The sequence below is a fragment of the Anabrus simplex genome, chromosome 4 (assembly GCF_040414725.1).
Source record: "Anabrus simplex isolate iqAnaSimp1 chromosome 4, ASM4041472v1, whole genome shotgun sequence".
Classification (NCBI taxonomy): domain Eukaryota; kingdom Metazoa; phylum Arthropoda; class Insecta; order Orthoptera; family Tettigoniidae; genus Anabrus; species Anabrus simplex.
The window spans coordinates 280,531,397-280,675,575 of NC_090268.1; positions in this window are offsets into that span (position 1 = coordinate 280,531,397).

The window sequence follows — 144,179 nt, forward strand, 5'->3', positions numbered from 1 at the left end:
CAGCTCAACAATTTTTCGTCCGTTTTGTATCACAAATGCCGGAGAAGGAGACTTCGTCATGGCGTCCCTTCATATTTATAGCAATTACCCCCTCTCTTCGGATATCTCCCTTCGCCGCCAAGAAAATTTCTCTATAATTTTTCTGTCTTAACTAAACTGTAATTTCAAGAGTTTTGAAAGTGACTACATGCTTGCTACATTTCTGGCGGTAGTGTTCATGGACATTTAAAATTTATACGGGTTCGATTTGTGAGATGATTGACCCCCTTTGATAGGCACTATATTTTTTTGACTTGGCTTGGGTCAAGCCATGTACACGCGCTTTGAAATAGTTCACAAAAATGACTTGAGATTCTTCCGCCGTCGACACGTGTGGCTGACGTCACGTACCCCAGAGTGTGGGACCGAAGCTAATCACCCCCTCGTCACGTGTCAAATCCATGCTATCAAGAATCCAACTTTTAATTTAATTGTTAATTTATGCATAATGTTCTTAGGGCACAAAGGTCATGGGTTCAAGATAAAAACATTTATTTTCACAATAGGTAGTCAATAATAATAAGAATAAGAAGAAGAATTGTTACGGGCCTTCCGTGGTTCACAGAGTATTAGGAAGCGCTTAGGTTGAATTGCAGGACAAGGAATTACTAAGAGCAACCTTTAATATAACAAATTTTGAAATTTTGTTTCTTTCCTTTTTTTTTTTTTTTTTTTTTTTGATGGATAGAAAATTTGAATGAATAACAAACCATAGAACCAGTTATTAATGAAATCGTCAGCTCTCAACAATATTATAGACTTAGAAGTCCTGAAATCAGGTGCAAAATTTAGAGATAGTTTAACAAGATGTTAGTTTACATACAGAGAAGCATTATTGCTCCGAGTAGGTACAAATATTTCACAAGAGCAAGGTTTGCTCCTAGCGTTTACATTACACAAGAGTCTATGCTCCAAAATATCATAGTATAGCCTCGCAGAGGCAAACAGTTTCTTTTGACGCAATAGAAATGCCTCCTCACATTAAAGTGTTCATGCGCAGTTGACCCGATATGGGCTTATCCATTGCTCAACAGTTACATTAGTCACTGTTCCCAAAGGGAACTAACACAAGGGAATATTTACACACTGAAATAAGTAAACAGGGGAATAATTGCCCATACTACGTGGCGTTAAGGGAGAAGAAAAAGTTGCACATAACCGGCCATATGCAAATGCAAGGTTGAATGGGAAACAAAAGAAAGTCATCACTTTTTGTTCCCTTGCATTACATATTTCCCAGTAGGGAATAAAACTAGAATCCTCAGAATTGTCGAAATTTCTATATTAAAATCACCAGTTTACAAAACTACATTTAAGAAAAGTTGAAACCTTCTCCTCACACTGCCCGTAGGAGTTATCGCATGTCTATGTAAACTCTGCCATTACATTGTACCGCTGGATCATCCTCACACAGGCCTCGCCCCTGCCTCCCTTAGGACACGTCGCACTCACAATCACTGGAGCAATTCAGACAAGACGGCCCTAAAGTGCCCTGCTTTTATAGTTCCATAAGGGAAAGCTTCCAGAACTCTTTGTTGATAGGCTGGATTCCTGTACACACTCCCGTTTTTAATTGGCTAGATAACATATTTCCAAGTATCTGAGAGGTGATTACAATCGAGAAGGAACCAGCTGAAGTGTTGACAACTTCGGTACATAAAAAAAATTCTCAGAGTCAGGTTTACCAACTACAAAATAAACATTACTCTATCAAGTAGTTGCAAATCGATGGTCTAGCCATCTAACGGTGGATGACATAATCTTCGGAGGTTTACAAATTCCAATCTGTAGGCATAGATGGCTTTAGAGAAGGTGCACAGTTTCACTAGCCGAGGAATGGGTACCCTTGGTATAATAATAATAATAATAATAATAATAATAATAATAATAATAATAATAATAATAATAATAATAATAATAATAATAATAATAATAATAATAATAATAATAATAACAGACATGAAAGTAGCAAGAATGATTGCTGGTACAAACAGGTGGGAACAATGGCAGGAGGGTACTCGGAATGAGGAGATAAGGGCTAATTTAGGAATGAACTCGATGGACGAAGCTGTACGCATAAACCGGCTTCAGTGGTGGGGTCATGTGAGGCGAATGGAGGAGGATAGGTTGCCTAGGAGAATAATGGACTCTGCTATGGAGGGTAAGAGAAGTAGAGGGAGACCAAGACGACGTTGGTTAGACTCGGTTTCTAACGATTTAAAGATAAGAGGTATAGAACTAAATGAGGCCACAACACTAGTTGCAAATCGAGGATTGTGGCGACGTTTAGTAAATTCTCAGAGGCTTGCAGACTGAACGCTGAAAGGCATAACAGTCTATAATGATAATGTATGTAATAATAATAATAATAATAATAATAATAATAATAATAATAATAATAATAATAATAATATTTTAGCCACCAAATGCAGTTATGCCACTCCGAGAAATATGCGTTAATTTAGACCTTTCGTTTCACCATAATATCGTGCAGCTGTAATATCTATATAAGATATGCCTAACTCTTTGATGAACTGAAGCCATAGGAGAGAAGTTTTCAGGTGGTTATCCACTGTTTGCATGAAGGATCATTTAAATGGCGAAATGCTTTTATGAATGTTGGACTGGAATCGTACCCACGATCTTGCGCTCGAGAAGCCATGGAATCCACTTTTTTTGTTTATATTGAAAGGAAATCATATTATAGGAGCAGCGGCGCGGCTATTCCCCACACAAGTAGGTATTTACTGATTTCATGCTTCATCATGCGAGAGCTTTACATAGCCCAACGCTGCACAAACAAGATACTCCGTAAATCCTGCAACTTCTGTGCGAGATCTTCTCCGCTGCTAGAGCGAAACACTTGAAGCTCGCGCGAAGCTCTGGGGTGGTGTAAAACTTACAGTATCAAGTTTTACGTGCAACGTATTTCAACTAACTGATGAGAATACAGGGACACGCATCGGAACTGTTCAACATACTGTTATTTTCCCAATGGCGCAACAGTCCCGAAGGCCCTTGGCCTACCAAGCGACTGCTGCTCAGGAGTTCCGTGTGGTCAACACGACGAATCCTCTCCGCCGTTATTCTTGGCTTTCTATACAGGGGCCGCCATCTCGGTGTCAGACAGTTCCTCAATTATTGTAATCACGTAGACTAAGTGGACCTCGAGCCAGACCTCACATCCAGCTAAAAATCCCCATCCTGGCCGGAAATCGAACCCGGGGCCTTCGGGTAAGAGGCAGGCACACTCCCCTGCACCGAGGGGACGGTCAGCATGCTGTTCTAATATAAAGGAAATAAATGTTCGTTTTCAGCCAGGGTAACGGTAATAACTTTTTATCTCTAAGTATGCCAGTATGTCATACTGGAATGTATATACCAAGATCGATAAGGGTTTGGTTTGCCATGTTTTAAGAGTACAAATAGAACATATCGGGCGTAGTGTTGGTTGACAATTTCCCTTGGTCAAGACTCGATTTTGATTTTACTCTTCTACTCATTATTATTATTATTATTATTATTATTATTATTATTATTATTATTATTATTATTATTATTAGAAGAAGAAGAAGAAGAAGAAGAAGAAAACTTCCTCGTTCATCACCGTAAGTCAAGGATGTTCTTAATAGTCGATGTCAATACAACATCTATACATCTACATTACCCAGAGATTCGATATTCCAGCATTTCGTATAGTACGGGTTTTTGAGCTATAGGCTGAAAAATATATATATATATATATATATATATATATATATAGTAGGCCTATGCACATATTAAATATGTAAGATCTAATTATGTACCATTGTTTTAAACATTCCAGATATCAGTAATCAAATAGCAGAATTTAAAAGTGAAATCCTTGGAGTTCTTCCGGCAGCAAGCGCAGACTTTCTGAGCCGAAGTAGGTGGGTTCGATCCTGGCTCAGTTCAAAGGAGTTCAAATATACCAGTCTCATGTCGGTAGATTTACCAGCTCGTAAACGAATTCTTGCAGGATAACATTCCGGCACCTCACCTTCTCAGTAAACCGCTAGTTAATGCGACGTAAACGCATTATTATTATTATTATTATTATTATTATTATTATTATTATTATTATTATTAATCTGTTTACCCTCCAGGGTCGTCGGTTTTTCCCTCGGACTCAGCGAGGGATCCCACCTCTACCACCTCAGGGGCAGTGTCCTGGAGCTTCAGACTCTGGGTCGGGGGATACAACTGGGGAGGATGACCAGTACCTCGCCCAGGCTGCCTCCCCTGCTATGCTGAACAGGGGCCTTGTGGGGGGATGGGAAGATTGGAAGGGATAGACAAGGAAGAGGGGAGGAAGCGGCCGTGGCCTTAAGTTATGTACCATCCCGGCCTTTGCCTGGAGGAGAAGTGGGAAACTACGGAAAACCACTTCCAGGATGGCTGAGGCGGGAATCGAACCCACCTCTACTCAGCTGATCTCCCGATGCTGAGTCGACCCCGTTCCAGCCCTCGTGCTACTTTTCAAATTTCGTGGCAGAGCCGGGAATCGAACCCGGGCCTCCGGGGGCAGCAGCTAATCACACTAACCACTATACCGCAGAGGCGGACATTATTATTATTATTATTATTATTATTATTATTATTATTATTATTATTGTTGTTATTATTATTATAACTGGACTCGCCCGTCTTATCGAGTTCATGAGAATGAAGGTATTACACTAAGTGGAATATTCGATAAAATAATTTTAGTTTCGTTTTGCTTACTGTAGAGGCGAAAGGCTACGTGGTTTCCACCCTCTGTTCTTGCATTTCACTGCCAGAAACAGTGTAATATAAGAGATTGATGATGATGATGCTTGTTGTTTTAAGGGGCCTAACATTAAAGGTCATCGGCCCCAATTTAAGAGATTAATGCATACAATGGATGCGTAACACTTTCATTCTTAACATACTAAATTTTAGGCGCTAACATATGAGGCAATTCTATTTTTAAGATATTGGAAAGCAGTCATAAAATCTGCTGTAATGTTTTCTTGGAGACTACATTCGTCGTTCTGCTACAGTGAGCACATAGGAAGAGTGATTTCCTGCTTCTAACACAGGAGCGAGAGATGTAGAGTTGGTCGACCTGAGGGTCAAGTCCTTGCCACTTGTCGATTGTCATCGCGAAGCGCGGACAGACGGGGTACTGCAAATTATTAAACTGGAATAGGTAGTTCGAAGGAAACAGCGGAATTCTCCACCCACTGTTCTCCACAAAAATATGTTGCAATTGGGAATATCGTGGAGCATCCTGTCAACTGCCTCTATACATTTTGTGTGTGCCATTGTGTACTCATCCGATATACTCAGTACACAGTCCCATAAAACCTTCGCTGTATTATACGGTGGCTCAGTGTTGTCAAGATCAATGGGCGCTTTAAACATGGAATATGCTATCTTATCTCCCGGCAGAAGAATTGCGGTGATTTCGGAAGATGTAACCGCGATAACAATCTTGCCATCTTCTCTGAGTTCAGCAAGGAAGAAATTGATTAGGAACGTCTTGCCGGTACCGCCAGCGATACCAATGAGAAACATTTTGCTACTGTTTGCTCTGACGTTTCTCGGTAAACTGAACACTGCCCATCGGTCGGTTTTGGCTCATTATGGAGAACGGTGTTCGCCATGTTGTTCATGCAGTAGCTCGTTTTTCTGAGATCTTCTAAATTCAAGCGTTCCACATTGTCAGGAACACGAAGTCTGTAATTAATCAATTGCTTACTTCTTATCGAAGTAATGCCTTCCTGTGATCGATGGCATTCATTTTGTGAATTTATGTTCTGCATTCCCATAGTGTTTATGGCAGGTGGTGGCTGTCTTCGAACCTGCTCGGCCATGCTTTCCTCGTACTTGTCGCACAGATGTAATGGATCAGCTGGAGGAGAGTATTCTAAAATAATTGCGAAAAGCTGCCGTAGGTTTAATGGACTGCGAGAATCAGATGTTTCCTTCATGTGGAGTCTCAGTGAATGTCATCTCCCAGGAGACCCAGAGTTTTGCTGTCACATTGGTAGGTGGGGTCAATGAAAGAAGTGGGGCCTTTCACAGTGTGACAGTAAACGAAGATAGAAGCACTCTTCGGGTACACTGCATTCACTCCTCCAATAAAAAATTTCTTCTTAATCCCCGGAATGCATTTTATGTACTGTATAATCTCCGTTTCCATCTGTGAAAGATGGCCGCCTGTGTGTTGAAGGAGTAGAAGGACGGAACGTCTTCACATTATGGTCCCCTGGTAATATTATAAGTTTGGCAAAGTATAAAAATGTCAGTAAGCTGGTGTTCCGTGTATTCGGAACATCACTTGCGCTTTCGGCAGGGAAAAATACGTGCTTAAAGTTCTCCAGATGAACATCCAAATTAATATTCCACCCGATACCTTTCATGATTTGGGAATACGAGAATCCTCCAAACATTCCTGGACTTACTGATATACCTGCCGGTATCATGATCATGTTGCAAAGAAAAGGAAGCTTTATCACTGTCCTTATTTACATATTTGCTGATATATTCGATAAATTTCTCACTGCTGCAGTACTCAACACTGATATCTGTTTGAATCTCTGTGAATAAAACGGGCGAATAGTACAAATCTATTCCTGTGGTATGTCCATTTAAGGAAAGTCTAAAAGCATATTTTGAATCCATCTATCCAAGGGTACTTTTAGAAATATTTGATAGAAATATATCCAGTAGGTTTCCAGTTATGAGAAATCAGTTCTACGGGCACCCACTTTAGAGTTATGTCTGCTTGGACTTAGACTGTAAAACATTCCGTTAATCATATCTTCCCTATTAATCCTCCTATCGAAAAAGTGTGACAAAAATGTTTTCGAATTAGATTTCCATTAAAGTTGGTATATTTCCATTGAGGTTAATTATGGATATGCTATGGGAGTCCAGTTAGGAATTTTCAAATGATATGGACCCTAAAAGCTATCCTTAGATAGGTGGATTCGAAATATGAAGTTGGGTTAAAATACATCCAGTAGTTTTCCAATTATAATAAATCAGCTCTACGCGCACCTGCTTTTGTGCTATGTGCGCTTGGACTTAGACTGTCAAACATTCCGTTAGTAATATCTCGTTATTAATCTTCCAATCGACAACGCATGCATAACAAGAAGTCTTAGAAATAGATTTACCTTAGCTTGGTAGTTTTCCATTAAGGTTGATCATGGATATTTTGTGGGAGAGTAAACCGCAGTTTCGGTCTTCGAATAAGCCATCAGAGATTTTGAAATGGTGTGGACTCTAAAATCTACCTTTGGATAGTTGGATTCAAAATAAGTTTCATTGAAATATGTACAGTAGTTTTAAAGTTATAAAAACTCAGACAGACACGAAAGCTAAAAACGGTGTAGATGGTTATTATTTCACCGGAAGTGGATAACTATAAGAATAATTCGCCAAAGTAGTCAATGTTCAGACGAACGATCGTTAATATTTTTGATATATAGATAATACGATGCAGACACGCTGTTCCTTAACCACAAGGTAGGCTGAAGTGATGCCTTAAGGGAAATGAAATCAATGACACTGATCCCAGAATAAAATAACCTGCATTAGAATCCTCATAAGGACAGTCCCTTGAGCATAACTTATATATCGGTCTGAGTAGTGTAAGTAATTTTATTTAATTCGTAGTATCCGTTATGTCGCGGCACGATAGCCTGGAGTGACCCAACCGGCCTCTTAATTGGGCCGACGCGCTCTGTAATTACCGCCTCACCTCACCTACTATCGCACATCTCTGACAATAAATTCCGCGCTCATACGACCGTCAAATTAGGCATGCTGCTGCCTTAATGCCGCAGGACCACAACATGACAGGTCAGATCAGTAATTCGACTTAGCCTCAGGAAATGTCAGTGTTTGTCTGTGTGAGACTGGTTTATTATGAGATTACCAGCAGGATTCATATCTCCTGATCCACAGAAATCCACTGAGTGGCACCTATGTGATCTAGGAATGATCTCACTTGACCTGGATTCGATTTGCAGTCCCGTTACATAGAATTTAAAGCCTGATAAGAAGGCTAGACAAGAAAAAAGTAATAATTGTTATTACAAATAGTACTGAATCACACAGTGGATATGCCACACTAAAGAGAAATTCGAATTGTTGTTTTCAAGGCCGAGAAAGTCTTTCATTTTCACGCCCTTCGTGGCCCTTGTCTTTCTTTGGCCGATATCTTCGTATTCTAAGTGTCGGGTACCTTCCATTTCTTCTCTCTGATTAGTGTTATATAGAGGATGGTTGTCTAGGTGTACTTCCCCTTTAAAAAAATCACCACCATAATGGATGTGGATTATTTTCATCCCGGTCTGATTGGCTTTGTCTTGACGACGTGTACATGTTTTCACAATTAAGAAATAACTTTTCAAATCCATACGGACTAGGTGGTTTACCAGGTGTACGCATAAGTCTTTTCCGGTTTCACTAAGAGATGAAATGAAATGTCGTATGGCTTTTAGTGCCGGGATATCCCAGGACGGGTTCGGCTCGCCAGATGCAGGTCTTTCTATTTGACTCCCGCAGGCGACTTGCGCGTCGTGATGAGGATGGAATGATGATGAAGACAACACATACACCCAGCCCCCGTACCATTGAAATTAACCAATTAAGGTTAAAATCTCCGACCCGGCCGGGAATCGAACCCGGGACCCTCTGAACCGAAGGCCAGTACGCTGACTGTTCAGCCAACGAGTCGGACCACTAAGAGATGGCGCCAGCGAACAGTACGCAGCGCATGAGTTTGACACATACGTCAGATTGTTCATCTGACATTAACCTACCAACACACACAAGTTGAGTTCGCCAAACACTAGCGCCTTTGTTGTATCGTTCAGTGATCATGTCGACGTTTGTGCCCGAAAAAGAACATTTGTGGCATGCATTGCTTTTCTTATTTAATCAACAGGAAAAGGCTGTCGAAGGTCATGGTTTGCTGGTAGAAACATATAGTGGTCACGCTTCATCGATTAGAATATGTGAGACATGGTTTCGACAATTTAAACGTAATGATTTCAATGTGAAAGGCAGTGCGCGCTCTGGTGGACCACAAAAGTGCGAAGACGAGCAATTCCAGGCGTTACTGGATAATAACCGAACTCAAACTCAACAGCAAATGGCACAAGCACTAAATGTGTCACAAGAAACAAACAGCAGACATTTACGAGCAATGGGGAAAATCAGTAAACTCGGTAAATGGGTCCCAGACCATTTGAATGAAGGGCAAAAGGAAAATCGCGAAGTCACTTGTGAAATGCTGCTTCAACGCCACGAAAGAAAATCATTTCCGTACCAAATCTTGACGGGTGACGAAAAAAGGATTTATTTTGATATCCCGAAGCAGAGAAAATCGTGGCTATCACCTGGCGAAGCTGGTCCTTCAACACCAAGGCCAAATCGCTTCGGCAAGAAGACCATGCTTTGTGTCTGGTGAGACCAGAGCGGCATTGCGAATTATAAACCCTTGAAGCCCGGCGAAACCGTTAATGCACAAATCTATCGCCAACAAATGATTAATTTAAATCACACATTAATCGAAAGAAGACCAAACTGGGCCAGAAGACATGGCGAAGTGATTTTGGTACACGACAATGCGCCGTTTCACACAGCAAAAACAGTGAAAGACACTTAGAAATTGCTTGGATGGAACATCCTTCCGTACCCGCCGTACTGCCCCGACCTGGCACCATCTATAACCTCTTCGCATCAATGGGGCACGCGCTCGCAGAGCGCTTCAGGAATTTCGAGGAAGTTGGAGAATGTCTCGACGAATGGTTTGCCGCAAAAGACAAGCAGTTTTTCTGGCATGGTATTCATAACTTACCTGAAAGATGGGCGAAGTGTGTAGTAGCCGATGGCCAATATTTTGAATAAACAAAAAAATGAATTTCCCTCTACAATTACGTGTTTACTTTACCAGAAAAATCGGCAGAAACTTATGCATACACCTGGTATTTCGACAACATCCATTACTTGCTACATATTGTACATCATAATTTGCGGCTGTGACCCCCGACATGCCAACGGCCGTAGCCGTGTTGAAACACCGGACCCCGTGAGATGTCCGAAGTTAAGCAATATTGGGCGTGGTCAGGAGTTGGATGGGTTGCCACGCGCTGTTGGTGGGGGTAAGGGAATGGAGGAGCGGAAAGGAACTGGCCACCCTACCGCACGTAAACTCCAGCTCAGGAACACCTCTGCGGAGGTTCGGACCTGCCTTCGGGCAGAATAACCATTACCTTACCTACCCCGACATGGCCCCGTCCGATTTTTAAAATTTTATTACAGCTGAGAGATGGTAGACCATGTAAAATATTAATAAAGTATAGTTACCATTCTCTAATCAAAAGTTTACACAGCTATGACAGCAGGGAATTCCCCGACCTGGTAGTCATAGACCACTAGGTTGAATCCCGGGAGTCAGTCACATGTGGGTGACAGTTTACAGGCTCTTGGAATATTTATTGGAGGTTAATTACTTGACGTTCTTTGTTGCTGTTGTGTGGATCCTCTAGCTGATAGCATAGGTCATGTCCATTAATAGGATGTACGATACTCATCAGCTATCGTCACTGAACCACGCCCTTCCTCGGTACAGGGATTGTATCAATATTAAGCGAGCAAAACTTATGATAGTATGTACACACAACCGCACAAAAATTGGCTGTCACTGAAGATGACTTAGTTTCAAAATCTTTTTGTCTGAAATAGGAATATATTGTGCAGGCGGTAGGAAACAATGTTTTCAAAGTTACTGAAAATGCATTCTAGATGGTAGATCGGTTTATCACAATTCCAAAAAGTCCAGAGACATCGCTGCTGAACGTCAAAAGGCCTATCGGGAGCGTCTGAAAATAGCGGCCGACCGTCTGCCATCGGCTATCCACAGTTGGCTTAATATTCGCGGCGTTCCGTGAATTTATAAAATTAAATATTTGTTTGTTGACCATGTTTTCTGTGGTTCAGTATACTTAGCGAATATATACCATCTCTTTCATCTTTATACCTTAAATACAAAGTTTCTTCATTTAAAATCCACGAAAACAAAAATATTTTGACATTGTAACTATTTAGTTGTTGATATGACTGTTTCGAACACTTTTCCTATCAATCAACAAGTAATATATTTACAATAAATCAACGTTGAGCACGTCATTGCCTAAGTCAACGACCGTACACTGTTCTATTTATAAAAGTGCCTTGGTTACAAATTCACTCCCACATGCACACACACACACACACGCGCGCGCATATACAGATTTTTTTGCTATCTGTTTTACTTCGCACTGACTCAGACAATTCCTATGGCAACGAAGGGATAGTACAGGGTTAGGAGTGGAAAGAAAGCGACCGTGGCTTTAATTAAGATACAGCGCGACATTTTCTTGTTGTGAACCACGGAAGTCCATCTTCAGGACTGCGCACAATGGGGCTCGAACCCATTATCTTTCGAGTGCAGCTCACAGATAGGTGACTCAAATCGAGTAGCCAACTCGCTCGGTGGTAGCGTCTGGATACATACATACTTACACGTCTGACACTGTGTTCTAGGAATTATCATTCTGGCTTCCCAGCTGAACCGGGTTCAATTTTCGGTTCTGCCACGAAGTTGAAGCGGAACTTATATAGAGTCACTCCTAGGATAGTCAAGAGTTTGAGCCTCGTTATTACAGTAAAACACGTTGGAATTTAGTCCGTCTTCCATGTCCAGTGGTTCAAATACAAAGGAGTTATTACTGGATCAAATAAAGACATTCGTATTGCTTTTCTGAGGATGATGAATGTTCTTAGAATTGAATCAATTATTGATCAACGTAAAAGTAACTTGAATACGAAAATATTACGTCATAAAATAAATTTATATATGAAAGAGACTGTAAGTCTATGAATGTCCAGAGTGCAGATCAACAGTGGCAGACTAGTTGAACACAAGACAACCCATAATGCCCCATGGGAAAATTAGGATAAGTGGGAGACCATTCGTTGAATTCTCATCATGGGCTATGGCAGCAGGCGTTTACAAGATAGCTTTTTACCATGGTTTATCAATGAGAGCAACTTGCCTGATGCAACTAGAAAGAATGAAATTTGACTTTTGAAGCTTTGGATGAGGTAAGCTCATCTACTGAGTAACATTTGATTTCACTCCACGTACATAGGAATTTTAGGAACATACGTGTTATTTATAAGTACTGATTGGCCTACAGAACTACCCAACGTCAACCTTGAAGAAGACTCGTGGAGAACATTGAACGTTAAGGCACAGCAGATGTCTGGTAACACCATTAACCTCAACATTTACTTTCAAAGTTTTAGTAAGCCCTACCTGTTCACAAGTCTCATTAACTATAGACATTTTCTTGAATGGATACATTGTCTTGGAACTGTTGTACGAAGGGCTGAAGGAAGACCTACAGGATATTACGTGGATGGTCATAGTATAATTATCACTATTTATAAGTGCATATGTCTTGTAAAAGCAATGATTAATAACAATCCGACATTGGAGCTTGTATAATACGAGAGCAGGTTTCGAGAGCTGTGTTGAGCGGAATTCTACTGAGCATCTCTTACAGAAACATGTCTTGTCTTGACATATCTCAATTAAGTTCTGAGCAAGTGTATTTGGTTGTTTACTCAGCGATACCTAACCTGATGATATATGTGTATCCCGTCAGCAAAAGGAATATTGATCAACATCGCTATGTGATGAAGAAATATTGCAAATACCTACCACCTGTCAAAGCGATCCTCTTTTATTCTAGCACCAGATTTCTTGCCGATATTTCCGCGGTTGCCTGACAGATCGTTAGAGAGCTATCAGATAAAAACAGCTCTAACAGTTTCTTCAGGATGCTTGCTGGATATGTTAATTGGAGTATGTCGTGTGCGTCACATTAACTGATCGGTCTCGAATAGTTTATAGTCCACACACGATGTTTGATAAACATGGATGATCGATTCCCTGTTTAATACATAACATCTGCTCTTGGTGAGAATTATTTTAAACATCAATGTGATTGCATCACTTGCAATCGTTTATATTGAACTGTTCGTCCACATGCTCCGGTCTACCCTTAAACCAGACTGAACCAGAATTACTGCAATAGGAAAAAATCAGTCGCTCCATACTCTCGAAAAAATGGAGCCTCAGACTTGAAATAACTTGCGGTACAAAAGAAATGTATTATGCTGTGCGACCTAATGTTTTCAGATGAGAAACTGTGGAGTGGGTTAGGATCCCTCAAGACTACCAATTCTTGCATAGCAAAAGTTTGATGGTATAGATAACAATTCATGTTATTGATTTTATGTCCCACTAACTACCTTTACGGATTTCGGAGACGCCGATGTGCGGAGTGTTGTCCCGCAGGAGTTATTTCACGTGCAGGTGAATCTATTAACATTAGACTAGAGTACTGAAGTGCTTTCAAATGGCACTGGAACTGAGCCTGTATAGAATCTTCCAACGTGGCCTCAAAAAGCCAGTTCAGTATCGTATGAATCACTCAGTCCGGCTAGACAAGAAGCAGAGAGGGATAAATAAATAGCCTTTATTTTCCATAGTGAAATTTGGGCTCCTAGCCCTCTCTTACACTTAACCACATATATATTGTTACGTATTAATTATGAAACTGACTGAAACTTAGAATACTAAGACCTACAAATAACAATAATGTTTAAGACAAAAATATTAATATATATACACAAAAAACGAACCACCTACATAATACACATTTGAAAAATTTTAACTTTAAAACGATAACTCGAAGAAACGCAAAAGTAAAAATACTAATAATAAATATATTAAATAAAATTGAACTAATTCTTCAAGTGCTGATCAAAATTAAATACTCGAATTTCTGATAACTATGTTTACTTCTTATGGCCTTAAGGTTCACTCAGCCTACACCAAAAATGAGTACCAGGTTAATTCCTGAGGGCAAAGGCGGCCGGGCGAAGAGCTAACCACTCTACCCCATCACGTACCTCCCACTCCTCCAAGGGCCTTCATGGCCTGTATGGAGGTGACTTTGATTTTGATGTTTACTTCTAATTGTTAGATACTGATGTTGTTAATTAAATGATCAATATACATTGTTAAATAAGTTAAAAACACATAAAGTTTGAGAAAGGGCTTACTCAATATAAGTAGACCCTATAGCATGAAAGTTACAGATTTCAACTAATTTACCGTACTGCAACCCGAGAACTAAGCTTAATTTGAGTTATCGTATTAACTTAATATTTTCTTCAACTGTACAATAATATTGTAACATCATTTTCACACAAATCATTCGTTTCACTCATACAAGTACCTTGCTGGAAGGACTTAACGAGGAACTGCTGGTAAGAGATTTTAAATATACTTTTTGATGCAGCGTTCTTAATGTCGTATGTGGTTGTTCGGTGGATAGAGACACTAAGCAAGTATCGTGGAGATGCAATACTTCAGCGTTAAATATTTGCCAACGTTTGGCCAGAGAGAGGGCGTAACCATCTAGGTGGCCCACCCCGTCCCTTTAGGGTGGGGAATGAAATTATTTACGACGATGATTTGCCACGCTAAGTGGCACTGGGGTGGTAATGTCCGACTGAACACACTAGTCCAGGGCCTCTCAGGGTGCATGCGCTTGGTGCATGCACTGTGCACGGTGCAAAAGACGACTTCGCTTGGTTGACCAGAGTGCAGACCCCCCACTCCTCGATTTGGAGCAATAGATCTTACTTTCTCTTTCCTCACGCCTGTCTTGCTCGCTCCCCCTGTCTCCATGTTCCACACTTGTTACGTAGCGCTCCAAATCCGAGCTGAGTTGCGCCGAGTAGAGCCGAGCTTAGCCGAGCTTAGCCGAGTAGCCCAGAGACGAAGCGTTGGTCCGAAACAAGCCGAGCGCGACCGATGCACAGTGCACGGAGCTCTTGCGCCTCGATTTGCACGCGTGAGATTTTGGGCGTTTGAGAGGCCCTGCACTAGTCAGACAGTGAGGCTGTATATTATATCTCCAACTCCTGATGTTTCCAGTTACATTGTTACGAAACAAATTATACTACTAGCTTCCTTCGGCTGGGCATCATCTGAAAATTTTCGTCACGAAATTAGCAACACATAATGTATGGCACAATGTTACCTAGTAATCGTGCAGGCTGTGATGTGAAGTACTTTTTGGAACAAACAGACTTACCGAAGGACCCAGCACTGGAACTAAACGATAGACGAATTCTACATCGAAAGTCTTTCTGTTTTCGAACCCGACTTTCAACCTATTAGGTCGTGTTACGTACATTCAGTACGTGTTGAAGAGATGTTAAGTACAGAACAAAAATGGCCAACCATACACCAGTGGGACCCGAACCCACAATCTCCCGATTTCGCATTTTTAGACTTTTTTATCTTTACCGATATTTCATTTTTCCTCATTCTTTCCTTGTTTTCGTTTCCTTTTCTGCTTAAGGAGGACACACACACCCAGTCCCCGAGCCAGCGGAAATAATCAATTAAGGTTAAAATCCCCGACCCGGCCGGGAAACGAACCCGGGGTTCCTTGAACCAAAGGCCAGCACGCTAAACAGTCAGCCATGGAGCCGGACTACCAATTGAGCTATGGTGGCCTAGGCCATCTTTGTTCTGTTGGAAAGGATCTAAGCTACAGGTCTGGCGCAACACCTACGATGAATTAAGAAAAAGGCTTGTTCATGGAATATTTAAACGTCTCCTTCAGGTGAATGTGTATCTGATTTTTCAAGAAAACTAAATTTTAAACTGACCATGTAGCTCAAGGCTCCAATTATCAATTCGGTATAAAAATATTAGGAATTTCAACCAATCATCAGCTGTCCATCGCCACAATGTTGTTGTTTTTTTCTTTTCACTTTCATTTTCTCGCAACTGAGTGTACGTACATTATTATAAAAATTCATCATAACAGCGCAATTAAATATATCAGCAATACATTTGACCACAGACCGCTCAATGAACAGGACATAACTGTGTTGTTCTGATGAAGCCGACATCTGACATATTTGGAGGCTGTGGGCCGAAGAGTTTAAAATGCAATCCGGCAGATAGTGGGTACGAATCCCACTGTCGGCAGTCCTGAAAATGGTTTTCCGTGGTTTCCCCTTTTCACAACCTTAATTTAGGCCACGGCTGCTTCCTTCCTACTCCTAGCCCATCGTCGTCATAAGGGCTATCTGTGCCGGGGCGACGTAAAGCAGCTTGTAAAAGAAAAGTTTACATGCAAAAGTATAACAGTACCTGAGCTACATTTCTGTGCTGAAAGTGTTGTTTTCGTACAGGTTATGAATACCCATGTATTGATTGATTTATATTTATGCATTCTTATTACCATGAATTTAATTTTGTACTTATTCGCTTAGCAATCAGAATAAATACAACTCGTATTCCAGATTCTGGAGCTCTCGGCATACTACTACAGATAAATGCAGATTGTATAACGATTTTCCTGGATGTATTGGCCTAATCCTCGAGTACCGGGCTAGTTGGCCGTGCGGTTAGGAGCGCGCAGCTGTGAGCTCGCATCCGTGAGATAGTGGGTTCGAACCCCACTGTCGGCAGCCCTGAAGATGGTTTTCAGTGGTTTCCCATTTTCACACCAGACAAATGCTGGGAGTGTACCTTAATTAAGGCCATGGCCGCTTCCTTTCCATTCCTAGGCCTTTCCTGACCCATCGTCACCATAAGACCTATCTGTGTCGGTGCGACGTAAAGCAAATAGCAAAAAAAAAAAAAAAAAAAAATCCTTGGGTAGGATTCAAAATAACTTAATTAGCTATCATAGTTAGCCTATTCGTCACTGAAGATCCTAAGAAAATGATAAATGACACAATTTTCCGTTGTTTTCTTCACTGGACCCGATGGTGTCATCATACAACCAACCAATCAGCCAGCCAACCAACCAACCAACCAATCAACCAAATCATGCCTCAGTCACTTTCATGTTATAAAAGCCAAATATTGGAGTGTGTCAGACAAGCGAAAGTAACACATTTCTGCTATTTCATACCAGTGGTATGCCGTCAATATTGCGTCTCGCTAGAGATGAATCTGACCGAGTGAATCACCATTAAACGTAAAATTAACACGATGTTAACATGACCCTTTTTCCAACCAACTAACCGATAATTCCACTTCGGTGCTTACGATTCACACATAATAAAAATGTTGCTAATGCAATCGCCATTTAATAAGTGAAGTGGGATAGCCGAGTTATATCTCGGTCTTCCCGCTAAAACAGCTCCAGTTCGAATCTTGTCCAATGCAGGTGGAAATTTTGAAACGAAAAGTTATGTCCCTGTCGTTCAGATACCACGTATGGCTGTGATCATCATATCACTACAAGATTCTTTTTGTCATTTAATACCAATAATCGCGCATAAAATGCAACACTAATTAACTAAAGACTTCTATGAAATAACATTCGATGATTACTGCATAAATTTTTTTTACAATTTGTTTTACGTCGTACCAGTATTAGACACTGCATTAGTAATTGACACTTTCACACTAAAACATGAAAAATAAGGTTTTCGCGCGAAGTGTACAGTTGAATCAAGCGTGCTGGAGTAGATCGCACTCTCTAGGAGCCGCTGTATGAACTAACGTTGCCGCCAAGCCAAGCAAGCAGTCGCACGCTGATGTCTGTGAAGCGAGCATGTCAGTTCTGTGTATTCAAGTGAATTTCTTAAGGATTTGTTTAAGGAGGTGAGTTTTAATTTAGTCTGTAAATTCTAAGTAATTATAGTTGAGAAATATATTCCGGTCATTTCTTAGTCAGGAAATAGTGTAGATTTTGTTTCTTGTGGTTTTTAAATTCTGAAGTGACCTCGTGCAGAAATAGTTCACATGTCGATTACTAGGTCCTTATTTCAATGCGAAACTAGTTATAGACACCTATGTCTATTACTGGGTATATTGAGCGTTTCTTTTTTCACTTGTTTCTTTGCTATAAATGATCACTGTATATTTAATGGGGAATGTCTGTTTTGGTTTTATTTTATTCTGACTACGGGGACTAGTAATTGACAGGGGTGTCTATTTCTGATGCACCAGCATGTCTATTACTGAATTATAATTTAAAAAGTTTTTCAGTAGTCTCGTTTTCAGTGAATGCAAATAAGATCGATGTGTTTTATATATTGTGTGACTTCCTTGTGTGGTAATGCAGGATATTATTTTCTTTCTAGAGCGAAGTAATGGGACCTAAGCCTAAACCGAAAAAAATCTGGAATTATCCAGAAGAAAGTATGCTCAATGCAATTCAAGACGTGAAGCGAGGTGTTCCTATCGCTACTGCAGCGAAGCAACATGGTGTTCCTCGAATTACACTTATGTACAAAGCAAAGGGAAAGTCTCCAATTGCCCGAAGTAAAGGACCTTGTTCCACCCTAAACTCCGAGGAAGAGAAAACTATTTCTGACTGGATTGTATCTGTAGCTAAATCTGGATTTCCTGTTTCAAAAGACGATGTATTGGACAGTGTTCAGCAGATAATTAAGGAACTGAAAAGGGAGAATAAATTTGTAAATGACCGTCCTGGTCGGACATGGTTCAGTAGCTTTTTGAGAAGAAATCCCAAAATCTCTAGTCGTGCTGCCCAGAATTTAACCTCAACCAGGGCTGCAGTGAGAGAAGAAGATATACAAAACTGGTATCGGGAAGTAGAAATCTACTTGAAGGACAAAGGTTTATTTTCTGTTCTCCAGGACCCTACTAGAGTTTTCAATGCTGATGAGTCAGCCTTTTTTCTCAATCCAAAAGGAAGCAAAGTACTTGCTCAAAAGGGAGACAAAAGTGTTTACCAGCAAGTCAATCCGGATGAAAAAGAGTGCCTAACTGTCCTTTTTACAGGAAATGCTGATGGTCAACTTGCTCCACCCCTTGTGGTCTTTAAGTATGAAAGAATTCCTCAGGACTTAGCCAACAGCGTTCCCAGGGAATGGGGAATTGGAAAATCAGAGACCGGATGGATGACGGGTGCGCTGTTTTACGAATTTATAGCTGACGTTTTCTATCGGTGGCTCGTTGAGAAGAAAATTCTACTTCCAGTTTTTCTTTTTATTGATGGACACTCATCCCATCTCACTCTACATACTAGCAGATTTTGTGATGAACATGGTATAATAGTTATAGCACTTCTGCCAAACGCTACCCATCTTCTGCAACCAATGGATGTCGCAGTTTTTAGGTCGTTAAAAATGCATTGGAAGGCAAAGGTTCACGAGTGGAGGCTAAAAAACACTGGCAATCCTATTCTTAAGAAAAAGGATTTCTCAATGCTTTTAAAGGAAGTGATTGATGAAAAATACTCGCAGTCAAGTCTACAAAGTGGCTTCCGAAAATGTGGTATAGTTCCGTGGGATCCCAGCGCTCCAACAGTTGGACAGAAGAAAAGTGCTGAAATGAACACACCTTTATTGAAAGAAAAAGATTTAGCCATCGGTCTTCATGTCCTTGAACATTTTATGGGTGAAGAAAAGATTGAGACTTTTACGTCTTCGCAAGTTTGGGATGGTGTGTTAGAAAATAAATCTTTGTTTGAAGTGTGGCAAAGCATCCGAAAAGCACTGGACAGTAGCCGAAATCCAAATGGCAATTTATCTTCTTCTCAGGACAGTGAGGTTTCAGAAACTGTTTTGGAAACCATCTTCCAAGATGCTGATGTCATTCAAGTTCCATTACCAAGTACACCTTTAACTGAAAGTGTCGCAGTAATCGATCGTGGTGCCCAAGATTTAGAAAGTATTCCTGCAACCCGTAACGTTGATTCACCGCTTAGTCCTGAGCGCAACATTTCTAATACTTCACATGTACCACAAAATAAAAGTATACACTCCAGTTTGATACCCAGCCCCTTCAAAAGAGCACTATTCTGGCCAGAACCACTAAAAAGCAAGAAAAGGAAGTGCTCGAAAGGAATTATACCAAGTGTCATCACTTCACAGCAATGGCAAGAATACCATGAACGTAAGGAAATCAAAAAACGAGAACTCGAAGAGCAGAAGAAGGAGAGGGCCCTGAATAGAATGAAAAAGAAAGAAGAAAAGGAAGAAGAACAAAGAAGAAAGGCACAAGAAAAGGCAAATAAAACCAAACCCAAACCAAGGAGGAAGAAGAAAAAGACTGTGATAGATTCATCTTCAGGAGATGAATCCGAGTGGATTCCATCAGGAAGTAGTATAGATGATGTTACTTTCGACTTGAAAAGCAGCGATGAATTTCAGAGTGGTGCAGAAATACGAGAAGAGGAAGTATATGAAGAACGTGGACCGCTGGATGAACTTACAGTTGTCGCACAGCGAAACTGCACCTGAAAGTGCTCATGAAAATGATTTTATCATCATTTCATTAGAGGGGAAGAAAAAGAAGGTCAAACAAGTCTGTCATGTTGAAGAAGTAAGTGAAAACGAGCATTTTCGTGTTATTCCCCTTAATCCATGTAATAGACTGAGAACTGTTTTCATGAAGAACGTCGAAGAGAAGATGATAATCAGTTCTTACCAGGTTATTAAAATTCTTTCTCCGCCACTTATTTTCGGCACCGGAGAAAACAAACGATATCAGTTTGAAACGCCAATTGAAATATGAGTTCAAAGTTTAATATGTTAAATTAATTTCAGTTTCTTCACTTATTTCTGTTAATAAGGTTAATCATTTATGTCTGTAAATAAACACAAAATACCAGTCAACTGATTTATGACAATTTACTCCAGAAAATATCCCCTGTCAATTACTGGCACATGAGTGTGTCTAATACTAGAATTTCCAAAAATTTGTGTGTCAATTACTAGTTCAAATTCACATCCCAAGAAAATCTATCTCAAAAGTGTAATGCATCAAGATATACATTATGTTTAGACAAAATATCACAAAACAAGGTTTGTGCACCTGAATGATCTTTATTGCAAAGAGAGGCTAGCAACAATGGTCACACACTGCTATAAAAATGGTATATATTTTCTTAATGTGTCTATTACTGGTACGTTTACCTTAAGGATTTAATAATAATACTTGGACAGTTTTTTTTTTAAATAAGGCATATTCAAAATTAAATAAAAGGCAGTATTGGGATTTTAAATTATTTCAAGATCATGTTTCAAAAATCAAATTACGGTATTCGCCTAACGAACCCACGTTTCGTTCTCAGTCTGTCACTAATGTTAGACTAGACCACATGTAATACAACCGAGAAGAGAAGTGTGCTAATATGCAAATGTTGACCGTCCTGTAAGTTGATTTCCACAATCCCAGTTAAAAGCAGGTTGATATCTAACATACCAATCATACCGTTTCCTTCCTAATCCGAAACTCTATTACAGATACACACGAAAGTACAGACCGAAGTCATAATGTTAAAGAAATCGGCTACAGTAGATTTGACAGACTGCGTGTTCATGGCATTCTAGATTTTTTAAAATATAATCAAATCCTGATGTGACGGAACGTCAACTAACACTTAATGAAAACGTCAATGAAACGATGTATTCCTAATATTGTTTAGGATAATTTGATTAGTAACATTGCTATTCAAACGTAACTAATTTTTCAAACCAATGTTGACGTTCATTGAGTGCAATATTTTGTTTTTTACAACTTGCTTTACAGATAGGTCTTATGGCGACGATGGGATAGGAAAGGCTTAGGAATGGGAAGGAAGGGGCTGTGGCCTTAATTAAGGTACAGCCCCAGCCTGGGGTGAAAATGGGACACATCCGAAAACCATCTTCAGGGCTGCCGACAGTGGGGTTCGAACCCACTATTTCGAGGATGCAAGCTCACCGCACAGCCAACTCGCCCGGTGAGTGCAAGATTTAACTACTTGTTATTACTGCAAATATCTCGGCTACGTATCCATACAAATTCATAGCTTTGATAGTGTGATAACGAGAGGATTGAATGAATAGATATTTCAACTACTGTCCCTAAAAAAACCTAGTATTCTATATGTTAATACACATTTTATGTACAATATTCATAGAGATGGCTTATAATTGAGATGAGTTTCCTTACCTGTATGTGGCATGTTGTGCAGAGGCCGGCCGTAAAGTTCAGTTGCGCTCAGCTTACAAGCGGGAGCGTATCTGGAAACGGAAAGGAGATCTACACCGCCAACGAGACCTGCGAGCAAGAACACAGTGTGTTACATTTCGCTTTGTAACTTAGTTAAACTGATACAGGGGCCATCAAGGAAAAGATATGAACATATACTATTGATTCTTAAAATAGAGGCAGAACAGACATGCGAGAAGTGGTCAAAAAAGGAAAGAGATCAGATTTCCGTAACGAAAACAGTGGTTATCTTTATTTCCTGTGCGTCAGCTCTTCCCGTAATAAAGATGATGGTAGTGTATTATACTACACTTTACCATAGCGATGTATGTATGTATGTACTGTACCTTTCTTTATCGTTTATTCACAGCGCACCCCATATTTCTTCTTCTTCTGCTTTTCGTACCGCGGGTCCAACTGTGTCACATGTGTGGATTTGGCCCTGTTTTACGGCCAAATGCCCTTCATGACGCACACCCTATATGGAGGGATGTAATCACTATTGCGTGTTTCTGTGGTGGTTGGTAGTGTAGTCACAGCATACCCCATTACATGACAGTAATAGTACATGCTTTGAGTAATCATATTACAAGTGTAACTTTATTTTCTAATTACATGTGAGGTACATTCTTATTCTATGGCTGTTATGATGTACATAAGTAATAAAGATAATAATATAAAAAAAAATATTTGTTCACAGCTGTACAAAATGCAATTGAGTTCGTGAAACGTAAGAACAGTTTAAAATAATTTTTGACTAACCTACTTTTACTCAGTGGCCATGAATCTGTACCTAAAATATTTTAAATTAAAACGCTTCTTTCCCTCTCAAGTAATTCCCAGTTAAATAATAAATGGTCAACAGTTTGTTCTCTGGCATTGCATGAACACATGGATCTATCTAAAATGTTAAAATAATGAAAATAAGCTCGTAATTTTCCATGACCCGTTACCATTGCTGTGAAATTTAGCGATAAATAAACATGTTCGGGAAAGTCTGTCTATAACACCGGGAAAAAATTAGTTTGTTATTGAACCATTCGTCGTTTGATCCCATTCACTCTGCCGTTTTCTTAAGCTCTCATCTCTCAATTCCTTGATCAAAACACTAGTAGGAGTATTGCTGTAACACTCACTAATTTCACTGTCGTGCGCTGCTTCCTTGGCCAGATGATCCGCGAGTTCGTTACCGTAGTTCCCAGCGGCAGCGTGAGCCTTCATCCAGGTGAACTCAACCTTCCACTTGCTCCTTTCAAGAATTTTCGCTTTCATCTTGATTTGGTGAATAAGGTAGTTGTAATTATTACATTTTTATAAGTCTATTCTTATGTATGTTTGTATGTATGTCTCCAGCAGCCCCATGATATCGGAGTGGTATCTCTGTCTGTTACACGGCCGTGGTTTCGACTTCCGATCCCTTCAAGTATTTAAATTCTGGTCCTCTGCTCAGTTCCGTAGCTGAGTGATCATCGTTTTGGCCTGCAATCATCAGGCTTCCGGGTTCCATTCCCAGGCCGGATCGAGGGATTTTAATCGTAAACTGTTAATTACCTTGGATCGGGTAATGGGTGTTTGTGCTGTTCTCAACATTCTTGAAACTGGCACGCCACATAAAACACTATCCTGCACCACAATAAAACTCAGATTATCATACACGACGGATGAAACCCACCCTCACTGGGGGGGGGGGGCTTCCTTACAAAGGCTGCACCTCGCTACCAATAACCCCACAAAATTATTTCTGATCAGTGGCGTCAGGTAAAATTCAGCCAGCATTCTGAGATCAAATGGAGTTGGTCTATAAGAGAAAAGGAAGTCGTGTGACACTCCAATATCTGCGGAAAATCTGGCTGGACAGAACACATCTTGGAGGTCTGAGGTCGTTAAAGAACTGTATAGCATCAAGCGAGTTGGATGCGCGGTTCAGGCCGTATGTCTGTTAACTTTCATTCAGGGGATGGTAGGTTTGAACCTCACTATCAGCAGAGCTGAAGATGGTTTCCCGTGGTCTCGCATTTTCGCACCAGACATATCGTACTTTAAATAAAATTACAGTCGTTTTCTTCCCAGTCCTAACCCTTTCCTGTCTCATCGTCGCGTACGGTCCTATCTGAGTTGATTTGACATCCAGCCACTAGGGGAGAAATCCTGATGGGTTTAGATGGCATATTTTATATATCTCTACTGTACGAACATAGTGTTGCATATATTAGTATATACTATAAAGGCGATAAGTCAAACAACATTAGGACCATTTTTTCGTTCAAAATTGCATTTAAAGGGCTACATATAAAGAGAAGTATGTACATTAGACTATATAAAAAATTTTAAACGTCTAGAGACGTATGGTGAAAGAAGATGAACTTTTCTCAAATCATTTCTCACTCCCCTTTCCTTACTTTATTTATTTATTTATTTATTTATTTATTTATTTATTTATTTATTTATTTATTTATTTATTTATTTATTTATTTATTATTTCCTCTTCGTTTTACTTCCTTTCCTTGTCTTTCATTATTTAGTAAAATGTATGGAGGTTAAGAGAACCCTAGGGAGACCAAAGCTAAACTCAATGTTTAATATTTCCAAAGTAAGAGATGTAGGATTAGAAGAGACCACTGTGCTTCTTGCAAACAGAGGACTGGGTAGACACTTAGCTCATTTTCGATTCATAGCTGCATAGTCCAAAAAAGTGTAGAACAATCTATCCGTGGAAACTGGGCATTAATGAGTTGAGAGATGGCCATTTTTTTCCTTCGTAGTTCTTCAGTAAAGCAAAAGTGATCAAGTGGAAGCGTGTTCACTAATATGGGGCCGTATCAAAAGAATGTGGTCATCCGAGATCTGTAAGAACCGAGTGATATTGGATTTAAACATACCAGAAGAGCAGCGTGGAGTGGTTCGAATTTTTTCCAACTGACTGTCTTTCACTACATAATATTCATTGTCACAATTTTACAGTTTATGGTACGCATTGCCTCAGTTTGTTTAAGTGAACGAATGAAGCAGGAACTGTTAAGTAAAGACATCAAAGTCCCATGGATTACTCGTAACCGCAAAGAAGCTATCTTGTCACCACAACCGTCCAGGTGAAATGACCTAGAGGATTGGTCAATTAGCCTACTAATACTAATCGCTATTATGTACGCACGATCTTCATTATTCATCTTCATTTCTTACAGTGCCTATTTACATAGCAGTTTGAGTTTAACCTAGGGCAGCTTATAAGATTATTCACCTCATCACTACGATGCAGTGAGTACAGGTGTGATTAAATACCACATAACATAAATACGAGCCAAGGTCAATCAGCTGTTCGTTTACAGCAATGGAGGCCACTTTATTTTAAGTTTCTTTTTTTTTTCTTTTTTTTTTTTGCTAGTTGCTTTACGTCGCACCGACACAGATAGGTCTTATGGCGACGATGTGACAGGAAATGGCTAAGAGTGGGAAGGAAGCGGCCGTGGCCTTAATTAAGATACAGCCCCAGCATTTGCCTGGTGTGAAAATGGGAAACCACGAAAACCCTTTTCAGGGCTGCCGACAGTGGGGTTCGAACCTACTATCTCCCGAATACTGGATACTGGCCGCACTTAATCGACTTCAGCTATCGAGCTCGGTATTTTAAGTTTTACTGCTACTGCAACGAAATAATAAAGGCTGACTGGAATGTATTTTAATGCTAATAATAATAATTAAACTGTTTACAGCCTTCGGAGCAACTCAGAAATATACACCCACACCGAAAAGATTTCAAGCGTAATCCGGAAAAGAAGGATAACTTTTTACACTCATCCCTTCAGATTGCCAGCTGAAAGAATCAGTAAACGTTTGTTATTCTACTTCGGAAGTCTCAAAACGATTCTTTCGTGGTTGGTGGAGACCGATAAGGATCTTTTAAAGTATGGAATCACAGAAACAGAAATTCAACTCCGAGCACCACTCATACACAAACTTAGACAGGCTCACCAAGAAGAAGTCCCAACTCGACTGAAGCTTGTCCGCTCTGGTGCATGGAAGAAGGCACACTCCGAAAAGATTAATAGGGCCTACCAGGTGGGCCCACAAAAAGACAAACAGTTGAGGTATTGTGTTTCTCAGTGGCCCTAAAAAACGATGAATAATAATAATAATAATAATAATAATAATAATAATAATAATAATAATAATAATAATAATAATAATGTTGCCATTCATGCTTTCACGGCCCGTAATTATAGACATGATACTGTATAGGCTTTTGGGCTTATGCCGTGTCAAGAAAATAAGGTGAAATTCCTTACGTTTCGCAGTGAACTGTGCTCTGCGTCATCAGAAGAAAATCTCGACTTTCCACGAGAAAGGCTTCTTAAACCTCTGCGAAACGTGAAGAATGTCACCTTATTTTCTTGATACGGCATAAGCCCAAAAGCCTATACAGTATCATGTCAATAATGTCCAACTCGTTGGCTGAATGGTCAGCGTACTGGCCTCGGTTCAGAGGGTCCCGGGTTCGATTCCCGGCCGGGTCGGGGATTTTAACCTTCATTGGTTAATTCGAATGGCCCGGGGGCTGGGTATTTATGCTGTCCCCAACATCCCTGCAACTCACACACCACATATAACACTATCCTCCACCACACTAACACGCAGTTACCTACACATGGCAGATGCTGCCCACCCTCATCGGAGGGTCTGCCTTACAAGGGCTGCACACTCGGCTAGAAATAGCCACACGCAATTAGTAGTATGTCAATAATAATAATAATAATAATAATAATAATAATAATAATAATATGCATATCCGTAATCAATAAACGTTTTCGCTTGGTTCGAGTAAGTATAGAGCACATAGTACATCAGATCTTCAAAAAAAGGTCACAGCTTGTAAACTTATCAAGATAACTTACCATGCATATCGATGTATGCGACGGACGGCCGATAAATGTAATCGCAATATCCCTCTGACGATAGTTTTCCTAATGAAATCTTAGATTAGGCTTTCACAACAGTTTATCCTTCGAGTAGGCACAGGAAATATCATTTAACGCGCTATTGCAGGATATTTCTTCCTAACTCGGAAAACAAGATTAATTTCACACACATCCTGTCTGATCTCTTCAATTGGCATACGAATTCTTACTTTACGACTAAAATAAGAAAGCAAGAACTGCAGAGAAATTACCCTCAAGTTATCTTGACCGCGTCTTGCCTGCTACTGGTAGGGCTAGCTTTTACTCTGTTAACATTGAAAAGTTCCCTCGAATAAAGATCGATTTTCTTCTATTACAAGGTAACACTGATCCTGTTGATAGCTGAGTGTCCGGATATCCGTTCTGTGGCATGCGTGCATGAAACATGTCAAGCTTTAAGGGCAGCTACCACCAACCCCCCACGTGCCCTGAGGAGAAGATAAGGGCGACGCGACAACTGGGCGGAGAAGGAGCAGCACCGCTCGCACAATCTGAATTCCTTCTCATTTGCATAACAAAGAGTGTTGTTAGAGTTTCCAAAGTGCCGAAACGTAATGGACAAGTAGCACGAATCTAATTATTCCATTCAGGGGTTTACAATATTGTTGTGAGGGTTGAAAACAGTGAAATAACGGGGTGGAATATCAAATTGTAGGTTCGCGTTTCAGCGCAAATAAACTATTTCTATTTTGTTGCCATTGATGCTTTCACGGCCCGTACTTATAGACATGGTACTGTATAGGCTTTTGGGCTTATTCCGTGTCAAGAAAATCAGGTGAAATTCTTTACGTTTCGCAGAGAACTGTGCTCTGCGTCATCAGAAGTGAATCTCGACTGTCCACGAGAAAGGCTTCTTAAACAATGACTTTAAATTTAGACGTTATATTAGAAGTGGAAATGGTACGTTCATTCGCCACCAGATGGCTCCCTGGACGTGGCACAGCGCTAGCGTTCGAAGCGGAAGCTGACCGAACCATCAGAATCAGTTTAAGAGGTTCACATAACATGTGTACGTAACATATGACATTGACACAACCCTGGAATGAAACATCTGGCGGTGAGGAACGTACGAATTTGAAAAACACCGAGACGAAATAACAATAGTGAAGGGACAGGGAAGGGAATTACCCATGTAAATCCTTAATGGCTGGCAACCAGGTATTACTTAATTGATAGCCAGTGTCCCTGTTGAATTGTTAGGATTTCTACGTATTTCCACAGCATCCCGTATAATCCTGGACCTGTAGTGTCTAGTGTGGGTAAAAGCTCGAGAATCTTGGAACATGACAACATGACCCGTCGATAGAGCGTGCTCAGCTATTGCCGATTTGTCTGGTTGGTTGAGACGAATATTACTTTCATGTTCCTTGATACTCGTACCAACGGACCGACATGTTTGGCCGATTCTACTTTGTCTGGTTCAGTAAATGGAAGAGCAAGTTACTCCTCCATTGAGAACGCTACGTTGATGGTCTCAGAACTCGAGGAAGCACTTTCTGAATTTTTTCGAATATATATTTCCTTATTGACTCATTTTAGGAGCCAATAGTGCGTGTGCGTGTGGAAACTGATAGATAACTATCTTATCGTTAGGCGCGCTTTCTATACCGGGGGTTGCGGAATCGAATCTAAGGCGGGGATTTGCAAAAATGGTAAATTACCGAGAGAATTGGCTTCGGGTTTCGAGGCGCGTAGCTGTTGGTTTGCATTCGGGAGATAGTTGGTTCGAACCCCACTGACGACAGACCTTAAGATGTTTTTCCGTGTTTTACTATTTTCACATCAGGCAAATACTGGGGCTGTACCTTAATTAAGGCCACAGTAGCTTCTTTCCCAACCTATCTTCGCCATAAGAGCTGTCTGAGTTGATGCGACGTGTTTCTGTGGTGATTCGTAGTGTGCCTGGTGTGAACATGGGAAACCACGGAACACCATCATCAGGGCTGCCGACAGTGGGGTTCGAACCCACAATCTCACAGCTGCGCGCCCCTAACCGCACGGCCAACATGCCCGGTAAACACGCAATGGTGAATACATCCCTCCACATAGGGTTGGCAACAGGAAGGGCATTCAGCCTACAACACGGCCAATTGTCGCATCCGCGACCCCACAGGGTGTGTAGAAAAGCTGTGGAAGGAAAAGAAGAAGTGAAGGCAGTAAGGTCTTTCAAAATTAATGTTATTAGGCTCGGAAAAGAACGAAAGAATGCAAGCTTATCATTTGATGTGACTGTAGTTATCATGATTATACCATAATACCACAATATTTTCGATGAATTCGATCTATCGTGGTAAGACATTTCATTTCACAAATCCCCCTTGCAATGGCCGGGATTTAAACTGCGGCTGCCGTGGTGAGAGATCAGTGACGCTGTCACTCAAATATAAGATCTTCTCAGAAAATAAAAAAACACGAATAATAATATTTTGGTTTTATATCACGCAGATTCACCTACACGATGCTAGCGTATTCAAATGCCGCCCGGGGTCGAACTAGCGAACTTGGGCTCAGAAAGGCAGCGCTATACTTTCATGAGCCACTTAGCCCAGAAGAAGAACCGACTTGGCCGAGACAAATCGGAGAAAAAAGTTTGTTGGAGAGTTAGGCCTAAGATTTTATGAATGACAATCAGCTCCGATGTAACAAATTCACACTGTTAATATAAACTAAATTATTCATCACTATTTCCTATACTATTTGCGATAAAATTATGTATATAAATAGAAATGATATCAAGCACTACATACCACAGTATTTGTGACACGTGCCGGTAGTACAGTATCTCTTCCTAGAGCACGATCCGGAGCGTACTTCCTTATTGCAGATAATCTTTCTTTCTTTCTTAATCTGTTTACCCTCCAGTGTTAGTTTTTCCCTCGGACTCAGCTAGGGATCTCACCTCTACCGCCTCAAGGGCAGTGTTCTGGAGCGTGAGACATTGGATCGGGGATACAACTGGGGAGAATGACCAGTACCTCGCCCAGGCGGCCTCACTTGCTTTGCTGAACAGGGACCTTGGTGGGGGATGGGAAGATTGGAAAGGATGGGCAAGGAAGAGGGAAGGAAGCGGCCGTGGTCTTAAGTTAGGTACTATCCCGGCATTTGCCTGGAGGAGAAGTGGGAAACCACGGACAACCACTTCGAGGATGGCTGAGGTGGGAATCAAACCCACCTCTACTCAGTTCGTGGCAGAGTCGAGAATCGAACCCGGGCCTCCGGGGGAGGAAGCTAATCACACTAACCACTGGAACACAGAGGCGGGCTATTGCCGATTTACTATTTAATTATCAAGGAAGTTCCACGCAAGCTGGTCCTATATTTTGCTGATTCACTGTTTTATCAGTAATTGCTGATTCATTTCATGTCCTATAGACGTGTTGGGCGGTTAGCTTAGGGGACTTGGGTCCTTGGATGGGTGTCTAAGCTGATATCCTTTCTCTTTGTGATGTATGTCTAATTATGATGATGACTATTGCATTAAGATGCCTAACATCCAGGTCATCAGACTCTGGTGTAAGTTTACCCTTTACATGCGCAGTTTATTGTTTCTATCAAATATTATGGTTTTTAATTCCAAAAGTAATAGGCCTACATTATTATCAGAAAAATATTTTTAAAAATTATTGATGTCAAATCAATTTGTTTATTTACTGGACCAGTCAAAATGTTAAAAGTTTTGAATGTTTTACGAACTGGTATATGCAAAACTGTACGATTACTGTAGCTACTGCCACATTTCAGTCTTACAAGGAGAGGTGAGACCTTGCGTCCAACGATTTCAACGAGCTTCAATGTACTTGTTGGGGGACACTCAACGGTAACTCGTGTATAAGGGTTTCGGTCAATACTCTTTCGTTTTCGAAAACATTGAGGTCAAATGTTATGACGCAGGAACGGCTTCGAACCAAGTGGAGCTGATAGAACACTAGAAGGGGAACAAATTTTACTTAAACATGCCAGTTCCTTAACCTAATTATTTCCGCCTCAAGGGCAGTGTCCTGGAGCGGGAGATTTTGGGTCTGGTATACAACTGGGGAGGAGGATTAGTACCTCACTCAGGCAGCCTCACCTGCTATGCTGAACAGGGGCCTTGTGGGGGGGGGGCGGGGATATCGGAAGGGATAGGCAAGGAAGCGGCCGTGGCCTTAAGTTAGGTACCATCCCGGCATTTGTCTGGAGAAGTGGGAAACCACGGAAAACCACTTCCAGGACGGCTGAGGTGGGAATCGAACCCACCTCTACTCAGTTGACCTCCCGAGGCTGAGCTGACCCCGTTTCAGCCCTCGTACCACTTTTCAAATTTCGTGGTAGAGATGGGAATTGAACTCGGCCTCCGGGGGTGGCAGCTAATCACGCTAACCACTACACCACAGAGGCGGACGTCATGATATTTGACCTCAATATTTTCGAAACCGAAAGCGTATTGACCCATACCCTTATACTCAAGTTACTATTGAGTGCCCCCCTAACAGGTACACTGAAGCTCGTTGAAATCTGTTGAACGCAGGGTTTGTCTGGCCTCTCCTTGTTATTGATGTCCTTGCTCACGAATTCTCTGAGGTCAGCGAATAATGCTATGTTTGACAATCGATTCTATGTAGGGCCTACACATTCTTGACACACGCAAAAAGGATATACACTTGACTCTACATACACCTTAAAAATATATACATACAAAGTCCACATTAAAAGGTTTATGAGATCGTGGGTTCGAGCCCCACTGTCGGCAGCCCTGAAGATGGTTTTCCGTGGTTTCCCATTTTCACACCAGGCAAATGCCGGGGCTGTACCTTAATTAAGGCCACGGCCGCTTCCTTCCACTTCCTAGGCCTTTCCCATCCCATCGTCGCCATAAGACATATCTGTGTCGGTGCGACGTAAAGCAAATAGCAAAAAAAAAAAAAAAAAGGTTTATGTGGAGAGCTTTCAGTCCAGCTCTTCCAACCAAGAGAAGAGTGCCTCAGGGGTCACACTATGTATGTCCTCAATGGAACCAGCAAAAGCTCGCAGAGGGCAGTCCTTCGGAATGTGCACGATGGTTTTCACTTCACCACAGTCTTGCCAGCCTCAGTGATGCAGAGCAGAAGCACTTCTTCTGACTCCGCAGGGTATCCCGTTAAGCGTGGTCCAGGTGGAGCGAGGAAGATTGAACCCAAGCAACTGTGCAGTTGAATCCCTTATGTTGACAATGCCGTTCATTCATGTTTCCATGTTTCATCAGGTTTAAAATGTGAATCAACTAATTCCTTTGCCATCTTCCAGGCAGGGTTCCGTGATTTCAATCTCGTTATGGCATTTTCACCTGTATCCTGATGTAGGCAACTGTTCTTCACTATGCTGGTCTACAGTCTAACAAGGGCGCTTTGCCGTCTGATGTGAGGAGGCTGAATTTTGCTCAGTAATGGTGACCATTAAATAGGAGTGGAGCGCAATATACCGGACATAATTCTCATTGTGTGGTGCAGTTGGACATTAACCCGACTATAATGACTTTTCACGAGAGTTTAATCCTGATATAAACATGGTATGTCCACGCCTCCGGCAAAGAAAGAGTTGTGATTCGCTGAACGTGTAGTACTGACCTCCACCCCGTCAATATCTCGTGTTCCGACGTACAGGGCTGCGCATCGCATACGTCAAGAGTGAGAAGATTTGAACTTCTGAATGAACGACTAAACCTGGATTCTGTTCACTTACTTTATTGAACAAATTCACAAATTCCTCTTTTGTGCTTCACTACACGCAATGGCCCTACCTCTTGCTCCATTTCTCTCACTATGAATACTGACTCACTGACTCCTGCTGCAAGATGCAACATCTTATCCCCACGCTGTACAGTTTTGGACTTTCCCCCACTATGAGAAGACTTCCTGTATTACACCACGCCTTGTGTCTTCATTTCTCGTTATTTAATAACTATTTCATTAAAAAAAGGCATATATATACCGGTATCTGTGGCAACCATATTTTAATTCGGTTACGTACTCTTCCAAACTCTCAAAATGTAATAAACTAAACTAAAATAAAATAATTCGACGTAGGCTACTACTTTTTTTCGAGCTCGCATGCAGTCGAGTAAATGCGACGGTTGCTTCTCCAATCAACTACGTCTAAGTCCACGTGCAAAGGCAAGGTGCTCCGCCTATTTGTTTACATCAGGATTAAACTCTCGTGATGCCGGGCTGAGTGGCTCGGACGATTGAGGCGCTGGCCTTCTGACCCCAACTTTGGCAGATTCGATCCTGGCTCAGTCCGGTGGTATTTGAAGGCGCTCAAATACGTCACCCTCGTGTCGGTAGATTTACTGGCACGTAAAAGAACTCCCGCGGGACTAAATTCCGGCACCTCGGCGTCTCCGAAGACCTTAAAATAGTAGTTACTGGGACGTAAAGCAAATCACATTATTATTATTAAAAACTCTCGTGAAAAGCGGTGTAGTGTGGGAGCTATTGAGCCATACAAGAGGAGCAATATTCAGCTGATGAATATACTAATTTCTAGAGCAGTTGTTCGTAGTGTACACGCATCCCGTCGCATGTAGTACCAGCTAGTCTACCCAGCAAGATGGTACGGTTTTTAACCCATTTATGCCCAGAACTTTTTTGATTTGCTATTTTGATAATTTTTACAAATTTGACTACTTGGTTAAGAATAAATAACTCAAAATTACACAGTAATAAAGCTCTATGTGTTCAAAATTACATGTTGCGAAAACGCAACACTGGGCAGATCCAGAACCTCAATGAAGTCCATGTACGGAATACGATATTTACCGTTTAGATGAAATCTACTATTAGTAAAACTGACATTTTCGGTATAATTGATTAAAAAAAAGTCTGTGTGAAGATTTTCCCCAACAATGAACATGTATATTCACGAATAAATACAAACAATACAGAAACTTTGCTGGAAGGAAGCGTCATTTTTTACTGTCCCTTCCGGAAGTGAAATTCCCTGAAACATTTATTGTGAAGAACTACTGTGCATTTCACACATCGATTGTTAGTAGTTGACTTGCAAAAGGCACACCGCGTTCTCTTGCACTGAGTTTCAGGTAAGTGTCCGATGTTATCGAAACGAAGCTCAGTCGACACTCTAGCACCGGTAGGAGTAGCAACTGGACCATGTCTCACTCTGGGCGTTCCATGCGTGTGTACCGTAGTAATGTTAATGCTATGCAACGTCGAAATTCTAGGAGATCCATAGAACTAACTTCAGTAGATTTCGTTGAAATCCTGTACAAAATCCAGGCATTCTGGATTGACACATCAATACCCCAAAGAAATATGGGCCACCACCACTTCTTTGAGCGTATGTTTACTCTGTAAGTACTAACGTTTACGTTCCCGCTCACAGCACTAGTATTAGGCTGATGACACACGGAGCGGTTTTCGCCGAGTCGGCGCATGTTTCTATTGTATCAGATGGGATGAACAGACACAGCGGTGCTCGCCGACTCGGCCCGTCGTTTAGCTGGCGGTGCAGCGAGCGGTTTGAAGACTTTGGGCGCGCTCTAGCGATAGATCCAGTCGGCCGTGGCTGAATTTACGCGGCGATTGCATCATTGGTGGGTATTCCTGTATTAGATATGAAGTATCTTTGAAATTCAATAATATACACGTAAAAGGACTTATAGAGTAAGGAGACTGTTGGAATAAGAACAATAATTTATTTTATATAATGTTAGCTAACTTCCTCACCTAACGTCGCGCTCGCTAATGTGTTTTGTCCACTGCCAGCTCGATACGCACCCGATGACTGCTTATAAGCAGTCATTTTAGGTGCAGATCGAGCAGGCAGTGGTTTCGTCACAGTCGGCAAAAACCGCTCTGTGTATCAATCACAGTCGGCGGCCGACGCGGCTGCCGACTCGGCAAAAACCGCTCCGTGTGTCATCAGCTTTTACTGTACGACAAATTGAGCGCACTCTCCTTGCACTCATCACCTATAACAACGGCCTCATCTGCACCTCTAAGAACAGTTTCGATCTCTGCAGATAGCTGTCTTCCAGTAAGATTATCGCATGTCCCACCAAAGTCTTCGTCACCGCTATCTTCATCGGTATCTTCATTTACATCAGGTGCAGCAATGAACATATCAATGCTATGAGTCTTGTCAACATCTTCATTTTCTTCCTATAGGGAGAGAATTTCATGGACACTCAAGTTTCTGTAAAATAAAAGAAATATATACTGTAGTTTTGAATAGGTATCGTACCTCTGCCCAGTGTTGCGAAAACGCAACGCTCGTGTTCTAAGCCAATTTGTGAGCAGAATAATATAAATACAAATCTCACGAGCTTTATACTTGTAAACTTAAGTATTATTATTCACTATTTGTGAACTTCAACGAATTACATACATTTATAAGGTGATAACTTATCTTTTTTGTAACAGCGCGCGCTTATTACCTTCCATTTCCATGGACACAAGTTTACAACAGTGCACTGCCACTTCGATTGTTACACTGGATTCTCAAATCACTGCCTGCGATGTTGATTCGACATTCAAATTGTAGTTGGAACTGATAGATCCTGTTGTTCTTTATTATAATATTAGCTAAATGCTGTTAAACGGACAGAAAACAAATGTTGCGAAAACGCAACACTGGGCATACATTTTGGGTTGGTATTACACTGTAGATTTGTGGTTTCCGAACCTGATCGTAGGTTGATAGTTTGCTATCCTGTTATTTAGATGGAATGTAGCTACCTATGTCTTAAGTGGACTAGGTTTTAGGCGCAATTTTTTGAAATAATCATTGGAACTGTTAGACTTGTAGCCATTGTATGTTAGATCGTCCGATGAGGGTGTATGGGAGACGACGTGTTACTGGAGTAGAGGACAGTGTGTCTTTTGAATTATTAGCATTGATATTGTGGACTGCATAAATACTCAGTCCCGAGCCAAGTGAGTTAACCTTTTAAGATTAAAGTCCCAGACATGGCCGGGAATCTGAACCGAAGGTCACTACAATAACCATTCAGCCAACGAGCCGGACGTAATGTATTTTTATGTGTATTTTTTGCTGAGAGAGGATCCTTAGAACCACAATCTGTGGATCGAGGAAGATGAAGAGTCGCTCGTACGCATGCTCCAGACTCACGATAGTTGGCACGAGCAAGTATACCTGTAATATTAAAAGAAGCATTTTGACAGATGGTCCTGAAGGGAGGAACATTTCGCGTGCCATTGCACGGTGTTGCCACATTCCTTCATTCCTTTCTCCTTCCCCTCGCGTCCGACTCACTTGTTCGTTCGTTCAGACCACTGTGTTCTGTTGTACGTAATTCAGACGTGAGAGGTTTGGCAACGCCAAGCAATACGAGCCGGCCAGCAGGCTAATCTACATGGCAACCGCAGAGGGTCCGCCCACGTTTCCATGGCAATCATACCTCCTACTCCTTCTCGCCACCCAAGCAGGCAGTAAACGGACCTCCTTCTAAGAACTGTCAGAACGCATTTTTGAATATTATGACTATATTGCATGGCATAGTATCGCATGGAGGGTATTTCACGTGCAGCTCATGTAACCGTATCATCTTCAACGTGTTTAGGGTGTTTCGCCTGCCGATTATTCAGCACGGGAGAACATTTGCAAATAGTTTGTTGTGCAAACGGCTGATCCGGTGTTTGCGTTTTCATTCTTGTTTACCGAGGATAAAACATTTGCACGAAGTGGTATTACAAAGCTTCACAACCAACGTTTGTGGACTGATAGGAATTCTGTGTGGGCTGGAATTGTTCTTGAATGTTTGGTAGGTCCATATGTTTTAGCACATCTTATAGTCAATATCTACCGGAAATTTATTGAGAATGCACTTCCAGATCTTCTGCGGAATGAGCTCCTGGCAATACGAAAAATCATGTGGTTTATGCATAGTGTGGCTCCAACGCAATACTCATATTGTTCATTGTGCGCTGGCTGATCTAGCATGATCCCACAACTTTCCGATTTTGTGCCGGGTGCTCTACAGATTGAGCTACGGCGGGCTCGGCCATTTTTCTTCTTCTGTCAGAGATGCGAGCTAAATCGGAAGGCTATGGGTTCAGTTCCCACTGGTATCTGGTTATCCATTATTGTTCTGCATTTTACAATTCTTCGGCATGTACTAAAATATGGAAGATTTCCACAATCGCGCTAACCGTGAAATATGGCAAAATTTTACAAGAATATATTTGATGTTTAACAGATGGTGACTTAGTCCACGATAAAATGCGAAATTGAATACAAGACGCTAAATATATGATTTTCTTCAAAATTAGAGCAAAATTACGTTTTTATGAGTCATTCTCGTATAAGAAAAAAATAGATATAATGAGTATGTGAGCTGTCTGCGTTATACTTTCAATTGACTTCAAAAGAGCTGGCACACGTTCTTAGTCTTCATTGAATAATTTTGTCAGCCACTGAATGCCAGGTTAAAATAGTAAATGAAAGTCAAATTGAAATAATTTATGGTAAACATTTACTACTGCAAGTTGCTTTACGTCCCACCGACACAAATAGGTCTTATGGCGACGATGGGAAAGGAATGGGCTAGGAATTGGAAGGAAGTGGCCGTGGAGTTAATAATTAAGGTATAGCCCAAGCATTTGCCTGGTGTGAAAATTGGAGATCACCAGTGAGGTTCGAACCCGCTATCTCCCGAATATGGATACTGGCCGCACTTAAGCGACTGCAGCTATCGCGCTCGGTGGGAAAACATTTAATGGCCGTTTTCAAATGATTTATTGCCTTGAAAACTGATATCTAAATGTATGGAGATATATTTTATGAGTAAGCAGATCCGTATCCTCTTACCTGCGGGCCGGGAGGTCGATTCCCGGCCAGGCCAGGTATTTTTACTGGGATCTGAGGACTGGTTCGATTACAGTTGAGGAGCTATCTAATGGTGAAATAGTGACACCGGTCTACAAAGCCAAGAATAATGACCGGAGGTTTCGTCATGCCGACCACACGACACCTCGTAATCTGCAGCCATTCGGGATGAGCAGTGGTCGTTTGGTAGGCCAAAGCCATTTGCACGTTGCACTACGGGAATGGGGGGGGGGGAGTCGTGTAAATTTACATCTTTAGTAGTGACTTCAATATTTTATGTTCCTTTAGCTACTTTTCTCGAATTTAAACTGGGAATTCTAGAAAATCCAGCAGCTTATACGTTGATATTTTGACATGCAATAATCCATTTATAATTTCACGTTTATCGCAAGTGCTTCAATATTCTATAAAATGCTAGTTTGTTATATGTTTAATTCTTAGTTCTCTAACTGTACTGTAAGTAGCCTACTCACCACGAGCTTATAAGCTGAAAATCTATTTCAAGTTACAAAGTGATTGTGAAATCTAGATGAATATTCACTTCAAACATTAAACAAGAACCTAGAAGATGTCAGTTTGAACTTATCGGATAGCGAGGAGAGCAATCATAATAACATGAACGTCGCTTCTTGTTGTGAATAAACCGCAGACAGATAAGGAGTAGCGTATAGGGAAGGAAATTAATACAGAGGAATACTTTCCTCCTTCACTTAGTGGAAGAATCAAATAATGCCATCGTAAAGTTTCGCGGAAGATGTAGAGAAGACGGAAGCTTTATTTATAACGGACAGATAAGTGCCGTATGTTATCCTTGATAAAGAGCAAGCAAACAAGCCAAGCAGTAGTTTTACGTTGAAATAAAATGTCGTATGGCTTTTAGTGTCGAGGTATCCCAGGACGGGTTCGGCTCGCCAGGTGCAGGTCTTTCTATTTGACACCCGTAGGCGACCTGCGCGTCGTGATGAGGATGAAATGATGATGACAACACACAAACCCAGCCCCCGTGCCATTGGAATTAACCAATTAAGGTTAAAATCCCCGTCTCGACTGGGAATCGAACCCGGGACCCTCTGAACCGAAGGCCAGTACGCTGGAAGGGATTCGACACTTCGAAAATGAAGGTATCGGGCAAAGAAAGACAAGGGCGATGAATGGCATGGAAATGAAATACTCCTTAGGCTTGGAATATCCAAATACCGTCGGGGTCGGAAAAGAACAAGAGTTGACCAATGGGGACTGGAACTGAGGAGCCCAGCACAAGTGGAATACTCCATAACTTTGCATATTCTGGTTCACTGCACAACGTTTGCTATGTGTAGACCTATGTATACACATGATACATTATGGTGTGTTCAAAGCAAAGAAACATGCCATTATCTACGTAAAGGCAACATAAAAATAATAAAAGCACAAAGTTATTAATTGTGGGATTTTGAATGGAAAATTATTGGCAGCCCTGAAGATGGTTTTCCGTGGTTTCCCATTTTCACACCAGGCAAATGCTGGGGCTGCACCTTAATTAAGGCCACGGCCGCTTCCTTCGACCTCCTATCCCCTTCCTTTCACATCGTCGCCATAAGACCTATCCGTGTCGGTGTGATGTAAAGAAACTTGTAAAAAAGGAAATTATCGTTCATAGGGTGGCAGATCAATAAGCTACTGCATATAGCTACCTCGGGCTCCGGGGCATGCTTGAACACGACGAAGCATACTCACTACTAAAGAATCCAATCCGTTTTGAGGCAGCTTAATCCACATTTGAATAGCAGCTTTAGTCTTTTACTGAATGTTAGCAGGAGGGTTAGGTCGGTGACTATCGCTCTCTTCAGTTTACGCAACGCATACTCAACACAGCTCATACCCGCAGAATATGCCGGTCACACCATCCGCTGTATGCCATGCGTCTCAAGAAACTGACTGACCACCCTGGGTCGATGGGTGCCGGCATTATCATCTCCTACTCTCTCCATCTATATGGTGGTGATTACTGGTTTAAGAGGAAGTAAAACTAACCGACCGTCCTGTATTGTCACTAATAATGGAAATGTAGGCGGTCCATTACTTCGAGAAATGAAAGTATCGGCTGAAGAAAGTGAAGGGCCACGAAGGGCATTTAAATGAAAGCCTCCCTAGGTCTCAAAACCTAATACTGTCGGGGTCGGAAAAGAACAAGAGTTGAACAAGGGGGGTCGGATAGGAAAGATGAAAGTGAGGAACCTGACACAAGTAGGTGGAAGCAATTTTAGACTCAAACAAGGGAACCGTGGTCGCCAGCCTGCGCATCCAAGTTGAGAGCCTCTGATAACTCCTTTTTTATTTGCTATTTGCTTTACGTCACACCGACACAGATAGGTCTTATGACGACGATAGGACAGGAAAGGCCTAGGAATGGGAAGAAAACCCCGTGGCCTTAATTAAGGTACAGCCTCAGCATTTGCCTGGTGTGAAACTGGGAAACCAAGAAAAACCATCTTCAGGGCTGCCGACAGTGGGGTTCGAACCCACCATCTCCCGGATGCGAGTTCACAGCTGCTGCTGCTGCGCGCCCCTAACCACACGGCCAACTCGCCCGGTGATAACTCCTTTATTCTCCTCTTACGACAGACAGGGTATTTACAGTGGATGTTATTCTGCCACGCTCACCCACACGCGGGTTGATGGCGAAGCTGTTAAGAATCAAACCAACCTTCGGGCTGAATAAGTTACCCAACATACAATGGAAATTATAATACCCATAATTCGCCACCCTCCAATACCGCTGCCTCTAAACACATCCCTAGTGAGCTTATATTGCAAGCCCACCTCTGAAGCTATAGATAGCTCAACATGAGCCTTTAACGGTGTGCTGTGACTAATTCGGAATAATTATTCCTCTGATTAAAAGCGTAATGTGACGGAGTGCACAAGTGACTTAATTTTTGTAACAACTATAGAGGTGTTGTACGTACAGTAAGTTGTAAGCTAGGTAAAAACCAAACTCCATGGTGGAGCTACCACGAAGTGTCATCTACTACCGTGCGACCGTTACTCAGCCCGAAAACCTGCAAATTACGAGGTGTTGTGTGGTCTGTACAACTGTACGGTTAATCATTCTGCCGTTATTCTTGTTTTTTTTTTTAGTACGGGGCTGCTATCTGGCTCAGATAGCTCCTCAATTGTAATCACGGAGGCTGAGTTGACCTCGAACCAGCCGACAGATCCACGTAAAATCCCTAACCTGGCCGGAAATCGAACCCGGAGTCTTCGGGAAAGAACCAGGCACGCTACCCCTGCAGCGCGAAGCCGGATCGTAACCTAGATAGGCTTAAGAAGGTATAGGAAGACAGGGGACTGCAATCACTGGGAGACGTGTATAAATATTTAAATTAATACACGTTTTACAAACCGCGACAACACGTGTAAGACTAACCGTGAAACCGTTTACTTCTGTATGCCCAGTGTCATGCAGATACACGTTATGACGTAAGTGACAAACTGTTATTTTATTACCCGAATATCGAATAATCAGGAACACTAACCGTAATACCTGTGATGTGGGGAGAAGAAGCGCAACTAGAAATCAGAAGCAGTACTGACCTAAACATTCACACCCACTTTCCATTAATAGCGAACTTTTGTGTCCTGTCGGGTTTAATAAATAAGTAATAAAAATCAGTAGACTGATTATCAGTATTGCAAAAATTTCTGCAAGAAAAGTTCTTCGTTGGCACCCACTCTTTTGGGGGCGTAGTCGGGAATGCACTATCATGACAACATGCAGTTTATCACCCCTTCATGCTGAGGGAAATTATGCAACGAAGGTATAGCACTCAGCCTTTGATGTTTCATGTACGGTTCTATGTTCTCGGATCCTTGCTGGTTGTTTGAAAGATAACACAGCCTTCAGGAAAGCAGAATCGGAAGCGAAAGAAGATAAAGCTCGCGGATGATTTTTAACATGTAATGAACGGAGGATATGACGGCCCTAATTCGATAATTTCAGAAGAAAATGTGAACCGGAAGACCATTAAAAGCAAGTCTGTTAACTGATGAAGTTAGTTACCTTCTCGAGTAGGAAGCAGGTCTCTTATCGCTTTCCGGTTACAATGTTGCGCATTTAGTGAACCTGCTTCTTGTGTTATCACCACCTGCCCGAGCACGAGTCGCAAATTGTTTCACAGACCTGGGAAACAGAGATTGGGAAGACGCCAATTGACGATGAACTTTGAAGAATTATAACACCACGCACATTTCATATGTGTTCAATAGTTCAATTATTTAATCTTATCGTCTAGCTGCACGAACTGTTTTTCCCATATTGATATTTCTAGTGCCTACTGTTGTTCCCATTATCTCTGCTGTTGTCTTTTTCTTTTCCTTCAATCTTTGATTATGAACTCCGTGAACGCAATTGAGTATTAAGTGTTATCGGTTTTAGGTCCCACTAACTAATTTGACGGTTTTTGAAGTCAGCGATGTCCCGCACAAGTTTCTTTTACGTGCCAGTAATCTACCGTCACGAGTATGGAGTACTTCAGCACCCCCCAAAACCACCGGACTACGCTGAATTTGAAACCGCCATATTGATCTTAGAACACCAGAGCTCTATCGCCTCAGGTACCGCTACTCAACTTGGCGGTTGTTGAAACATATCGTGCACCGAGTGATTTGGCTAAGTTATTCGGGTCACCTACCTGTAAGCTTGTCTACAGGAGATGGTCTGTTCAAATCCCATCGCCTGCAGCCCTGAAGTTGTTTTTTTGTGGTTTGCCATTTCCACACAGGCAAAATGATGGGCCTGTATCTTAAATGAAGGTCAAGATTACTTTCCTATGCTTTCATGGCCGGAAACCTTCTGTTTCAGTGCGACGTTAAACAAGTAGCATCAATTCTTCTTCTCTTCCTAACTGTAGGGGTGCGGGTTCGAACTGAGTAGCACATGTGAATTTAGCCCTGTTTTACGACCGGATGCCCTTCCTGACATGAAGCCTAGGCCTATATAGAGGAATGTAATCGTTATTGTGTGTTTCTGTGGTGATTGGCAGTGTAGTGTGTTGTATGAATATGAAGAGAAAAGTGTTGGAACAAACACAAACACCCAGTCCTCGGGCCAGAAGAATTAATTAGAGGCGATTAAAACCCCGACCCGGCCGACAATCGAACCCGGTATCCTTTTAACCGAAGGCCTCAACGCTGACCACTCAACCAATGAGTCGGACAAACAAGTAGCAATAATAATAGTAATAATAATTTATTATTATTTTATTTTTACAGCGGTATGGCCATCTGTGGAGCACGATAGAACTTATTTAACTAATATTGCTTTTTTCTTCTCTCAGAATCTCTTAATTTGCGCACTGAATATTTTCTTCCGTTCTTCAATCCATGATTGATTGGTCCTGGTATTCATTTTATCAGCAAAATTATGTTTGTTGACAGCTTTTTTGAACTGGAGTGGATCTTGAATAATTTCTTGTGGCATGCTAATTTCATGAAGGTCTTTTTCTATTACCCTAAGCCAGTTATTATTGATTTTCATTGGGAGAGCAAGGTTACGAATCCTTTTGGTGAGCCTGTCATTGTTCATTCTGAGATTGTGTCCATAGAACTTAAATCGCCTTTTCCTGATGGTGTCGATGATCTTTTCAGAATATTGATAAAGCTCCTGAGACTTCCGATTCATCCAGAATCCCTATGAGTTGACTAGATCAAAGATTTTCCTCAATATTTTCCTCTCCTGTTTCTCTATGTCTTTAATAAATGATCTGCCTCTAATTATTATTATTATTATTATTATTATTATTATTATTATTATTATTATTATTATTATCACGATCAACATCATCGGAAATATGTCGTGCCTTCAACAAGAACTATAAGGATGAAAATAGCGACCAACTGTACATGTAATACTAGGATTCTTCTTATGTGTCTAGTAATATTCATGCCTAGATAGGAAGTCCGGCCCCATGGCTAAATGGTTAGAGTGCTAGCCTTTTGTCACAGGGGTCCCGGGTTCGATTCCCGGCAGGGTCGGGAATTTTAACCTTAATTGGTTAATTTCGCTTGCATGGGGACTGGCTGAATGTGTCTTCATCATCATTTCATCTTCATCACGACGCGCAGGTCGCCTACGGGAGTCAAATCAAAAGAGCTGCATCTGTCCTCGGACACTCCCGGCACTAAGAGCCATACGCCATTTCTTCTAGATAGGAAGATTTAGTGGGCCTTAACTTATCCTCGTACTTACCAGCAAATATGTGCTATAATACTTAATGCCATTTGTTTTAGTTGTCTGTATCTGGTCGTATTTGCTTTCATTTTCCACTGTGAAAGTAACTTTCGGCAGAAGGTCAGCAATCATACACAGCCCTGGTTTTATTTGTTCAACTCGGTACACTAATTGCCAATGTCCAGGGTCACATATGAGAATGGTTGTAATTGGAGCCTGCAAAAATCTGTCTGTTGCATGTGTAGATGTCATTAGCTCCAGCCACTGGTCTGCGGTGTGCTCAGTAGCCAAGCACCCAAGTTACATTTGAAGAACAAAAAGGGAAGATACAGAGAGCTCCTCTCCTCTCGGAGATATTTCAACAGATCTAGCAGAAGATTACTGGGATTATTCAGAACGGGATTAAGAGCCACCGTGGCTCGGGTGGCTGCACGCCGGCCTCTCACTTCTGGGTTCCGTGGTTCAAATCCCGGTCACTCCATGTGAGATCTGTGCTGGACAAAGCGGAGGCGGGACAGGTTTTCTCCAGGTACACCGGTTTTCCCTGTCATATTTCATTCCAGCATCACTCTCCAGTATCATTTCATTTCATTTATCATTCATCAATCATTGGCCCAGAGGAATGCGAAAGGCTTTGGCAGCCGGCACAATTCGCATCCTCGCCGCTAGATGGAGCTTCATTCATTCCATTCCTGACCCGGTCGAATGACTGAAAACAGGCTGTGGATTTTCATTCAGAACGGGACTTAAACCGAAAAATATTCTTGAGAGAGTTTGGATTTGAACCATTGCATTGCACCAGTAACATTTGATTTTATGAGCCCACAGTTAAAGTAAAAAAAAAACATGTACGACCTTAAAGATGTTACTGTTATTAGATTTCTGGTGGGCAGCAAGGGAACAATTCCGGGGAATCCCCGAAAATTGTTTACCTGAAATGAGGCGGTCAGAAGCGCCACACGGCCTTGAAGGGCATTATCGATAGTCATGTATCTTTGAACGTCCGTAGATGACGATGATGATGATTCTTGTTTGTAAAATGGCCTAATATCTAGGTCATCGGCTCCTGAAACGTCAATATATATATTTACAATTTGCTCTACGTCGCACCGACACAGATAGGTCTTATGGCGACGATGGGATAGGAAAGGCCTAGGAGTGAGAAGGAACCAGCCGTGGCCTTAATTACGGCACAGCCCCAGAATTTGACTAGTGTGAAAATAGGAAACCACGGAAAACCATCTTCAAGGCTGCCGACAGTGGGATTCGAACCCACTACCTCCCGGATGCAAACTCACAGCTGCGCGCCCCTAACCGCACAGCAAACTCGCCCGGTAAACGTCAGTCGTGTTTTTCATTCAGTTCATGTGGTGTTGAGTATATGTTGTGTTAACAGTCTACCACGGACGTTGCCATATATCGCGTAAAGAAGACAAAGCAAATAAAACAATACTATAAAAAATATGTTTCAACAATGCAGGATTTTAAAGTGATGCGTGTTTCTTTTGTTGTGTTTAGCACAGGTTAAGATAAGTTAGGTTAGTTTAGGTGCACTTTCAAGTCTGAACGATTGTGTGATGTGCGAATAGGTGCCCAGACGTTTGATCCAGATATTTCTTCCTGTTTCAAGATTCGTCTACATAATAGATTCGTCCATTCTCGTTACCCATCCAAATATCTTTTTGTCTCATGACTCATGACGTTGTATCCAATATACTTTCGTCCAAATAATATTATGATCAGCTAACTTCTGAAGTCCTGGAATCTGTCAATCATTCTACAATATGTCGAATGTTTGACAGGACCATGGTTCTACTGTGGCCTGACGGTGTGAAGTACAATGACGTTTTACTTTTCGTGACCGATGCCGCGCCTTACATAGTTCAAGCTATCAAAGCTTTTTATTCAAGAATGGTGCATGTAACTTGTCTAGCTCATGCTTTCCACAGAGTGGCAGAAGACGTGAGGGAGAATTTTCTTGACATTGATAGACTTGTGTCGCAGGTAAAAAAGGTATTTATCAAGGCCCCATCGCGCAGGAAACTCTAAGTCACCGATATCCCACTACCTCCGCAGCCTGTAGTCACACATTGGGGTACGTGGATCAATGCGTGCGAGTACTACAGCGAGAACTTTTTAGCAGTGAAGCGCGTGATAAACTCTCTATACTAGACTTAACTAAAGTTGGCATCTGACAGGTAAGGTTGGAGGGAGGAGCACTGCCCGTGCCATTTCACGATGTTGCCACATTCCAGCATTCCTTTCTACATGCTCTTACCCCTCGCTTCCGGCCCACTTGTTCCCTCCTTCATTCTGACCGCTGTGATCTGTTGTAGACTACCTGGCCAGGCGGTGTCGCCCCATTTGCGATCACTTTTATACAAACAATCAGGTTCTTATCAGTGACAGTGAGAGGTTTGGCAATTCCCAGAAAGACGAGCTGCCCTGAATTTTTATCTCCATGGCAACCGCAGTCGCCCCACCCTCGTTTCCATGGCAACCACACAGCCTCTCCCTTTATCCCGCCTCGGCAGGCAGTAAACGGACCTCCCTCTAAGAAATGTCAGACAGCAACTCTTATTATTAGCATATTATAGAAGCCCAAGACGCCAGGGCTATCGAAATCGCCCAAGATATGTTTTCAGCTGACGATGTGCAGGGTAAGTTGGCATACATTAAGGCAAATTTTAGCTCCCTGTCGCCATCTATTACACGACTTCAGGAGAGAGGTGTGACAACCGAACAAGCGACAGCTTTGGTGAGAGCAACGCAGGAAGTTTTGGAAAATGTGCAAGTTGGCGAGTCAGTATTTCGGAAACTATAATCTGTTCTTGATAAAAACACAGGATACAAGGTTTTGTACTCAGTGGGGAAGATTTCAGTGTAGTGGATATTGAAGAAGAGCTGTCACCAAGTGATTTAGCGCACTTCAAGTACGCACCTCTCGCATCTGTGGACGTCGAAAGGAGCTTTTCGATGTACAAGAACGTTTTGGCTGACCATCGACATTCTTTTACCGTCGAGAATCTACGGATGGTCACAGTTATCTACTGCAACACGGTCTGAGGTAAATATTATAACCTACATAATATATAGCTTTACAGTTAAATCTGCAACCGACGGCGATTACGATTATCTTTATAGGAATGATGTTTTCCCTTTCAGATCATTTCTCTTTACAGAGTACCTGGTGTCACAGAAGATCTTCGTATCGGTACTTTTTGTTTCTAAGGATAACCGAGATTCCAAAACAAAGAACTGACATATTGCTATGCAGTGGCGGCTGGTGCAGAAAATCTGTTGTGTGCTGTAACCCATCCCCACTCCAAAAAATAAAAATATTTAGAAACATACCGGTATGTGGTTTTCAAGAGGCTCTCCACTGAGTTTTCCACACCGAACAAACACGCAAACTACCCCAACACATATACACATTCCTCATAAAAAACTATAAAACTATATAATTAAACACACAATAACACCTGCAATGGCAAAATATTCACGATCTCAAACACTTAGTGTGAGCGCGCAAAAACAGAACTTCCCAATGTTACCAACATCATTGAAATAAAACCAGCAACGTCGTAATGCAAAATTATATGTTATGTTTTTATAGTGACATTTATAAACTAGACATTTTTAATTAAAGGAAATCAGAATATCATGTCCTTATTTTAACAACATAAAAAGTACAATTTTTATAGTTCATCGATTTACAAATGTGGCTATGGAATAGGCAAGTTGGTAGTATTCTATCCTCTTTGGTATTAAAAGACCTGGCGCGAACAGCTCTGTAGTATTTTGTTTTCCTGTTTGCTTTGAGCGATCCCCTCTTAAATACTACCGCTGAGTCAAGAGGGTGCCAGCTGCCACGTTCTCATATCGTTCGTAGTGCAAGTGTGACTAGTGCAAGTGCTGCTTCTCTGTGGTCGAACGAAGAATCGCTGTGAAGTGATGTCTTGGCTGTTGTTTCCACAGCCTATCAGAACACATTCTCTTTGTATCGGAAAAGTTCGGCACGCATGCGCAAAAGGCAGAGAGTTCCTGGTTTCTGGCTAAAAGCTCGCTGAGCTGTGATCGCACAGCACCCGGCGTGGAGCGCACCAGTAGTTACCTGGTTGTGAGGGGAGTTGAATAATTTCCTATTCTTTGGCTGACGTCTTTTTCAATGCACTGCATTTGATTGTACATAATATTTTTAAACTAATTTATTTTCCCAATAGGCAATGTGCTGCAGCACTTCAGCACATAAGGTACGGCTGCCCCTGTTGCTATGTAAAAATTAGAGAAAACATCAATTATCAATATTGTTATTATCTAGAAATGTATATAATTTAGTTTCAAACAGTAAACAGTTGGGATTTTTAGGTAATTTTTTGTTCGTTTTTAGGACATTATTTGATAATTTTAAGGTCATATTAAAGGTCATTTTTAGCATTTTTAGGTCAACAAATCCGGGCCCTGCTAATAATATTCAAATCTAGGTAGGAACATTAGTGGGCCTGAATTTTTTTGAGGTCTTACCAGCAAATATGTGCTAGAATACTTAATGTAATTTATTTTAGTTTTCTGGATCTGTTCGTATTTGCTTTCATTTTCAACTGTGAATGTACTGTAACTTCCGGGAGAAGGCCAGCCTGGTTCCACCTCTGTGGTTATGTATATACGTATGGTGTGCCATCAGTGGTGAAAGAATCTCAGGATCAATATATTTTTGAGAATACTTTTTATTCTGTCACTTATGTGAATACCACACTAACCCTGTTTTTCAGAGAATAAACTGACGTGGAGCGTGCGTAGTTTTGCATTGTTTTAACAGAACTCTGCCATTGCTCACACTGCGAATAATTCCATGAGAGATTCACGAAGTGTTTCCACAGACAGAAGTTATTAGTAGGGATTTATGGCCCCTCTGGTCTCCCGATTTATCCACCCGCGATTATTATAGCTAGAGTATTAAAAAAATACACGTACAAGATGAACCCACACATCACATAAGAACTGATACATAATATTCGTCAAGAAATTGCCGGGATTCCTTAATGTGAACGACAGCGAGTGATGAGTAATTTCCTAACGGGATGACGAAAAGTGTGGTGGAGTATGAAGATGGTCAGTTGCAACACTTTCTTTCATAATTTTATGAGCTACAAACTTGTTAATATTGTTTGTGTTACTGCTGTATGGTTTACCTTACCGTAACTAAACTCGACCCGAACGCGGCAACCGAGCGCGCGCTCGTCCATAATAAAACCTCCGCGCGCCGGTGAAAATCATAACTGATAACCCTGTAGTATATAAGTGGAAATAAATCGTGATGTTTATAACAATGATAACTTCATTCGTTGGTTTATGCATGTGGTGGTAGTAACATTAAATAATTCCTGCGGTAACTATCACAATAATTTAACGCTGTCCACACCAGAAGAATTAATGCTATTGGATTTACGACCCACTAACTAATTTTGCAGGTTTCAGAGACATCAAGTGTTCCAAATTTTGTGCCACCGATGTTCTTTTACGTGGCAATATATCTAGGACTCGATGCTGGCAAATTTCAGCACCATCAAAATACCATCCGACTGAGCCGTGATCGAGTTTGAAAGCCCAGCTTAGCAAAGGTTTTCTTATTATAAGTGATCCGCTGCAGCACGCAAAGTTGTATGTTTTCTCGTGTTCATATGATTATATGAAACTGAGTCGGATAAAAGGGATGACATCGCATTCCTTTTCTTCATTAACATTACTGTCATTAAAGTAGCTTGCGTGGAGCAGCAGTAGTATCTTCTGGTCAGCAACCGCAGCAGCTTTTTGTATTCATGTGTGACACGAAAATCTCTGTTCGTGCTTACTACTATTTGTTCCGCTTCTCTACAGTAATTACAACAAGAGAAGACATGCTTATTACCGCCTATTTAAATAGAGAGCAATAGTTTCACACTCCAAGCTTTTTGTTAAATAAGAAATCTTATTACCGAGTCGAATTGACCAATCTTGGCCGTTATCTTCTTAGGAGACTTAAAAATACTCATTTTAATGGGCTGTTCAATGTCAGTACACGAAGGACCTGTTCTTCAACGCTTGCCACTCAATTATCTTCTTTAGTACTCTAACAACCTGTCACTGGAGAATGTTTCAGTTCTTTGTACAATGACTTAAACTTTGAAACGTGGTAGCCATCATGGAGATAAAATAAAATATGGTGATTTCTAGTAACATAATTAAGGGGAGGAGATCAAAGATATCTGTCGGACAAAATTCCTACATTCTGGCATGTTGAAGAACTGCTCCGCAACTACACTCCGACACCCTGGCATTTTCATGCTTGAAGCTTTAAGTACCTGGATGTCACAGGGAAGTGATTTCGTACTTCAAACATTTCACAGGCAATGGCTGGAATTTTTAAAGTATATTTTAATTTATTATAAATAAATATACAAAAAGTAATACAAGTAAAAACTAAAACTGAGAGAATACCAAACCAAAATTTGTCCTGAAAAATCATCACAGTCTTTGATTTTTAAAATCGCGAATAGGCCTATATATAATTATTCCACTAAAATTACGTTTATAAAGTTAAATCAAAAAAGAGCGAATATGCACGAGAAAGGATAAAACTGAAGTAAAAAGAATGAAAGATAAAATTGTTCATTTTGAAGTTAGACTGAAAATACTCACTTTCGAGTTTTTCTCATTATGGGTTTAGAAATATACTTCTGTCATATTTGTTAGAATTATCAGTCTACAGTAAGCTATGTTTTCATAGTTTTACGAGACACTAAAACCCGACTCATTAACATAAAATTTGATAGAAGGCTCACAAAGCACATAATAGGAAGACACTTCAAAATTTGGAAGGGATATTTTCCAAATGCTTCTTGAAGACACTTCTGTCTGTTCTTCCAGCGTTCTTTCCTGAGGGGATCCAGAAATCCAGTTGATGTTGCATTTGTAAGCTGATTGTACGCCCTGGCGGTGTAATGAATAGCTCCAGCCGTTATCCATAGACATGCATTTCGGGTTTCAAACTGCCCGTGGTTTAGCTCCAGATTCGTACCACAGATCCCTTGGTGAGAAGACAGTAACGATTCCCCTCAGATTTCAACCATCTTCTTATACTTTTTGCACAATGAACCTTGGCATCTTTCGGAATGTTCTTCCGGACTTACGATTTCGGACCTTCCTTTTCCAGTTCCCTATACTATGAGTTTCAGATCTTCCTCCACTGACTTCAGTAACCTTAGTTTAGGTCTCCCAACTTGTCTTTAACTTTCCGATTTTGAAAGTGTCAAATTTCTACATGGATCACGATCTTGCATCCTGAAGATACTGCAGGTCCCAGCCACTTCAGTCTTCCTCATTTAATACAATTTAAAATTTCTGCTACCTTGAAGAAATTATGTTACAGGTGGCGGCGGCGCTTGTTGCTGATGCAGAAGCATTAATGCTGGTGACAACTAGTTGGATTTCTGTCCAATTGCTTGCTGTGTGCAGCAGCCAGACCTATCTATTGCTTTTGTTGTATATCCACGACATTCTTCGTTATTTTCCTTTTGACCTTCCCCACTATAATCATATATAGACGGGGTATTAGTTAGTATTCCGTAAAAATGTGTCCTAGGTACGCAGTCTTCCTTCCTCTTAACTGTAACTATCAGTTCTCGATACCTGTTTTGCAATTGGCTTTACGTCGCACCGACACAGATAGTTCTTATGGCGACAATGGTATAGGGAAATGCTAGGAGTGGGAAGGAATTTTACTGGCTTGAAAATGGGAAAACACGCAGAAACATCTCCAGGGCTGCGGACAGTGGGGTTCGAACCCACTATCTTCCGAATGCAAGCTCACAGCTGCGCACCCTAACCGCACGGTCTCGATCGATAACCATTTATACGTTTCAAGACTTCTTCATTAATTACTGACATACATCGCCATAGGCTTTACATCATGTCCGGTTCCTTGGCTCAATGCGCAGCATTCTGGGGCTCGGAGTTCGATTCCCGGCTGGGTCGGGTGTTTTACTCGTGGGGGTTTAATTCCCTTCGCTTGGGGACTGGGTGTTTTTGTTGTCCCCAACATCCCTGCAGCTCATACACCACACACAACACCAACCCTCTACCACAATAACATGCAGTTTCCTATACGTGAGGGATACTGTCCACCATCGTCGGAGGGTTTGCCTTACAAGGGCTGAACCAGGCTAGAAATAGCCACACGAAATAATGTACATTTTACTTAACTAGACCATATACTGTATTTCTTGGAATTCTACTGTCAGAATGTGTGAATATATTTATACGTTCTTTTGTAAGGGGCCAACTAATGCCGCCATACAGTTAATTCAGGTCTTACCAACTATTCGTGTAACGATGTCCCCAACATTATAATCATTACTAGACCTCGGAAGTAGAGGCATTTATATTGGCTAAAAAAGTCGCGCAGCCGTGAGCCTGCATTTGGGAGATAGTGGGTTCGAATCCCACTGTCGGCAGCCCTGAAGATGGTTTTCCGTGGTTTCCCATTTTCACACCAGGCAAATGCTGGGGCTGACCCTTAATTAAGGCCACGGCTGCTTCCTTCGCATTCCTAGGCCTTTCCTATCCCATCGTCGCCATAAGACCTATCTGTGTCAGTGCGACGTAAAGCCAATAGCAAATAGCAAACTACTTTTACGGGTTTCGGAGACGCCGAGGTGCCGGAATTGAGTTCTACAGGAGTTCTTTTAAGTGTCTGTAAATCTACCGACACGAGGCTGACGTATTCGAGCACCTTCAAATACCACCGGACTAAGCCAAGACCGAATCTGTCAAGTTGGAATCAGAAGGCTCGAATCACGTATTACTACTTAAACTTACATAACAGGCACGGGACCCGGCAACCCTCTCGACCATTTGGTGTGTGGAGTGATATTCTCAGTAGAGTGTTTTATCTATTAAACTGAAATGAAATTGTTCTCTGTGATTATTATGGAATTATATATTTTTTTCCAATGATAACTTTTAATGAAGGAATAAATAAAAATCCACAGCCTTTTTCCAGTCATTCAACCGGGACAGGAATGGATTGAATGAAGCCCCCATCTAGTGGCGAGGATAGGAATTGTGCCGACTGCCGAAGCCTGTCACACTCCTCTGGGTCAGTGATGAATGGATGACAGATGAAATGAAATGATATTGGAGAGTGTTGCTGGAATGAAATATGACAGGGAAAACCGGAGTACCCCGAGAAAAAACTGTTCCCGCCTCCGGTTTGTCCAGCACAAATCTCACATGGAGTGACTGAGATTTTTACCACGAAACCCAGCAGTGTGAGGCCGGCGCCCTGCCGCCTGAGCCACGGAGGCTCACATAACTTTGAATATTTACTGTAAATAATAGCAGAAAATATCCATAACAATTCAAAAAAGGCAAAAAAAGGCATTACACTTTCAAATAGGCAAAGGAAACTAAGTAAGAAAAATAACTGATCCTACCGTTCACAAATTAAATGTTTATCTCTTATTTAACACTTCCATATTTATCCGCCCAAATAATAAAGGCATTATTCCTAACTTCGGGGCTCTAATCATTACTACCTTCCATTCTCCAAACGCGTACCTTTAGAGAAAGGCCTCCCAGTGATGGTTTCCTACAAATATAACTCACACAAGGCGAGTTGGCCCTGCGGTCAGAGGCGCGCGGCTGTGAGCAGTGGGTTCGAATTCCACTGTCGGCAGCCTGAAGATGGTTTTCCGTGGTTTCCCATTTTCACACCAGGCAAATGCTGGGGCTGTACCTTAATCAAGGCCACGGCCGCTTCCTTCCAACTCCTAGGCCTTTCCTATCCCATGGTCGCCATAAGACCTATCTGTGTCGGCGCGACGTAGAGCAACCAGCAAAACAAAACAAAAACTTATTGGACATAACTCGTCAAGGATGAATACTTCATATAGGTGTGATGTGAAGTGAACAATAACGTTATTTAGTTACAAAGTGCGGGATAAGATTACTCAGGAGCGATTATTTATACCACAGGGTAATGATGAGACGTCTACTGGTAGCATCTTCGTGGGCGTATTTAACCACAGGTATGATGATGCCCTGCAGGCTACCATTATAAAGTGTATATCCGTGCAGGGAGAGCAAATTTATGTTGAATCACAGCGTGAACATTATAGGCGATTATCAATAGCATTCTCATTACATTTATAATTAGGTTCTATCTATACACAGTGCTGTCGTGTTCTTCCATTATACATTAAATGAGCATAAATCCGTATAATTATACGTTGAGACTGGATCCCGGAGAGGAGTAAATAATTTTCGTGTACTTAATGGGCTCGAGGCTACAGTGTACGCGGATATGAAGTGTTAGCGGACAAAAAGCAGTGCGCGCCACGTTTGGGACTTGATCACAAAGAGCGTGCCGGCAGGCAGCCCCGTTTCCGCTCACCCAACTCTTAAATCCATATTTCCTCCGTAGAGAAGAGATCTTAGAAAGTGGCGAACACTGCGTGACAAACGTTTAATTATACTTGCATAGCTCTAGTAACTTTGTCAAAAATTCTGGAATAATCTTAAATCTCACTTTCTACCTAAAACTTCGTTACCGGGCGAGTTGGCCGTGCGGTTAGAGTCGCGCAGCCGTGAGCTTGTATGCGTGAGATAATGGGTTCAAGCCCCACTGTCGGCTGCCCTGGTTTTCCATTTTCAATCCAGGTAAATGCTGAGGCTGTATCTTAATTAAGGCCACGGCCGCTTCCTTCCCACTCCTAGGCCTTTCCTATCCCATTGTCGCCATAAGACCTATCTGTGTCGGTGCGACGTAAAGCAAATAAAAACCAAACCCCATGGCACTACAGCCCTTGAAGGGCCTTTCCTACCAAGCGACCGCTGCTCAGCCCGAAGGCCTGCAGATTACGAGGTGTCGTGTGGTCAGCACGACGAATCCTCTCGGTCGTCATTCTTGGCTTCCTAGACTGGGGCCGCCGTCTCACCGTCAGATAGCTATTCAATTCTAATCACGTAGGCTGAGTGGACCTCGAACCAGCTCTCAGGTCCAGGTAAAAATCCCTGACCTGGCCGGGAATCGAACCCGGGTCCTCCGGGTAAGAGGCAGGCACGCTACCCCTACACCACGGGGCCGGCTACGTAAAGCAAATAGCAACAAAAAAAAGAACAACACTTCGTTATCCAGTTTAGATGTTTTTCGACAAATTAGCATCCTCGTAGGGCAATACTGATGTCTATGTTGTTATAAATAGAGCTTAGATTTCTATGATATGGCACATTTTAATCCTGATCTCTTAAATTTAAATAAAACTGAACACTTTTATAGCTTCTGGTGAACGCGATAACACGGATTTTACTAGTCGTAAAAATGCTTGACTATAGCCTCTGTGCCTCAGGTGGCAGCGCGCCGGCCTCTCACCACTGGGTTGCGTGGTTCAAATCCCGGTCACTCCATATGAGATTTGTTCTGGAGAAAGTGGAAATGGGACAGGTTTTTCTCCGGGTACTCCGGTTTCACCTGTCATATTTAAATCCAAGAACATTCTCTAATATTATTTCATTTCATCTGTCAGTCATTAATCATTGCCCCAGAGGAGTGCAACAGGCTGCGGCAGCCGGCACAATTCCTATCCTCACCGTTAAATGGAGGCTTCATTCATTCCATTCCTTACTCGGTTAAAACTGGAAACAAGCTGTAGATTTTCATTTCAAAGATGTTTGGCTAGAGATGGTATGATGGTATATAAACACATTTTTAGGTCTTACTTGAATTGTTTTAGTTGTTCTTCGAGCATTAGGCCTATTCACATGTTCAGTACCGATAATACCAAATGATTTTGTTTGTGTTTATCTTTGAAACCTGTCCGGAGATCTAGACAACTTCGCCGTAACACTAAGCTCAGACTATTTAACACCTATGTAAAATCAGTACTGCAGTTTCCCGCTCTATGGATTTTCCCCATGTCATCCGTGGTCTACCTGGCCTTATGGATTGTACTCTAACGTTTGCTTCGCAATTGATCTCTCACTCTGCCTCAGGATGTACCCATCTTCTTGACTTTTCGCTCTTGGTCTTTCTTTGGTATTTCCCAAAATTTAATATTTGATATCACATTAGGCCACCATATTCCTAATGTGTTCCTCAAACAACGATTAAAAAAGATCTGGAGTTTGTTTTTTAACTCTTTGATCATTTCTCATTATTCTTACCCATGAGCCCTCAGAGGTTTTGTTTCCTTCAACTTGAAAAATGGCGATGTATATTCAGTCTTCAGCTCTAAGGCTGGTTGGATCCTCAACAGCTCTGCCATCAGCTGTCATAGATTGCCTAGCAATCACTGAAGAGGCATACTAGGAAAATGAGGAGTGAGGTAGTTTCCTGTTGCTTTCCTCACCGAGCCAGAAGTTGCTATTACATATCAGTTTGCCAAGCCCACTAAAATGCATGCGCCAACTGACCCTATGAGCGATATTTTCACACCATTCATAGCAGGGACAGGCTGCAGAAGGAATGACATTACCGTCCTAGCATCGCTCATACCTCAGTCAGTCACTTTCATATTGTCAAAGCCAAGTAAGACAGAGACAGATCAATGAAAGTAACAAAATTGCTCTAGCTCATACCAGAAGACATAGTGCACTGTAAACACTAGGTCCTACCAGCAAAGGCATAAAAATGGCAATGGTACACTGAAACTAAAGAAATCAATGTGAAAGAAGATCGAAAACCTCTGGGCTAACATTTTCATGAATACGAATAGTCTCCGGAAGCGGGCGAGTTCGAATATAACCATCAACTGCACTTGAAACGATTTTCCGTTATTTTGAAATTCTATCTTCAAACATGTACGTAAAATGACAATCTTATACTCTTGTTTTATGTCCGTTTTAACTGCTGTCTCATCAAATGCCAAGCTATTACAATTTTGTCCTACAGGAGTTCTTTAGGCCTAACATTCTGGAAAGCAGTGGCACCGAGTTTTCATATTTTAAAAATTCGGATTCACTTAAATGATCTGAGGAAAGTAAACTTTTACATGAATGTCGATATTGTGGTCATAGCCGCGGGGCATCCAGTTTTACCCGAAACCCAAATCACTAGTCCTTAAATAATCTAAATCTCACTCTACGCCATGTCTGGGGTTTCATCCACTCTTAACAACAAAGTATAGGAACATATTGCCAGAATGAATAGCTCAGAGAGTACAGTGCTGGCCTCCTTCAAGTAGGCGGATTCGATCCTGCCTCAGTTCGGTGGTATTTGAAGGTGCTCAAATACGCCAGTCTCGTGTCAGTGCTGACTTACTGACACGTAAAAGAACTCCTGAGGGACAAAATTCCGGCACCTCGGCGTTACCGAAAACCGTAATTGTAGTTAGTGGGATGTAAACATTATTATTATTATTATTATTATTATTATTATTATTATTATTATTATTATTATTATTATTATTATTATTATTATTATTATTATTATTATTATTATTATTATTATTATTATTATTATTATGTCCGACTCGTTGGCTGAACGGTCAGCGTACTGGCCTTCGGTTCAGAGAGTCCCGGGTTCGATTCCCGGCCGGGTCGGGGATTTTAACCTTAATTGGTTAATTCCAATGGCACGGAGGCTGGGTGTATGTGTTGTCTTCATCATCATTTCATCCTCATCAAGAAGCGCAGATCGCCTATAGGCGTCAAATAGAAGACCTGCACCTGGCGAGCTGAATCCGTCCTGGGATATCCCGGCACTAAAAGCCATACGACATTTCATTTTATTATTATTATTATTATTATTATTATTATTATTATTATTATTATTATTATTATTATTATTATTATTTGTTGACATTAATAAGCTTATGATTGATGTTCAAAGTTAAGAATTGTGCGTGTAATTCGGTATGTATTGCTTAATATCGTCTTATAAATCGTGATATACAGACTGCCAGATCGTACATAATTATTATAATTCGACAGTTTAATATTCATTGATATTAACATAATCATGGTGTATTTTTACAAATATTTAAGCTCCACATACATCCTCCTTATATAGTATGAGTTAAATACACCGCAAGCGTCTTATTTAGTTGTCTGTTTTCCTGACTGCACGCTAAAATGATGGCTCCGAGAAAGAACTAACACTGCATACTTATTACTCGAGTAGATACGCCTGTTAAGATGGTAACAACCGTCACACGATGGAGATGAGGTAAGCCTCGCTTGTCATAAACCGAACTGAAGCAGTGCGAATTGGGAGATGAAATGTGCCGCAATTATATGGAGCCCGCCAAAAAGCGGGATGGAAAGAGACACGGGAATGTAGTGAAGTAAACCCAAAAGTTCCTTATGCGTGTCGGTTTTTTATCTGCACTTGGTTTCGTCACGCACCATCCCTTCAACACGCTCGTAACACCACAGATGAGGATCACAAAAAATAATCTTACACGGGAAGCTGCTTTGGAGTAAAAGTATTGCATTTAAATATTACGAAAGCTCGTCTCCAAACACTTTAGACCAGGGGTCGGCAATCTTCTAAGCACAGTATCGAGCAATCGAACAGTACTGAAATTATTAACATGATAACTTCAAGATAGAAGCCTCCGTGGCTCAGGCGGCAGCGTGCTCGCCTCTCACCGCTGGATACCGTGGTTCAAATCCCGGTCACTCCATGTGAGATTTGTGCTGGACAAAGCGGAGGTGGGACAGGATTTTCTCCGGGTACTCCGGTTTTCCCTGTCATCTTTCATTCCAGCAACACTCTCCAATATCATTTCATTTCATCTGTCAGTCATTAATCATTGCCCTAGAGGTGTGCGACAGGCCTCGGCAGCCAGCACACTTCTCATCCTCTTCCCGGTCATTGACCAGAAAACATTTTGTAGGTTTTCATTTTCAACTTCAAGATATGTTATTATAACATGCAAGATGACGACGACAGCACGTATTTAATTGCACCGGTACAACAAGTGTTCAACATCATACACCCCTCATGTCTCATATCGGTCCTGTACATTGTTGAACTTGTTGAGGAAAACAGGTTGCTGAAGGAGTAGCTTATGGGGCTACTGTAAGTACCTAGGTGTTGATACTTTTTTCCAAATTCCTGTTCTAAAGTTAAAAACTTTTATTTTATAACCACCTATTCAATACAAAGATAATGCACTCAACTATTTATAAAATATTCATGAGGTACATTGGTTAATAGGACATGTTTCGTTCGTCTTTGCGAACATCATCAGCTATAAATAACAAAGCCTAAGGTCAGGGCCCTGAGTTTATTTAAATGGTTAAAAATGTCGTTATATTAAAAGAATGGTAAAATTGTGATAAAAGTAGTTGTATAGTATTAAAATTAGACTGTAACATAGTATAACGATTAGCATCAAAAATAAAAATATTTATATTTATATTTATATGAATATTTTATAAATAGTTGAGTGCATTATCTTTGTATTGAATAGGTGGTTATAAAATAAAACTTTTTAACTTTAATACATTATCTTCAATACGGCCTAATTCTTGATGATAATCGTTATACTATGTATGTGGGCTTATCCTTCTTAATTCGATCCTCTAGGATCAGACGTAAGGTCAGGATTGCTTCACGTATTTCTACATTTCTTCTGAAGCCAAATTGATCTTCTCTCAACTCATTTTCAACTTGTATTTCCATTCTTCTTTAAATAATATGTGTTAACATTTTGCAGGCATGAGTTACTAACCTAATGGTGCGGTAGTTTTCACACTTGTCAGCACCGGCTTTCTTGGGAAAAGGCATAACAACATTCTGCCGAAAATCGGATGGCACTTCTCCTGTCTCAACATCTTCCATACTAAACGGAGTAACTTCACCACGCTGGTTTCTCCCAAGGCAGACAGTAATTCAGAGGGAATGTAATTAATTCCAGGTGCCTTGATCCTATGTAGGTCTCTCAAAGCTCTGTCAAATTCTGACGTCAAAATTGGGTCTCCCATTTCATTAGTATCAACAGCATCTTCTTGTTCCAGAACCATATCTTCTACGTCTTTACCTTGATACAACTGTTGGATATTTCCCCGCCAACTTTCTGCCTTGCTTTGTTTCCCTAGAATTGGTTTTCCATCTGTGCTCTTAATATTCGTACACCTAGCTTTCCTTTTTTCCAACGGTTTCCCTGATTTTCCTGTATGCAGCACCTACCCTTCCTAGGACCATAAAACTTTCAACATCATTGCAGTTCTCCTTCAGCCATTATTCATTACGTGTTCTGCATCTCCTATCCACTTAATTCTTTAATCACTTGTATTCCTCTATGCCCTCTTGATTTTTTTCATTCTATGCCCTCTTGATTTTTTTTGCAATCTTCTACTTTTGCCGATCATCAATCAAGTCTAGTATCTCCTGAGTTATCCACTGATTCTTCTTTGATATTTCCTTTCTTCCTAACATTTCTTCAGCAGCCCTAGAAACCTTATTCTTCACGGCTGTCCATTCTTCCTCTATTGTGTTTCCTTCATCCTTTTCATTTTAGTTTTCGTGCAACATGTTCCTTAAAAGAGTCCCTCACACACTTTTCTTTCAACTTGTCTAGAACCAATCTCCTTGCATTCCTTCCTTTCTATAATTTCTTCAACTTCAGACGACATTTCATGGTCAGAGTTCACGTCTGCTACTGGGAAGGATTTCAATCCAACGCCTGGTTTATAAACCTCTGCCTAATCATAACGAAAACTATTTGATACCTTCCAGTGCCTCAATTTCTCGCCCACGTATACAGCCGTCGTTTGTGGTGTTTGAACCAAATATTAGCAAGGACTAAATTATGATCGGTGCAGAATTCAACCAGCCGACTTCATTTTTCTTCCCTTTGTCCTAATCCGAATTCTCCTACTGTATTACATTCTCTTCCTTGGCTTACCACTACATTCCAGTCTCCCATCACAGTTAGATTCTCGCCACCTTTTACATAGAGTAGGTATTGTATTAGATCTAATATCTCTTCATACATTCTTTCTATTTCTTCCTCATCCGCTGAACTAGTAGGCATATAGAACTGCACTATTGTGGTGGGCATTGGTTTGGTGTCTATCTTGAAAACAATAATCCTTTCACTATGCTGGTCGTATTAGATTACCCGCTGCCCTATTTTCTTATTCATTATTAAACCAACTCCTGTATTTCCCTGTTTGATTTTGTGTTGATAATTCGGTAGTCGTCTGACCAAAACTCCTGCTCTTCTTGCCAACGCACATCGCTTATACCAACTACATCTAACTTTAGTCTATCAATCTCCCTTTTCAGATTCTCTAACCTACCACAACGATTAAGACTTCTAACATTCCACGCTCTGATTCGCAGAATATCAGTATCCATCTTCCTGATGACTGTCCCCTCTCGTGCAGTCCCCACCCGGAGATCCGAATTGGGGACTAATTTACCTGCGGAATATTGTACCCGGGAGGAAGCCATCATCTGTACATCATTCGTACAGAGAGAGCTGCATGTCCTCGGGAGTTAATTGCAGCTGTAGTTTCCCGTTGATTTCAGCCGTTTAGCAGTATCATTATTACACTGCCACATCAGTTAATCATCTAGACTGCCGCCCTTGCAACTTTCGAAAGGCTTCCCCCTCCCCCCCCCCCCTTTCGATGAACCATTCGTTAGTTTGGTCTCTCGACAGATACCCATCCGATATGGTTGCACCTGCGGCTTGGATATCTGCTTCATTGGGACACGCGAGCCTCCCCACCGCGGCAAGGTCACATGGTTCGCAGGAGAGGGACAACGGGATCAGGAATATAATAATAAAAATGTAATTTGCTTTACGTCCCACTAACTACTTTATTTAAGGTTTTCGGAGATGCCGAGAGGTTGGAATGTTGTTCTGCAGGAGTTCTTTTACGTGCACGTAAATCTACCGATACGAAGCTGACGTATTTGAGCACCTTCAGATATCACTGGACTGAGCCAGGATCGAATTGGCAAAGTTGGGGTCAGAAGGCCAGCGCCTCAACTGTCTGAGCCACTCAGCCCTGCGGGGGGGGAGGGGATAAGACATTGTCGTGGCCTTAATTAAGGCACAGCCCAAGTATTTGCCTGGTGTGAAAATGGGGAACCACAGAAAAAACAACTTCAGGGCTGCCGAGAGTGGGGTTCGAACCCACTATCGCCCGAATGCAAAGTAAGAGCAACTTGACCCAAACCGCGCAGCCACAGGGCTCGGCGCTTAGTGCTGATGTAAGGAAAGGTATTCATTAGGGCAGTCCCATTACTGAGGTTGTAAATAAAGGTTACGGTTTTCTTCATGTGAAGATATTCACGGGATGTAAGATGTAAGTACGGATGTAAGAGAGAAGGTACATAAGTCACTGTCAACTCTCCCAATTAGAGTATGGTTCCAGTGTACAAAACACTCACCAGGATTATTTGTTTCGAGAACTGGAAAAGATGTAATCTTGACTCTATCTCGGATGGTTTATGCTAGGATGTTACGGTAATAGAAAGACGACTGTGTGGTCAGCGCGTGGGAGAAAGGCTACTTGCACTTTCGCTTTTGAGACACTGTGTTGTAAGAAAGGCTTCAGGCGCTTTTGATAAGGATGTAAATGTAGACTTGAGTCTAGTTTGTTACGGTGCTAGTAAGACGTTTGTGTTATCCGCGCGTCGCAGAAAGACTTCTTGCAGTTTTGACAGGAAGATCGCTGCAGTTAAGAGTAAATTTCTGCCACGTTGGTAGCAAGACGTTTGTTTCGCCAGTGCTTAGGAGAAAGATTTCTCGCACTTTTGACAAGAACATAGTTTCTATGCAGAGTGAATCACCATCATACACTGCTTGGCAGTATGAGCCGTCTTATCACTATGGCGTTCTGGTTTGGATTCATGCCCTGATTCGGTTGCCGAGGGCGTCATAAAGTCGTTTTTTCCTCCCCTGAGGCAAGCTGGCCCACAACTATTGTAACTGGTCCTTGATACCCTGGATACTGGTCCTAGCTGATCCCACACATGTGATCGTCCAGTGTGTTAGTGTAACAATCGTGAGAAAAACTGTGTCGAGTGGAAAATTAAAATGCGAGGTAACATGTGATTGATTTTCTTAAATAGTGTTATTTCAACCAAATGGCCGTGTAAGTAAGTACATTCATTTAAACATTTCCAAGCCACATAGGTCTCATTCTTCTGAGCAGAACTTAATCAACGATTTCCCTCTATTAGGAAATGTTAAGACGTGGTATCTATCACATTCACGATCGCACAGTTTACATATGCATCTGAATTCAGGTTCATGAAATGTTTTGGTTCTGCAAAGCTTAAAGTGAAAGCCATGAACAGCCAATCAAGTCACAATATGTCTTAGTTCGTAGTTCGCTTCTATCCATCCCCGCGTTGTCATAGCATCCGTTGCATAGAATTCTAACCAAATGTCTTCTCTTTTCTGCTTCAGTTCCGTAAGTAGTCGATCGTAATTTATCGTGCATGGTAATGACATCTTGAAGCGTAACTCTTCAATCAGGAAAGATTCCTTCGTCAGTACATATGCAAGTCGAGATAGTGTATATTTCGAAAGCCCTAGAGCTCTCTTGAAGTATGCGGCTTTGACTTTCCCTATTCGTCGTAGACTATTGATGTGTAGGCATTCCCAGACAAGTTGTAGACAACTTAATATTGAAGAGCTGTACTGCTCCTTTAACTGACATCTTACGTAGATCTTCGATTTCGTTCACTGCTTTAAATGCCAAGATTTTCCTATTCTCTATGTGTTTTGTGAAAACATCACCTCTAGTTTGGAATATGACTCCCAGATATTTGAAGTGAGTAACTCTTGTTAGTTCTCTACCATTGTAATGAATTCTAGAAGTCACTGCTGGCCTTCCCACTTTTCTGAAAACCATGTGATTGATTTTAAACAGTAGTTCAATATATTTAGCTATATGTAGACTACTATAAAGAACTTGAGCAGACTTTCCATCGAAACAGCCATGGCTCTATTCCAAGCACAAACATGTCCAAGTGATACCTTTGTGTTAGAACTAATTTGGAAAAAATAAACACAATAAGACCTCAAATGCTTGGAGAAAGAAAAAAACAATATTTCTTAAAATGATGCCTGGAGTCGCCATCATAGCCCCAAGTCGGCTCGTCTATGAATCGGCAAAGGAAACCTTTTCATTGAAGAACTTCGAAGAAGATTATATCTTCCGTTAACCCAAGCGGGACAGAAACTTCTTGACATCAGGGGAGATAGGAGGAATAAAATATGGACAGATGTTTATACCACGGATGCCATGATGGTCAGTAATTGGGAAAAGGAAAACCAAGAATTAAGACACATGTTTACGAGATTGGCCGTCCATGGTTTTCATCACAAAATATGCAGGAACAAAAAAATACCATGCCGCAAATAAAAAATTGGTATGCCAGTTGCGTAAAAACTGTTCGTTAGATATCACATTACCGACTGCGCAAAAAGAAGCGGGTCCCAGAGGGGCAACAGCAAAGAATAAAGAATGATAGTTTTTGTATTCACTTTGCACAACTGTGCGCTGTATCTTCAATTTTGTTGATAGTAAAACACGCTAAACACGCTACCTATCTGCGTTGTCATTTTAGTTTTAAGGACCTCGGTAATCCCCCACACTATTAGTACGACACAAAGACAAACCTTCAATAACGTGGACACTTTCCACGGGGAGGCTTTATTTTCTCACGCATAGCTGTATGTTCCGCTCGCCAAAAAGAACCCGAATAACATTTTTAAATCATCGTTGAGAACAACCAAGAATAAGACCATATACCTGGGAATGAAAGATATTTGCACAAAAATATTGTCCATGTAGAAATATTTCACTTCACTCGAGTGCAGTTACCTCCTACAATCGGGTGAACGTTTCCTGTAAAGAATCATCAAATGAAAACGGGCTTCTCGATACCCGAGCTACGAAATGATAACATCGCCTATGGGAAAAACGGAGAAAATACCCACATTTTGGAGGGACATACTGAACGGTCGTAATAATAATAATATTAATAATAATAATAATAATAATAATAATAATAGTAATCATAATACGCCTAATACCGAGCTCGATAGCTCCAGTCGCTTAAGTGCGGCCAGTATCCAATAATCGGGAGATAGTGGGTTCGAGCCCCACTGTCGGCAGACCTGAAGATGGTTTTCCTTCGTTTCCCATTTTCACACCAGGCAAATGCCGGGGCTGTACCTTAATTAACGCCACGGCCGCTTCCTTCCAATTCCTAGCCCTTTCCTATCCCATCGTCGCCATAAGACCTATCTGTGTCAGTGCGACGTAAAGCCAAGTAGCAAAAAAATAAATAAGCCTAATAAAAACAACGATATCTATTTAAGGTCCGTTGTAAGTGCTAATGGTCTTAACAGACGCCAGAGTATCGGGATTTGTTTTTAGAGCCTTTTTTAATATGCCGAAACTAACGTCGTAGAGTTACCACCGTTAGTAACACCGACCTCAACCGAGTTCGAACTCGCTATCCTGACAAAGGGAGGCCAGCAACCAATTAAGAGTGACAATGAGTCTGTTGAATATAGAGAGAGTGGAAAGGAACTTTGCACCCTACTAAAAATAAATTCTACCGGGCGAGTTGGCCGTGTGGTTAGGAGCGCGCAGCTGTGAGCTCGCATCCGGGAGATAGTGGGTTCGAACCACACTGTCGGCAGCCCTGAAAATGGTTTTCCGTGGTTTCCCATTTTCACACCAGCAGGCAAATGCTGGGGCTGTACCTTAATTAAGGCCATGGCCGCTTCCTTCCCATTCCTAGGCCTTCCCTGTCCCATCGTCACCATAAGACCTATCTGTGTCGGTGCGACGTAAAGCAAGTAGCAAAAAAAAATAATCTCTGGATTAGTATGCCTTGCTAGTGGTTCCGTAGATTAGTGGGAGAGAATGGTCTTATCTCGAAAATTCAGGTTTTGATAACATACTTCATATTTTAACAGGCTGGAAATATAGTGATTTTACAGGATTTTATGTAGGACCTAAGCTAAGGTCACACAGACATTACCATGATAAATTTGAAACAACTCAAAATTCAGAATAAGTCGTAACATTTTATATTTTTTGTGTAACAGTGATTTGACTTATGCAATACAAGTGCTCGAGCCTTTAGAACAAGCGAAAGTCATCTTTCATCAACATGCAGCTAATCGACGGACCAATTTAATTAATTGAATGAAAGAAATATTGCCTCGTCATTATTTATGCTGCATAAAAACCATAAAAATCACATTTGAATGTTTTTTGTGGTGGCCGTACCGTAGTCTAATGGTCGCCTGGAGCGCGCGATCCTCGGGTATTACGTTACTGTTTGTTCGTGTGGACCGCATCTCAGCGTACAGACTCCTGCGGGCAACCCGCCAGCAGTCACATCAAATGTCAGCTAATTTGAAACACAGACATAAAGTGCCATTGATTACAGCGAGACTTCTCAATTGCCTTGCAATTTACAGCGAGCATTACCTTCCGAATCTTTTATGCAACCTACAATTTTGGAGTCGAATAACAAGTTTAGTTTAGTTTCGCAATCAGAATTTGTAAAAACGGAAAACTTCCCAGTTAGCGAAGTCGTTCTCTCTGTAGAGTAATTTGATACCATGTACACAGGTTTCTAAAATGTACAATCCTATTACGTGAAATAAGTGAAAAATTTGTTGGTATCTGGAATGGAGACTAAGCGTTGTTCCCTTCTGTCTTGGCAATCCTGTGTATCATTCATTCCCTGTCCTGTTCTAGTTTAAAAATACTCGTATTTTTAAAATTCAATTATTCTTTCGTAAACTAATGAGCTTGTCGAAAATTATAAAAATCCACAGGCAAGCAACTCAATGTTAAAATCATCTTATGGATATGAGCTACGAATTTTACTTAAATATAATATAATAAAATATGATATTATATACTTTATTTATTCCCAAAAATTACAACACTTTTCTTAATCATCATTATCCGGTCGATGAAATTAGAAGTTTGTCTTCTTCTACCACTACGAGCGCAAATGTGAGTCAATGCATTGTTTCATTTAAGCACCACTACGAGCGCAAATGTGAGTCAATGCATTGTTTCATTTAAGCACCACTACGAGCGCTAATGTGAGTCAATGCATTGTTTCATTTAAGCACCACTACGAACGCTAATTTGAGTCAACGCAGAGTTTCACGTAAGCTCTTATAACTAAATTTGATGTGTACATTTTTGAGAAAATTAATAAATTACCTGAGGTTAATGAACCAAGGAGCACATTACAGAAATATTTACGTAAATAAGTAAATTTGTCTACGATTTGAATAAAAAAGAAAACGAGTAAAGAAACAAACGATTTTAGACTGCATTTCTGGAACTACATTTAGGCCGGAAGTGGTTTCCGATTTTGTTAGTTTGATGGACTTATAAACTTCACATTAGAGCCCGTATTGTCATAGTATCAACTTGTGAAAATTTGAATTTATAATTCCACCTTTACAATACTGTGATCGTCTTTATTGAAAAGACTACATTAAATTATACTCGTGAAACATGTTTCGTCCTCTTATGGGACATCTTCAGTCACAAATACTAAACATTAAAAATAAGGCGAGGACACGTTGAAATAAGTGAATAAATCTCTTAACCCTCAAATGGTCCATATAAACGACTGTTACTGTCACACTATTTTCAGGATTTTTGTATACTTTCACTAAAAATTCTTAAAAATAGGTTTTAAAAGGAAATCATGCAGTGTAATACATTTTATTAAATCTTAATATCATAGGCTATTGAAATAAATATATTTTTGTTTTGTACCTTTCATTATATCTTTACAGCCATCCTGAGTTTCCAAAAAAGTGTTCCAAAATTATATTATCAAAATGTTTGCGCCCATTCCAGACACTAAAATATTCGACTTACCCGAGAAAGTCAAATCACAATATTGTGCACAATTTTATGCACTTCAAAAGTATAAACACTTTAGATGTTATATACGAAAATAAAGAGAGATATACATATATACACAAGCACTAGAACGCCCCCGCAACGTCACTCAGAGGAGCTACCAGAACTAGACTGTGCTCTCCTTTTTCTTCCTCTCCTTTCAGGCCTCCGGAAGTGCTGCAAATTGTGGTGAAACTCCCTGTGAACTGCACAGTTACAACAAGGGCACAAATAACAGGTCCTTCCCCGTTTTTGTTGGTCCACAGATTACGCATAAACGTTCCAGCTTTTCAGGAGGTCTGTCAATGTCACTGTCATTATCACTCAGATCACTCGCGTCACTCATTATTTCATCCAACATCTTTCGAATGGGACTTGAACCGAAATTTCTTGGGTCTTAAAACTAAATTACTCGCCATTTCTGCAAAACTGATAAAAACAGGGCGTACAACAGAACGACACCGTGACGCGGCAGGGCGCCATATTGTACTGCGCAGTTAAGGTAGCGAGCCTAACGACTGAATTTTAAGACTGTGCAGTACATTTAAACGGCAGTCTACAACCTAGCAACTAGAGTAAAAAGAGAGACTGTAATCTGCTGTTTAAAATGATACTACATAGAGCACATTTGTGTGTTACTACGCATAACGAGAGCGTGTCAAATGAACGGCTGCAAAACAGTCGATGTATCGTCGTTGACCACAACAACATGTACAAAAAGGGCGATGCATCGTCGTTTAACCATTTGAGGGTTAAATATTCACTTCCATCATTCACTGCTCGTGGTGCAAGTTAAAATGTCTGTTTTGATGCTTTGCAAACACCGACGATGATCAAGTTATACGTAGCATCCATCTCTTACAGATCATCCTTTTATTCCGAGGAAGATTTTTTTTCCACCACCTAAAGCTAAAACGTTCCATTTCTCATTTTTGGACACTAATTTTCATTACCAACTAAGTTTCTGCCTGCGAACTTGACATGTGGCCCCCTCTGTGGGTCGGGGCGGTAGAATAACACCCACGGTATTCCCTGCCGGTCGTATGAGGCGACTAAACGGGGCCCCAGGGCTCTGTACTTTGGAGCATGGGTTGGCGGACACGGGACACTTAGCTGAGTCCTGGCTTCCACTTACTTGTGCCAGGCTCCTCACTTTCATCTATCCTATCCTACCTCCCTTGGTCAACTATTGTTTTCTTTTCCTGTCCCCGACGGTATTACGTATGGAGGCATAGGGAGTCTTTCACTTTCACGTCCTTCGTGGTCCTTCTCTTTCTTTGGCCGACACCTTCATTTTTCGAAGTGTCGGATCCCTTCCATTTTTTTCTCTGATTATTATATAGAGGATGGTTGCTTAGTAGTACTTCCTCTTAAAACAGTAATCACCATAACCGCTAGACATGTGGCGCTTTCAACGATACTGTACCCCACTGTGTACTTATCAATTGATACATAGGCCTAACCTAGTGCATAATCCGGGTATTCATAAAAATAAATTATGTTGACACGTTTTCCCATGCTTTCTTAACGAACAGACAACAATTGAACTGAATCTAGGTAGGCCTACTAAATCGAGATTTAGAAAAGCGCATATGAGGTAAAACATTCACGTGTAGGCCTACTAAGGAAAATTATAAAAGGCTATTTGTATAGTATTGTTCCATTATTGGGACGTGAGGTATATTTGGTTAAACGATTATAATGGGGGTTTGATAGAAGGCATTTTGGGTTTAGGGAAAGTAATTCCTGTGAGGCTCAACATGTAGGATTCCAGGAAAATATAGCAGATATTTTAAAGCCAAATGGGTTGTGTTGCTAATGACCTACTAGGCCTTTGACGGGAATGAGGGTTATTTGACTAGACAAAAGAGTGACTGAATCGGTGGCTAAATTTCTAGAAAATAGAACTCGGAGTATTAGAGATGGTGAATCATTATCTGATCGTGTAATGATTAAGAGTGTGGGTCGCAGTCCCACAAGGCAGTATTATGTGTTTTCTATTATGTATAAATGATATGAATAAAGAATGGAATCAGAGATAAGGCTCTTTGCGGATGATGTATAAAATAATAAAAAAGTTACAAGATTGCAAGAAATTGCAAAAAGACATTGACAAAGTTGTGAGATGGATAGCAGATGGATGATATGATGGTAAACGGGGAGAAAATTCAGGGCTCCAACCCCACTGTCGGCAGCACTGAAGAGGGTTGACCGTGGTTTCCCATTTTCACACCGGGCAAAAAGTAATTCCTGTGAGGCTCAACATGTAGGATTCCAGGAAAGTATAGCAGATATTTTAGAGCCAAATGGGTTGTATCGCTAATGACCTACTAGGCCTACACCGGGCCTTAATTAAGGCCACCATGGCTGCTTCTTTCAAACTCCTATGCCTTTCCTATCCCATCGTCGCCATAAGACCTATATGTTTCGGTTCGACGTAAAGGAAGTTGTAAAAAAAATTTAAAATGTCGAGTTGTATGTTAATGTAACCACACAGACACACACGAGATGCTGTCAGTTGGTACAATTAATTTTATTCACATATATTCACAAATTAACACACACATAACCTTAGGTCTTAATCATAGTATCAAAACACTTCACTTCGAGAATATCTACAAAGGCGCCATTAGTAAAAACAACTGCCAGTACTTCAATATGGAGGTTACAATTTTGAAACACAGTTGAAAACAGATGAGTGATTATTTCAATATGGAGACTGCAAATATTGCATGCCAGCCCGGGATATATACTTGCTACACCATAACTCTACTAAACAACAACTAACTGTCAATAACTCAGCAGTAACTAACTTCACCGTCAAGATCGTCTCTTTATATAGGTGCCTGGCCAGGCGTCTAGAAAGTTACATTACAAAATATATCTTCCTGAAAATTCTGGAGTGTCTAATACATAGGTTATAATGTATAGAATATTCTCAATCGTTCTCGTGCCTATACCATTCTGGAAGTTACAGTGTGTTTCACAATTATGGATTACACTTTATATATACAGGTAAGAATAAATTATAATATTAATTTACAGGTATTTACATTAACGGAACCGATATCAATGTCTATGTACAACACGTGTTTCATGACATAACCTCATACACAATACGATCATTCAACTACGTAAATAATAATAATAATAATAATAATAATAATAATAATAATAATAATAATAATAATAAATGGATGTAAATACTTCACAGCCATACATACAAATAATAATAATAATAATAATAATAATAATAATAATAATAATAGAACATCTAAAAAACATTCCATGGGTACTAGAAGTGAAGAAGGATCTGGAAAAAGCCCAGATAAACCCAAATGACACCGCGGACAGAAACCTTTATAGGAAAAAAATTAATGGATGGAAAGTGCAACCAGAGAACGAAGTGAAAAAGAAGACTGGAGCAAAGTGGACAGAAGAACGAAAAAGGATCCACGGAGAAAGGATGAGAGCTGTTTGGCAACTCAGAAAACAGAATCGTTAGAGCTTTGCGTGATCCATTGGGTCCATACGCACATAATAATAATAAATAATCACGATCGTAAAATAATAATAATAACCATAATAATTCGAGCTCGATATCTGCACTAGTCACTCATGGGCAAGAGAATATTGTTCTCAAGCTATACCTGTCAACGCACTTGTGTCAAAATTTCATCAAGAGGAGAAGTCCTCTCAGTTTTAATTACTGTGTTGATCGGGTGACAGTAACTCTTAGGGATCGATGTAAGTATTCAGGTGTGAATATAAGGAAAGATCTTCATTGGGATAATCACATAAACGGAATTGTAGAGAATTACCTCCGGAGGCTAAGTGGACCCCATTCCAGCCCTCGTACCACTTTTCAAATTTGTGTCAGAGTCGGGAATCGAACCAGAGTCTCTACGGGTGGCAGCTAATCACACTAACCACTAGACAATAGACAAGCACGTGCATTAACCAGTTTTAAAAGAAAAAAATGACGTACTAATTCAATCAGGAAATTCAAGATTATTTTAATCATCTATGTACATAAAATCAAGTCGGTCTGGAGCGAAGTATATATAAATATTTAAAAATGAAAAAAGACGTGAATTAATGAGGCACTTATAGAAATCTCAGAAATTTGAAACTTGGTACGGGAGAAGCTGATGACCCCAGGATCCCTAGAAAAATCGAAAATTCTCAAAATTCCTTGAAGAGGGCACGCTGGTGGCTTCAAATTTTTGGATCAGCATAAGAACGCAGTCGTATAATCTGGCCAAAGCAACAACTATAGGTTTCGTGGGCTTAAAAATTTTCAGGATTTTCCTAATTTTTATCCCCCGTCCCCCCAAATCAAGATGGCGGCACAACCTGCCAGACGAGGTAGAAAATTGAAATTTGGTGAAATTATAGCTTTTGGTCCCTAACCGATGGAAAATTCCAAGATGTTCCAATTTTTCACTTTTCCCGCAAAGATATAGAAATATAGAGGCAATTTTAATGATTGTGCAGACATTACGTTTGAGCTATTTTTTGGCTGAACGGTAAGTCGTATCACAAAACGGATGGCACAGTCTCGCTTCAATCTGGAGTGATCTACAACTTTGGTCCTATGACATTTTGTCCTATAAGTTATACGTTATACGTTAGATTTGGCCATATTTCTGGATTGTTCGTAAATTTGATGATATTTACAAGTTTATTTCATTGTTCGACAAACTTATAAGTACTATAGGATCATCAAGTTAGGTGCGCACATTGGCACGACCAAGGGCCATATGTGGACCTAATTTCATGATTCTAGCTTATACATAAGTAGGCAAAAGGTAATGTATAACGTTAAAAATCTACCCAAATTCATCCTATTCAAATTTTTGAACTCAATTTACCCCCTAAATATGGGAGATACTAGGAAATAATCTCGAAAGAAACATGTAGAGCGATAAATGAGGCATCTTTTGGCGCATACCTTTAGTTAATATCATGCACAGTTTGGGAGTTATGAATCTCGAAGTGGAGGTCAGGACTTATCAACGTTCAAATTTTTCTTCTTTACCCCCAAAGGTATTGAAATATGGGTTAAATTTTAATGACTGTGCAGAGCTTTCTTTTTTTTTTTTTTTTTGGCTAAACGGTAAGTCGTTTCACAAAATGGATGGCACAGACTCCCTTCAATTTTTAGTGATCTACAACTTTTGTCCTATGACGTTTTGTCGTATCTCTCTCCCTTATACGTTAGATTTGGCCGTATTTCTGAATTGTTCGTAAATTTGGTGATTTTTACAAGTATATTTGAGGCGGTCCGTTCCAAAACTCGTCTTATCCATCATAAGTGATTTTTCAGGAAAAGCGAAAAACCTGTAATTTTCGTAATATAAGTCTCACGTGTTTAAATGTCCGACTCGTTGGCTGAACGGTCAGAGTACTGGCCTTCGGTTCAGAGAGTCCCGGGTTCGATTCCCGGCCGGGTCGGGGATTTTTACCTTAATTGGTTAATTCCAATGGCACGGGGGCTGGGTGTATGTGTTGTCTTCATCATCATTTCATCCTCATTACGACGCGCAGGTCTCCTACGGGAGTCAAATAGAAAGACCTGCACCTGGCGAGCCGAACCCATCCTGGGATATCCCGGCACTAAAAGCCATACGACATTTCATTTCACTTGTTTAAATGTATTACGACGCGTTCAAGTCCAATGTCATAGGGTCGTCTTACTGAAGAATTATAAATGTAATTAGTAGAACGTCAATAAATTACATTTGTATTTTGGATAAGACGAGTTTTGGAGCGCCCAAAAAAATTCAAAATATATTACCTCACCCAACTTATTTTAAAACAAGAAAAATGAAAAGATTGAAAACATAATGTTGTAATAAAACTCACCAGTACACTCATGCACCTTTTTGCTATCAGTATAATGATATTCACAAATAAATTAAACACAGCAGTGTGATTTATCATATTTACATCCTATCCATAGTATTTGGAGAGAATACTTCCCTTTATAGGCTACACTGCACTCACAATAGAAGTAACTTCAATAATAAAACATCACTTTGTTGTTAATCAAACTCTCAAATCTGTTCCCTCCTCTTGAGTTCCATCACAAAGAACTTCTGTTTCTTCAGCAAGATTGTTTTCGTCTACAGAAATTGAGGTGAACAGATTCTTATAAAAAGAAAGCAACTCATTCCTATCCCAATCCATTCCAAAATGCTTTTCAAGCAAACTTTTTACGTCCTTTACTTTGGCGGGATTCAAGTTTACTCCTGGCAATAATTCAGGTGGCATTAGCATATATCGCAGACGTTTTCCCTTTTCCATTACGGATTTTCCTAAACCGATGTCTGAGTTGTAATGAGGTTCTCCCCATAAGGGTGACATTTCCCAGTGAGTCTCTGCTAATAACAAATCGTTTCACTGAAGAAAATTCAAAGTGCCAAGATGCAGGCATTTTCATCATATTTTCAGAAACCATTTTCCAATTGCTCACCGAGCAGTCTCTGCCAAACTTGAAGACTTCAGCATGTTTGCTAAAGATATCTTCATATTCTGCTGGATTACAGATTATAGGGCATTTCCGTATCTCTCTCTCTCTCTCGACTTGAGCAAATACCCTGTCAGAGGGCAGGAATGAGTGGCCTGTCATAGGAAAGACCAATTCAACACTTTATATATTAGGCGGAGCTGTGTGTGTCAAGAATTATGAGCACATTGCAATCATTGTAGAATTGCGGTTCTGTCCTCCGCAGCCATCCGCACGAATTCGTATAGTAGTGAAGTTTGACAAATCAGTTTGTGATAATCGATGGTAAACTGCAAATGACGTTTCATTAGACCCCTTGTTGAATTCATGCTCCATCCATGTGTATGTAAAAACATTCTCCTTTGTCAACTTGGCATACCTCACAATGGTAAAATTATAGGTGTACAATTGGCGACTGTAATAAGCAATTTGATCTGGAACTTTTCGATTCACAAGAATTTCTTTTGGCAGTCAAATGAAAATATTGCCATGCTGTCCCTTTCTTCTTGGAGCTTTTTGAAAAAAGCTGCAGCCCTTAGTTTGTGTACTCTAAGTTCCAAGATTAAATCATTCTTCAGTGATACGTTCGAACTTTCAAGTTTAATTTTCTCCTTGAGCTCTATGCACTTTGAGCAAGCGTCAGTAACTGGTGTTCCGAATCCTATGTTGTAGCAACGCGTAAAAATTTCACGGAAGAACCACCGCTTCACCCTGAGTTCTTCAGGTGATTTCTTGTTATGCAGTTTGTAAAGCTTAGCGATGCTTAAATTTCCTGGTAGATACTGTCTGACCGGTGACTTTCCGCGGCAATAGTAACTTTCACAACACTGCAAAACTTCAATGAAACGTTGCACGAAGTACCTCTTTTCAGTGTACTCTGGTTTGATCCTAGCTCCTTCCCTCTTTTCTGTTGGAAGTTTCCCTGTCGTGAAGTGATTTCTGGCAATCCTCTGAACCCGATCTTTGCTGACATGCAATACATTCAAGAATATCTTTTCGCAGCTCTGAATGTGAAACTATTCTGTATTAGCAAGTTTTATATACCTTCCACAAGAGCAATATTTTCTGTCACCTTAATACACTCTATTCACAGCACAAAACTGCATGAAAGATTAACACAGTTCAAGAACAACTCAAAGAGTGGAAAGACTGGCATAAAACGCGGGTAAATTGTAGCGTGCGTCACGTGCTGAAATGATCCATTCCTATTGGTTGATTGTATATGGAGAGTTTTGGAACGACAAGCGCCGTGGATAAGGCGAGTTATGGAACAATAGCCTAAGTTTGGTGACAGATTTCTATGGGAAAAGGCGAGTTTTGGGGCTTAATTTTGTGATAGAACTATCACAAACATCATCAAGAAAGCAATGCTACCTCTAACTCATTTTAAAAAAAATGGATAAGACGAGTTTTGGAACGGACCGCCACATTTCATTGTTTGACACACTTATAGGAGAGATAGGATCATCAAATTCTACACGAATATTGGCCCACCCAGTAGCTGTATTTGTGCCAAATTGATTTGTTTTAAGCTGTCACATATATGAAAAGTAATTCTATATATGAAAATCTTACACCAATTTCACCCTATTCTTCTTTTCTAAAACATTCTTACCTTTAAAAAGATGAGATACTTAAACGTATCATAGGACCACCCATTTAGATCGCTAAATGTGGCTAGAAAGTGCGTCTTATCATACAATCCGTTTTCGATTTAATGTACCGTTTTGCAGAAGTTATTCTGTAAGTGAAGGTAAACATCCATATACTTCCGTATGACGACTGTATTTTTTCATTGACGTCGATTTGTAGCGATATAGAAAGGGTTTGTCTGCCATTGTTATTAAATACTTTGCAAATCGATAGTGACTGTCTGAAGGAGGGCGTCTGCTATTGTAATCAGCCCTCCCCACATCGACTTTGACAGGCAGTAAGAATGGGGTCGTCCTCCCATCTCCTGTGCACTATCTTAATGCATAATTCCCTTCTCGATTCGACTCGCAGAAGACAAGCGAGCGTGCATTTTTTTTTTTCAAATCTCTTTTACCCGATCCTGTTTGTCAGTAGGCAAGGGTGTCTTCCATTATAAACAAATTTACCCATCTAAAATGTGACTGACGTAAGGCATAGTGGCCTGCTAATATAATGGAAACTCACCAACTCGGTGTGACTGGCAGTAAGCTGACTGGCATTAGAAAATGCGTCTGCCATTATAATGATAAGAACGCAACTCACTTTTGACTGGCAGTAGGGAAGGTCCTTGCAAATATAATAAAAGTTCCTCAACTGTAATCTATCTGAAAGTAGGAAATGGGGTCTGCCATTGTAATGAAACCTCCCCAAATCGATTTCGACCGCGCACTAGGCAATGGGGCCTGCCGTTAAATGAAAATGACCAACTTCTTTGTGAATTGCAGTAGACAAGTGGACTTGCCGTTATCATCGCAATTCCGCAAATCACACTTACATTGGAAACAACGTCTGTTTATTTCACAATGCTGTTTCTCGGATAAAGCCAAGACACCTCCAATTTAAACATTTTATTCACTTCATGTGCGGTAATTTACTTCGATATCCGTATACAATGCAGAGTACCGTAGCGAAGCACGGATACATTTGCTAGTATGAAAACAAAACATACATATTTCAGTACATTACATATTTCATCTTTCAGTCTGCAGGCCCCGAACTAAGTGCCTCCGCAATGCCCTATTTGCAACTGGCTCTGCGGTATTCTCGCTTGGCTTCACACCACTTATTATTAAATAATTGAAAACTGAGTCTAACCATCATAGCTTGATCTCCCTCTACTTCTCTTACCCTCCATGCCGAGTCCATAATGCTCACAGTCACTCCATCTTCCTCCATTCGTCTCACATGGCTCCACCATCGAAGTTGTGTTATGCATTCGGCTTCATCTGTCGAGTTTAACCTTTATCTTCTAGTTCGAATGACTTCCTGCCATTATTCCCATCTCTGTGTACCAATAATCATTTTCGCTACTTTCATATTTGACTCTCATGCAGCAAAGCCGGTCTGGAAATCGAATTATGCAATATATTTTCGTCCGGGATCACACTTGTTCTCAACAGAATGCCGTTGTTGGCAACTGGGGACTCACTACGTTAGTTCAATGTACGGCTCTATGGCTGCATGGCTAGCGTTTCTGGTCCAAGGGTCCCGTGTTCGATTCGGAGCCTTTCAATAGTTAATTCCTAAGGCTCGGGGGCTGTGTGTTTGTGTCGCCTTCATCACTGTAATTCATTTTAGCTAGGGTTCAATCTTCATAGGTCGTCTATAAGGTGCCAGGTCGAAAGTCCGGCACCAGGCCTGTCCGGAGGTCATACGCCATTATTATTTTACCTCTTCCGGGTAAGCTGGCCCTGTGGTAAGGGGCTCAAAGCTGTGAGTTGTATTCGGGAGATAGTGGGTTCGAGCCCCCACTATCGGCAGCACTGAAGATGGTTTTCCGTGGTTTCCCATTTTAACACCAGGCAAATGCTGTGGCTGTACCTTAATTCGGGTCATGGCCGCTTCCTTCCTACTCTTAGCCCTTACCTATCCCATCGTCGGCATAGGACCTATCTGTGTCGGTGCGACGTAAAACACCGTGTAAAAGAAAAATATATATTTTACCTTTAGTCGATTTCACTAAGTACACTACCATCTTGGATGAATGAACATCCTAAATACTTGAAATGATCCACCTGTTCCAATTCCCTATACCTCACCTATCATTGAATCCTCTTAGGTTTCTTCCCCACTGATGTCTCTGAAAATCTAAGTGTCGAAATGTTCAATTTTTCGAATTCGAATTCCATGGAAAATTGGGGCCATTCCTTGTCAAGAAGTAAAAGTCAGTGATGATACGTCATCAGTCCGCCTCTGTGGTGTAGTGGTTAGTGTGATTAGCTGCCACTCCCGGCGGACCGGGTTCGATTACCGTATCTACCACGAAATTTGAAAAGTTGTACGAGGGTTGGAACGAGGTCCACTCATCCTCGGCAGGTCAACTGAGTAGAGGGGTTAGATTCCCCCCTCAGTCGTCCTCGAAGTTGGTTTTCGTGGCTTCCCACTTCTCCACGCAAATGCCGGGATGCTACACAACTTAAGACAACGGCCGCTTCCTTCCCTCTTCCTTGTCTATCCCTTCCGATCTACGCTCCCAGTTGTATCCCCCCGAACCAAAGTGTCACGCTCCAGAACTCTGCCCTTGAGGGTGTAGAGGGGTGGGGGGATCCCTCACTGAGTCTGAGGGAAAAGCCAACCCTGGAGGGTAAGCAGATTAAGGGCCGGTATTATAATGAGGGTTTAAACCGAAGATTGAGTTAAACTGTAACTTGAGTTTAAACCGATATTGAGTCTTATAATGGCCGGCCTAAGTTAAAGTGAGGTGAAGAAGGAAATATACGATCTTGGTAGCAGTGACTTGCGAGAAAAGATGACTGTCGATAATGTTTTGCAGTGACTTGCAAGAAAAGATTACTATCGATAATGTTTTGTTTACTTCTTGTAGGTAAAATGGCGAATGAAAGCAATAAATGTCCTAATTTTACTTGTAAGGAAATAGAATTGCTTGTGCAATTAGTACAGAAATATTTATATAGTCCGTGAAATAGTGGCCTCATGAATTCCTCCGAAATCTCCCATTGTAATAAACATACCACGGGAGGCATAAAACCGCAATGCTATTAGTAGCTGACAGAGGGGTTCTACAGCATGATTTCTGAAATAGAAGGAAGTTTGACATTCAAACAGTTCAAAAAGTTATTTTTACATTTTTATCTTTCCGTTGCATGTTTTATTCTAGCAACAATTTGCTGAAATAGGGTTATGACAGACTGTTTTGTAAGCCTAAACCTATTTAAATGTTTTTCATTCCATAACCTATATGAAAGTGACGTGCCCTTGCTCGAAAAACTCGTGGTGCCCGAGGTCGTTCAGTAATTTGAACCACTTCTTCATCATCGCTTAGTATTTCTTCAAACACCTCAAAAATATCTTCGAGATCCATTCGTTCTGCTATGTTGTAAGGTTATGTATTCTTAAACTTCAGTTTAAACGGTGGATAAGTGGCAGTAAAATTAATCTCTAGTTAAACTTTAGATTAAGTTTTATAATACAGGACTAACACATAAACCGAAGTTTAAACTTAACCAACAGTTTAAACTGAACCAACAGTTTAAACTTCTATTATAATATCGGCCCTAGGAAAGAAAGAAACGTCATCAGTGGATTCAAGGATCTCGGACGATGTCCTCGTAGTCAACTTCCCGAGTAGCTCAATCACAGGTACGAGTATACAGTGGCATTAGATGTAGGAGAACGTACTGAACACTCGTGAACCTCATAACCCGATCGTAAAACAAGCTCATCTGAGGTAAACCGGTTGTAAGGTACTGGTGTTAAGGCGGCCCGTGGCAGTAATAAACTGCTCTCAAGAGTTTCAACCTAAGATCTGAAGATCGCGGTCTGTAATCTGCAACTTGCTCTTGGCAATTAACATCAAAACAAGGAGCAAATTTAATGGCACTCTCACCACTTTCCAAGTGGAAGATTATCTTCAAACTCTATATTACATTCCTCTGTGCACGGTTGCTTAGACAAGTTAAATCTCATGCTCTCAACTGTTTATCTTCAGAGCAACTTGATATTAAATATTTCTTGTACACTGGATAGTAATTAACGCATATCGTATTAAAAATTCAAATTATACCTATTGATGGTTTAATGGTTGAGTTGTAATGAAGTGAGGGGGACGTATACATTTAGTCCGAGAGGACGTGGGATCAATTCCTCGTTGGAGAAATCAGAACTTTAGAAACGATACTTCCACACCTGAGGAGACGAGACAAATTTGCATGAGATTCACTCACGAAAAGCCCATTCCACTTCAAGGACTCTCAGATGTGTGCGCAGGTTAAATCACCACATTGTACAGACATTGTACCAGTTGTACAGACACTAAGGATACGATGAAGACCCAGTGCAGTGGATTTGGTCAAAACTAGCGAAAAGAAAACTGCCAGGAACTGGACTAGGGCCTCTTATAGATAAAAGAAACAGATAAGAGACGCAAAGAAAATAAAACATAACAGTGATAAGGGTAAGAACTTAAATTTATTATGAAAAGAAAATCAAAAGAAAACAGTATAAGTAAAACAGGGGGCCGAAAATCAAATTGAAAATATTAATAATATGTGGTCCGTGATTAAAGTACACCAGACGCAATGATAATAATACCTTCGCAAACGCTTACCTTCGTAAAGGACGTGAAGAAAAGTTTAGCATAAAGATATGGCATCTATATCAATTAGCTGAAGCATATGAATTTAGACGGTACAAAACATTTCTTTATAGCACGTCAGGTCAAGACAATCATAAGATTAGAGAGTAATAGCCTCACATCATAACGTACTCTCATTCGATTCCACCGTCAAGGCATCAAGAGACATTGATTTACACAGAGTAAACTCATCCAGACACTCGCTCTTCATTTGCTGTCCATGGTGCAACTTAAAATTCAACTTCAATCGTTTTACAAACACTGATGATAATATTTCTCTGAAGTGCAACCTGTGATCATTAAATACGGTGAATGGTACTACTAGCCCGAGGTCAGTCAGTCATCATTCACGAAGCCGTGTGGTTGTCCAGACGTGCATTTTGTGTGTACATGTTCTGGGAGTAAGGCGTAGAGCTGGGACGTTGTTAAGGGCGAAGGAGCAACGTAAGAACGTGAAATTTTCCTTCCAAACGCGTCAGGTGTTTGGAAACAGTGCTTTATTGAAAAATACAGGATGGAGGCTTGTGGAAATGTTATCGACAATGTGGATAGCGACACCATCCTTCTTGAACGCATCGTTAAAGGCGATGAGTCTTGGTGCCTGAAGTACAACCCGGAATCGAAAAGGTGAAGCCTGGAGTGGTGCGGCCCAGGGTCACCGAAATCCAAAATAGGTTAAGTGCGAGCAGTCGCACAGCAAGACGATCCTCATTATATTTATTTTATGCTGGAGGATCATTTTAAAATAATACCTGCTGTAAGGAATGGCATTTAATGTGACCACCTACATGAAAATCTTGGACCCCTTCCTGAAGAGGATCAGATATGTGCGTCCCCAGAGTACCGCAAATCGATCCTGGTGGCTGCTGGAAGACAATGCACGTCCCCACACCACCAAAACCGTTTAGAAGTTTCTGCATGTGTTGTGCTCCATCACACAACCTATTCACAAGATCTGGCTCCTGTAGATTATTTTCTTTTCCCTTGCTTGAAGAATCGTGGGAAAGGACAATGGTTTTCGGACATTGCCGACATTCAACGCAATGCGAACGCTGAACTCAAGCGCATCCCACAGGCTGTCTTTGCCCAAAATATGTGAGACCTCTACACAAGGTGTCAGAAGTGCATAACCATAGAAGGTGATTATTTTGAAGGACAATTAGCTGTATAACTGCATACATGTACAAATAAAGCATGAAATCAATTATTCAACGTATTTATTTATCACAGGTTGTATAATGCCTATCTGCTACATATCGTCTTCCTAAACAGAGACAGCTGCTTTTCACAGCATCTAAAGGTAAATTTTCCTGGCGTGAAAATGGAAAACCACCTTCAGGGTCACCGAAAGTGGAGTTCCAACACACTATCTCCCGAATGTAAGTTCACGGCTGTGTAACCCCGACCGCACGACCAATTCCCTCGATACAGAGAAGTGAAGAGACTATGAAGGAGGTGCAAGCTGGACAGAAATGGGTTAGAAATGGTTGTGGAAGTAAAGAGAAACTGAAGAAACTTAAGAATTTGAGTCTAGCGATGAAGTCAGCTAAGGAGAACATGATGCCTAGCATAAATGGCAGTCATACAGCATTTAGTGAAAAATTGAAAGGTATTTATAGGTACTTCAAGGCAGTGACAGGTTCCAAATAGGAAATTCCACGAATCATTAATGAAGAAAGGGAGTGTATATGTGAGTATTTGCAGATGATGATGATGTGGTTATTGTTTAAGGGGCAGAAGTATTCAGTCAGCAGTATGTAAAGATTGTTGGTTACAAGGAAAAAATCCAGATAGAGGTGACTAATGCTAAAAAAGTATTAAAATTCACATATGATAACAATGATATTTACAATAAGATACCTAAGTTGAAAACTAAAAAAGCGGCTGGAATTGATAAGATTTCTAGGGATATACTAAAGACAATGGGTTGGGATATAGTACCACATCTGAAGTACTTATTTGATTATTGTTTGGTTGAAGGAGCTATACCAAATGAATGGAGAGTTGCTATAGTATCCCCTGTTTATAAAGGAAGGGGTGATAGACATAAAGCTGAAAATTACAGGCCAGTAAGTTTGGCAGGCATTGCATGTAAGCTTTGGGAAGGCATTCTTTCTGATTATATTAGACATGTTTGCGAAATTAATAACTGGTTCGATAAAAGGCAATTCGGTTTAGGAAAGGTTATTGCACTGAAGCTCAACTTGTAGGATTCCAGCAAGATATAGCATATATTTTAGATTCTGGAGGTTAAATGGACTGTATCCCGATTGACCTGTCTAAAGCATTTGATAGGGTAGATCATGGGAGACTACTGGCAAAAATGAGTGCAATTGGACTAGACAAAAGAGGGACTGAATTGGTTGCTATATTTCTAGAAAATAGATTTCAGAGAATTAGAGTAGGCGAAGCTTTATCTGAGCCTGTAATAATTAAGAGGGGAATTCCTCAAGACAGTATTATTGGACCTTTATGTTTTCTTATATATATAAATGATATCATAAAGGAGTGGAATCGGAGGTAAGGCTTTTTGTGGATGATGTTATTCTCTATAGAGTAATAAATAAGTTACAAGATTGTGAGCAACTGCAAAATGACCTCAATAATGTTGTGATATGGACCGTAGGCAATGGTATGATGATAAACGGGGATAAAAGTCAGGTTTTGAGTTTCACAAATAGGAAAAGTCCTCTGAGTTTTAATTATTGCGTTCATGGGGTGAAAGTTCCTTTTAGGAATCGTTGTAAGTATCTGGATGTTAATATAAGAAAAGATCTTCAATGGGGTAATCACATAAATGAGATTGGAAATAAAGGATACAGATCTCTGCACATGGTTGTGAGGGAGTTTATGGGTTGTAGTACGGATGTAAAGGAGAGGGCTTATAAGTCTCTGGTAAGACCCCAACTAGAGTATGGTTCCAGTGTATGGAACCCTCACCAGGATTACTTGATTCAAGAACTGGAAAAATCCAAAGAAAAGCAGTTCGATTTGTTCTGAGTGATTTCCGACGAAAGAGTAGCATTACATAAATGTTGCAAAGTTTGGGCAGGGAAGAACTGGGAGAAAGGAGACGAGCTGCTCGACTGAGTGGTATGTTCCGAGCTGTCAGTGGAGAAATGGCGTGGAACGACATTAGTAGACGAATAAGTTTGAGTGGCGTCTTTAAAAGTAGGAAAGATCACAATATGAAGATAAAGTTGAAATTCAAGAGGTCAAAGTGGAGCAAATATACGTTTATAGGAAGAGAAGTTAAGAATTGGAATAATTTACCGAGGAATATTTACGACAAATTTCCAAATTCTTTGAAATTATTTAAGACTAGACTAATTAAACGACTGATAGGGAATCTTCCACCTGGTTGAATGATTTCACGTCATTTGCCTGCAGGTCAATTTCAATATTCCGTCTTACCCAACCAGATATTTGAAAAACGGATGTACAGAGAGCTAGTAATCCCTATGTTTAGCAGTAATGAATATTGATTTTTTTTAAATAGATATCTCCGGTTAAACAGTTACTTTAATCTTCATCACTCTTGATTCAATGGCTTCTCATTCTGAGATGTTTTATTCAACCAACTTACCTAGAACGTGAATTCGTTCATTCTGTAATTTTTTCCAATTTAGTTTTCATTTAATTAGAAACTCTGTCTCTCGATGAGTGATAGAGTGGTGGCTTCCGAATCCCAAGACTGTGGGTCCAAGTCTGGCAGAGTTGTTCGGATGTTTGAAGGACAGGAGAAAGTCCATTCGGCAAGACATCTCAACATGTAAGAGATCTCTAGCGAGACATTATTATTATTATTATTATTATTATTATTATTATTATTATTATTATTATTATTATTATTATTATTATTATTATTATTATTATTATGATATTTAGTGAAATAGTTTTAATGTTCATCATGGGTTGGTTTTCCCCAGAAAAATCAGTAAACCCGATTTTCGCGCATTTCAACACCTTCCTGAAACATAGGACTGATCTGGGATCATAATATGCTCTTAGCCTCAGAAAGGTAGTGCTCAACCGTCTTACGCACTCAGGCTCGTAAGTAATTAATTAAGTAAGTAATTTCTATTTCTTAGACGTTTAAGGTCGCACTATCTCAGATAGGTTTTCGGTGACAAAATGAAATGAAATGGCGTATGGCTTTCAGTGCCGGGAGTGTCCGAGGACATATCCGGCTCCCCAGATGCAGGTCTTTCGATTTGACACCCTTTGGCGACCTGCGCGTCGTGATGAGGATGAAATGATGATGAAGACAACACATACACCCAGCCCCCGTGCCAGCGAAATTAGCCAATGGTGGTTAAAATTCCCGACCCTGCCGGGAATCGAACCCGGGACCCCTGTGACCAAAGGCCAGTACGTTAGCCATTTAGCCATGGAGCCGGAACATTTTGGCGACGATTGGAACGAAAAGGGCTGACTTGGAAGGAAGCAACCACGGCCTGAAATAAGGTACGTCCCGAGGATTTACCTGATGTGAAAATGGGAAACCACAACATGCCGGTCGATGGAGGAGTTCAAATCCACCATCTTCCATATGCAAGCTTACGAATACGTGGCCCGTACGGCGTATGCAACTCACTCAGTAACAAGCAATCAAGTAAATACATTTGTTATGAAATAATTAATACTGTTACCAATCATAATTTTTATTAAGTTGTGTTCTACAACGTGTCACCTCATGATAAAGTATAAGCTCTGAATCGCATTGTGGACTACAACTTAATAATAATTGTGACTGGTAACTGTATTAATTACGTCATAACGAATTAATTCACAGACACTTACATGGCTTACAGTAAAACATGGATATGTTGAAAAATTTGTACTTGAGTTTGTTGAAAATGTCCCCCATTTTCAAGCCCAGGACGCATTATGTAATTTAACTGCTTACTCTTTGTTTCTTATTTCCCAGTCAGAAATTGGAGTTGCACAGTGCAGTAGTTGGAGATGAAAACAAACATAAAAGTGGTGAGAGTGTCGGCAACTGTTAGGTCAGGGACCGTGAAATGCTCATCTCTTATTTGGAGGTCGTCCACAACGAAGGTAGACATTAGTCCCAGTGTAATCTGGTCGTGCCTGCCAGTTCGGACCAAATCGCGTTTTGATAGCCCAATTAGAGGCGCGACCGGCTAAGACAACATCCACTCCACGCATTCCAAGAATGTTTTCCTTGCGTGTAGATGTGCGTACTACTGATCGACTGTGCACAGACCGTCACGCAATCGAAATATAGCCTATCGATATATAGCCTACTACAAGAACAGCTTCAACCCTACCCCAAGTGTGCTCACAGCTGCGCTCTGAATCATATTTGGTAGTAATAATTCAGCTGCCTTGTCATTTATCGATAGAGAACAGGTGCAGGTTTGCTTCTGGAATTTCTTTACCGTTCCTTCCTCCCAATCACTTTTAGATTTTTGGGTGTGGTATTGTGATATTACTTCGATAATCAGTATCATTATCAGAAAGCGAAGCCTATAATACTTTTTTTTTGCCTTTCAAGACTGTTATTCATGATTAGCATTTTTTTTTTAGCTCACCTGATGCTTAATACAAAATCATTTTAGCTATAGTTTCCCTCACGTTTGCGAATATACTATTCATTACGTTACCACTTTTAATCCTATCTTATCCAAAGCACCGGGCGAGTTGGCCGTGCGGTTAGGGGCGCGCAGCTGTGGGCTCGCATCCGGGAGATAGTGGGTTAGAATCACACTGTCGGCAGCCCTGAAGATGGTTTTCCTTGGTTTCCCATTTTCACACCAGACAAATGCTGGGGCTGTACCTTAATTAAGGCCACGGCCGCTTCCTTCCCATTTCTAGGCCTTTCTTGTCCCATCGTTGTCGTAAGACCTATCTGTGTCGGTGCGACGTAAAGCAAATAGCTTAAAAGCTGTTTGTTTTACGTCGCACCGACAGAGATACGTCTTACGACAAGATTTTTTTTTTTTTTTTTTTGCTAGTTGCTTTACGTCGCACCGACACAGATAGGTCTTATGGCGACGATGGGACGGGGAAGGGCTAGGAGTGGGAAGGAAGCGGCCGTGGCCTTAATTAAGGTACAGCCCCAGGATTTGCCTGGTGTGAAAATGGGAAACCACGGAAAACCATTTTCAGGGCTGCCGACATTGGGGTTCGAACCTACTATCTCCCGAATACTGGATACTGGCCGCACTTAAGCGACTTAAGCTATCGAGCTCGGTCTTACGACAAGGGTGGGATAAAACAGCGCGACTGTGTTCTCTTCATACAAATTGTCTATACACATCGAGCGATCTGGCTACGCATTTTCAAGAAGTTTGATGCTTATTAAAAAAGAAAATGCAGAGATGGGAAACCATACGCTTCCTGACAAAAAATAAATTTGATAAAGACTGAATTTTAAGTCCCCGAGGACGACCGAAAGGGAGAAATGCAGCCTATAATCATTGGAATGTATGACTGTTTAACACATAAAAGAAAAAAGGGAGGCATATAGAAACACGTTTAAAAACACTGTAATTTGTATGATAACATATGGGACATACTGTATGTCCCAAAACGCTGATTGACTTCTTATTCTTCTTGTTCTAACGCTCTTCCCGCACCTCGTGGGGTCGCGGGTGCTGTGTCGCACATGTGGATTTGGCCCTGTTTTACATCAGGATGCCCTCCCTGACGCTAACTCTATATGGAGGGATGTGCGTGTTCCTGTGGTGGTTGGTAGTGTGGTGTGTTGTGTGAATGTGAAGAGGAGAGTGTTGGGACAAACACAAACAACCAGTCCCCAAGCCAGAAGAATTAATCACACGCGATTTAAATCCCTCCGACCTGGCCGGGAATCGAACCCGGGACTCTCTGAACTGAAGGCCTTAACGCTGACCAATCAGGCAAGGAGTTGGACCTAAGCGATGCTTGACATTATCCTAAAATAATAAAATTACGGAAGTTAGTTAGCAAAGTATATGTTGGTAAATGCCTACTGTATCTTAATGAATAAGACAATCAAATTATTGCGAAGGACATTAAAGAGGGCTGAGATATTAATAAAGCTTGATGCTAATTCTACCGTACAAGAAACCACTGTGTTTTTGTGTCGGTAAATGTGGGCTACGTAATAACTCTTTGGATCAATTTTGCTATTTTTATTAATTTTCGGACTCGATTCACAGATTAAAATATTTGGGGTTTGAAGAGAGTCATTGAAGTTCTTACACAGCTCTATATTGCTATGTCAAACATGAATGCTTTCAAAGGCACTTCATAGATAGAAATAATAGGCCTAATAATAATAATAATAATAATAATAATAATAATAATAATAATAATAATAATAATAATAATAATAATAATAATGTCCACCTCTATTGTGTAGTGGTTAGTGTCATTAGCTGGCACCCTGGGAGGCTCGGGTTCGATTCCCGGCTCTGCCACGAAATTTGAAAAGTGGTACGAGTGCTGGAACGAGGTCCAGTCAGCCTTGGGAGGTCAACTGAGTAGAGGTGGGTTCAATTCCCACCTCAGCCATCCTGGAAGTGGTTTTCTATGGTTTCCCACTGCTCCTCCAGGCAAAGGCCGGGATGGTACCAAACTTAAAGCCACGGCTGCTTCCTTCCCTAACCCTTGTCCACCCCTTCCAATCTTCTCGTCCCTCCACAAGGCCACAGCAGGTGAGACCGCCTGGGCGAGGTACTGGTCGTCCTCCCCAGTTGTATCCACCCAACCAAGGTTTCACGCTCCAGGACACCGCCCTTGCAGTGGTAGAGCTGGGATCCCTCGCTGAGTCCGAGAAAAAGACTATCCCTTGAGGGTACACAGATTGAGAAAAGTAGAAAGAAAGAAAGAATATATGAGAAAATTGTAGTGTGAGGAAGAGCAAAACGCAAATGCCGCTATAAAATGACTATAAATGGCTTTAAGTTATTCAAAATGCATTGCAGAATATTATATTATATTATATTATATTATATTATATTATATTATATTATATTATATTATATTATATTATATTATATTATATTTATGTCACACCGACACAGAAGATAGGTCTTATGGCAACGATGGGATAGGAAAGGTCTACGAGTGGGAAGGAGGTGGCCGTGGCCTTAGTTAAGGTACAGCCCCACCATTTGCCGGGTATGAAAATGGGAAACCACGGAAATCGATCTTCAGGGCTGTCGAGAGTGGGGTTCTTTACAGAGCATAGAGTGGCTTTTCAGAATTTTTAAAAGTCCATCATCAGGTGTACGAGCATTGTGAGATGAGCCCCGGCTTGCCAGATCTGCAGCTGCCTCAGTGGATGTGGATACTTGGAGATGATGAAGAAGCTCCGGTGTGCGAATCCAAGTTCCCATGATTCTGCATTATGCAGATATGGATTTAACTTTCACCTATGCTATTGGCGTTGATCTGATCCCATATGAATACTACTTCTCATTCACAGACCCATTGTGCATCGATTCTGTCTTGAAGATGTGTGAGGTTATTAAGAATAAGAAATTAAAATGTAAACAATAAAATTTCAATCATATACCGACTCGCATACAGCCCCGTTCAATTTCTTCAATTGCACTGGGTGAGAGGTAAGTTTAAAAATATTTAAGCTCATTTTAGGTACGGTAAGGTAAGGGTGTATTCTGCTCGAAGGCAGGTCCGAACCTCCACAGAGATGTGCCTGAACCGGAGTTTACCTACAGTAGTGTGGGCGGTTCCTTTCCGCTCCTCCATTCCCTTATCCCCCACCAACATCGCGTGGCAACCCATCCAACTCTTGACCACGCCCAATGTTGCTTAACTTCGGAGATCTCACGGGATCCGTTGTTTCAACACGGCTACGGCCGTTGGCTGTTAGGTATGAATAAACATCAAATTAATCACATAGATTGTCTAGAAAATCTAATGTGAAACTAAATCGGAAGTTGTTAATGAAATAAGATAAAATTAAAAGTACGCGGAAGGGAAAGGCAGATAATGTAGGCAACACTGTACTCCTTCAGTAAGGGAAAGATTTTTTGCATAAGCACTGCTATTTAGGTTATGGTGATAAAAATAGCAGAACCTTAGTATCGTGTCATTTAGGCTGCTTGCGTGTCATTTCCGGTTTACTTTCCCAGATCACAGAGAACCCGGATCTCCACGGCTACCTATTGCTGCGTTGTAATTAAATTGTTGAGTAAAACGTCGAAGATGTCTTCTTCTTCTTCTTCTAAATCAGTTTACCCTCCAGGGTTGGTTTTTCCCTCGGACTCAGCGAGGGATCCCACCTCTACCGTCTCGGAGCTTCAGATTCTGGCTCGGGGATACAACTGGGGAGGAGGACCAGTATTTCGCACAGGCAGCCTCATCTGCTATGCTGAGCAGGGGCCTTGGGAAGATTGGAAAGGATAGACAAGGAAGAGGGAAGGAAGCGACCGTGGCCTTAAGTTAGGTGCCATCCTTGCATTTGCCTGGAGGAGAAGTGGGAAACCACTTCCAGGATGGCTGAGGTGTGAATCGAACCCACCTCTACTCATTTGACCTCCCGAGTCTGAGTGGACCCCGTTCCAGCGCTCTTCAAATTTTTGTGGCAGAGCTGGGAATCGAACCAGGGCCTCCGGGGGTGGAAGCTAATCACACTAACCACTACACCACAGAGGCGGACGTCGAATATGTCACCGAAGAATTTTAGATTCCAACGTCGGACGACAATGGAGAGTAGAATGAGCTTCCTTTCCCGCCGTCAGATATTCGAATACCTGTATTGATATTGACCCATAATCTTGAGATCAGGAGGCCGATACTCAATCAATCATCCAAAGAGGAAACTTTGAGGACGTCTTGTTGAAGAATACGTCTGATGTTCAACTTATATTAACCGATGCCAAAAATGTCAAGGTTAGTTTTAAGTGACTGTACCTATCGGAATAAGACTATTCAAGTGGAATCCAATCACAGGCGCATGAATTCTCATTTCGAAAATACCACTCGCATTGGTTGGGATTCGAACCGGGACCATCTTGGTAAGAAGCCAGTTACGATGTCTCAAGAATGTATTAATTTTAAGTAAGCTGTAATGAAAGGTCTTTTAGAATCGTAATTATTATCGAACTTACAATGTTTAGAGCCCATTTTAGGAATTTACAAATTAAGTTTCTAAGCTGAAATAATTCCGAAGTTTTGTCAAAGTAAGCAAATTCCTGTGCAGTTCCCTATTTCTATATTGATTTGATTCACTTTACTCATTTCTTAAGGTGGATTTTACTCTCTTTCCTGAACGGATATCCTCATAACTCGGCTCTATGTCTGAGGGGTCAGTGCCACTTGGTGTTCGTTCCTCGGCGTCCTACCAAAATAACGCAGTTTTTCATACACGGCAGATGCTGCCCACCCACTTCTTAAGGTCTGCGTTACAAGCAACGCGAAATTATTATTCCCAGTATCAAGTATTTTCCCAATATAGTTCCATGTTTAGTGTGAAATAGGGTAAACAGTATGCTCTATCTCCTCAATGCAAGTTAGATTTCGAAATAATTTTTCGCAAATGTTATCGATATATGGCTCCACTCCTGTGACTTCTAGCATTGAATAGATGCGAAGCCGTTCACCTTCAGGGCGAGCTATTAATTCCGAGGACTAGACATGAACCAACAACCAATTAATATTCCGTCTCGTTTTAATTATTGTGGACGGAAAGATATCGTTGTGATCTGCATGTGAATGCGACTGGTGATGGTCGCAAACGATAACGACTGGAAGCCAGACACTAATTATTGCAGTGTTGTCTCTCAGCCGAAGAACGCATGACAAATTTGTCTCGCCTTTTCTTAGCGGTGTCGCCTGGACCAAAGGGCAGAGCTCAGTTTGTAACTGTCCGCAGACATGCAACCCATCCGTCTGCGCATTTCATTTCCATGCATTACAATACATTATGTAAATGTTAATCATTGCCTTTTACACGGTTCCGCACGGAATCGCAGCGGGACATATGGCAGTCATGCATTATGCAGTAGTGTAAGCGATCTTAGCACCTGATTACCGCCGCATAACCGCGACTTATTACTTCTAAATGACCACTTGAGTACATCTAACTTTTGTCAACACACTACAATTATACATCAAAAGTGTGAGGACAAGTCGATCGTAACACAGAGAAAATCAGCACAGAAGTCGTGGTTAAGTACTGTTTGTTATTGGTAGCCACAGGAGCTTTGGTCCTTTGCTAGAGTTCTTGTCCAAATGAAATCCGTCTGGCAACTTACATTCTTGAGATTTCTAGGACGGAAATGTTTGCCTGTTAGGTTAAGTAGGCTATGAGGACCTCTGTTTGGAGTGGATGTCCTTGACCTTGAACTAAATCACTCTCTTTAAATTTTCATTGAGTTGAGAGGAAAACTCCACGTAAAACGTATAGGCCTACGCCTACTAGAGATGGACATGTCTCAAAAGGCATCGCTATAAGAAATCGAATCCCAGACCTATTAGGAAGAGTTGCAATGACCCAGTATTTCATATCTGTTATTAACAGGTATCATAGAAGTACACAGAGGTCAACTCACAGCGACGACTTGTTAACGGCTCGGAAGCAGGCCAGTGGGCATACTGCTGCGACTGTGTAGTAGCATTTGTTTAAAATATGACACTGCACAGGTTAAACTGGAGAAAGTGGTGGATTAAAGTTCCTTTAACCTGGCAATATAGACACGGACGCAGCCGACAGGTGCAAAAAGAAGAGGCTAAGGAAGTTCAAGATGGGAAGAAAGGACTTTGTCTCAACAAAGAGAGAAAGGTCGAAATATTTGTTTATGTGATATTTCATTGCCAAAACGAAACGTAAGGTCGAGTGGAACTATAAATATTCGGTTACGAGTGATTTAATAGAAGGAGAGGATCGTGGAAAAAAGAAATGTTAAGAGAGAGAACTTAGCTGCAGTCAAGTACTTGGAAGGTAATAATAATAATAATAATAATAATAATAATAATAATAATAATAATAATAATAATAATAATAATGTAGGTGGCCCGCCCCACCCCTTCAGGGTAGTGAATGAAAACTGTGTGGAAAAAAGAAAAACGTGGTACAGCACACACACACACACACACACACACACACACACACACACACACACACACACACACACACACACACACACACACACACACACACGTCTTTCATCGACCTCTCTAACACGGACATCTGATTTCCGTCACAGCATCTCCAAATATTTTTTGCTCGGCCAGGTGGCTTTCCAACTTTACTTCGCCACCTCGCCGATCTCAATAAAGCACATAGGCTGACACCGAGTTGGCAGTCAGCCTCCCTCACACCATGCATACCTGCCTTATTAGCGGTGTTGGTCCCGCTCTCACCGACACCGACATCTACCATCAACTTCGCTCCACTGGTGCCCCCATCTACGCTGCCTGCAGGCTGTTGGAGAGCACTACTTGATTACCGTCATCACAGGTTCTTCTGTATATCCCCAACGTAGACGACGTGGCCCGACACGAACGCTTCTATCAAGTGGAGCCCACTCCTCCGAACATCATCGCCCAGCTCAACGCAGATCCAGCTACCCTGTTCGACGAACTCGATTCTCAACCCGGGACGTCGCATCAGCAGTCATCGCCCTCCTTTTCCACTTCTCCCACAACTACTACTGCCACCACCATCACCACTACGACTTCAGCCTCTACCCCTTTCCATATTCCCACCACTACTGTAATGACATGCCACCCTTCGCCAATAATGATGTCATCCCTCCCTCTTATTCCCACACTTGCAAAACCTAGTCCCCAGCAAACTCCCTACGAACATTTTGGACTCCACCGCCGCAGCACCGCCATCGACACCATCTTCCCACGATGACGCCGTAGCAACCGCCGAGTCTTCATCATCGGCAACGGAGCCACCACCATCATTCCTAGCTACGCCTAGCTGTGTAATTCGCGGCATAGACCCTACAATCTCCGCACAGGATATTCTCCGGGAACTTCAGGCCGCCGGCGTCCCCACCCACCGTGTGTTCAGGATCCAGAACGCCTCCGGTTATACATACACGGTCTGACTTCATTTCCAACTGCCGATGACCTACGTACAACACTTTATTCAAACGGCGCAAATATCTACCGCCATCACTATAAAGTAGAATCCTCTCGTTCACCACCCCTACCTTTTCGACATTCCCCTCCCTACACCTCTCGTCTCACCGGCCAGCCCCTTCTCCTTTTCAACCTAGTCCACACGACAGTCCACCCCTTCCTACAAGTGATTTCTTCCCCCATCCCTTCCAACGCTAGATATCTTTCGATACCTTACTGTTTCTCGTTGTAATCTCACCGCCACCCTCTACCTCCTAACTTTTCATCTCCACCCAGGAACTCTTCTCTAACCTCCACACCTCTCACACATCACTTCTATAATTCCATCTCCGTAGCCAAGAGGCCCCATCTCAACTTATCCCCTCCTTAACTTTTACAAATCGTTTTCCTCTCTTCTTCATCCTCCCCGTCTCCTGCTTCCCATACTTTGCCCGGCCAGAGAGAGGGCGTTACCCTTTGAGTGGCCCGCCCCGCCCTTCGGGCCGGGAATGAAGATAAAACGTTGTACAGATATGCAAACGTCAGTATGCTGTTGTGTCTGCCAAAAGTCTCGGTTCAATCCTCTTCACGGTGTTCATATGGAGTGAAGACATATTACGCTGTTGGTGGTGATTCGTCCGCCGCATGGTATCATTAAGCCTTGAGCAAACCCTTTGGTGATATTCGACTGGAGTAGGCTATGTGCCGGTACTGGGTTTCACCCTCCTCTTTTATACTATCATACATCGCATCATTAACCTCATCTCATAACTCCTATGATGAGGTTTACGTCAGGAAGGGCATCCAGTCGTAAAACTCGCTAAAACTCGCTACGAAGGTTCATTTCACTGCATACCCGACCCCGCAGAGAAAGGTATAAGGCTTGGACATAGAGTACATAGAGTATGCTGCTGTATCAGTACTGTTGGAGAATTAGAATACAGCTTATTTGTGCGGTGCGTAGAAATAGGTTCTGCTATTCCGCCAACATTGTCGCTTTCCATTACCAAAAGCCCGTCAGTCTTTGACGAAGATAGAGTGCTTGCAATACGTAGTCTAATAATTGTATTGTTCACTGCATCTACAATACTGAATGTGTAGTTTGATGCACTGAACCTCACACCATTCGATTTATATTTCTTTGCTCATGAGAACACCGAACACACTCAGTAAGACTAATAAAAGCACGAATTGCCACTGCTGAAGGTGAGATCCACTATTATGCACATGACGTGCTCTGGAAAGGTCCGCGATCTGAGGAGAGCAGCTGTGTCATCGATTTAGTGGTGGACATTCTGAAAATCTCATTAAGATATTCTCTATTGATTGTGCATAAACCTAATTTCCGTCTACTTTCTTCCGTTATACTTTCTGTGTTTCGGACATCATCCATCACATGACAGGCTTTGTGCAATTATTCTTTAGAGATGTTCCCTTTCGCATCCCGCAGTTCGATACCTCAGCACCATCGATAGCTTATCCACCCGATTACATAACGACGACATTGGTGCCAGGTAGTATAACAGAGACTCATTAGGGAGACTGCCATATTCCTATCCTCAAAGTGATCTCTTAGTCTCTATTTTTTTTTTTTTTTTTTTTTGCTAGTTGCTTTACGTCGCACCGACACAGATAGGCCTTACGGCGACGATGGGACAGGAAAGGGCTAGGACTGGGAAGGAAGCGGCCGTGGCCTTAATTAAGGTACAACACCAGCATTTGCCTGGTGTGAAAATGAGAAACCACGGAAAACCATCCTCAGGGCTGCCGACAGTGGGGTTTGAACCCACTATATCCCGAATACTGGATACTGGCCGCACTTAAGCGACTGCAGCTATCGAGCTCGGTCTCTTAGTCTCAACCTAGGTACTTATTTTGGAAACACTCTATTGAATACCTTGGTTGAATACCACTCCATCAGGTTGGTATGGTTACTAAATTGCAATTACACTCTCAGTTTATTGTTTGTCCTTGTTTTTTAACAACTAGCCGTCATAAGTAATTTACAGCTGTAAGTATTACAGTCGAAAATTTTGCACAGAGTAGCATCCGCCTATCAGGACAAGCATTTAGCCTACCTGTTTGATTTCTTATAGCTTGATAATAATAATAATAATAATAATAATAATAATAATAATAATAATAATAATAATAATAATAATAATAATAATAATTAGCTCAGACGTTACAGCAGTGGCCCTCTGAGATCAAGTTGGCAGGTTTGATCCTGGCTCAGTTCGGTGGTATTTGAAGTTATCCAATTTCACCAGCCTCTTATTGGTAGATTTACTGGCATGTGAAGGAACTCCAGCGAGACAAAATTCTCACACCTCGGCGTCCTAAACCTACAACGTTAAGTATTGAGACCTAAGATCAGTAACAGTATTACTAATCCTATAATATTATGAACAATGTTATAAGTTTTACGTCCCATTAACTGCTACTACGGTTTGATGTTACTGAGTGGGATGCAGAGAGGAAGTGAGGTGGTGGTGGGGGGAGGGGCGATTTTGACCGGGGGTCATTTGTAGATGAGTTGATATTTTGTCTCAAGTTCATGATTTCGGATTATTTATTTATTTATTTATTTATTTAATTATTTATTTATTTATTTATTTATTTATTTATTTATTTATTTATTTATTTATCACTAGATTCCGTGACTCAAAACCTGGTTGCTCCATGTGAAATTTGTGCTGGACAAAGCGGAAGCTAGACAGGTCTTTCTCTGCGTACTCCGGTTTTCCATCTTTCATTCCAGCAACACTCTCCAATACCATTTCATTTCATCTGTCAGTTATTAATCATTGCGCCAGAGGACTGCGACAGGTTTCGGCAGCCGACACAATTCCTATCCTCGCCGCTAGATGGGGGCTTCATTCATTCCATCCCTGACCTGGTCGATGACTGAAAACAGGCTGTGGATTATAATTTTCATTTATTTATTTAACATGTGACTTTTTAGTCCCGGGAGTGTCCGAGGACATGGTCGGCTTCCCTGTTGCAGGTATTTCTATTCGACGCCCATGGGCAACCTGCATGTAAGGTTGTGAGGAAATGATGATAATGAGGTAGGGAGACGATGGAACTCTGTATCGGCAAGTAGCCTAATCCTGTCGAAGAACAACAAGAAGTTTACTGAAGGCTTAACATCACCTTCCGACAGACGAATCACCATCAAAAGCGCGTCATATGCCCTCACTCCTTATGAACACTAGGGAGTAGTTTGGAATTGAATCTGAGCTTTGGGTAAGAAATCTAGTGATTATAAATTGTGTACCACTATTTCTGAATTTTCTGTTGGTGAAAATGTTTTCGTCCGCCTCTGTGGTGTAGTGGTTAGTGTGATTAGCTGCCACCCGCCCCCCCCCCCCGGAGGTCCGGGTTCGATTCCCGGCTCTGCCACGAAATTTGAAAAGTGGTACGAGGGCTGGAACGAGGTCCACTCAGCCTCGGGAGGTCAACTGAGTAGAGGTGGTTTCGATTCCCACCTCAGCCATCCTGGAAGTGGTTTTCCGTGGTTTCCCACTTCTCCTCCAGGCAAATGCCGGGATGGTACCTAACTTAAGGCCACGGCCGTTTCCTTCCCTCTTCCTTGTCTATCCCTTCCAATCTTCCCATCCCCCACCAAGGCCCCTGTTCAGTATAGCAGGTGAGGCCGCCTGGGCGAGGAACTGATCATTCTCCCCAGTTGTATCCCCCGATCCGATGTCTGAAGCTCCAGGACACTGTCCTTGAGTCGGTAGAGGTGGGATCCCTCGCTAAGTCCGAGGGAAAAGCCAACCCTGGACAATAAACAGATTAAGAAAGAAAGAAAGAAAGAAAGAAAGAAAGAAAGAAAGAACATGTTTTCCACAACCGGACTGGAACCGGCTAACATGTCAAATCATTAAAGCCTGGCTATGGATTCAGAATATGTATCTTAAATGTGATAGGGCATGATTGCCAGTGGGCCAATTTCGAATCCCGACCAATGCATATAGGATCTTCCGAATGAAAAGTCACGTCCCAGTAGCTCGGATCCCACGTAAAACTCTCTCTCTCTCCTGCCTACACTTAAGAATGTAGCTGGGAATCAATTGCCGAATGACCATTTCATGGTCCGTGAACACCAAAGGCTTGTCCAGTAATTTATAAAGCTTGTAATAATGAGATAATGAGATTACAAGGATCGTCAAGGCCGGAGCAAGTGATTCCTTCGTTCGCGGCATGAGAAACGGGTTCTGCTGGTTGAATGTCGACCAGTCAGCCTGGCTCCTTGCCCGACTGCCTCTGAAAACCAGCAGGGTCAACACAGATTACCCAAACATTGCTTTACCGTCAGCCACGTGTAATGCAATATCAGTTAACAGCTACCTTGACTCATGAGTGTGGTCGGCATGTATCTCAACGTCAAACGTTCTCACAAAACCTCACACCTTTTAATTGCAGGAAATGCTCGGAAAATGTCTTCTTCAAAAGACGCAATTCATAATTCATGAATGACAAACATTATGCCACCAAACCACCAAAACTGTGGTACAGGAATACGTCTCCTGCACAGGACTGGAGCACTTGAATCACCAAAGTGCACGGCTGACCCTGGCAGACTTAGATTACGTACTATTTAATTGGATAATTTACACTCAAAATCAGTCGAAGTTTTATGAAACACCCCTGAACCGAAACACCTCTCTACTACCCAGTACGACAACTTCTCTAGCGTACAAAATAATCGAATATATCTAGGCATACCGAGCTCGATAGCTGCAGTCGCTTAAGTGCGGCCAGTATCCAGTATTCGGGAGAACCCCACTGTCTGCAGCCCTGAAGATGGTTTTCTGTGGTTTCCCATTTTCACACCAGGCTAATGCTGGGGCTGTACCTTAATTAAGGCCACGGCCGCTTCCTTCCCAGTCCTAGCCCTTTCCTTTCCCATTGTCGCCATTCGCCATAAGACCTATCTGTGTCGGTGCGACGTAAAGCCAATGGCAAAAAAAAAAAATTAAAAAATATCTAGGCATAATTACAGTTTTTATCCGCAGCCCATATAATTATAGGTAAATATCCTCTGGTCTGCTCGTCATTTTTAAGATCCCTCACGTTTTTATGTTTTTCCCTACCGAGGCGTACCAACCAGTGCAAAATAACCATGTCATGCCCCATGGCGGGAAGATGTAAGCCTAGTGTTTCACCCACTCTACAATCACAGACAGAGCTGTCTTATGGTGTGAGACGTAATAACAAAAATGGAATATACAGTAGTAGGCCTACAGTATAAGCATCCAGGGCAGAAACCACATCTTTTCGATTGATTGTACAAGTAGGCTATACCACGAAATTACCAATTTTCTAAGAGATTTCTTATATTTTCCCAACCACGGCGCCTTTAAATATATAGGCTCATGAGGCTTGTGACGGGACACGGGTATGCGGGTACGCATTACGGCGGTTAACCCCAACTCCCATGGCTCAACAGCCCCGAAGGGCCATGGCCTACCAAGCGACCACTGCTCAACCCGAAGGTCCGCAGATTACGAGATGTCGTGTGGTCAGCACGACGAATCCTTTCGGCCGTTATTCACGGCTTTCTACACAGGGTCCGCCATCTCACTGTCAGATAGCTCCTCAATTGTAATCACGTAGGTTGAGTAGACCTCGAACCAGCCCTCAGGTACAGGTAAAAATCCCTAACCTGGACGGGAATCGAACCCGGAGCCTCCGGGTAAGAGGCAGGCACGCTACCCCTACACCACGGGGCCGGCGTGATGGCGGTTACCCGAAGCGAAAATGGCCGGGTACCTATTTGAGTCTGACGGGCTGACATTCAAAAACGGCTATACAAATATTTACTTGTGCCTATTATTACGTCCACTAATAAAATTATGACTACTGTACGATTATTCCTATTATTATTATTATTATTATTATTATTATTATTATTATTATTATTATTATTATTATTATTATTATTATTTATTAGGGAGGAGTGATTAGCTCATGGCTTAGCTGCTGGCCTCCTATCCAGAAGGCCGAGGTTTGAATCCCGGTCAATCCTGGTTTGAGACTTTCATCTCAAGAATCACGTAGTGTCAGGAAGTGCATCCAGTCTTGAACCCCCGCCCAAAACCACAATGAGCCTGGAAGGTTCCAGCGACGCTAGAAATAACAGGGATGTTGAATAAAGTTTATTATTATTATTATTATTATTATTATTATTATTATTATTATTATTATTATTATTATTATTAGACTATTATTATTATTATCATTATATTTCAAGTTCTCTTAGAGGCCTAATTATTATTGTATAGGATATTTAAAAATATTTCCTTAATTGTAAGTTGTATTCGTTTCATTTAATTGTTAACCTTAATTTAGTGTAAAGGAAGGCTTTATAGCCTTAACTACGCCAGGCAAAACAAGACGAATAAATAAATAAATAAATAAATAAATAAATAAATAAATAAATAAATAAATAAATAAATAAATAAATAAATAAATAAATAAATAAATAAATAAATAAATAAATAAATAAATAAATAAATAAATAAGTGAATAACTAAAAGAAAATTCTTAATATGTTCACTAATGCACCTGGGAAAATCCTTTCAAAGCAGTGGTCTGCATTAAGGACGAGTGCAGCTCGTCTACTGACTGAAAACAGGCACACTACCTTTACACCAAAAGGCTGGCCCCGCAGGGTTACTACTAGTAATTAATTGTTCTCTCCCCTTAGAAGAAGCAATCGTAACCTATGCATTAGGTAGCATCCAAAGCATTCATCAGAAAATAAGGGAAATATTTTTTAGATGTCGGTGTGTCATACTTTAATCCACCTCTTATATGAGTTATTGATCGAGGCTTAGAGCATCTTACTCCAGACTCTCAATCTAGTCTGGGCCGATGACCTATCTGCTAGGCCGCTTTAAACAACAATAATTATCATCATCATCATCATCATCATCATCATCATCATCATCATCAATCTAGTCTAGCATATTAACCTGGGCTGACTGGGCAGGAGGCCAGTACAGTATCCTAACTCTCACAACACGGAAATATTCTGATAATAATAACAATTCTTGCTGTTTTTTACCATTAAATTCAAATATTATTTCTTATGCTTCCTTTGACTTATTTTAATATCATAAGGGAGTAATTTGAAGGGATATTAAGTATGTTATAGGCCTAATATGCGATGGACAAGGAATAGTTAACATATTTCACGGGAAAATAACGAAATATTATTTTAAAAATTCCGATCTTAAACTTCAGTTTGCACTGTATTGAAGAGTTGCTTCTCTCTTCATGACCTAATTTTATAAATGTTTGTTTTATGTCAACTTTCAAACTCTTCACTAGCTATAGGACGTGATAGCCTTGTGAGTCCTGACGAGCTTTCCATTACGGTGTTTGTGTTTCGAGCCCTGGTCAATGCTTGAGGGAATTTGAAATGAATAGTCACAAAAATTTAGGTTAGATTCCATGTAAAACTGGATGTCATGAGGTTATGTTAATTTTATTAAAAATCATGTAACACTATAAACTCCCTTCTGTCCTTGTTAAAAGCTCATTGAACCAAGAAAGAGAAGGAGAAAATGGCTTAATTAAATATTCAGTTTTCCCTAACTCCAATTTGGATGCTCTTGCTACCGTAATTTAATCCTACTGACCTTTCTGAATTATAAAATATGCTGTTACTCTCTGGTGCACATGCTGTTCCGCGATACCGGGGAACTTGCACTAGTGATTTACTGCGGCATTTAAAATTCAAATATTGTGACTATTTTTTCTCACTTAATTTCAATAAAATAAACTAGTTGACAGTGGCGCTACTGCAACATGTTACATGATCATTGCGAGTTTTAACTAAGAATCGCAAACTTAGATGGTTGTGAGGTCCAATTAAAGTGAGAACGTTTATTAGAAGCCAGTATTTATGTGCCAGGTGGCGCAGATCTTATATCCATAAACAGGTAAGCTGGCTGGATACGTGGGTTTTATGTCGAGAAGCTTGCCAATACTTAGACAGAATTTATGATCTGTTTGTTTCTTTTTATTGGAGGACAGACGGCATAGAAGAATTCCGTCTCCTTGACTGAATGGTCAGAGTAGTGGCCTTCAGTTCAGGGGACCCAGGTTCAATTCCAGGCCTGCTCGGGGAGTTTAGCTGCGAATGGCTTACTTCTCTGGCTCGGAGACAGGGTGGTTGTGTTCATCTTAACACACACCTCTTCATATATGTATATGCAATACACCACACTATCTGTCCGGCTCCATGGTTAGCGGGCTGGCCTTTGGCCACAGGGGTCCCGGGTTCGATTCACGGCAGGGTATTATTTTAACCATAATTGGTTAACTTCGCTGGCATGGGGGCTGGGTGTATGTGTCGTCTTCATCATCATTTCATCCTCATCAAGATGCGCAGGTCGCCTACGAGAGTCATTTCAAAAGACCTGCACCTGGCGAGCCGAACATGTCCTCGGACACTCCCGGCACTAAAAGCCATACGCCACTTCATTTTTACCACACTATCTACCACAAGAGAAACTCGAATTAGTTGAGTAGGGAAGATGCCCGGTCGTAAAACTGGGGCAAATTCGCATATAGTCTCGATCAAAAGCAAATTGTTAAATGCCAGAGTGAAGTGGAAGAGGAAGTGGAAGAGAGAGAAAATGAGGCGATGTTCTACAATCGATTCCATGCGTGTTTTCTCTATCTCACCATTTCTTTTGCTGTTTGCTTTACGTCGCACCGACACAGATAGATCTTATGGCGACGATGGGATAGGAAAGGCCTAGGAGGGGGAAGGAAGTGGTCATGGCCTTAATTAAGGCACAGCCCAGCATTTGCCTGGTATGAAAATGGGAAACCACGGAAAACCATCTTCAGGGCTGCCAACAGTGGGGTTAGAACCCACTATCTCCCGGATGCAAGCTCACAGCTGCGCGATCCTACCCGCACGGCCAACTCGCTCGGTATCTCACCATTCAATCAGCGATCTGGTCTGATAACATAGCGGATATTTGGCACCATGCGACGTTATCAAACCACTTCGCTCTAAACTCGAATGTGCCGAGTACGAATCCCGGTGATATCTGAATACTCGGTAGGATCAGTCCGTGGCTGTAAAGGAGAACATCATAGTAGAATCATAGTAGGCCAGTAGTAGTTTTCATAGTGAACAAAATTTTGGTGGAAACTGGTGATCTGCTCGTTGAGTTTCTTCAAATCTTCATATATTTCCCCGACATTGGTTATCACACGTTCGTTGGCCTCTACAAACAAAACACTAACAACTAGTAGCAAAATAACTTTGGAAAGTCTGCTACTGTATACAAGTTCTTTTAACACGTTCTTGGAACTATCTACAGATAGGATCACCACACGGTTTAAAAAAGTCATATTTTAATAAAACTAGATATTCAGTTTGAATTAAGTATAGTGCCTTTGCTGGCAAGATGTAGTGTTTACACTGCACTATGTCTTCTGGTACGGGCTAGAATAAATTTGTTACTTTCATTGATCTGCCTCAGTCTCATCCTTGACTTTGACAATATGAAAGTGACCGAGGTATGAGTGATGCTAGTAATACCATTCCTTATGCAGCCAGTCCTTGTTATGAATGGTGTGAAAATGTCACTCATAGGGTCGGTTGGTGCTTGCATTTCAGTGGGCTTGGCAGACTGATATGTAATGGCAACTTCTGGTTCGGTGAGGAAAGCAACGGGAAACTATACCTCACTCCTCACTTCCCTAGTATGCCTCTTTAGTGACGCCTAGGCTATCTATGACAGCTGTTGGCGGAACTGTGGAGGATCAAACCAGCCTTCGGGATGAATACCCAACATAGGCTCGTATCATTTTCTATATTTAAACATACTGATGTAAGATTTTGAAGTCCTACTAAGATATTTTCTAGAAGCAATGTTCAATGACTGGCCGCGTACCGAAGCTATCTACGCCTTTGCTTCCTGTACTAAGGATTACATGAATCAAGAAAACAAGCTGAAAGTTTTACATGGCTATTGATATCGTTGTCAGAGCAAGGGAACCTCCAGTTTTACGTGGAATCCGAGCCACAAAGACATTCAAGAAATCCCACGTGTGTCGGCCGGAATTCGAACATTCTGGTATCACGGCGCAGTATATTACATACTGGAGCATTTAGTTGATAATTAAACATCCATAAAACATGGGGGAACCACGTCAGGTTAGCAGTTGAAGTAAATATGTTCAGGCCACAATTCTGGAATCTCTTGCGGTCCACAGTAATATATGTGATATTATTATTATTATTATTATTATTATTATTATTATTATTATTATTATTATTATTATTATTATTAAAGGAAGATTTTAATCAAATTGATATCTATGAAAAATTTTCATTCAATGAACTTGGAATTCATCAAAAACACTGAAGGCGAATGCATGTCTGTTAGAATAGATTGCGGCAATCGTTGGTAATGAGCTAATGTTTCCTTTTTATGCTGCTATCGGTTCCATGGGAGACTGTTGTGCTTCTATGTATTTTTTATAGTAATTAGAAAATTTAATTTTCTTCTACCTTTTATCTCTGCCATAAATTGTCTCGTAACTTAAATCTCGGTGTAGAATCAGGTTACTTATAAATATGCATTTCATTATGATATTCGGAAGTCCGTGTAATACCCGTGTTCAAGCGTTATAGGCTAAACAGCAGTGCGATCCATATTATTGAACCACTAATTCCGATGAACATTTGACACGCCATGTTTAACAGGAACACGAATGTAGCCAGGTTACAAGAGCGATTGACCACAATTAATGAAAGGACATTAGAATTTCATGAGCTCGTGAGGTGCACTAATTCTTCCTGTAATTAACGGAGGTTTTGCAAGTAGATTACACTGGCTCTGTCCAGGTTGAGAACATAACACAACTACAACACTGTGTACTGCACAGTAGTGGACATTAGTGCTAGTTCATTATAGTGTGTCGGGCTGAGTGGCTCCGACGGTTGAGGCGCTGGCCCTCTGACCCCAACTTGGCAGGTTCGATCCTGGCTCAGTCCGCTGATATTTGAAGGTGCTCAAATATGTCAGCCTCGTGTCGGTAGATTTACTGGCACGTAAGAGAACTTCTGCGGGACAAAATTCCGGAACCTCGGCGTCTCCGAAAACCCTAAAAGTTGTTAGTGGGACGTAAAGCAAGTAGCATTATTATTATTATTATTATTATTATTACATTATACTGTGTTTCTTAACTGTAGGCAGGAGAGAGGGAGTTTTACGTGGGATCCGAGCTACTGGGACGTGACTTTTCATTTGGCAGACCCTATATGCATTGGTCGGGATTGGAACCTGGCCAACCTTGGTGAAAGCCACTTGGCTATCATGCCCTCGAGATATTTAAGATGCATATTCAGAGGCTGGTGAAACTGGATAACTTCAAATACCACCGAACTGATCCAGGATCAAACCTGCCAACTTGATCTCAGAAGACCAACGCTGTAACGTCTGAGCTTATTATTGCAGGAGGACATGCCAGATTAGCAGTTAAGACCCCCATCGTGGCGTCTGAAGGTCCAAACGTCCAACCCAATACTCCAGCGATACCCCGATAGTGTTGTTTCCTTTAAACAATACATCTCATTTACAGCACTCCAAGTGGTCAATACATTATTTACCACTAGAGCTCTAGAACAACGTTGATGAAACGCGCAATGATTAATATTTTGTACTCTCCATCAACCGTTAATACACGTAGTAAAACACGTCGTGCAGGTTTGAGAACACATTTGACGAACTGTGTATAATATAGTATGTTTAAATGAATGTATCATGAACGCTTAGGAACATGGCTAAGTTGTTGTTCAAACCTGACTGGAATAGAGTTTATGTAACTGTCAAATGATACACCCAAGATATGGAAATAGCCATACATAACTTCTATTGTACTAGGAGGGTGTATTGAAAATGAAAACCTACAACCTGTTTTCCAGTCATTGACCGGGTCAGGGATGTAATGAGTGAATCATATATAGGCTATTAGTACAATGGGGTCGCCACTCCCAAAGTGATTTATTACTGACTGATAAATGCTATGAAATGATAATGGAGAATGTTGCTGGAATGAAAGATGACAGGGAAAACCGCTGTACCCGGAGGAAAACCTGTCCTGCCTCCGCTTTGTCCAGCACAAACTTCACATGGAGTGACCGGGATTTGAACCATGGAATCCAGCGGTGAGAGGCCGACGCGCTGCCATCTGAGCCACGGAGGCTTTCAGATATATCGTGAGATACATTTAAAACTTTCATCTTCTTCTAAGTGTGAAAATGCATATTTTCATTTCCGGAGTGTACGTTAACCATCTTGTATTAGTAAGTTCAAAAATCTGTAAGATAATGCCCTCATTCCTTTTGGTCGTGCTTGTACCCAGGGATTTAAAATTAGCTGATCCTGTTATTTTGTGGGTGATCCAACGCCGCATTAACACAGTGAAGATTTTAAGAAAGGGTTACTTAAAAAACGGCCTTAGCCTATATTAAGGCAAAATACAACATTTGCCTTGTTTAAACATGGAAAACTACTGAAAACCGTTTTCAGTGGCCAAAGGTAGAATTCGAACCCACCATCTTCCGAATGAAAACTCACAGCTACACGATACGAACCCCGTAGCTGACTCTTTCGATATTTAGCCGATTACTGTATCGTCGTTGCGCCTGAAAAAACCGCTATGTGGTAATGTCGTGGTAAAAATACTGGCCCGCAGCACAGAGCAAATTTCTTTGAAATTATTCGCACAACACTGAAATTTACCAGCCAAACTTCTAAGCTAAAATATTTCATATAGCAGATCTCGCAAGTGCAACGAAGATACGCCACAAAGGGAAGTCGAAAGAGCGTAATGTTAACGATAATATTTACTGTTTGGAAGAGCCTAGGAAACATTATTATTATTTTAAATGAATGTTTAATATAACTGTGAATAGACTATACTGTAAAATGATAATGATATTGAAGATGACAGCCGGACTGAGTGGCTCAGACGGTTGAGGCGCTGGCCTTCTGACCCGAACATGGCAGGTTCGATCCTGGCTCAGTCCGGTGGTATTTGAAGGTGCTCAAATACATCAGCCTCGTGTCGGTAGATTTACTGGCACGTAAAAAGAACTCCTGCGGGACTAAATTCCGGCACCTCGGCGTCTCCGAAAACCGTAAAAGAGTAGTTAGTGGGACGTAAAGCAAATAACATCATCATTATTATTATTATTATTATTATTATATTATTATATTATTATCATCATTATTGAAGATGACAGACATTTATTCGCTGCTCCTAGTGTGAAAAGGGAAAAGGTGAATTTCTTTTAAGATAAAATATAATGTGGAGAACTTGATGTTCTCCTGTATTCATTTGTAATTATCTTTTTAGGTACAAACTTATAAACGTTATGATAGTGGACTATTTATCAACTTGTTTTATTTTTTTCTGATCACATATTTGCTTTGTGTGGTAATGATGTATGTTTCAGAACAAGTCTTTCTCTTTCAAACAACAGATTGTGGTTTGGTATTGTTGTCTTATTTTTCAGTTTGAACTTGTAATGTTTTTATATATATTTGATTTTATATAGTCATATGTTTTTATGTAAAGCCTTACGGGGAATGTAAATACCAATGCTATTAATAAAAATATATACAAAGACATAATCTGATACATTAAAAGGTAACTGCTCCATGTTCTGAAACCATAGTACCCCTTTTCCAACTCGGATAGGCAAGTCTCGTTCTGCATTATGAATGTAATTATTTGTATTTCTGTCTAGGTTAGATAATAATAATAATAATAATAATAATAATAATAATAATAATAATAATAATAATAATAATAATAATAATATTCCTGGCCTCTTTCCCAACTTATTTTGATCGGCACTTGATATGGATTTGACCCAGTTTTATTGCCGGATGCCCTTACTGACATCAACCCTATGTACTTGTAGAAGGATGTATGCTTTATTGTAGACTATGTTTATGTGGTACTTGGTATCGTGGTGTGCTCTATATAGGTGAAAAGAAGAGTATTACGATGAACACAAACACCTTGTCCACAAATTAAGGGGATTAATCACACGCATTTAAAATCTGGGCCCAGCCGGGAATCGAATCCAGAGCCCTCTGAACCGAAGACTAGTACGCTGACCATTTGTAATGTCATGATACGTGGTCATCAAAAACTATTCTCAAGAAGTGGCAACCAACTCTTAAACGTCCTCTACATAAAAAAGGCAATAAGGCAATAATTACAGAGGCATATCTCTTCATTCTATTACCTATAAAAACCTGTCAAGAGACCTTCAAAGAAGTATTGAATTGTTGTTGATCCGCAGATTGAATACCAAGCCCACTTTCATAAGATGCGCTCCTGCAGCGAACAGATCATTCACTAAATAGTATGACCAAAATCAGATCTCTTCACACAAAACCACTTGTATTGCACTTTTGTTGATTTCAAGAAATTCTATAATTCAACCGACCGATTCAGTTTTCTTGATAACCTCAAACAGGTAGGCGTGGACAGTAACACTCGTTGCATTATCAAACAAACTCTCACTAGCACCTGTTTGCAAGTGAAATTCAAAGGAAAGATCTCTATAGCCTTTGAGATTAGAACTGGTGAACGTCAAGGCGTCCGCCTCTGTGGTGTAGTGGTTAGCGTGATTAGCTGACAACCCCGGAGGCCCGGGTTCGACTCCCGGCTCTGGCAGGAAATTTGAAAAGTGGTACGAGGGCTGAAACGGGGTCCACTCAGACTCAGGAGGTCAACTGACTAAAGGTGGGTTCGATTCCCACCTCAGCCGTCCTGGAAGTAGTTTTCCGTGGTTTCCCACTTCTCTTCCAGGCAAATGTCGGGATGGCACCTAACTTAAGGCTACGAGCGCTTCCTTCCCTCTTCCTTATCTCTCCCTTCCAAACATCCCATCCCCCACCAAGGCCCCTGTTCAGTATAGCAGGTGAGGCCGCCTGGGCGAGGTACTTGTCATCATCCCTAGTTGTACCCCCCTACCTAGAGTCTGAAGATCCAGGACACTACCCTTGTGGCGGTAGAGGTGGGATCGCTCACTGAGTCTGAGGGAAAACCAACCCTGGAGGGTAAGCAGATTAAGAAGAAGAAGAAGAAGAAGAAGAAGAAGAAGAAGATCGTCAAGGCAATGGGCTCTCATTCATTCTTTCCAACTGCATTCTTGAAAAGGTCGGCGCTGAATAGAGAAACAGACTACCCAATAAAGATAATACGTTGGGCACTTGATCCAAAGTAGTTTACCTCGACTGTATTGCTTTTGCAAGGGGCTGCTTGGCCGAGGCGGTAAACGCGTGCTCGGTCCGCCCGGAAGGAAGTGGGTTCGATTCCCCTTCAGGAATTCGAAAAATTTAAGAAACGAGATTTCCACCTCCACTTCCACTCAGTCTACACCAGAAATAAGTACCAGGTTAATTCTTGGGAGCAAAGGCGACCGGCCTTAGAGCTAACCACTCTACCCCTTCAAGTGCCGAGGTTACGGATAGTGGAAGCTTTTACTTTTCACTCCTCCCAGGGCCTTCATAGCCTGTACGGAGAAGACTTTGCTTTGCTTTTTTCTTTATTGCTTTTGCAAATGATATAGTAGATGACTTGAGCATTACCTGCCTCCAGGATGAAACATTACAAGAAGCAGCTGAATAGGTTTACAGATTTCTTTAAAAATACCGAAATAATGATATCTAATCGTCATAATACTTCGCATTTCTCGATACCAAATAGGCCTGTAGAAAAATCAAACGTTGCGTTAAGTATCTTCTGAGATTGCCCTGAATTATCGGACTAAACGCATGGAGAGAGCTTTTCTCCTCTGCCAATTAACTTATCAGAACAGTCCAGATGTATTTCATGGCAGGCCAAATACCAGTATTACACCACAGTAGTATCTTACACCCTGAAACCTTACATGCTGCTGAATTATTGGCCCTCACACATCACAGAGGATCCAAATGAAAGAGAGGAAATTCCTACAACAGATCCTCGGCACGTCAACATTCTGAGGGCTAATCTCGCTTGAGGATAAATTCACAGGTGCCCTCTACATTTTAAAAGCTCTCACTTGTTATATGGAAGTGCCGTTTTATGTTTTACCGTCATCTGTCTCGAGCGCCTAACACCAAAATACGTGGAAGAATTCTTGATCTTCTCATGATTTGGAAATGTATCACTCCACGGGAGACTGCAGTGGTGGAGGATCTGGCTGGTGTCTCTGAGACACTGGTTCAAGGTCGGTAGGTGCAGAGTGGGTTGTTGTCCCATATGCTCTGTACTCTGACCGGGCAACCGAGCAGAGGAAAGTTGGCCGCGGCTCTACCGTGGCTCTACGCCCCTGCATTCGGGAGACAGGCCTGGGGCACAGTGCCGGACTTCACGCCTGGTTCCACCCGTTGGCTGCCCTGAGAATGGTTTACCGTGGTTTTCCCTTCTCCTGCACTAAGGCGAATGCCGGGACAGTTCGTAGTATAGGCCACAGCCGCCTACCCCCTCACCTTCCCTGCACATCTCCTTCACCGTAACAGATCTCCCGGCCTGAGAGACGGCGTCACCGTCTAAGAGGCCCGCCTCCCCCTTCAGGGGAGGAATTAAAACGTTTAGTAGTAGTAGTTCACACTGGTTCAAGAAAGAATTAGTTCAGGAACTGGGTACGCGAGATAAAGGATATTCCGAGAAAAGGGAGAAGACGGCCTGGCGCAAACTGATCCGAAGGGAGAAGAATTGCATTCTCCATCAACATAAAGGTGTAGACCTACTGGAAATCCAGAAAGACCAACGAGTGAATACCTTTAAATACCACTGGAATGAACGGGGATCAAATCTACCAACTTCGGCTCAGAAGTCCGGCGCTTCAACTGTCTCAGCCACTCATCCCAAAGGAGAGGTGCAGCGATGGATAGACAGGAAAACTCGCGGAAATATCTAAGAACCTCGGATCTAAAGCACTGAGTAGTTGCTGGACAATGACATGGATCACAAAGAAGTAAACTTTTATTTTACGTGACAGTCAGTAAGAGTCTATTATTCTTTGTCATCAAACGCCATGTGAGTGTGGGTGTTAGAATATGTCTGCATTCGCGGTATCCCCCACATGTCGTAAAATACATCTAAAAGAGGATCCGGGGTCTTTAATATTGGAAACGCGCCTTAGAAACCACGGGTCCCCTAGCTGAGGTTCGCATTGCTTCCACCGGGCAAGTTGGCTGTGCGGTTAGGGGCGCGCAGCTGTAAGCTCGATTTCGGGAGATAGTGGGTTCGAATACCACTGTCGGCAGCCCTGAAGATGGTTTTCCGTGGTTTCCCGTTTTCACACCAGGCAAAGCCACGGTCGCTTCCTTCCCATTCCTGGCCCTTTCCTAACCCGTCGTCGCCATAAGACCTATCCGTGTCGGTGCGACCTAAAGCAAAATGGTAAACATTCTGTTATCGCAGGTAGCGGGTGGACCATTTTCTTTTTCTCACGAACTGTTCAGGACTAAAAGCCGCAAGAAAATCTAAATATCATGGAGAAAAATTGTGCTGTTTCTACTTTGTTCAGGAGGCAAATTTCAACTACATCAGCAAAGATTTGAGCATGGGGCGCAACGGTAAAAATGTATAGTCGGTCGACAAGGTGAAAGGGAATATGTATTGTGCCCTGACAGCAGTCCCTGTCACCATTTTGTAAATTTTAATTCAGTATCTCAAGGTTGGGTTAAGCCGCGGCGAAGCAATGCAGTCGGAGATCCATGAAGGCTCCACTCAAAGGACGTGCAAGTCCGACGAGTTGGGACACAGGTTAACTAAGTGGACTGTTATCATCGTGGCTTTTAACGTGGAATGTAATCATCATTTCTGCCTAAATTACGTGAGTATTCCTCAATAGAGTATTAAGAGATCGAGGATATTGGCATATTCGACGAGACACATTGACCAACATTTAATCTTATACTAAATTAAATAACTATCCTAGTGTTCCTACGCTACTTTAAATGATAACTCCGTAAAAAGTTTTATTTTATGGAAGGATCTCCCGTTTAATGACTTAAAAATAACTTTAAATGCATCAACTACATTAAAACAAATTATTGGCAACACAACGGATATAAAAGGAAAATGTTATGTTAAATTGAAAATAAATACCTAACTTCAAGCTCTTGTTACAAATAAATACAACATCATCAATCGAAACAAAAGAGACAAAGTGCCCCTCTGCTGAAGGCTTACATGGAAAGATCAGTCATCAATCTCGCATTTTTTCAAAATAAATCACTGGGAATTATGGAATCATCCACTTCAGAATGTTATTTCCTACCCAAATATCTCATAATATTCCGTCATTTCTCCTTTAAAAATCATCGCATATATGTCAGTATCTGTCTATCTAACAACTTGAAAATTACCGTTATTCTAACTTCATAAAATCACCATAAATGCAATAGAAATGCTTGAAAAACACAGGATCATAACATAATGTAACATCCATCAACATCATGCATTTAAAAGACAGACTCGATCCTCCTGTACATTCATCGGTGACTGCACCTAGATAAAAAAAACATCAAGAGACATTGCAACGTCTACGATAACCTTGTCTAACTACGTTGATTCTGCGCCTCTGGATACCACTGCGACGTTTGACCTGGAATACTACATTAGCACTAGGCGTCAACTCAAATGATCTACAAAATCCAACTAGCAAAGAAATGGTTTACTTACCATAGAAGATCATATTTCCTTTACGACATGACCTTAATATCTTTACGTTACCGATTATCTTGCGAAGATCCTAAACATCCCTTTAAAATCGTGCGCTCTGGTCAATCTTGTATTTAAATAGGATAAATGTGACGACCAACTACTAGTGTTCGTGAGTGCAACATCCTATAACATTATTCTAAAATACGGCCTCGCACCTAAATAAATTATTCATCACGACAACATCAAAATTCACGCATGACCAACATAGTTCCTACCGTCAATACCATCATCAGGACCTTCACATAACATCATCATAAAATTCGCAATCCTAATGATACGTCTATAATCATCACATCTCTCTATCCACGTAAATATTTTCAAAGATCCTACCGTAACTAACACCTTATTACATCGCACATCTCGTCATGCACAGCGAATTCACAATACTAAAGAACAATCTATTCAGGCAATTACGTAAAATTACTAAATACGTTGCCGCATTAATTCCATATCACCACAATAGTATCACACTTCTATAATCAAACACTGTATTTCCACACAAGCACATAACGTTTGAAGACCACAGAATCGCACGTCGCAAAATACCGAGCTCCTCCGAGGTATTCTGAGCTACGAGTTAAAAATTAGCGTTCATTACCATAACACCATTACGGTACCAATGACATCCATGTCGAAGAAACTTTCGTAAAACCTTGCTAGCAAACATTAAAGAGATCTTACACAACTATCGCATATTATCACAACGTAGTCTGGCTCACCACACTAGACGTAACGATCATAAATATTTCAACGTAATGTCCAACAAATAACGGTCGCTTTCAAGTTAAAATTGTTCATGTCGAATTGACAACAAAATAAATACTACTCTACAACTACAATAAGCAATTACGTGGCGGAATATGTATAAGATATTCAAGTACTCATCCTGGGTTGTTGCTCCACGACGGTGTCACCTTCCGAGTTCAGCTCTCACTCAATAACATTATCAAGTATTGTCCATCACATTTCTGATCAGATCCTTTGAGGTCCCTCTATTTTAGTTGTTCATGTTGATACGTGCACACATTGCATTTGAATAAATAACTGCTGACGTTTCCATATTACCTGAAACTTAGAGATATCAATTAGAACAAAGTCATACACCTTAATACAATTTTAACAGTTCAAGCGATACACTTGCCTTTTCATTCAATAACAAGATATCTTGTTTTACAATATTGTATGTTTATAATATGCCAATATCTCTTTAGTAACTCCTTTCAATACAATCTTTTCCCTATGAATTCTTGCTTCCGATCTTTCTGAGGTGCAGATTTAGAGTGTATCAACTTCTTCAGAGACAAAACAGATTCTACTACAACATAATAATTGCAGACGGTTTGCTTTTCAGAATTCTTCTCAGCTTCTAGCTCCCATATGTTTCTGACAATTGGAAACATTTGACACATAATGTAAGACGATCTCGTACAAATCAGCTGTATTAGTAAAGGAACTTATTTAATAATTGCCGCCTCGTATTTTAGGTTAGTAATCGACAGTTTCTTTATTTCATCTCGATCGCCGGATCGTGCGAGACTAGATGTACAAGGTATGGCCCTCTCATATAAATTTATTATTTACATATTTCATGGCCCTCAGTAACATTCTGTCATAGATATTCTGCCGTTCATGCATTTCGGAAACTTTACTAGAGGAATGCGTATTATTCATATAATCCTGCCCTACGTTTCACAATATTAACTATCTACCAATATTTCCAAGATACCACGGGGTTCAGAGCTGGTTATCAATCTGCTGATATCTTCAATTCGGCGATGCCGTTTCACGTAATTAGACAAGTCAACTGCCCTCTAATTCATCTGGAGGTGTGATAACCGGATATAAGATTTCATTGACGTTATTTCTCGACATAAACTTCCAATGTGTTCACCAATCTCATCCTGACATACATTGGAAGGTTATATTCCTCCTCTACTCAAAAAAATGAAATTTCGTATGAAAGGAGAAATTTCATATTCATGCCAGATCTTATCATAATTATCTTCTTCAATGAAATCTTCTTTTATCACGTCTGAAATGAACGAAAATAACTCTGGTCTTGGGATACCGTTATACCATATCCTGTCTTCCAATCCTGTCTGGACTTCATTATTCGTCATCTGATCCGTCGGTCAGCGAATAAACATCCCAAGCGTCTCCGTTTCTTTCGTCTTCCACGATGATATTGACTTCCTCCTCTTCAACGATCGGGAAACTGTACTGTTTAAGACTTGAAGCATTGAAAATAGCAATGTTGTTGGACTCCAAACTCTGTATTTTATATGCGTTATTGCCCAGTGCTTCAATAACCTTGAACGGCCCGATGTACAAATGTGCAAACTTGGAATAGAATTTTTCCGTAGGACAAGATACGGCTGGTTTTCTTACAAGAACATAGGTTCCAACCTCCAAAGGTTCTCGAAATCTCTTATGCCTTAACTTCTTTAGACGTTTTTCGGCCTGCCTTTTCATACACGCCTGAGCTTGCTTTATGTTCTCTTCGACGCTAGGACTTTCTTCGGCTGGCCTAGCAATGATCTCGTTCCAGGGACGTCTTGGCTGCTCGTTCATGTGAAGAACGCTTGGAATATTGCCGATAGACTCGTGCCATGTAAAATTTATACAATCGGCTATTGTCGGTAAACAAGAAGTCCATGTCCAATGACGTTCATGGCAGAAAATCCTACAATACTTCGCAATTTCCTTCATGACCCTTTCAGCTGCATTGGATTCAGGGTGCCTTATGGAACTAAACCGGTGTTGAATGTTCATTTTCCTTAAAGCTTCCGCAAATTCGTTTGATGTAAACTGTGTTCCATGGTCCGTTATTATGCATTTTGGTTTACCCATCTTTGGTATCGTTACTCTTTCTAAACTCCTAATTATGGACTTAGAGTTGGCCTTCCTAATGGGCTGAAGTGATACAAATTTTGACATCACATCGAGGACTACCAATACAAAACGGTTTCCACGTTTACCTACGGGTAAACTCCCATACAAATCCATGGCATATACTTCCCTAGGTCGGTCTGGTATTACAGCTATCGGTGGTTGATACAATAATACGGAGTTATATTTCACCCTCTGGCATATATCGCAGGTTTTTACTATTCTCCCGATGGTTCTCCGGAATCCAGTCCATGTGAAAGTCTCTCCTATTGTAGCTGCTAATTTATCTAGGCCACCATGACCAATCATTCTATGGATGTACCATATGAGTTTACATCTTAATTTGCGTGGCACCACCACTCTTAATTTCTTCCGATCTTTGTCTATGTACTTATACAAGATGTTATTCGTCAGCACATAATCATTTATTTGCTCTTCGGGTCCATCATCAGCTGACCTTCTTAGACAATATTCAATAATCTCTTTCAGAGATGAATCCTCAAGTTGCAACTCCGGCAATCGTTTTAAGCTTTCCAAGCATTCTTCATCCTCTTGAGTTATTTCAATAACATTGACCTCCAGAGGCTCTTCTGTTGGATTTCGGCTTAGACTGTCTGCCAACACATTACTTTTACCTGGGCAGAACTCAATTCTTAAATTAAATTGTTGCGCATAAAGTGCCCATCGTGATACTCTCTCGCTGGATAATGTGGTTTTTAACACAAACGTTAGTGCTTTATGGTCCGTCCTAACAACTACCGGATACCCATACACTATTTTCCTCCACTGTTGTAATGCGTAAACAATGGCCAACATCTCAAGCTCAGTGGTCGTATAATTAAGCTCATGGTTTCTTAATTTCCTACTAACGAAGGCCAAATAGTTTATATTATTCTCCCCATTACTCTCCTGATACAATACAGCTCCAACTCCAACTGCTGAGGCATCAGATTGTATGATAAATTCTCGATCGAAGTCCGGATATCCAAGTTTTATACAGTTAGCTAGTAATTCCTTCGCGTTAACAAAAGCTCGATCATGACTCTCATTCCATCGCCAACGATTATTGGTCTTCAATAAATCTTGCAGGGGAGCTAATATCTCTGTATACCTTGGACAGTGGCTAGCGAAAAATCTTGTCATTCCCAAGAATTGTCGGATATGCTTAATCCTTCTGGGCTTCGGAAAGTTACATATGGCCTGTATCTTAACTGGGTTTGGTCTTATTCCAGCTCCATCAATTACATGTCCAACAAACAAGATTTCAGATTGGCAGAACTTTGACTTGGATCGATTGATTTTGAATCCAGCCTCATCTAAATTTCTTAGCAGCTGTTCCAACTTGACTACATGCTCCTCGAAAGTTGCTGTCGCCAGTACGATGTCATCAACATAAATGGTTATAAATTCTTTTACTTCCGGTTTCAAGTTCCTGTCTAAAGCTCGTACCAATGCAGCCGCAGAGTTAGAAATGCCGAATGGGAGTCTTTCAAAGATATACGTTTGATTATCAAACATGAAACCAGTAAATAGCTTGGATTTACTCTCCAGAACTATGTGGAAGTATGAGGAAGTCAAATCTAAAATCGTGAAAAATCTCTTGTTCCGAAATCCTCTTATTATCTCCTTTATTACTGGGGCTTTATCATACTCAGGAATTAATTTGGAGTTGACCTGTCTCGCATCAATGCACACGCGAATTGATCCGTTGCTTTTTCTTACCACTACCAGAGGGCTAACGAATGGTGTATGTGCTTTAGATATTATACCATTATCCATCATCTCCTGTATTACCTTCCTAGCCTCGGGCATGAATTTATCTGGTATAGGGTATGGTTTAATCTTAAATGGCCTCCAATCTTTCACTAATAACTTGTACTCAAAGTTCTTTATTGCTCCAGGCTGGCTCTTAAAAGCATTGCTATACCTTTTCAGCAGATTCTCAATTATCCCTTGCTGTTCAGGATTTCCTCCTATTCCACTGTCGATTATCTGTCCACATACAGCATCTTCTGTGTCGTATCTTTCCATTATCTTCTCGGCAACATGGGCAGCTTCATTTATTGAAATGTTCATGGTTTTCTGTAGCTCGCTCGTTTCCTTGTTTTCTATTCTAGCTGTAATGTCCTGTCCTCTTTCACCGTCACATCTGATCCTTATTTCTTCTTTCTTTAAATCAATTACTATGTTGTTTTCCCTGATAAAATCTGATCCAATAATTAAGTTATATTGGATTTTGTCCATGACTACAAATGGATGTTCCATTAAATTTCCTCCGATTTCTATTGGCAAATAAGTTTGTATCTTGCATTTCGTGACCTTGTCTGGAATTATGCCCTTGATTTTCATGTTGGCAATCGGAATTACAGGCAAGTGTGCTTTGTCTTGCAACTCTGAGAATAGTAGTTTGGAGATGATACTTATACTTGCTCCAGTATCCAATAATGACAATACTCGAATACCCAATATTGTGACGTAAATAACGGGCAATCCTCTCTTTAATTTTGTTCCTTCAGGTAGACCGTCTTCGTGCAACAATTCCTCGGGTTCAAATTCCCACGATTCGATTCCTGCTATGACCCATTCGTGCTGCCTATAATTTGGATTTAACTTACTAATTCTATTACTTGTTACTGATTCCAAAACGAAGTTTTTTTTTTTCACCCCGTCATTGCCTTGATTATTCTTGTCAAATGGTGTGGCTGCGGGATTTAACGTTTTATCATTACTTTCTTTTCTTTGTTCTTGCTGATACAATAGACTAGTCGCGCCCACGCAATCAGCGTTCATATCTTGATTCAATATCGCTCGTTCCCATTGCTTACACTCCTGCTGCTTTCTTAATTCGCCAAGGTACCTTTCTCTTTCCTTGTTTATCTCCTCGTCCTGTCGAATATCTGATTGTCTTGAATTTTCCCGATACCTATTTCTGCGGTACGGCCATTTATCTCTGTTTCGACTCCACCTTGTATTTCTGTAATATCTAGGATATCTCCGCTCTTCGTTTCGAAACGGTGTCCACTTATGGTGCGTCTTGTCATTCTTCTCGTCCCTATGTTCCATTCTTCTGTAGCCTTCATTCGTCCTAGGTCTGTCTCCTTGACCATGACTGTTGTATCCCTGATTTCTTTCTACACCTTCGTCTCCTGCTGGTGTTACCACATTTACCGTCGGATCGACGTGTCTTACTATGCGGCTATTAGTATGTGTTGACGTGCTGTCAATTTGCCGAAGTATCGACTCTGCTTGCACGGCTGATTGAATGTTTGCCGCCGTCAATAATCTCTGTATATCCGCAGGGAACTGTTTGATTATTGCTCGTACCATTTCTGTTTCTGTAGGTGGAGAATCAAGCTCCTTCAGTCGATGAAATTGCATCGTGAAGTATTCGGCAAACCTACTCGGTCCCGTTAAAGAATATTTCTTTGAGTATAGATCGAGTCTGATTCCTTGCTGAACGTCTATTCCCCAGAATTTGTCCAAGAAAGCTTGTTTAAAGCCTGCATAATCTTCAAAAACGTAGCGAAAAGCTTTAAACCAAATAAGTGGTGCACCTTCTAAGTGTTTCTCCACTGTCTTTAACTGGCGCTCTGTAGATACCTTTGTCTCCCTAAAATATTCCTCAATCTCTCTTAGGAAACCACGAGGAGTCATACTGGATCCTATATTTCCGTTAAATTTCTTAGGCCTATCTTCATAAGTGCGTATAATGTTGACAATCTGGGTTCCACTTCCTGTATGAACTGTCCCGTTGTCATTAATATCAACACAAAGCTGTGGTATCTCAAATTGACTGTTTACTTCAGTCTTCCTTCCATCCTCAATTATCGTCTGTCGGTCGTTCAACGATGATACCAAATTCCTATTTGTTTCGTTTTCAATTCTTAGGTTCTGTACGTCCTTTTGAATAGCATTTAAGTCGTCTTTTAATCCTTTTATTTGCTGATTCATCAAAGCTTTATTCTCTTCAGTTTCTTCCGTTATCAAATTGAACCTGTCATTGATCTGCTCTCTTGCTTGGGTTATCTCTTTCCGAATATTCTCATTGGTGATAATGACTTCATCCGATACCTTCTTAAGTTTTCCATCCCAATTATTATCGGACTCTTTCATCTTCTCCTGCATCACATCTACCTCTTCTTTGAGCTCTTTAAGGTCATAGTCGACTTGAACTCGCAACTCTTGGATGCTTGACTTAAAATCATCCTTCAATTCTTCGAATTTTTCTTGAAAATTCCTCTTATTCTCATTCATCGCTGCATTCACTTCTTCTTTTAAATTTAATACTTCTCCTTGTACTTCGGCGACTTTCGATCCTAACGATACAATCTCTTCTTGCATCACCTTCATATTTTCTTGCACCATATCGGTGATTCTGTCGAAAGTTCCTTGCATTTTTTCGTGTGATTCGTGAATTTCTGCTCTAGTAGTCCTCTGTGATTCCTGTATTTTCTTCTCGGTATTTTCTTGTGCCTCCTGAATTTTCTTTTCTGTGTTTTCTTGCGCTTCCTGAATTCTCTTTTCTGTACTTTCTTGCGATTCTCGTACCTCTTGAATCCTTTTCTCGGTACTTTCTTGTGCCTCCTGAATTTTCTTTTCTGTACTTTCTTGCGATTCCTGCATTTTATTCATTTTTCCAGCGAGCTCCTCCAATAACAGTTTTACTTGAGCAAGAGACGCCATCGTAATTTCCTATATCGTTTCTTAACAAGAATATATCACTCTCAATCTCACTCTACAGTCTTTATCTAGTGTTTCAACAACACCTATACCTGCCTAGCACCTCACAAATTAGATTCAATAAATGAACGTATGGGTCTCTCCGGATCTGACCCGAAATATGACGGACATTCTACAATAAGTGACACGGAACAACCTATCGCTCTATCCGAGTTAAATGACTCATTATCCCGATTAACAAGAGCTGAAACTTTACGGAAAATCCTTCCATAATGTCATAAAATGAAACTAAGTAAAATCGTAGTACTAATTAACGGTCAAATCCTTCCAATATTACTCATAACATATATGATTAAATAAATATTTCAAACATTCTTCACCAACAATGTTGTAGATTCAATGTTCTCTGATTACCGATGTCTCTTCGAGTTTTCCTTTCTTTAAGTCTACTGCCACGCGATAAGTAATTCGACTCTAGTCGTTCGGTAATAAAACAATTCAACTCTGGCCCCACAGTTGGGCGTCAAGTAAAATTATAATAACCTATATGTGCCCTGACAGCAGTCCCTGTCACCATTTTGTAAATTTTAATTCAGTATCTCAAGGTTGGGTTAAGCCGCGGCGAAGCAATGCAGTCGGAGATCCATGAAGGCTCCACTCAAAGGACGTGCAAGTCCGACGAGTTGGGACACAGGTTAACTAAGTGGACTGTTATCATCGTGGCTTTTAACGTGGAATGTAATCATCATTTCTGCCTAAATTACGTGAGTATTCCTCAATAGAGTATTAAGAGATCGAGGATATTGGCATATTCGACGAGACACATTGACCAACATTTAATCTTATACTAAATTAAATAACTATCCTAGTGTTCCTACGCTACTTTAAATGATAACTCCGTAAAAAGTTTTATTTTATGGAAGGATCTCCCGTTTAATGACTTAAAAATAACTTTAAATGCATCAACTACATTAAAACAAATTATTGGCAACACAACGGATATAAAAGGAAAATGTTATGTTAAATTGAAAATAAATACCTAACTTCAAGCTCTTGTTACAAATAAATACAACATCATCAATCGAAACAAAAGAGACAAAGTGCCCCTCTGCTGAAGGCTTACATGGAAAGATCAGTCATCAATCTCGCATTTTTTCAAAATAAATCACTGGGAATTATGGAATCATCCACTTCAGAATGTTATTTCCTACCCAAATATCTCATAATATTCCGTCATTTCTCCTTTAAAAATCATCGCATATATGTCAGTATCTGTCTATCTAACAACTTGAAAATTACCGTTATTCTAACTTCATAAAATCACCATAAATGCAATAGAAATGCTTGAAAAACACAGGATCATAACATAATGTAACATCCATCAACATCATGCATTTAAAAGACAGACTCGATCCTCCTGTACATTCATCGGTGACTGCACCTAGATAAAAAAAACATCAAGAGACATTGCAACGTCTACGATAACCTTGTCTAACTACGTTGATTCTGCGCCTCTGGATACCACTGCGACGTTTGACCTGGAATACTACATTAGCACTAGGCGTCAACTCAAATGATCTACAAAATCCAACTAGCAAAGAAATGGTTTACTTACCATAGAAGATCATATTTCCTTTACGACATGACCTTAATATCTTTACGTTACCGATTATCTTGCGAAGATCCTAAACATCCCTTTAAAATCGTGCGCTCTGGTCAATCTTGTATTTAAATAGGATAAATGTGACGACCAACTACTAGTGTTCGTGAGTGCAACATCCTATAACATTATTCTAAAATACGGCCTCGCACCTAAATAAATTATTCATCACGACAACATCAAAATTCACGCATGACCAACATAGTTCCTACCGTCAATACCATCATCAGGACCTTCACATAACATCATCATAAAATTCGCAATCCTAATGATACGTCTATAATCATCACATCTCTCTATCCACGTAAATATTTTCAAAGATCCTACCGTAACTAACACCTTATTACATCGCACATCTCGTCATGCACAGCGAATTCACAATACTAAAGAACAATCTATTCAGGCAATTACGTAAAATTACTAAATACGTTGCCGCATTAATTCCATATCACCACAATAGTATCACACTTCTATAATCAAACACTGTATTTCCACACAAGCACATAACGTTTGAAGACCACAGAATCGCACGTCGCAAAATACCGAGCTCCTCCGAGGTATTCTGAGCTACGAGTTAAAAATTAGCGTTCATTACCATAACACCATTACGGTACCAATGACATCCATGTCGAAGAAACTTTCGTAAAACCTTGCTAGCAAACATTAAAGAGATCTTACACAACTATCGCATATTATCACAACGTAGTCTGGCTCACCACACTAGACGTAACGATCATAAATATTTCAACGTAATGTCCAACAAATAACGGTCGCTTTCAAGTTAAAATTGTTCATGTCGAATTGACAACAAAATAAATACTACTCTACAACTACAATAAGCAATTACGTGGCGGAATATGTATAAGATATTCAAGTACTCATCCTGGGTTGTTGCTCCACGACGGTGTCACCTTCCGAGTTCAGCTCTCACTCAATAACATTATCAAGTATTGTCCATCACATTTCTGATCAGATCCTTTGAGGTCCCTCTATTTTAGTTGTTCATGTTGATACGTGCACACATTGCATTTGAATAAATAACTGCTGACGTTTCCATATTACCTGAAACTTAGAGATATCAATTAGAACAAAGTCATACACCTTAATACAATTTTAACAGTTCAAGCGATACACTTGCCTTTTCATTCAATAACAAGATATCTTGTTTTACAATATTGTATGTTTATAATATGCCAATATCTCTTTAGTAACTCCTTTCAATACAATCTTTTCCCTATGAATTCTTGCTTCCGATCTTTCTGAGGTGCAGATTTAGAGTGTATCAACTTCTTCAGAGACAAAACAGATTCTACTACAACATAATAATTGCAGACGGTTTGCTTTTCAGAATTCTTCTCAGCTTCTAGCTCCCATATGTTTCTGACAATTGGAAACATTTGACACATAATGTAAGACGATCTCGTACAAATCAGCTGTATTAGTAAAGGAACTTATTTAATAATTGCCGCCTCGTATTTTAGCTTAGTAATCGACAGTTTCTTTATTTCATCTCGATCGCCGGATCGTGCGAGACTAGATGTACAAGGTATGGCCCTCTCATATAAATTTATTATTTACATATTTCATGGCCCTCAGTAACATTCTGTCATAGATATTCTGCCGTTCATGCATTTCGGAAACTTTACTAGAGGAATGCGTATTATTCATATAATCCTGCCCTACGTTTCACAATATTAACTATCTACCAATATTTCCAAGATACCACGGGGTTCAGAGCTGGTTATCAATCTGCTGATATCTTCAATTCGGCGATGCCGTTTCACGTAATTAGACAAGTCAACTGCCCTCTAATTCATCTGGAGGTGTGATAACCGGATATAAGATTTCATTGACGTTATTTCTCGACATAAACTTCCAATGTGTTCACCAATCTCATCCTGACATACATTGGAAGGTTATAGTATTAAGTTCAATGTTTATGTAACGTAACTAAATTCTTTCCGATGCTGTGACAGAAAAAGTATTTGCACACTTTTGACAGGGAACGGGAACTATGAAAAAGCAGCACTACTCAGCGTACTCAATCACGGGCCCAGTAGTTTCGAATCCAGAGTAAGTCATCTTTGAAATAGTGTCCTGTGATTTCCTGGTAACGATAGGCCTCATATTATTCATGAACAAAAGAGCTTATTAACGTACGTGCATATTTATTCGCTGGGTCTTTCGCATTCAAAATCCTTAAATACGAACCGAAGTGTCGATTCCGCAACGTTGAGCAAAGAAGGCCAGTGGCTAGACAACTGAGCTACGTAGGTGGTAAGAAAAGAAATTTATAGCGACGGAGTAGGCCTAATGACGAACAATATTTTTTATCTATTTTTTTATAAAATTTGTTTTTTGTAATGTTAGTTTCAGAGTAAATTTATGCCAAAGTCATCTTGGGTCTCTGTGCTTACCACCTGCAAATTGTGAAACCTTGTGGAGAATGAACATGATTGATCAAAATTATAGTAGTAATAATAGGTCTCGTAATTTAAGTAATAAGTAGAGGTAAATACACAATCTTGAATTAATTAATAGAATACTCTCCTCTCTCAATCATAGTTGATCATCATCTACTACATTTATTGTAATCATTACTAAAGGTCGGTCGGCGGTTGCAGAGTGGGCTTCGGCTGGTCCGACAGCTCTGCACTCCGACCAACCAACCGAGCAGAGGAGGGGTGGTCGCGGCCGTGTCGTGGCTCTACACCTCTGCATTTGGGAAACGGAGGAGGCTGGTCCCCACCACCGGCTGTCCAGAATGGTTTTCCGTGCTTTTCCATTCTCCTGCACTAAGGCGAATACTGGGACTGTTCTTAGTTTAGACCACGGCCGCCAACCCTCTCACCTTCTCCGGTACAAATCTCCTGGCCTGAGAGACGGTGTCACCGTCTAGGAGGCCCGCCTCCCCCTTCAGGGGAGGAATGAAAACGTTTTAGTAGTAATAGTCATCACTAATATATGTGGCTAGTTGTATGTAATACAAAATACTCCACCTGCATGACTAAGTAAGTTAGCGTGATGGCCTTAGGTCCAAGAAGTCCTGGCTTTGATTCCCGGCCGGGTCGGAGATTTTAACCTTCCCTGGGTAATTCCAATACGCTATTCTTACAATTCGATACACATGGGAAGTGAAGACTTTAGAGAAATCGCCTTTAAGGGGACAAGTTACTTCTTCAAGAAGCTGGGATTAATACTCAAGAATCTACTATACCTATTCCTTATAGTTCTGAAGGATTCATTATCCATTTTATCCACACATTTGTAGTTGTCTTCACTATTTTTCAGTTTATAGTGTTTTTAATATAATTCAAAAGTTTTTTTAACGTTTCAGTAGTCTAATTTCACCCCATTTATCCAGTAGCTCTCGTTTCTATGTTTAATTTGACGCTGATATGCTCATTTCCCAACGATACTTCATGGATGAGTGATACGAGAGGCCCTTCATCTTCCGAGTGGACTAACGCAATTAAAATGCCCTGTGATTTCTGAAACATCAGTTTCGGTACCTTGCACTGGTTTAGAATTTCTTTTCGATGGAAATATTTGTTTTGTCTTTCGGACCCATGTGGTCATCCGCAAGTACGATGGGATGTCTCTATTTGAGAGGAGATTTCACTTTCTGCCCCACATTTTAATATCAACCAAAACTTAACTATGCGTTTAACATTATCTGCCCTTATACCTACCCCTTCACACATAGTTCTCACTCCATGGTTTTCAGTACAGCTCGGTAATCACGTTATTATTTTTAGCTTTTTTTTTCTTCTGCTAGTTGCTTTACGTCGCACCGACACAGATAGGTCTTATGGCGACGATGGGACAGGGAAGGGCTTGGAGTGGGAAGGAAGCGGCCGTGGTCTTAATTAAGGTACAGCCCCAGCATTTGCCTGGTGTGAAAATGGGAAACCACGGAAAACCATTTTCAGGGCTGCCGACAGTGGGGTCGAACCTACTATTTCCCGAATTTAACAAATTTATGTATAAACTCTCACTCCATGGTTTGCAGTACAGCTTGGTAATCACGTCGTTATTTTAGCAAATTTAAGTAAAACTTCATATCATATGTTCTCTCTGTGCTTGACATTACAATCTGCACGAAATATATTTGTCACTGCTGCAGCTATTTCATGACTATTATTATATAATTACCGGCTCATCAGAGCTCCACCAAAACTCCAGAACTAAGATGGTATCATGATGCATCCTATGCCGAAAGGCCAGTTGAATTGACTGGTTTTGGTCACGGAGGAAAGAATTTTCCCCCCCACTCAGGTGAAGCACATTTTCATATAATGGGTAAAAGCCAAGGGAAATAATTGTCCATTGTATTGAAACAATGAAAATAAATTCCTCTGAATAATATAAGCGAGTTTATTTCTTTTTAATTGCGTGTTATATTATTTCATGACCTCGCACTTCACTGTCAAGTATTGCACGACTATTCTCGAGATTGGTGATACGGCGAGCTCTCGTTAGATATACACTTAATTGCTTTCCTGGAATTGCTGAGTTTATGAACTATCCCATGAGATAAGATCAGCAACCGAATGATTTATGAGGAAATGAAATACACATCTTTCTATGGGTTGTATCTTCTGCGCTGAGAAATAAAGGTATATACTAGAGGGGAAATATTGACTTAATTTCGATACGTTTAGTGAAATGCACATGAAAACGTTTTTTTAATGGTTCTTTATTACATTCAGGGCATATATTTGTGAACACACTCTTCCTAGCTAATGATCAAGGTATAACAAAGAAATGTGAAAACCTCCAAACGATTTATGTTCTGTACCCTTTATGCCAGAAATACTTAACATCTCACGGAGGAAAAATTAATTCATGGAGTAAAAGAATCAAGTTATGTAATTAACATAAGCTATTAAAATTGTCTGAATAGTACATAAAGAACCAAAAACTTGAGCATATTCCAATTTCCAGGGGTGTGATTAAAATTGTCAAGACAATAAAGAACTTTACGAGCACTAAATTAGCTGTGGGACCATTTAACATGCGAAGATACTCGAATTAAAGTTGTTAGAGTAGGTTTAATACCAAAACCAAACTCCATGGCACAACAGGCTCGAAGGGCCTTGACCTACCAAGCGACCACTCCTCAGCCTGAAGGCCTTCAGATCACGAGGTGTTTTGTGTTCGGAACGGCGAATCCTCTCGGCCGTTATTCTTGGCTTTCTAAACAGGGGCTTCTCTTTCACTGTCAGATAGCTCCTCAATTGTAATCACGTAGGCTGAAAGAACCTCGAACTAGCCCTCAGATCCAGGTAAATATCCCTGATCTGGCCAGGTCAGAAATCGAACCCGGGGCCTCCGGGTAAGAGGCAAGCACGCTATCCCTACACCATGGGGTAATGATTTTATATAGCTTAACATATTGATGTAAAACCAGGGAAATGATTCAATCTGATTTACACAAACGTTCCTTAAACTGTTATTCTATACATTTAGAGAGAAGCCAAGTTATCGGAATTTTATCCTGCAGTTTTTCAAAGTATCAGAAGTTAAGAACGCGGATTCGTATATAAAAACCCTCTCAAATGACACCGACCTCAGAGTTAATCGAAGTGATATCGTTTGTTTAGGTGCAGGATAACAAAGGTTAACTTACTGCAGTACTGCTGTTAACAGCTAAATAACACTGTTATTATTATTGGACCCTATTATTATTATTATTATTATTATTATTATTATTATTATTATTATTATTATACATTATCATTATAGACCGTTATGTCTTTCAGCGTTCAGTCTGCAAGCCTCTGTGAACTTAATAAACGTCGCCATAATCCCCTATTTGCAACTAGTGCCGTGGCCTCATTTAGTTCTATACCTCTTTTCTTTAAATCGTTAGAAACCGAGTATAACCATCGTCGTCTTGGTCTCCCTCTACTTCTCTTACCCTCCATAACAGAGCCCATTATTATTCTACGTAACCTATCCTCCTCCATTCGCCTCATAAGACCCCACCACCGAAGCCGGTTTATGCGTACAGCTTCATCCATCGAGTTCATTCCAAACTTATCTCCTCATTCCGAGTACCCGACCTCGGCGTTAATCGAAGTGATATCGTATGTTTAGGTGCAGGATGACAACGACTAACTTAGTGCACTACTGTGGTTAGCCGTTAAATAACTGTTGTTATTATTATTATTACCTAGTAAGTCCGGCCCCGCGTTGTAGGGGGCAATGCGTCCGCCTGTCAGCCGGCGGCTCCGGGTACGATTCCCGGCCGGATCAGGGGTTTTTAATTGTAATGATTTGTGACGTACTTGATCTTCCTTTCCTCACACACAACACTCCTCACTACCGGAAAAAATATCTAGTAACTGTAAGTAGCACCTCTATTAGTTCCTTTTAATTGTTAACTTCGATTTGGTGTAAAAGAAGGCTTCACAAACCTGAACAAAACGAAATTTCCTAGATAATAGGATATCTCTGTCAGCTTGCCTCGTCCTGTACCACTCGTAGCGGTCCTGTGATCGTCGCCCGACCTTGGCCCTTCCGTCTTGTTCTGCATCATTACGCTAACTTCAGCTAGTAACATCAAGATTTTTAAAGAAATGTTTAATCAACAAATCAACCCTCTCTAAATAAGCTAAGTATCAATCTTGTTACGTGGAGCATCGGGAATTTTACGTGTGACTTAACAATTTTTCAACCGATCTGTAAATCAGTTTACATCTCCCGGTGTGATTAATTCAAGAGTTCCCAGCGTTAAAGAACTGTCACAAACTTCATCTTTATGTTTATTTTAAGCTGCTTTGCTTGGCGATTTTCAGCAATTTTATAGCATTGCCGGATACTTGTCTTTAATTACCACCTCACATTCAGCATGGCATGGTGCCTGTCTACAACTTAAATTATGTCACAGAGGCGATTAGCTTCCTTCTTTTCATTAGCCTATCTTTGTCAAATTTAGCCTCTTTTGTTTTGTAAACTTTCTTAGTTAAGATACTTTTGTTATTGCATATCTTGCGATTACTTCTTCTCTAAATTTAATCTTTTCTTATGAACTTGAATTTTATTATCTCTTAATTGTTAATTTCAAACACTTTAGTTACTGTATTAACTATTTTCTTGCACTTTTCTAAAAGCTTTTGTTATTTTTAACATTAATTAATCTCTTTTGTTTCTGCAGTGACTGGTTGTCTTATTGTCCATTTTGTCCTATATCCGCTTCACTTTCTGATTTATATTCCATCACTCGGTATTTGCATACCAATTCCTACTCAATACCATCACTCAAATATTCGACCCAGTGCAATATTTATCATGACTTTCCACTCACAATTCTTTCTGTCCTTACAAGGATGTCGCTCTGCCGATAGTTTAGATCTAACCTTTGATGGTGTCCGTATCATTCATTCATTCATTCATTCATTCATTCATTCATTCATTCATTCTTCTTCTGCTTCTCCTTTGCCACTTTCTCCCAATCCTTTACTTTCGCAGATTTAACGGCAGAGCAAGAAGGTTCCTACCTTAACACTATAGCCTATGTCTGCAGTTTTCTCCTGCCTACGATTTTTAAACGCTAGTATTACTTCTGTTCAATTTTCTACAACGAAGTTATATTTGTTATTCTGGGCGTCCATTGAATTTAAAACATGTTGTATCAATCAATCAATCAATCAATCAATCAATCAATCAATCAATCAATCAATCAATCAATCAATCAATCAATCAATCAATCAATCAATCAATCGCCACTAATATGCATTCAGGGGCTAGATACCCTATCAGTCGTTTACCTAGTCTTTTCTTAAATGATTCCGAACAAGGTGGAATATTCCCTAGTTCCTCTTCCTATAGACGAATAATTGCCCCAAACTAACTTCTTGAATTCCAACTTCATCTTCATTTTATTATCTTTTCTACATTTAAAAGCTTCTCTCAAGTTTATTCATCTGCTAATGTCATTCCAAGCCATCTCTCTGCTCACAGCTAGGAACATACCGCTTATTCGAGCAGCTCGTCTCCTTACTCCTAAGTCTTCCCAGCCCAATGTTTCCAGCATTTTCGTACCACTACTCTTTTGTCAGAAATGATCCAAAACAAATAGCGCTGCTTTATTTAGGATCTTTTCCAGTTTCCGACGCGCGTAATCGTGGTGTGGGTTCCGTACACCGGAACTATAGGCCTACTCTAATTGGGGTCATACCAGTTTAACACTATTAGCCAGTCCGGCTCTATGGCTAAATGGTTAGCGTGCTGGCCTTTGGTCACAGGGGTCCCGGGTTCGATTTCCGGCAGGGTCGCGAGTTTTAACCATAATTGGTTAATTTCGCTGGCACAGGGATTGGATGTGTGTGTAGTCTTCATCATCATTTCATCCTCAAAACGACGCTCAGGTCGTCTACGGGCGTCAAATCAAAAGACCTGCATCTGGCGAGCCGAAGTTGTCCTCCGACACTCCCGGCACTAAAAGCCATAGGCCTACGCCATTTCATTTCACCATTAGCCAACTTGAATGATATTATTCTGTTGTCAGGATTCCTTTTGAAATTCCAGCTTCCAATGTCATGAAAATGTATGGCCCAAACGTACTAAGTTACTTCAAATTTTTAAGAAACTTAATCATAATAATTCTGAAATGTAGGCCTGCATTTTCTTCTGAAAGATGTTGTGTGAACTAGTAAGTAAGTTCTTCGACCATCTTATAGAGTCCATAGAGAGGTACGAATTTGATTAGGAGTTCAAAAGGCCAGCACGTTTGCAGTTTTACGTTTTCGCTGACATCGTAATTATAGTTACGGGACTTACATTGTATGCGAGTCACTGGGAGGCGATTTATTTCAAACATTCTACGTGCAATGGCCGTGATTCGAACCACAGTTACCTACGTAAGAAGCCAGTGACGATGCTACTCGGATATCACACACCGATGAGGAGTTCGTACCCGAGAAACAAACCACGTCCAGAACAAAAGGAAAATAAATTCAAAATCAAAATGCGTCGAACCTTCGTTACCTCTCTGGTGGGGAGGAGGGGAAGAAAGTCCTACGATAATAAGTAGTTTGACTGTTAATATCGTACGAAATTTTATATACTTTGAAGGAAAATGGATTTAACTAACTAAAACAAACACATTTGAGCATCAATTTTGCTATACGTCCACCAATATGGCTGTTTTGTATTCATTCATGGCTGAATTTGCTTTCCGACAGCTACATTAGATTAAGGTATCCTATCTTGGTTACGTAAAGTGATCATCATCATCATCATCATCTGTTTACCCTCCAGGTTCTGCTTTTCCCTCGGACTTAGCCAGGGATCCCACCTCTACCGCCTCAAGGGCAGTGTCCTGGAGCTTCAGACTCTTGGTCGGGGGATACAACTGGGGAGTATGACCAGTACCTCGCCCAGGCGGCCTCACCTGCTATGCTGAACAGGGGCCTTGTGGAGGGATGGGAAGATTGGAAGGGATAGGCAAGGAAGAGGGAAGGAAGCGGCCGTGGCCTTAAGTTAGGTACCATCCTGGCATTCGCCTGGAGGAGAAGTGGGAAACCACGGAAAACCACTTCCAGGATGACTGAGGTGGGAATCGAACCCACCTCTTCTCAGTTGACCTCCCGAGGCTGAGTGGACCCCGTTCCAGCCCTCGTACCACTTTTCAAATTTCGTGGCAGAGCCGGGAATCGAACCCGGGCCTCCGGGGGTGGCAGCTAATCACGCTAACCACTACACCACAGAGGCGGACTACGTAAAGTGATAAGTGTTGTAATGTTAGACTTCACGGCACTTCAGTAGGTAAATTACAGTTTAAACAGAGAAGTTTAGCCAGTATAGCAGTCTATCAGTGATTTGTTGTAGGACTGGCAATGAAATGTACATTTCAGAACACTTCCAATCATAACTACTCCCACTTCGACACTCTACACATCTTAAGAAAATGTAATGAGATTCGTTTCCATCCTCATATAATTCGAAGTTTAACTTACAATATCAAACGAGAGCATATTGTCACATTTCCTTAAAATGGAGGAAACAGGGTGAAACTAAACCGATTTCCATATGTTTTGATGGACTAGATGGAACTAAAATTCAGCCCATCAAGAGAGAATGAACATGTTCTTACTCCTTGGCTGAATGATCAGCGTCCCGGGCTTCATTTCAGATGGTCTTCTAGTCGACTTCCTGCTGGGTCGAGGATTTTAGCCACATCAGGTTAATACCACTGGTTTGGGTATTTGTTTACTTTAATACGCATCTTTTCCTATACACACAACACAGTGGCATAAAAAACCCTCTAAATAGGATTGGCGTCGGGATGGGCGTCCAGCTGTGAAACAGGGCCAAATTCAAATTTGCGGCATAGTTGGCGTCCGCGGCTCAACCAGGGTATAGGAACAGGTGACGGCAGAAGAAGAGAGACTGAACTTGGTTGCTGATAAAATGAACGGACTGTAAACTATTTCTTCCAAAAATATGAATACGAGTTGTTGGTATGTGAAATATCTTAATTTGGAATGTTTCATTCACCGAATTTGTTTGAAACTGGATACGACAAAAGAATGACCTTTGGTTCAGTTGAGTGTCCATAGCACGCCGCGCATTGATAATGTTATTTCTCTGGTGTCCGGCTCCATGGCTAAATGGTTAGCGTGCTGGCCTTTGGTCACACGGGTCCCGGGTTCGATTCCCGGCAGGGCCGGGAATTTTAACCTTAATTGGTTAATTTCGCTGGCACGGGGGCTGGGTGTATGTGCCGTCTTCATCATAATTTCATCCTCATCACGACGCGCAGGTCGCCTACGGGAGTCAAATCAAAACATCTGCATATGGCGAGCCGAACTTGTCCTCGGACTCTCCCGGCACTAAAAGCCATACGCCATTATTATTTATCTGGTTTTCGGAGACGTTCCGTTCCTGGAATTTTGTCCCGCAGGATTTCTTTTACGTACCAGTAAGTCTACCGATACGGGATTGACGTATTTAATCACCTTCAAATGCCACTGGACTGAGCCAGGAACGAACCTCCACTCTACCGTCTGAGCTACTCAGCCCGGCCGCCGGATTGAAATCAATCCACTAGAAATGAGAGCGTAGAAATTGTCTAATAATTTCTGTAATTATGATTAGGCCTACTTCATTTTCTAAGGGGTTTACGTCGCACTGACTCAAACAGGCCATGACGAAGATAGGATAGGACTGGAAAGGGAGCTGTATAGCCCCAGTATTTGCCCGGTGTGAAAGTGGGAAGCCACGGAAAACAATCTTCAGGGCTGCCGATAGTGGGACTCGAACCAACCTGTGTTAGTAAATTTAACGACAAGGGTATTTCTCATTTAAGCACTCTTAAATGCCTATCAGATAAATTGGCATGGCAAGAGGTGTTGTTTCAGATAAAGAAACGTATTGTGTACAGCCGTTCCGACTTGGAACTCTTTGGCTTGTCGTGCAGTGTAAACCGTTTCACCAACGAGAGGTTAATTCACTTTTTCACTATGTTATCACTATGTTATCATCATCGTCATCATCTATCACTGCAACCATCCGCCTCTTCGTTTTGTATTTTTTAAATTTCTTTGTAGTGGTTGTATCCCGTGATCTGCGCTATTTCTCCTCTGATCGTCTTTCTTAGCCTTCCTTGTATTTCCAACGATCTTACATTCGAACAATGAAGGAAATTCGTCTCAAAGGATGTTTTCGGAAAGTGATCCGGTCTTTTTCATTCTGTTGTTATTAGAAAGTTTCTGTGCACATTTATTTCCCTTATATCCTTTCCTTTATATCCTCTACTTTCTGGAAAGCGTCTGTTATCATCAATCATCATCGGTAATGGAAAGTAAACACAGTGATTGTAGGCCTACACTTCTTGACACAAAATGTGAGCGTACTCTTGAACGGAAGAATCAGAATCAATCCTGGTACACCTCGCCCCATACTATATTTTTCAATGAAATATAGGCTACTATCGTTTTAATATGTAATAGGCCTATAAGCAACTTATAAGCTTACACTCTGCCGATAAACTTGAGTTTATATAAACTTATGTTAGAATAGTGATAAGCAGCAATTTGTAGTGAATGTTATAATTTAAATTCGTTCTTAAAGCACCTTAATTAACTGTTTAACTGGCAAAGTGTGGAATAAACCTCTGTGTATTAACTAATTAAGAAATATAGTTGGTGTTGTGCTGCTTCTTTCCGCTCACGCTTGTATTCGGAGACAGAAATGCACATCCCATTACTCTTTGTATCAGGAAGTGTCCATCGGTGGAAATGCTTTTTTTACTAGGCCTCTCTGATTTACGTAGCGCCGACACAGATAGATCTCACGGTGTCGATGGGGTAGGAAAGTGCTAGGAGTGGGAAGGAAGAGGCATTGTCTGGTGTAAAAATGGGAAAACATAGAAAATCATTTTTAAGGCTGCCGACAGTGGGGTGCGAATCCACTATTTCCTGAACGCAAGTTCACAGTAGCGCACCCTTAACCGCACGGCCAACTCGTTCGGTGGATGGAGGTGGTACAGTTCCTATACAGTGTAGGCTAATCCACCAATCGTCATCCAGCTTCGCCATTTATTGGGAGATATCACAGATACGCCGTTCTTTCATTCCATCTATGAAGTGCTAGAGGATATAGCCTAACCAAAACAAACCCAAGCCAACTCCATACAGGCCATAAAGGCCCTTGGAGGAGTGGAAGGTAAAAGCTTCCATAATCCGTAACCTTGGCACTTGGTGGGATGAAGTGGTTTGTTCTATGCCCAGCCGCGTTTGCTCCTAGGAATTAACCTTGTAATCATTTTTGTTGTAGGCTGAGTGTTCCTCGGGGCCATGTGCCACTCCAGAAGTGGAAATCTCGTTTAATAAAATTTTCGACTTCTTGACGGCAAACCTAACCCACGTTCCCCAGGGGAACCGAGTATACCTTTACTGCCTCGGGTAGAGGATATTTAGTACAGTTCAAATACACCTGTCTAAAAGTAGGTATGGTTGTGTACTCCACGTCGTGATACACTTAAGTTGCAAAATTGCCAGCTAGGTAAAGAACAAAATTTATCACAACACGAGTCTATAGTTCAAGTGTCATATATCCGTAATTAATTTTATAATTATGTAAATATTGTAAACAGTCGTCTTGTCAGGAAGCGGACAGTAGTCTTTAATTGGGCTGAGTGGTTCAAACGGTTGAGGTGCTGGCCTTCTGATCCCAGCTTGACAGGTTCGATCCTGGCTTAGTCCGGTGGTATTTGAAGGTGCTCAAATACGTCCGCCTTGTGTCGGTAGATTTACTGACACGTGAACGAACTCCTGCGGGACTAAATTCTGGCACCTCGGCATCTCCGAAAAAATATTCAAAACACTCTCACTCTCTCAGTAAATCATAGACTAGGCTACTTGTCACTTATGAACGTCAGTTTTCTTTATGACAATGATGATGACGATGATGATGATTGTGATAATGGTAGTGGTGGTGGTGGTTGTTCAGTAGCCAATTGCCAAAATATTTAATTGGATCACGAGCTGCCTTCGATACAAATTCGGTAAAACAATTACTGTTACGTTCAAAATAATTCGAATACACGATCATTCTATTTACTAGACTCTTTATTAGTGACAAAACGTCCGACTCGTTGGCTGAATGGTCAGCGTACTGGCCTTCGGTTCAGAGGGTCCCGGGTTCGATTCCCGGCCGGGTCGGGGATTTTAACCTTCATTGGCTAATTCCAGTGGTCCGGGGGCTGGGTGTTTGTGCTGTCCCCAACATCCCTGCAACTCACACACCGCACAGAACACTATCCTCCACCACAATAACACGCAGTTACCTACATATGGCAGATGCCGCCCACCCTCATCGAAGGTTCTGCCTTACAAGGGCTGCACTCGGCTAGAAATAGCCACACGCAATTATTATTATTAGTGACAAAACGATAAAATGGCAAATGTAGGCCTGCAAACATAATTGATCAAACTTAGAATAACATTGAACATGCATGCTTAATGAAGGATAACGTTTCTTTGCTGAATCAGTACTGAGTTATGTCAAACAAAATTAAAAGTCTTTCTCAAGGAAAGGATTTTTAACAAACTGCCTGTTACAGAATTGCATTAACGCTACGAAGGTACTCCCGCATGTGTAGGATACAATGGTTGTTAAACGATCATTTTCTTATCCAAAACACACAGAATTCAAACTGTGTCACGTAATGTCATGTTGAAATCGTTGTGTGTGATTTATTTGCTAATCAGTCAGCATTAAAAATTAAATAAAAACGGTAGCATATCTCCAAATTTTGTCACAGCTGTCAAGAACCTTGTGTAGACCTACAGTAGCCCTATCTCAACTTATGTATACACCGGAAAAAGCCACCAGGTTATTGGACGGGTCTACAAACACTCGGATCTTAAGACCTAATTGACCAAAACCCTTTCCATGAAGCACCAGTAAGAGCCAAAACAACCAGCTCAGCACGTTGAGATATTTTAGATTTCCATTCTGAGAAGATAGTGTCTCGAATCTCAGGGATTGCTGTTTAATTCAGAAAAATCGGGAGAGCAGCGCTTTGATCGTAATTGATCCCATTCTTGAGGAATAGGGAGACGGTACACCGAGTATCAGCGCAACTGTAAAATTTTTCGCTAATCGTCTCAGAGGAATAGATGAATCTCAACTTCTCCCTCTCTATTTATTTATTTATTTATGTATTTATTTATTCATTCATGTATTCATTCATTCGTTCATTCGGGGGTTAGTTCATGATTAAAATTTAATTGGAAAACAAGCTTATGGAATTATGTATTAATATTCTGTTCAGTTCAAAAATTTAGGAATTATAAAATCACGTTACAAGATGTTCTACGCAATAGTTTAACGACAATTCCGATTGAAAGCCTGCCTTCTTCCTCATATATCACAGTAAAAACTATAATTTTCTGGTATTAACCTTTAATATAACTTCTCTTCCTATCCTTATCCCATTTGCTTGGAGCCGGCACTATGGGTGGTTTAAGCCCCGTTTTACGGTCAGATGCCATTCCTGACGCCAAACCTACGTGGATGAATGTATTCGCTATTGCGTGCTTCTATGCAGGTTAGTAGTGTGAATTTTGCTGTTTGTAAATGAAAATTAACTGAGACGAACACAAATTCCCAGTCCCCGCGCTAGATGAATTAACCAAATGTGGTTAGAATCACCGGCCTGGACGGAAATCAACCCCGTTTCCATCTCAATGTAAACCCACTACGATGACCATTAAGCAAAGGGGCCAGACTAACATTTAATATAGCTAGTTTTACAAATTTTTCATTCCACATCTTCCACAATTAACTTCGAACATTCATTGACATTCTGGATTTTTTTTTTTTTTTAAGTATGTCTCTGAAAAGCCTCAAACCAGGTTAGCAATCGAAGAGGTAATCTGCACATTCAACATCATTTGCAGCATAACCCTTCTTGTAAACAATGTCTAGGTCAAAAATCATGGCCTCAATACTAGACCTACTATAGCCTAAACAATGACAGTTATTTAAGAAAGGAGTTTGTATTTTCCCAGTGTTCGGAGGAATTGAAAAAACGCTTTGTTGTACATATCGGTTATTTACCGAGCTCGATAGCTGCAGTCGCTTAAGTGCGGCCAGTATCCAGCAATCGGGAGATAGTGGGTTCGAACCCCACTGTCGGCAGCCCTGAACATGGTTTTCCGTGGTTTCCCATTTTAACACCAGGCAAATGCCGGGGCTGTACCTTAATTAAGGCCACGGCCGCTTCCTTCCAATTCCTAGGCCTTTCCTATCCCATCGTCGCCATAAGACATATCTATGTCGGTGCGACGTAAAGCAAATAGCAGAATGTTGTGCATATCAATGTTGAAGAGGAAAGCTAATCCAAGTAAGTTAGCCTACTGGTAACTTAAATTTTGTCACAGTTTTTGGGAGAATATTAACTCTTTAAGGATGATGGTTTCCGTTGTTACAACGCTTACTGAACAAACACACCAGTCTCTAACCAATACCATAGATTATACTGGATAATAATAATAATAATAATAATAATAATAATAATAATAATAATAATAATAATAATTCATTGGAAGCTTAGGCTATGCAGTGTATAAATTACGATATGCTCAAACCTACCTAGTACCTATGGAGAAGAGGGCAGAGGCGGTTAGGGGTACAAATAACCACTCTATTTTAATACCGAGGTTATGGGAAGTGGAAGCCCCTACCATTCACTCCTCAAGGGGCCTTCCTGGCCGGTAACGAAGATGGATTTCCCGTATGCTTACGAATTTGCCATAGGTAATTCAGTTAGGCCTGACTACGAAGTGTCCTTTGACATTGATATTGGTCAGTATACAAACGTTCACTTAAAATAGGTGAAACCCGTGTTAGTAAATTCAATGAACGTTAAATAATTATTTTTTTTTCGGAGAAAATTCCTATACTTTCCTCTACTCTTAAAAGAGAAAATAATGAAATAGAAGTTATACATAGACCGACAAATAGCCTATAGTGAAAGATACGGTATCTTTAAAAAAAAAGGCGTGGGATAATATTTTCTTTAGCAGTTTAACTAATCATTTTATTGGAATGTTTTCGGCAACGCTCCATCCGGAAAGGGTTATGAATAGGCATGTAGTAGCCGTGATCACGGAAAACCGTCTTTGGAGGTTGCTATTTTAAAGCTACACGAACCATTCCGCAAAGTTAACTGACTCAGGTATAGTCTTAATTTGTGGCCGTTCTTGAAGTGTTTATGCATGTCTTTCTCAATTTCAGCTTAACATTTCGGTTGCAAATCCCTCCACCATATTCTTAGCCCAAAGATAATTACTAACACACACAAAACAGTACTGACACCACATCGACACAGGTTATTGGAGAGACTTCACACACACTAAGTACACTGGGCCTATTGACCATGATGTCACAAGCCCGTAAGGCTAAACGGAGAAACAACAGTACGGTGGCTATTCGTTGGTAATGTGGCATAACTCATAACAAAGTGACACAGGTTGTTTCTGCTGCACGTATTGTTAAAACTTGAGCACAAAGAATGTCGAGAATTATGAAGAAGAGTGGGCTCACCTTGATGTCGACTGCTGTGAGGCTCGCGCCAAGTGAGCAGAGTGGTGTCCCGCGTCACGCACCAGAAGTGAAGTGATGAAGAGGGGAGTCCGCGATGTAACATGTGCCAGCGCGTTTCATTCAAACTAGAGGGAGCTACCGAGCCAATGACAGGTGTCTATGGAGCATCCTCAACAGAACGAGCCACCAATGAGCAGCTAGAATGGGCGTGACGGTGGTAGCCAATGGGGAATCACCATGGTGATGATCGATCCTGTATATTTTTACTTGGTCACGTTTTGCCATGCTCCTCATTGCTGTAAGGGGAGCTATGTTAGGAAGGGGAGAGGGGGAAGGTTGGCACGCGCCGACTCGGAGCACGTTCAACACTTGCTGCCTGCCTTCCGTCAGCCATAAAAGAAAGATTTACTTTAGAAGAAATAAATAAAAAACAAAATAAAAAAGATCTCATCTAACTGATGCACCTGGAGCCTTCTTCCTTCTGGCGGTCAAAGGAGTAGGCAACATGACGCAACAACGGTTACTAGACAAACACTCTTCTTTTTTTTTTTTTGATGCCCATTACCGTTCGTAAGCTTTCAGCCACATGCAGACTTGAACAGAGTGAGATGATGAACGTACTGGTGCAGCCCATGGATTTGAGAGATACGACGGGTTCGAATCCAATTGTCTGTCAACCTTGGATGTGATTTTAGCTCCCTATCTTTCAAAATTAAAATTAAAATTAATAATACCGATAATAATGAAAATCCACAGCCTGTTTCCAGTCATTCGACCGGGTCAGGAATGGAATGAATGAAGCCCCCATCTAGCGGCGAGAATAGGAATTGTGCCGGCTGCAGAAGCAGAAAACTGTCGCACTCCTCTGGGGCAATGATTAATGAATGACAGATGAAATGAAATGATACTGGAGAGTGTTGCTGGAATGAAATATGACAGGAAAAACCGGAGTACCCGTAGAAGAACCTGTCTCGCCTCCGCTTCGTTCAGCACAAATCTCACATGGAGCGACCGGGATTTGAACCACGGAACCCAGTGGTGAGAGGCCGGCGCGCTGCCGCCTGAGATACGGAGGCTCTTCTTAATAATAATAATAATAATAATAATAATAATAATAATAATAATAATAATAATAATAATGGCGTGTGGCCTCCGAAGAGGCCTGATGCAGATCTTTCGAGGATGAGGCCCTACCTACGATGAATTCTAATTATGAAGACGTAACACGCAGACACACAGCCCCCGAGCCATGAAGGTTAAAATCCCCGTCCCGGCCAGAATCGAACCCACCACACCCTGGACAAAAGCCCAGCACGCTATCCATTTAGCCATGAAGCCGGATAAAATTAAAATTAATTGGATTTACTTTCTAAGGGGGTTTGCTCTGTTTTTAGAGGCTTTTCCCACACCCTGGTGGGGTTGTAGTTGTGAACTGTTTCACACATCTGGACTTTGCTCTGCGGCCCTTCCTCACTATTGCGTGTTTCTAAGGTAGTAAAGAGGTGTCCACTGGAACACACCCAGACAACGAGTTAGATGAATTAACCAGATGGGGCCTAAATCCCTGAACCTGCCGGGAATTAAACCCGAGATCCTCTGAACCGAAGACCTCGACGCTGACTATTCAGTCAAGGAGCTGGACATTACTAAAGAGTGTTAGAGTCAAAAGAAAAGTTCCAAGTTCTGTTCGATTTGTGCCATGTCTAGTTGGTCTAGTTCAGAGACTGGCTATTTCATCACACTACCAACCACCACAGAACAATTTAATATTCATTAGGCTATACCCTTGTACATATAATTTGTGTCAGCAAAGGCATCAGCCGTACAACGGGTCAAGTCCACACATGCGACATAAATCACACCACTACCCCACCAGAATGTGAAAAAAGCGACAGAAAATGAAAGTTGACTGTAGGAGAAAATGGCAATGTAACATTTACGGAATCGGTCGCACTCAACGTAACGGCCTAACACTATCTTACAAGCAGCGTCTAAAGGAAAAACTAAATTTGAAGGTGAATAGAATGATAGCCTGATATGCATTACGTCACACCGACACAGAAAACTTAGGTTTTATGGCGACGATGGGACAGGAAAGGGCTAGGATTGGAAATGAGGCGGCCGTGGCCTTAATTAAAGTACAGGCCCAGTATTCGCCTCGTGTGAAAATGAGAAATCACGGAAAAACCATCTTCAGGCTGCCGATAGTGCGGATAGAACCCACTATCTCCCGAATGCAAGCTCATAACTGCGCGACGTTAACCCCACGGCCAACTCGTTCAGCGATAGCCTGATGGTGCTGACTTAATTGTTTTTAAGAGGAAGTACAACTATGCAACCTTTCCCTCTTAAGTCTAAACAAAAGTGAAAAGGGAGGGAGTTCGACGATTCGAGGAATGAGTAGGGAAGAAAAGGGAAGAGTCACATAGGACGTGAAAAGGAAATACTCTCTAGGATTATGATGCTTGTTGTTTAAAGGGCCCTAAAATCTAGGCCATTGGCCCCTAAATACCCTTAGGTATTGCAAACCTAATACTATGATTGTTGGAAGAGAACAAGAGTTGATCAATGGCGATCGTATTGGAACTATTAAATTGCGGAGCATGAGAAGAGGACAGAAGGTCATACTGAGCTAGGGCCCCGTGGTCGCCAGTCCAGGTTTCCAAGTTGAGAGTTCCTTAGGCCCCTTTTACGAGAGTCAGGTGATCGTGAATGCAGTGTTGTAAATAGGCATGGGCTATCGGCCTGCTGGTGCAGCAGCAGTGTCTCCGCTAATGCCCACAGGGCCTGGGTTCAATTTCTGGCTTGATCTAATATTTTAATATTTTATACGATATATAGAGTATCTCAAGGAAACAAATATGGCCTCATAAAACTCATTCTCCAAGGTAAAATAGAGGGCAAACGGCGAGTTGGCAGACCAGAGATAACATGGTTACACAACACCAAGCAGTGGACCGGTATTGAGACAACTGAGAGACTCTTCCGACTAGCAGAAGACAGAAAAACTTTCTCCAGAGTAATCGCCGACGTCTGGGCAACCGGATATGGCACTTGAAGAAGAAGAAGATAGAGTATCTCAAACCTTTTGGGTCAGTTTGAAATAGGTGATAGTGGGCCCACAACCGATTATATTGTGATAGGGAACCAATGGTCGGGATGCATATTTATTGTGTTATGGACATACACAGCGTATACCGTATAACAACAACGTAGCTCGCAGCAGTTGTTCAAAGTGACGACCACCAGTCTCAATGCATGCATGGCAACGGCACATTAAGTTCTGCCGCACTCTCTCAAAGATCCCAGGTATTTGTAGTACCAGGAGACAGGCAGCTTGGACCCTAGCAAGCAGATCTTCCATCCGTTTCTACAGGGGTTCATACACCAACGACTTGACGTAACCTCAGAGGAAAAATTCCAGAGGTGTGAAATCCAGCGATCGTGCTGGCCATGGGACAGGACCTCCCCTTTCAATACAACGATGAGGATACGTGTTGTTTAGGTGCTCGCGGACATTAATAACTTATCGAAGTCTTGTTGAAATCACATTCTTTCGTGGACAACAAGGGGTTCATTCTCCAGGAACTGTGGTAGCACATCTCACAGCAACACCAGGTAACTTGGACCATTTAAACTGGGAGGCAGCAAGTAAGGTCCTATTAGGTTATCTTGGGCAATGCCCGCCTATACGTTGATGGAGAATCGTTGCTCGTGGCCACTGATGTGGGTGGCGTGGGGATTGTCCTCACTCCAGACATGGCTGTTGTGGCTGTTGGAAACACAATCACAGGTGAATGAGGTCTCATCCGTGAACAATACAAACTGTATAAATTTCGGCACTACAGCACTGCGGTGGATAATCCATTGACAGAAGTGAACGCGGGGCTCAAAATCCGTTCGCCCCAGTGTTTGTACACGTTCTTTATAATAGGGGTGTAATACCTGTTCCGCCAGTACCCTCCACACTGTATCTTTCGAAGTGTGCGATTCACGGGCAAGTTAATGGGTGCTTATTGCTGGGTGGTCGGCTAAGAGACAGAACCTCCCCTTCCACTCCAACGATGAGGGTACGTGTTGTTCAGGTGCTCGCGGATATTAACATCGAAGTGGGCTGGTGCACCGTCATGTTCAACCACATTATTTCGCGGACAACAAGGGGTACAGTCTGCAGGAACTGCGGTAGCACATCTCGTAGGAACACCATCTCCTCCAAGTGTGGAGTTCGGACGTATCTTTGGTGGGATCCTTGGCCGGCTCACTGTGGCGTGAACGACTAAGTTACGTCTCTCGTAAGTTGGTATCCACGGAGATAATCTTCTTCCAATTAGGATGACGCCTGTTCTCTGTACATTCGTGCTGCGTTACGGGCACTACATCCTGTCACACCGTACATTAAATGCATGTATGCCAACTCTCGTGACGAGTAACGTTCTATCTTTGACTACTGTACACAGTAACACACTTCACCACGGACACATCACAAGCTGTCTGATGCAATGGACAAATGACACCAGGGATAGCGGTGTGCGTGCAGCACCGGTTAATGCGCCGGTGCGATGCATGCGCTCGTCACGACAGACGTTTTATGAGCTAAGTTGTGTACGGTACGTCTCTTTGGTGGTCAGGGGTGTACGTTGTTTATCACACGCTGCCTTTTCCAGTGTACAACAAACATCCGGGATCTTGGTGAGAGTGCGGTAGAACTGCTTGCGCCGTCGCAGTACATGCACTGAGACTGACGGACGTCACTTTGAACATGTACTAGAGGCTACGTTGTTGTTATGTGTTGTTATGCGGTACACGCTGTATATGTCGATAACACAACAAATATGCATTTCCGACCCTTGGTGATGATGATGCTTGTTGTTTTAAGGGGCCTAACATCGAAGGTCATCGGCCCCTAATGGTACGAAATGAAAGAACAAAAATTACAAAGGCATCCACTGACCAAAATAAAAATAAAAAATGTCATGAAGAATGAATGGATGGACAGGAACCCAACAAAACACAAAACAAACAAACAAAAACAAAAACCAGTGGATCGGATTCAATAGAGAACGAAAAGAACATTATTACCGACCAAGGAACCACTTATAAAGCACAAAGATGCTTGGTGTCTAAAGGGGGTGCAAAATCCACGTCTAAGGCCCCACAGAATGGTACATGTCGCGAGTAAAATAGAACCATGGTATGTGTCATGTTGGGG